The 144,179-nt window shown below is 38.5% G+C and overlaps 1 protein-coding gene across 1 annotated transcript; it reads right to left on the bottom strand.

The window, feature by feature from the left end:
- Window positions 1–53,365: 53,365 nt before the first annotated feature.
- LOC306880360 (kinesin-like protein KIF26A) lies at window positions 53,366–113,098 on the bottom strand (the record flags this gene model as incomplete). The annotated part of the gene is made up of 13 exons (XM_079433856.1): window positions 53,366–54,999; window positions 57,008–57,158; window positions 63,254–63,444; window positions 65,491–68,521; window positions 69,344–69,506; window positions 70,081–70,240; window positions 71,323–71,506; window positions 72,453–72,715; window positions 73,382–73,475; window positions 74,703–74,894; window positions 80,234–80,423; window positions 97,038–97,174; window positions 112,778–113,098. The coding sequence occupies 13 exons, from the start codon at window positions 113,096–113,098 to the stop codon at window positions 54,818–54,820; spliced, it is 5,259 nt and encodes a 1,752-aa protein (XP_079289982.1). The 3' UTR covers window positions 53,366–54,817.
- Window positions 113,099–144,179: the final 31,081 nt, after the last annotated feature.

The following is a 144,179-nucleotide window of genomic DNA, read 5'->3' as shown; positions in this document are numbered from 1 at the left end:
CATATATAGCAATTGTAAGTCGCTTTGGATAAAAGCGTCAGCTAAAATGAATAAATGTAAATGTAAATTTTAATAAAATGAAAACTAAAAGAATTTCAAATCACATATGCCAATGTTTTATTCACAACAGAACATAGATAACAAAGGTTTAAACTGAGAAATTGTACAATTGTATGCACAAAATGAGCTAATTTCAAATGTGATGCCTGCTACAGGTCTCAAAATAGTTGGGACGGGGTCATGTTTACCATGGTGTAACATCTCCTCTTCTTTTCAAAACAGTTTGAAGACGTCTGCCTCTGCCCATCTTTACTTCTGAGACACTCTGCCTCTCTAAGACATCCCTTTTATAGCTAATCATGTTACAGACCTGATGTCAGTTAACTTAATTAGTTGCTAGATGTTCTCTCAGCTGAATCTTTTCAAAATTTCTTGCTTTTTCAGCCCTTTGTTTCCCCCGTGCCAACTTTTTTGAGACCTGTAGCAGGCATCAAATTTGAAATGAGCTCATTTAGTGGATGAAAGTGTAAAATTTCCCCGTTTAAACATCTATGTTCTATTGTGAATAAAATATTGACTCATGTGATTTGAAAGTCTTTTAGTTTACATTTTATTCAAATTTAAAAACGTCCTAACATTTCTGGAATTCGGGTTGTATTTATATATATATATGAAGAGTTCATTTGCAAAAACAGATAACTCCGTTTTTTAACCATTTTCAAAAATCAAGTTTTTTCATTGTGCATTCCAATTAATTTCAATCCAACTGCAGTTGGGTTATTTTGATTAGGTACAAAATTACTAAAAAATACTAGCTAACTAACAGAGTAAAAACATGATAGCATAATCTGTTTTTCTAATTATCTGTTTTTGCAAATAAACTTCATATATATACATATATAAAAAAAATATAAATAAAATAAAAAATAAATAAAAACAAATCACAAAAATCTAACCTTTCATTGGATAATAAGAATTTAAAATGGGGGGGGGGGGGGGGGGGGGATATCATTATGAAATAAATGTTTTTCTCTAATACACATTGGCCACAATTAACGGCACCCTTTTATTCAATACTTTTTGAAACCTCCATTTGCCAGTTTAACAGCTCTAAATTTTCTCCTATAATGCCTGATGAGGTTAGAGAACACCTGGCAAGAGATTAGAGACCATTCCTTCATCCAGAATCTCTCCAGACCATTTAGATTCCCAGCTCTGGTGCTGTCAGCAGATAGACAGGGGACACAGAGGTAAGTGCAATACAAACAACAGGTTTATTGAAAAGCAGCAGTGGTGAATGAGATGAGCAGTATGTCCGGGTAAGCGGGCGGAGAATGGGAAAGTCTCTTGGGGCTTATCTGAGTGTAAATATCCTTGTTTCCTAATCCAGGGGATCCAGAGGGAACAGCGGAGAGTGGAGACGGTGGAGCACAGGAGCGATGAAGAACGGGGACAGGAAGACAGGAGCAACTGGTAGGTAGACAAAATGTAAGTGGGTCAGGTTAGTGAAAACAGAATGTTTGAGACCAGACAGTGAGTGAATGGGAGGAGTGCAGGGATGTAGTGCTGCTGATTAGTGCTGACAAGTGGCGGTGATCAGAAATCAGGGGATTGGGATCTGGTGAGTGTCGTTGTTGGAGAATGCGGTGACTGTGGTGACTCTCTGATAGGTGCTTCTTCTCTTCAGTTCACCCCACTCATTTTCTACAAGGGTTCAGGTCAGAGGACTGGAATGGCCATAGCAGAAGCTTAGTTTTGTGCTCAGTGACCCATTTTTGTGTTGTTTTTGAGGTTTGTGTTTGGATTATTGTCCAGTTGGAAGATCCAAACATGGCCCATTATAAGATTTCTAACAGAATCAGTCACTTCTTGATTTTTTTATCTGTTGGTATTTGATAGAATCCATGATGCCATGTGTCTAAACAAGATGTCCAGGACCTCCAGCAGAAATATAGGCCTACAACATCAAAAATACAACAGTGTATTTCATTGTACACATGGGGTATTTTTTTATCCCTGTGTTCACCAAACCCATCTTGGTTTGCTGCTAAAAAGTTCATTTTTTAGTTTCATCTGACCATAGAAGCCAGTCCCATTTGAAGTTCCAGTCGTGTCTGATAACTGAATATGCTGGAGTTTGTTTTTGGATGAGCTGGGAGAATTTTTCTTGAAACCCTCCCAAACAACATGTGGTGATGTAGGTGCTGTTTGACAATTTTTTTTTAAGGTTTTCTGACCCCGAGACTCAACTATTCTCTGCAGTTCTCCAGCTTGTGGTCCTTGGAGAGTCTTTAGCCACTCAAACTCTCCTTCTCACCGTGCATTAGGACGATATAGACACACGTCCTCTTCCAGGCAGTTTCGTAACATTTTAAGATGATTGGAAATTCTTAATTATTGCCCTTATGGTGGAAATGGGAATTTTCACTGCTCTAGCTCTTTTCTTAAAGCCACTTCACTAATTTGTGAAGCTCAATTATCTTTTGCTGCACATCAGAAATATATTCTTTGGTTTATCTCATTGTGATGGATGATTAAGGGAATTTGGGCTTTGTTTTCCCTCCTATTTATATTTCTGTGAAACAGGAAGCCATGGCTGGATAATTTCATGTTCATAATCACCCTGGAGTGCTCAAAATTGTGAATATGAATGGGAATATACATCAGAGATATTTTACTCATAAGCATTTCTAGGGGTGCCAATAATTGTGTCCAACCTGTATTTGAGAAAAAAAAAAACATTTATTTCATAATGATATTACCCCCCCATTTTAAATTGTTATTATCCAATGAAGGGTTAGATTTTTGTGAATTTTTTAAATAAAAGATCAAAAGGATTAACAATGCAGATTAATTTTCACAGCCATCTTTGATCATATTTAGTTTACCAAGGGTGCCGATATTTTTGGCCATGACTGTATATATATGTATACACACACACACACACATACATACATGCATATACAGTACATACACAATGCAGAAAAAAACAAAAAACATTTTCCAAACCAAATCATAGTCTCCACAAAAATATTCAGCAGCACAACCTTTTTCAACATCGATAATAATAAGAAATGATTCTTGAGCACCAAATCAGAATATTAGAATGCTTTATGAAGGATCATGTGAAACTGAAGACTGGAGTAATGAGGCCTGAATTCATTGCCATCAAGAGAATAAATTTAAATTTTAAATACATTAAAATAGAAAACACTTTTTAAATTGTAATATATTATTTCACAACATTATTGTTCACTGTATTTTGTAAATAAATATATGCAGCCTTAGCAAGCATAAAACACTTCTTCAAATAAAACCCTACAAGTTATTATGCACAAACATTATATTCTTTTTTTTTATATATATATAAAATAATAAAATATTAAATAAGAATGTAATACTATTTAACACTTTTTATCATATAGAAAGTTTTTTTTATAAATTTTCCCAGTGCAAAAAAGAAAAGAAAAAGCAAAACAAATGAGAAGAAGAAGAAAAAAGGATTGCACCTGACCTCATGCTTGCAATTAAGAAATGAAATGGCATTTTTCTTTGGTTGTTTAAAATGACGTGGCTAGCTGAGAAAGCCCTGATTCCTGATGCAATCACATGAAATCATTCTGACAGCACTGCTTGTGATCTTGATTCACAAAGGGGCATCCTCCACCCATGTGATGACAGATATTCTACTTCTCCACCAGCTCTTCCTCTAGAGCCTAAACGTTCCCTCTTCACACACACCTTTGCTGACAAGCTCAAACTTGCATATGACATGACGCTAATAGTACTAAGAACTGTGTGGGTGTATGTGTGGGCAGCTTGCTTGTTGAGCAGATTGGCCCGCCCATATGAAAATTATGTCCTTATCAGGGTGGAAGAATTCCCCAGAGAAACATGAGCTAGCCGAAACACAGACAGAGAAGGAAAGTTGAAGAGATTGGTACATGTTTTACATATACACAGTAGTTCAGTGCTAGGAGACACACAGCCATGCACATGTTCTCTGCAATATGCAAAGATGGCCCAATTATCTGAGTTCTTTTGGCCTTCTGCAACATTTTCTTTCTTTTTTCCATCTAAAGTAATGGACTGGAAATGACAGAGCACTTTATTTGCAGTCTGCTCTTACTTTTTAAGTCACTAAGGACAGAGCATTTCGCAGCTCAGATCTCTAATTTCTCAACCTAGGGGTGTGAAAGCAAATTTACTTTGTGCTTCTTTCTGTTGAGGTGAAAATCACATTTATTCCTGAACAAGTGTGGTCGGTCACCTCTGTCCTACTTATGTCGTCCAGCAGCCTTAATCCTCATAAAACAGAGTAAGCAAGTCATAGCGCGATAAATCAGCTGTGGTGATCACTGGCGGAAATGAAGAGATGAGACATGGTGATTTAGGGGCATCGCTGTGATTTTTTTCTCCCTGGATGGCAGCCTGGACACACTTGTGTCAAAACTCATGTAAAGGTAGGATGGCACATCCCTAAATGGGTCATTGAACTGGGACAGTGTAGAATATTTACAAGGGTGAAAGAAATATTGCATTCGAGATCAACCTAAAAGCAGATTCACATAAGTCAGCCTTATGCTTATGCGCAAACTTAAAATAAATAGTTCACCCAAAAATGAAAATTCGCAGAAAGGTCCATCAGCCACAGGCCATTCCAAAATGTAGATGAGTTTTATTATTATCAGAAAAAGTTTTGAAGAAGTTTAGCATTGTCAGTTGCTTACCAATGAATAATCTATAGTGAATGGGTGCCTGAGAGTCCAAACAGCTGATAAATGTATCAAAATGATTTACATCACAACTCCAGCTCCTCAATTAACAGTTTGTGAAGTGAAAAGCTGCATGCTTGTAAGAAACAAAACTAACATTAAGATGTTTTTAACTTCAAACCATTGCTTTAATATAAAATACAAGTATGTCTCTCCAACCAGGACATGTAATTATGTATTATGGGCTTGTATTTTAGCCAGAAGCAACGTTTAAAGTTAATATCTTTATCATGGATTTGTTTTGTTTCTTTATAAAATGTATCTTTTCACTTAACTTCAGTCATGCTGATTAATTATTATTGTGATGCTTTTATCAGATGTTTGAACTCTCGTTCTGACAACTCCCATTCACTACAGAAGATCAACTAATGAGCAAGTGACGCTAAATTTCTCCAAATCTGTTTCAATGAAGAAATAAACTGAAAAATTAATTTTCGACTTGGAGGGCCTGAGGGTGAGTAAGCTTTCAGAAAATTTTAATTTTTTGAAGAACTATTGTGGGCCAAAATCAATGCTGAGCTTTTATTGCTGATCCTACTGTACCTAGAAATTGCATGAATCATCAAACTTTCATAGTCAACAAGGTTTACAGTCATTGTGATAGCACAAGAAAGGGGTAATGTACAGCAACGATGTTGATTATTGCTGAATAAACAGCAACAGGGGGATCAGGAAAAAGATGAACAATGCAAAGATTATAGTAATATTAATCCTTAAAGGGATAGTTCACCCAAAATGAAAATTCTGTCATTAATTACTCACCTTCAAGTCTTTCCAGACCCGTAAGACCTTCGGGACACAAATTAAGATATTTTTGATGAAATCCGAGAGCTTTCTGACCCTGCATAGGCAGCAATGCAACTGAAATATTCCCAGGTCCAGAAAGGTAGTAAGGACATCGGTAAAACAGTCCATGTGACATCATGGTTCAATCACAATTTTACGATTTTACGAATAGTTCCAGGCAGGTTTTTGAGCCTGTAAGTCACGACTTACGACTCACGACTTTGTAGCATTTAGGCAAGTCACGCCAAACTGCCTGAGCGCAAGGAATTGTGGTAGCTAGATGTAAACAAACAAGCAAGACTGACCGTACGGGGCTTATGCTCATTTGTAATCATTTCTATCGCCAAAGGTGCTTACTCCTTGCTTATTTGAGGGAAATGGAGGAGGAAAACGGCGCATAAGGCAAGAGAAGCTGTTATACCTTTTATTTGACGTTATTTGTATATTTGGAAATGCATCTGTAGGGGTTGCCATTGTTGTTTAGCGGGCTATGTGGCGTCACGGTTTGACTGCCGTTCCAGTGCACTTTCATGGGTAGAAGGTTGGAAAACGTCTCAGGTTACGTATGTAATCATGATTCCCTGAAGGGAACGAGATGCTGCGTCGAAACGCTTATGGGAACGCCTTCATACTCTGAATATTATGTGCAATCAGTCCGAAGGAGGGCGAGGCGTCACGGGCGGGGTGACGTCACGACCAGGAAGTATAAAAGCACGTGCGGCGGAGCCGGCTTCAGCTTCAAGTCATGAAGCAAGCGCGGGCAGGGATGCTGGAAGTGTGGCTACGCGACGCAGTGTCTCGTTGCCTTCAGGGAGCCATGGTTACATATGTAACCTGAGACGTTCCCTTCCAGGAACTTCGAGCTGCGTCGAAACGCTTATGGGAGCGAGATTCCAACGCCGCCAGACTGACAAGTCCCTGCCTGGTGTCAGGACGAGAGGACGGATGAGCCTGGAGTGGCTCGGATGTCGAGGTTATAGAACCTGGAGAAAGTCAGGGGCGTGGACCACCCAGCAGCGTTGCAGATGTCCTGAACCGGGACACCTGCCCAGAGGGCCTTGGAGGCTGCCACAACTCGGGTCGAGTGCGCTCTGACTCCCAGCGGCGGGGGATGCTCAGTATGCCTCGTATGCCAGAAAGATGGCATCCACTATCCACCTGCAAAGAGTGGGCTTCGTAGCAGGAAGACCCCTCTTAGGGGGACCATAGCACACAAGCAGTTGGTCCGATTTCCTCCACAGGGATGTCCTGTGGATGTAAGTGCCCAGTGCTCGCACTGGACACATACAGTTGTGCTTCTCCTGGTCTGGGTCCCTGAAGGGAGGAGGACAGAAGGCCTGGAGTAAGACTGGCTGTGGTACGACCGATAGGACCTTAGGTACATACCCCACGCGGGGGTAGAGAAATACTTTCGCCATGCCGGGCATAAAGTCAATAGAGGCCGTAGACAGGGCCTGAAGGTCACTCACCCTCCTCAGAGAGGTGATAGCCAGCAAGAAAGCGGTCTTAATGGTGAGGAGTCTCCGAGTTATCTCCTCAATAGGCTCGAAAGGTGCCCTGCACAGAGCCTCCAGAACCACAGCCAGGTCCCACGTAGGGACGCGGGAGCGTACCGGCGGCCTCAGCCTCAGTGCACTGCGGAGGAAACGTGTAACTAGGGGGTGTCTACCCACTGTCTGGCCACTAATAGGGGCGTGGTATGTGCCTGGCCAAAAACTCTCCAAATCTGCTTCACCACCTCGGGGTGAAGCATCCATTCCCCGGGCCTCGGCCCCTGTCTCGACAGGACGTCTGCTCACACATTGAGATGCCCAGGAATGTGCACAGCTCTCAGTGATAGGAGCTTGCCCTGGGACCACACAAGGATCTGGTGTGCCAGCTTGTACAAGGGGCGTGACCGCAGACCTCCTTGGTGGTTGATGTAAGAGACCACTGCCGTGCTGTCGGGGCTCACCAGCACGTGGTGATCTCTTAGGTCTGGGAGGAAGTGCTTGAGTGCACGGAACACAGCTAGGATCTCTAGCCAGTTGATATGCCATGTCAGGTGGCGACCACTCCACAGACCGTGGGCAGGGTGGCCACTCATGACCGCACCCCAACCGGTGAGGGAGGCGTCCGTCGCAAGCGAGACGCGGCGACAAGGAGCCCCCAGCACCGGGCCCTGAGACAAGAACCAAGGGTTCCTCCACATGTCTAAGGCATGAATATAGCGGCGTGACACTTTGACAGCGCAGAGCGGATTCCCCCTCAGGGAAACCCCCTTGGTCTTGAGCCACCACTGTAGGGGTCTCATGTACAGCAGGCCGAACGGGATCACGTTGGACGCAGCTTCCATAAGCCCAAGCAGCCTCTGCCACTGCTTGACAGTGAGTGACTGGCCCTCTCGTACTCTCATGACTGCATTGAGGATCGACTCGATCCGAGCAGGGGACAACCGGGCCCGCATTGTGGTCGAATCCCACACCACGCCTAGATAAGTGGTTCTCTGAGCTGGAGAAAGCACACTTTTCCTGGCGTTTAGTCTTAACCCCAAGTCTTTCATGTGGGCGAGAACGACATCTCGATGCCGAATCGCCAACCGCTCTGAATGAGCGAGGATCAACCAATCGTCGATATAGTTCAGTATGCGGATGCCCTGAAACCGCAATGGGGGCAGTGCCGCATCCACACACTTGGTGAAAGTGCGGGGTGAGAGTGCTAGGACGAAGGGAAGAACCCGATACTAGTACGCTTTGCCCCCGAAAGCGAACCTCAGGAACTTCCTGTGAGAAGGAAGGATGGAGACATGGAAGTAGGCGTCTTTGAGATCTATCGTGACAAACCAGTCCTTGGACCTGATTTGAGACAAGACCTGCTTGACAGTAAGCATCTTGAACTTCAGTTTTCTGACTGAGCGGTTCAGTAGACGCAAATCCAGTATGGGCCTCAGCCCTCCATCCTTCTTTGGAACAATGAAGTATTGGCTGTAGAAGCCGGTCTGGGTGCTGTGAGGAGGAACCAACTCGATGGCTTCCTTCCTTAGCAAAGTAACGACTTCCTGTTCCAGAACCAGAGCTTGCTCGGGGCGGACCGCAGTCATAACAACCCCGTTGAACGGCGGGGGTGGCCCGCCGAACTGCATGCGATAGCCATTCGCTATGGTTTGCAGGACCCAACGAGACACATTCGGCAGTCGCTGCCAGGCTGCCAAATGATCTACTAAGGGAATCAGTCTCTCAAGACTGACCTCTGGTGTAATAGAGGCGGCCAGACCGTTGTCTCGAAGCGGCGCACCGGAAGGAGACGCGAGGTCTGGCTGCTGAGGCGAGTTTCTCGGCTCCGCTGCGCTCACGGGCGGAAAGACCTGAGATGAACACTCGCTGGGACCAGCTGCGCCCTGGAACAGCGGCAGGGTTAGCAGACAAGTCCCTGGAGGTCACTGAGGTGAGGCGGTCACCGTGTGCCGCGGTGTAAGCCGCTCCACCCCAGTAGGGGTCGCCCTACACGGTCCTGGGGCTTGCCCGTCAGGACCTTTTGCGCTTCCCTGCGCGAGGAGCTGGTATGCGGAGGACGCTGTGCCCGCCCAGCAGCCCCCTGCCGCATACCCTCTGCCCACTTAAAAAAGATGTTGTATGCAGAGGCTTAGTGCGCAGCGCAGGAGCCTTCAAAGACAATGCCGTCGAGGGAGACAGATAGCTCGCAAGCGTCTGCTCGACCGGCGGCATCGCCCTGTACCCGCGCTCATTCAATTCCCTAACGTTGCCATAATAATCAGCGGCGGGAATGAAAGGTCGGGACGAAAAAGGTTTCACCCACGATTTTCGACACCTCGGTGTGGAGATCGGGGAAAACGGAAGGCTCCTGTGTAGAGGTGGCAGCCGCGAGCGCAGAAAACGCTTATCCAAACAGCTAGTCTGCGGCTCAGATGCTCTCTTGGGGGACCAGCTGATGTCAAGCTTGGCCACTGCCCGAGTAACCACCTCTAAAAGCTCCTCATACTGGGGCGAACGAGGCGGCGAAACCTCGTGAACGCTTGTCACATCAACCTCCTTGGAGGAAGAGAGACGAAGCGTTGAGCCCTCGTCTCGGGGGGAAGAGACCGCTTCCAAACCGAGAGACAGGGTGCCAGATCTGCGAGCCCCACGAGTGCAGCCGCCGCTCTGCCTCGGCAGAAGCGGGACCAACACTGCGTGGAGAGCTCGTGAAGGCTCCCTCCTCGAAGAGAGCCCTCCGGGTGAGGAGTGTAAGCAGCGACAGCCGCTCGCAATGAGGGCAACTGGCTCCCTCGAGAGCCGATTTCGCATGCTCCGCACCCAGGCAGACCACACACAGATCGTGTGTGTACCCACTCATGATGTAGCGAGGGCAAGGACGCACACACAATCGCCTTTTCCTTTTTTCTCTTGTTACCCTCAGGTTCTGGCATTATTGCTATACTGCTTTATTTCTTTGGACAGACAACAATAAATAGGACTGACACACACACGCACGCACGCACGCACACACACACACACACACAGAGCGCTTTGCTGAATGACAGAAAGCTGAAGCCAGCTCCGCCCTACGTGCTTTTATACTTCCTGGTCGTGACGTCACCCCACCCATGACGCCTCGCCCTCCTTCGGACTGATTGTACATACTATTCAGAGCATGGTCACGCTGAAGGCGTTCCCATAAGCGTTTCGACGCAGCTCGAAGTTCCTGGAAGGGAAAGACGGGTTACGGGTTGCCTAGAACGCAGTTAATTCCGATAGCACGTGTATTATAATTTTTGGCTGAGCTCCCTTTAAGTCCTCCAAACTCATTTCTCTCACAATCGATAACCGAGACGAATGCTGGCGCTAGTTGCGTTAAGGTACACTGTATAGAATTATTTTTCTGGAGAAAGACTGTATTTGAAAAAAAAAGGAATTTGTCAACTATGCTATCATAGGCATACAGAAGCAATCAAAAACAAAGTCGGCATTAAACGTAAACTGTGATAGTCTTTTCTTTCTTTTTTATGAAAGCTGGTGAACTCATCTTCAAAGAAGAGATGTTGTTGCGAAGGGGAGTAGTTGTTAAAGTTTTGATTAAAGATAAAAACTAAATAATGATGTGTATGGATAAGTTCTTTATATAAACTATGCTTTATTCCATAAAAATAAGAACTGTCAATTTTGATTTCATGGTAGCCATTAAACTCCAAATGTGATTTTCCTTAAAAATGAATGGCCTTGTCCAGCAGATGGCGCTAAAGTTAATTACATTAGTGTACTGTGCTGTACTTCATAAAAAAAAGAAAACGTTAAGCACCACAGGTTTCCATCAACAGACTTTAATGTGATAGTACAAACTGAAATATCGCACTAATTTATAAAACTGTGCAATCAAAGATGCACCCAAAACTGAAAATCTGAGCCTCAACCACTTTGGCGTGTAACAAGCTATTGGCTGACAGTAAAATGGGCTGAAAAAAATATTTGAGGCCTGACTCACACTGTGAATAATCACCCACTGGTCACAGCAAAACATGGGAATGTTCATTTTAGCAGACAGTCCTGTATGTGTTTCAGATTTCAACTACAAACCCGTTTAACATGTAAATTAATGGTTAGAATTTTAATATTAACAATTTATTTGTAATCTTTGCACGTAATCCCTTGCTTGACAAAAACTGATATTTGGTCTATTTTAGCTTTTTAAACACTTTTAAATTGAAAAATGTAACCTACAAACTAGATATAAGATGAAGACAAAAATAAAATCTCACCATATAAAGCTATACTTAAAGTTATTTCATAGAGTGACTGCTATGAAAGAAATCAGTGGATAATTGTGAATTGGTAACACATCACTGAATCACATTATAGAACCACCTTTATTAGATACAGACACAATTCTTATATTAAACTAGTGAAACTTTATTTTTTTCATTTTCTTTAAAAAAAGTCCAGGCTCAGTGGGCACTGGGGAGCTGGACAAAGCCTGAAAGAATTGCCCAAAGCCTGTTTGAAGCCATTGCACTTTAAAACCTTAAAGGTCTTCTTGCCGATTTTAATGAGAGCTTCCGTTTGTGATGAGTGGGATGAAATCCCTGAATACATTTAGGACACTTATGCACCTCTCTGTCCATTTTTCTACCATTTTTTTGGTGGGGGAAGGGGTAATGCGCTCTTTCCTTTCTTCTTTAATGACATCTTTTACTTGATAATCCCTTGATGCAGAGGAGCTTTTGAAACCCAGTGGAGAAGAGGGTCATGTGGTGGTCCTTTAACCATTAGCACAGAATTAATTAATTGACAATCTGAGGGGATAAAAACGGCTTGCTGTTCAGGTCTTAGTGAGTGAAGCGAGATGAATATGATGAGGTCTGATTTCCATCAGCTCAGTTTCTTCTTTTTTTTTCTTTTGTTAGAGACACAGAACTCACTATTTGAGGCATTATCTCTGTTTAGTCAAGCAAAAGAGCATCAGATATGGAGGTTAGATATAAGTCAGGGCTATCCAGAGGGCAATAAAGTGGAGTAGAAGAAAAAGAGAGACAACAGTAAACACTGTCTGATGGGACAAAACATAAACAATTTAGACCAATTAATGTATGGTAATGTCAAATATAAGACACATAATACTAATTTTAGAGCCAATAAGCTACTATATAATGAATTCATAGCCATAAGCGGTAATAAACAGGGCAATGCATGGCCTTCATTTTAGTAAAGCCAGACCAGACTTATGACTCCAGACAAAATTATTGGAAAGCTTTTGGACAGTATAAACTGCCAAACCTATCAGGTATGTTTAGATCATTGTGGTAATAATGCCTATCAAGCTGCATTTCAACTGGTCAAAAAGCACTGTCGAGACCACCTGACCACCAGTTTGTAACTTGGGCTGTAACTTGTTTGTGAAATGATCAAAAATTCATGCATTGTGATACTTGGTCTGAAATTCATATGAACCAAATTTGGTAAAAAAAATTAAGATTTGTTAGAAAAGTAGTTAAAAAATCTAGTTTATTTCATGACAATTGGGTTATAATAATGGTATATGGTACCCAATAGATGGCTGCAGAAATGATGTATATTTAGGCAAAAACCCAGAAAGGAATTAGCATTTTAGCATGTCTGGTTCCAAAGTCATTGGGGTTTTTTGAACAGTTTTTGCATAAGTGCTTGAAATAAGGTCTGTTGTGGTTAACACAAGCTCAAGATATTTTCACATTTTATTCTATGACATAAAATGCATCATTAATATAAATATTGATTTTTAAAGGCTTTTTTCTTGTCTTGTAAATGACAGTTGCTAACAAGTGGATAAAAGGGGTAACAGAGGCTATTGGGGACATTAAACATCATCACGCAGAACAGTAAAACTCATCTACTAGTCCACGTTGTGTTTATAATCACACTCGTGCTCAAAGCTTCAGGGACAATGTGGATTTAGCTTTCAAAATGTATAACACGAAACCATGTAAGAATCATACATGGTCATGGTCAAAGTGCTTATTTTCTGCAGTCCAAAAGCCATTGGATAAAATCCTATTGGATTTTTGTCGAGGTAACCAGGATGATGCTCATTTCTATCACTGCAGTCCTCTACAAAAGCCATTTCTGTGTGTAGCTTTTCTTTAAATAAAGTGATGTATGTACTGTACACAGATATTTTTTTATAAACTGTAAAGTCTCCACAGAGACCTAGACAAAATACCCAGTGTTAGTGTCTAAGCAAAATCCCATTACTTATCAGGCTATTTCACTATACTTTCACCATAATCTGATAATAGCCTATTATAGGCTGAAGCTTCTTCAGTAATACTTGTGTGAATCTGTAAGATTATTTAAAAGACATTCAGAGGACTAACATTTAGTTAGTCTCCAAAACACCTGATGGTCCTCGCGCATATAAAAATCGTTTTGTTTTTCTTCTTCTCATTAATGTTTATCAAATTAGACCTTACTTGAATTAGAGGAGTGGTGTCTGTATCAGATAATATGGCTGTCTGAGTGAAGCTTTCCATTTCAGTAAAAGCGTGATAGCAGGTCTAGATGCAATACCTTTGTCTGTCTCAGAGGGGGAAAGAAATGCCTTTCTTTTAGTAGCTACCCCACTACTGAATAAACAGGTATTTTTGCCCATAACCGAGACAAAATTACACATAATATAACCAAATATCCTCCCACAGACACTGACCTACTAAATGGATGAATTGTCTAATACATGCATGAAGTTCTCACATCTTTTCCACTGCAATTTTTAAGGGTTCTCTTGCTAATGGACAGGCACTTTACTTTACCCCAGTGTCCTCATCTGCAGTGATTTCAAAGGTGATTGACTAAAATTGGATTTAACTCATAATGATTCCACCAAGTTCTCAATGCATTATGCAGGAATCAACAGTCAATGGTACAGCAATTTTGGTCCCCTAAATTGTATGAATATATCCATACACAAAAAGCGGATGAATGTTTTCTACACTAGTTTATTCCAATGCCGTTTCTATTCTGGGAGCAGGTTCATTTTAAGTTTATCTCTAAAAAAATTATGAACATCTCATGCAGCTCTCTGTATTTCTGAATTCTTGGATAACTCTGAAACGTGTCAAGTAGCAACAGAAGCAGCATTAAGTTCAAAGATTTAATCTATAACGTAGTGACAATGTGAGCTCCCTGCCCTAGTAATGGTTTTCCCTTTGAGCCTATGTACTGCAAAATTCAGGAACAGAGAAAATTGAAAATAAAGTCTATTCATAAGCATGAGCACAAAAAGAATATAGGCGACGTGAGTGTAGGCTGTCCTGAAGCACTGGCAAGTCTGTTCTCATTTAATTGGATATGAATTGTTAATATCGTTTTGGTGAAGGTGAGCTTGGGAGCAAAATGGTGAAAGGATTTCGTCAATATTGCATGGCAGGTCTCAAGAGGTTAAAGGAAAGGAAAGAAACACCAATGAATTGGGGAACAAGCGATGGAGCCCTTCACAACCTCTATATGAAAGGGAGGACACAGAACATAAAGAGACAATACACTTGGTTGTGGCTCAATATTTTTATCAATCAACACAAAGAAAATTATATCCAACTTTTTAACTGGTGAATGCTACTATTAACAAGTGTGAACAAGTCACAATGAAGCATACTTTCTATGTGCTAGATAGGTGAATATGATAAAACAAAAGTTTTGCTCTAGGCAGAGTTACAGTGCATGTAATCCACTAATTAGTGCAGTGCTTACAAGACTGACATTCATTATTTCATGATAACTAAGACAACAACAATGCCTTAACATCTATAATTCAAAACTAGAACATTAAATGTCTTTATTTTAATATCTTGACTGACAAAATAAAAATTTGCCTTAGACTGTTGCCAAAAGCATAATTATTGTAATGAAAATGACCTCAGGTGACTTCAGATGTTAATATTACTCAATATTCTTGCAGTGTTCATCTTGCTACTACATAGATTGCTTTGTACTTCAACTAGATGTAAGACAATATACACATTAAATGATAATATAATATAAAACTCAATTTAACATTTCATGTCCATGCATTTAATTATTTGACAAGTAAATTCGTAATAAGCTGGATAATGTACAGTTAGTCAGTCCACATCAAGTCGAGTCACCTTTATTTCTATGGCACTATAAAATTACAGATTGTTCCAAAGCAGTAATAATCAGGAAAATAACAGTATAAATGATGCAAAATTCTTCAAAAATGAGACAAATTCAAATTCTGCTGTAAAGCCACTCTAAATAGCGCAAAAGTGTCAATATTCAGCTCAAATCAGTTTAGCATTGAGTTTAATAACTGAAAAGTTAACCAATTATGAAACAAGTTTAATTCAGCTCTAAGCAGCTCAACTGAGGACAGTAGTGTCAATATTCAGCTAGAGTTAGTGGAATGTCAATTCAGTTCAGTTCAATAATAATGTTGATATTGGAAAATTCAGCTATAAATCAGTAGATTAAAGTCGGTGGATATGAACTTGAAAAATTGTGTATACTGACATCTTTCCACGGTTGAACCAAGATACCTTCTGATGTTCATTCATGTTTATTTTGTGCTATAACTAGTAAAGAGGAAGAGATGATCAGTTCATGTGCCGGTTCAACACATTAAATAGCCACAAAACAGTATTGTTTGAATTTCTTAAAAAATGACAAAATTTGAAAGTGAGACTTTGTTTCATACCAAAAAATAACCTGATCTGTCTTGTCTGTTGGCACATTAGTGTCAGCGCTGTCAAATCAATAATATTACAGAATATTAATCTGTCTTTTTGATCCCAACAAAGCAAGTCAAGGGTAACAACAGCAAGGAAGCCAAACTCCATCAGGTGACAGAACTGGAAAAAGAAACCTTGGAGGAACCACACTCTAAAAAATGCTGGGTAAAATATGGACGAACCCAGCGATTGGGTTGTTTAGACCCAGCGTCTGGGTTACTGCCCAGAAGGTTGGGTTAAACATTTAACTGTTGGTTGAAAACAACCCAGCATGTGTTCTGTCCAATATATGTTCTGTCCACATCAGATTTGTGGATTAATATTATTTAAAAATTTTGCATCCAGCACAAAATAAACCTCCATGTAGTGTTTGAATCAATGCTGTTTTGGTTATAAGCTAACTAAATATATTGAAATATTCTTTATAGGAATGAATGAGCTCCGATTTATTGTCAGACTTTCACACTCAGGTGTTTAATGGCATTGTTCACTATTAACAATAAAACTGTTTTAACAGGAACATTAATTAATTTCAACCTGAGGGGCATGATCATTATTTTTATATGAATTCACAAAGTAAGACAAAGTGGTTGTTTGTGAAGGGTCCCCTGAAGGGAATTATTAACTGTTCTGATCTGTTGCAGCAAATAGCACTGCTTGAGACTGCGGGTAAGAGCAGCCTATGAAAACCCTCGATCCTCAGATTTCTGCACCTAATGAAGAATTCATGAATGGAGCCGGGCAGAAGTCAAGTGTAAGAACACACAATACTCCTGCCATCTGAGGCTGAGCACTTAATATTCTCAGTCTATTATCACACATGGGGTCTGATCTACTTTCTATCGAGCTCACGTTCCTTATCTCTTATGGCTTTGACCCCACTGAATAATGCAGATGGTTCTTCTTGTTATAAAGCAGAGGGTGACACATATTTCGACCCAGACACTGTTGTATTATCTTAAAATCTTCAGACCCAGTGGTGTTTGTTTGCTCATGTGTATTTGTAATATCCCTGTTCTCTTTTTGATCTCTCCCCCGTTCTCACTTTATCCCTTGGACAAAGATTGACAGAAATTATCTCAAAACATCTCCATAATTCCTCCATTTGTGGGAGAACTACAGCTATTTGGTAGAAAATTGCTTTTAAAGGTGCCAGTACTCAGAGGGCAGCTCACAATTTTACTGGGATTCTGTAATGGCCCCTGCCACACACATTATGATGTAGACACATCCACAAAGGATTTCACAGTTTCATGTTCACTTACCCCTCTGTCTTCAAAATCAATACCTTGCCTTACTCCGACTACGAGACCTTGATATTCTGCTGTTATTTTAGGTTTAGTTCACCACTTACAGCTCCTGGGAAGTGTGTTGGAGTCTGATATTGGTTATTATTTCAGTGCTGAGAAAAATGCTGCTAATCTATACAACGTTTTAGGCTACGGGGAAAAAACAACAACATATGGGTTAGTGACATATAAGAGTTTCCATGGTGGAGAAAAGGAAAACAACTTTTTAAAAAATCTAATTTAAAAACACGTCCAAAGTTCTTAGAAATGTATTCTTTGTTTTCAGGCTGATTTCATAAGGATATCACTTTGATACAATATTATAAATAAATAAAAAACCTCAAATGTAAATACAAATGTAATTTAATGACTTCATATATATACACCATGTTATATACATACACAACCATTCAAAAGTTTGAGGTCAGTAAGACATTTTTCTCTTTTCGGTTTTGAAAGAAATTACTTAGACAGTAAAGACATTTATATTGTTATATTGTACTAAATATATCTATTTTAAATATCTATTAAACATATTTTAAAACGCTGAATATTGATAAAAGAATTTTGAAATATCACGGTTTTCCAAAAATAACTTTTCAACATTTATAATGATATAAGAAATTTTTCTTGAGCACTAAATCAGTATATTCAAAGGATTTCTAAAGGATCATGTGAACCTGAAGACTGGAGTTATGGCTGCTAAAAATTCAGTTTTGCCATCGCATTTGGAAATACATTAACATAGAAAACGGTTTACAAATACCAACAATTATTAATTCATAAACGTCATCAATTACAAATCCCACATGGCATTTAGAACCCAAGCTTACTTACAATAATACATTTCACAGAAGAACAGATGTATTCAACTTATTGTATTTATGCATTATCAGTATGCATTTTCAATAGATTGAGTCTAAATGTCATGTCATTGACCCATATACTTCTTGAACATATATGGAAATTTAAATGCACACACACTGCTTGCTTCAACCATTTTAACCACTCAGTAGTGATCAGAGATCTGACACTGATGCTTGTAATGGGTTACGCAGTTTGTGTCCACATTAACCCAGTGCTGACCCTGGCCTTTGCCTGTTATTAAGTTCATACACTCAGAAAATCATCCATCCTTGTTTAATGTACATATCACATTCCTAAAGTGTGCCTTTTTCATTTATTTCCATCTTTCTTGGATTCAGCTCATTTCACTGGGTATTTCAAAGCATGTGCAACATAAAAAAGGACACATAATCAATGTTCCTATGAAATCATGTGTTGGACATGGCATAATGAACATCAGTAGCTGTATGTAATAATGTACTGCACTTTGATTAAGTAAAACAAACATGGATGTAAAAAAGAAAATTCTGTGCACAGACAGTGCAAGGCATTTTACAATCCTCGCCCTCTTTCTGGAAAATGAAGCAAACTACACAAATTCTAGTCGTTTTCCATTTCATCCTGAAAAAACGCAGTGCTGATCTAATTGTTGTCTGACTAACAGGCCGAAAATCTCTCCTGAATGTGAAAGTCTCACCGCCTCAGGCAGCTTCACATAGCTCGCATAGCACGCAAGTTATTTAGCATCTATCTCTCTGTTACTCTGTCAAGGCTGATAAACATTGAAAAACGAGGCAAGGTTGGCTCTTTTATGCCCATCCTCAATTTCATGAGAAGTGTGTGTGGTCTCTGATGACTGCAGGTACTTGTGTCAGTTATATTTAGAGCTGCATATATAGACCGCAGACATCCAGAGGAGTCGATCTAAATACAGATGTAAGAAAAAATCCCATCAAGCATGTGTGTTTTGATGAGAGCTGACCTTTGCTGTGTTATGGTGGTGCTGTGCAGACATTCGGTTGGCTTATTGTCCTGTAGAGTCAAGTTGGTCACAACACTCTTGGACTAGTCTCTGCCTCAGGCGTCACGCCCATGGACCGTTGGTTAAACGTCTGGGCCCGTATTCCTAAATATTCTAAGAATCCTTTTAGAGAGCTCCTAAATTAGCTTAAAAATCTAGCTTAGTTTAAAAATTATTCAGGACCAATCTGAGAGCTACTTTTATCTTAGTGAGGAGGCGGGGCTGACCCCATTGCTAGCTATGACACAGTCTTTTGAAGACTGTGATTGGTTGGTTGTCCAAGAAGGAAATAAAAGAGCACTTTTAAGAGTAGGGATTATTATAAGCCTTCACTTGTAATTTTTCCTGTTTTACCGTACTCTCTCTCTCTCTCTCTCTCACACACACACACACATTATATATGTATACATTCTTTATTTTTTATTTACCATGCTGTCATACTTAATGCATTTTATAGAAAATAAACAGCGACATAATAAGTGCTGTACAGACCCAAATCATCACTGCTGCATAGTTGCATTTTTCCAGTTGCCAAATATGTTAATGTAGTGATTACATCCAATTCTGGCGCTATGGCATTTCAGCACGGTGTCGGAGATGTGTCTTTAATAAGATCGGTCACAAACATGATCCCTGCACGATCTAATGTGTAGCGTCTTATTAACTCACTGTCATGCATTGTGTGCAACACATTTTTTCTCCCTCTTCATGTTTCGTCCATTCTCTCCGCTGCTAAAGAAACTCTTAACCCCCTTAAAAGTCCTCGTCCGTACTCCTATCAGTTTTGGACCTTAAGACCTCTTTTAAGGGTTAAGATGCTTTCTGAATTACTTTTGTCTTTACTAGGACCTTTTCTTTAATTTTAAGAGGAAACACCCACATTTCTAAGAATTTTCTTAGAATTTTGTTACTAGCAGCAACTCTTAGCACTAAGATTTTTCATGAATATGGGCCCTGATTCATATGGCACATAAAAGTGGAAACTACGGTGGCCGAGAGAGCCCAACGCGCTGCAAATAGAAAAACACCTGCAAATTAAGATAACAACTTCGTAAATTTGAGAACACACGCGCTGCAAATGCTCAAAGCACAACCAAACAAAGAAACGTGCTGCAAATAGAAACACTTGCAAATTAAGAAAACAACTTCATCAATTTGATATATATACTGTATATATATATATATATATATATATATATATATATGTATATATATATATATATATATATATATGTGTATATATATATATATATATATATATATATATATATATATATATATATATATATATATATATATATATAAAAAATTACCATTGTGTAATAAATAAACCTAAAACTAATATATTAAAGCTAAAGTAGACTTAGGAAGGGTTTACCCAGCCAGGACACTTTGACAATTTATTCTTTCTTCTTATTTATTTATTTATTTATTTATTTTTAGTGGAGAAGACTTGATATGTAAGAGGTTTGCTTCCTAGCCTGTCTGTATTCATACACTGACATCAAATTTGTGTTAAATACACCCTTTATTCATCCATGCATACTCTCACATCTGAGACCAACTGCCTATTTTCTCCATCAGATGATGCTAATGTCTCTCAGTGAGCATTCTGTCAGTGATTTAGAGAAGCCGTTTGACATGTCTGAATATCCCAGATCAGTCATGACTAATGAGCTCACGTGATGAGCACAATTACCAGTGTCAGAGCTCAGAAGCACACTGAACTGACTGACACAACAGGCTTTAAGCCCATACTGAGATGAGCCCTGCCCTTTGGGGATGGGTCATTATAATACAGGCGAGACATGAAAAGTAAGGTAGAGGGGGGGTCACCCCGTATATAGCAGCTGAGGGAATAGCTGAACCTCTGAACCTATGATTAATTTTAATGAGGATATTAACAAGTAGGTAGCATCTCCTCCCAAAAACACGTCATGCCTGCTGGAAAACTCACCTTAAGCTGGTAGCTGTGTTTTAGAACATGATAGAACAGTGTTTTAGAACAGTTAGTACAGTAGCTAGTTTGCTAGTTTGTTGCTAGTCCAAGATGGTCAACCAATAATCAGCTTGACCATAGACCATCTAAAGACCACTTAAAGGTCCCATGAAATAAACATTTGAAGTTTTTTGGGTTTGTATCAATATGTTAGTCTTAAGGTTATCTGTATGCCAAGTGTGCTCCAAAACAGTGACAAAATTCACATTTAGAAAATATAAGCATTTAAAGCTTGCAGTTCATCACTTCTGCCAAAATGGCTCAACGATTTTTTTTTGACGTCACATCGTACTTAATTTTCTCATCAAACTTTCTGTCCAATCAAATGCTCTCTAGAACTTGAAGCACCTGCCCCCTGCACTATAAATAAACGCTAATTCCGCGGCTGAAATAGGTCACTTGTTCACAGAATTAATATTTTCTGTACGGTGAATGACACGTAGTGTACTATATAGGGGACAAGGAATGATTCAGACAGTGTAAATATGCTTTCCATTGACGAAAAAAAGAAGTCTGGTTTCGCACTGTGTCACGCTAACCACCGCACCGCACACACACTCGGCTCTGTTCCAGAGACATGATAGCACGGAGCGGATCACATGCGTTAGACGGCGCATTTCACAAAACATATCGGACCTATTTGAATTCTACACAGAATTCTATATTTTGCTATATTTGCTATATAGTGGCTGTCATACCCTGTCAAATGCGGCTTTACAGAGCTCAACAGCTCTGAAGGGCTTTAGCCCAAGATGTGATATAAACAAACGCTATTGGCTTTTAAAAAAGGCTTCTTGATATGTCCCGCCCTGTCTTCCTGTTTCTTGCGACCATATATGCTTTTGGGACACACACCCCTGGCCAATTATCGGCACCGATATTAAGCATTTTTATGGTCATCATTTTCAAAACGATTTGCCGATAAAATAATTTAAAATACTCGTGCCGTTGAAACAAATCAGCTATTTAGACCATATGATCAATTATTTAATAGTTTTCTTTTACTTTTTAATCCAATTTTAAATAATTTAGCACAAAACACCCAAATACTGCCTGCTCAACACTTCTTTTTCCCTATTAAGATAATTCCTAGGTAGCAATGAACTGTTTCATTTTTAAGAACTATAACTAGAGAAGATTGATTTTCAAAGAAACACTGATTGGCACACACAATTCACTTGCTTCAATCACAAGTAATGAACCTCTCTGCCTCTCTGACCTTCTTCTTCATCGCCATTTCATTCTATCCATGGGGTGGTTGCACTCGGTAATTAGAGAAAATGGGGCTATTATTATCATTACACCTTGATGAGTAAAGGACGAAGCATATGTATTCCCCCACACTCTTTCTATCCCTCCCGCTCTCATCTAAGAGCTGCAGGGATTAATACCATGCTGTCGTTCGGTATTTGGACTGCAGCGGCGTTTACCTGACTAGCATGATGATGCATCTGCTTGCTAACATGGGCTTTAGAAAGAGTTTAAGAGGCCAAGCCCAAAACAACAGCTTTTCACAATAGTGGCTTCTCATACATGGCTCTTATTTGACAAAGATAATCACGTTAACTCACTTCAGTGACAAAACAATCAGATTTTTAAGTGCTTACAGCACTGATGCTCATGAATGACTGGATGCTCAGTCTAAGAAACCCCAGGAGGGTTTCCCTTATTCCCTTCTATTCAATTCAATGTCAGCTTTCATCATGTGTTCACTTGTAGGCTGGTATAGCAAAAAATCCGGTTCTCATTATTCATTCCCTTAAAGCAAACACACCACCATCCTGACAATCAAGACGCACATAAACAGCTGCCCATGCATATATACATGCACAACTGTAGAACTAGGACTGGTTCCCCAGTCGCACAGAAGCCAAAAATTTGTTATTATACCCCTGGGCAATCAGCATTGCAAATGGTTGGGAGAGTGTCAACAATGGATAAAGGCCAACAGATCAATATCTCTGGCATTGATTCACGTGTTTGAGAATGCAAAACAGGTGGTAATCCTGGGTAAGCTTGGTGAACAGCATAATTAAAGGCAGTGGAAATGTTTGGTGAGGTTATTCAGATTTACTGAGGCTTTGTTCTGACAATGTTACTAATGTGCAAAGCTATCACTGGTATCTCTTTTGACCTGTAAAGGAGAAAGATACAGAGGTGCTCATTACTGACAGAGCTGCAGGGGGATGTGACTTTATCAATACCCCATCCTGGTTCATCTTTGTGGCTTTGTCATATTTGTTTGGGAATTTTTAACGGGTACAGAGAAGAGCGGGTCAGAGAGGGAAAGGCTATTGTAGTCACACAATTGAAAGCTGATTGTAATCCACAGTTGTTCTGACTTGATTTGAATCATATCCGTTACATTTTAAGGTTGAAAAGCTCCACAGTAAAGACATTACCAAGAAATGGCAAGTGAGAGGGCAAGATGAAAAAAGAAAGAAATTAAATGCAAAACCTGCAATGAATGAATGAATTATTATTTAATAAATGGATTATTAAACTAGTAAATGATTGATCATTATATTTAACAATAAATAACCATTTATTAGCTTTTTACGTTAATAATACACTACTATAAAATGACTGATTCAGGTATCATATTTGTTTTGCAATAAAAATAGGTTTTAAAAAATATAATCAATAATAAATTATTTTTAATCATTAATTATAATAATAATAATAATATAATAATAATAATAAATTACTATTACTATTGTTAATAATAATAAAAGTATAATTATTAAAGCTAAAGTAAATTGAAAACCAAAATGTTTTATAAAAAGGCTTATATGTATTATAATATATAATTATTTTATACTTTTGTAATTGTGATAATGAATAACATAGATATGAAAATTATATGGATCATATTTATAGAATAAGCAAAAAAAAAACCCAGTTAAACCAGCCCTAAGAAAGATGAAGCAAGGACGCACATTATATACTTGCACTTTGATGCACACACGCATGCATGCACACACACAAATAAAGTAAAAATAAATAAATAAACCAGAGGTAAAGTCTTGATTTATTCCCCAGCCCGAGACTGAAGGTGATTCAGGACACACACTGACTGCGTTTTCCTCTGTTCAGCCTGTAAATGTTCAGTCTCTCAGTTTCAAATCTAATAGAGTGAGCTCCACTAATAGTGTGGATTGATGTGTGACCTGATTTCGCTAAACTGAGGTCATAAATGCTGACTCAGTTGTACTTTGGTTTTACAAATTAGAAATGTAAAGAAGTGAAAATTACCCGTAAGTGACCTGTACAGTAATGAGGAAGAATTCTACATAGCCATGAACAATTACAATATTTTAAAGCAGGCTTCTGTGGAGAGATCTGTTATAATGAGATCTCAGATCATAAGCATTGACTTTTTTCACAAAAGCATGAGATGCTCTGCTTCCTGCTTACACTCACTCACAATAATAATGAATGGAATTTGTTGATTGGAGTCAGGACCTTGTAGCTTGTATAAAACGTAATGAATAGCAAATTCAGTTATCCAGTATGTTTGATTTTTGCAAGAATAGGCTAAGTTCATAATTCATTATGTTTTATATACAACTATCAACAAATAATAAGCCTAGTTTCTGTAATTCCATAACGCTTACTTTCTATTTGCATAACTCTGATGATTCATTGAAATCACCCAAGGCCAGTCACTTCACATTTGCTGGTGCTATTCGTCAATGATTGGGTGAAGGGAAGCAATTAGTGAGATTAATAAACCATATTTTGTTTCATACTATGTTGAGCCGACATTCTGTTTACCGTTCCCCATTGATCAGATCTACAAATGCAGAGCACGAGTCCTATGGCAGCCTGCAAGTGTGTGATCATGAAAAGAAAGCCAGTAGCACATAGATGAGAAATTGGGCTTATGAAGGATTTTCAGGGGCAGATGGAAAGTTAAGTTCTTTACACAAAAAATGGCTCACAGTCTGTGAGTCTGTTTGCTCTCAATTACTTTCACCCCAATGCCAAATACACTACAGTATGCATAATTTTCCAAATAAAAACAGTGCAATAAATCGTTAACTAAATCTTGAAATGAAAACTTAAACTAAATGGAAATTAGACTTAAAATAAGTTTTAAAAAAAAATAATAAGTGGAAATAAAAACTAAAATTTAACTAAAATTAAAATTAATTAAACCTTGATAGTAGTAGTAAAATAATGAAAACAGAAAAAAAACGAACAGTGGCAAAAAGTGGCAAAAGCAATAAAAGCAAAATTAAATAAAATATCAAATAAAATTTTAAATATGAATAGAAACCTTATAAATAATATTGAAATAAAGTTCCTTGTGAACAATATTTAGATCATGAACAACCAAGCAGTGAAACATAAAAGTTGGAAATATTGTCTTTCACCCCAGCAAAAGATTTTTTATTTTTTTAATAATTACATAAAAGTTCAAGTGGAAGTGCGTAATTTCTAGTGTCATCAAATGGAATATCAAAATAATCATTTTAAAGCAGGTAAACATTATAGAGTACAACAGTTTCAGCAGTGAATGATAATTCACTAAAATAAAAATACATAATAAATGCCAATACAAAAAAACATATACTAAAAAAGATACAGCTTTTTTATCACTAATAAAATAGTAAATAATAGTGGATACATGTGGCTCTCAAATGAGTATTTCAGAGACTTCATGTTGTTTTACTATATTTGGCTCTAATGATACTTTGTTCAAGACGGTGTAAAATCTTGATTGGTATAACTGCATAAAAATAATTACGGGCTGTCATTAATCTCCCGTTTTTGGACACATATTGGTTTCTGCGGGACACAACAAAGGGGAAGCAGTAATTGGCAATGAAACTGTTGAGATAGTGGCAAACAGCCTTGTGTTCTGTTTCTCTGGCTTTGTATGATGTGTGATTAAATCCCTCTTTGTCTCTTCATAGCCTCTCACTCTCACACATGGCCCCGTTCCATAGCAACACAAAATTGAATTAGATCTCCTGGACCCAATCTGAAAATGATTAAAGCTTTCTCTGGAAGGCCGGAAATAACGTTTTATTCTAACGCACCTGGCACAAGCGCATAATATCTCTCTTGAATCACAGAGTGAAGAACTAACATTTCCTTCCTCACAGGCCTTCGATGTTTATGCTTTGTTTGAACCTATTACAGGTCAGTTTATTGTTTACAGTCTTTTCTTGATATTTTTTAATGTTCTCAGAATAGATGCTTATATGACTTTAGGGGCTATCATTAGTGAAAGTTTTTCCATGTTTCCATGTGTCAGTTAATGTGAAATACAAGGCTCTCTGCAATACTTTACTCTGATTATTCCTATCATAATCCTGAGATGTCCAATATTATATGAATATTACATCAATATTTATTGTACACCATTTTATAATAATGACTAGCTGACCAAATTAATAACAAAAGTACATTAAATAATTTAATAATCTCACCTGTATATTAATAAGTCCATTAAAATGTACACAACAAACGTCCAAGCAAAGAAAGAAAGAAATTCAAATATTCAGGCTTTTAGAAGTTTTGAAGGATATGATACAAAATACTCCATCCTTACAGTCATGAAAAAGTACATATATCATTCACAGAAAGAGATTGAAAACTGCAGAGATGAAGAATGCTTCTTATTCACAGCACACCTCTAGAGCCTAATTTAGCAGTCATATCAGCTTTGAGGAAATACCCAATGTGACCATACACAAATATCAGGCAAAAAGGAGAAACTATACCAGACTCAATTATCTTTTGAAGCGATGCAGCCACTCCAGGGACTCCAGCCTAGTGTTTGAGCCTCTTAGCAAACTGTCTGTATCAATATAACTCCCCTGTTTGTTTCCACTACAGTCTTCCATGAATAAAAATCACAGATTTTCATGGACTTCATGCAGTACGTCTTTTATTGGTACTTTTCCCCTCTATGAATAACTGAAGCTATGTATGTCCCCTTCCTGTAGTGCTTCTCTTTTCAAGCCTCCCTCATGTTTTAAATTGTATGCAGGAGCGAGACAGCACCTCTCATCCTAGTGTGTGTCTCATCCAAGAAGGGCATCAGGCATCCGTATCATTACACCAAGTACGAGACAACTTTAACATTGTACATTCTCACAATGACTCTCTGGTATATAAACTGCAGAAGGATGTAAATCAAGGGTACAAAGTGTATCTGATTCTTGTCCTCAATGACATTACTAAAGTGTGAAAGGTTTTCCGAGGCAGTGGCTACACATTTATGAGGTCACCCAGGGTGCGAGCATGCATAGACACGGTACAATACAGCAATTTTCTATCTTCATAGTTTCACTTCCTCCATTTCCTTCACTCTCAGTTCAAATGAGCACATCCTCTATCAGATACCTTCTCTTTCTCTACTTTTCTCTGTGTGGTGACCAGTGGTCGTGCTGTATTAATAGTGTCTGACATGACTTCAGCCTCTTACCCACAATGCTCTATTTCTGTCACAATTGCTGCTTTCATGCATAACAGGATTCGCTCTTACTGATCTACTATAAGCTCAGTCTTCTATCAAGCCGCTTTATCTTCCATGCACACAATAAACAACCAAAGAAAAAAAAAAAAAAAAGAGTAATTCTGACCAGAAACTATCTGTTGTGGCCTCACATAATATAAAAAAATTAAAAGTGTTAATAACATTAGTGCTAATTTGCTCTTGAAATGGATATTTGCTGCATTAACAGCCTAAATCTCTTCTGGTATTGCTGATAGCATTTTAATCAGTTGCTATGTTTCAACTCGTTAAGCTCTGAAGATCAATGCTGACTCCTGTTTTGGATCATTTAAGTCTGCATTGTGCTATCAGTGGTGCAGATCAATGGTGCTGTGTTTGTTTTACATCCTTTGTTTTGAATTAACTTGGATTTTTATGCTTCTATGCAATCTGTCTGTAATACAACGTAATATTTTTAAGCTCGTTCAATTTTCTGGGTATTAAACAACAGTAAATAATTTGTTTCTGTAATTGCTACTCCATGTGTTTTAAAATTAAATAAACACATGGATAATACATATTCACTATACTCTTAAAAAGTGATTTTTAAGAAAAACTAATATTTTTATTCTGCAAGTGTGCTTTAAATTGATCAAAAGTGACAGTGTAGAAAAAAATTATATTTCAGATGAATGCATTGGAATAATCAAATAACCATGAAATCAAGGTTTCCACAAAATATTAAGCAGCACAAACATCTAAATTGTGATAATAAGACACTTGAGTATTTTAATGTTAAACTAGTACACCAACTGAGCCAGTGCTGTTTTAACAAACACACATCTTCGAAAAGAAAATCATTGTTCATGCCATATTCCAAATGAATCCATTACCGACTTTCAGACATCCATAATGTGATGTAATGATGATGCCGCAGATAATCCTAGTAATCTGGTAGATATTGATTTAGCAAGCGCTTGATAAAAACACAATCAAGTGGGCGGCAGAGTGTGTTCTACTTGGACAGTTGTGATATATGTGTTTCTACCCTAATGACAGATCCCCAGCAGAAACATTAGGCTGATACTTTTTCATAATTTTAATGCATTAATATTATTGATGTTAGTTGGTCTCCCATAGCATGTTTTCTTATAAGCTGTAGATCAGGGGTGTCACTCACTCTGTTGATTTAACTGTAATGGATTACGGACATTTTAAGGTGGGTTTTAAAGTCATGTCATGAATGTAACAATTATAAACACTGGGCATATAGACTTGACTTACTAAATATGTTAATAATATTTAGCAGTACAGCACCAGGAGCACTTGATTTATGAAAAGTCAACTCCATATCTGTTCTCTCAAAATTGCTTATATAACCTGTAAAGATATAAGTGCTGAGCAATTTTCAGGGAGAAAATGATAAGAGAAATCTCTTCTGTGAGGGCCCCATAGAAATGATCTGCACTGAATCATCTGCACTGGAAACAGATATTAAGAAGGTTATGGATGAAAAGCCTGTTCTGGTGAAGGATATTAAATATTTAGTGTTCTGAGACTGGAAAACAAAAACTACTCTATAAAACAAAATGCTGCTATGCTTTTCATTCTTAATTGTTATACAGAATGCTTCATCTTGGGTCTGGATTAATGGCTCTGAATAAATGAAAAATAATATAAATCAGTATGTGCATGTGTTTGTATGTGTGCTTGAGCATGAGCGTAAACACCGTATGGTGTAATTTTGCTGGACTATTCCCCTATGTCTATGGTTACATGTGGAAATAGGCCCCTGGTTCCCACTGAGGCAGGTGAGTAATGTTTTAACATCGGCAACGGACCAATCAACTTTATTGCAGTTGTAAGGTGCTTTGCATTTGTGGGCACTTACAGCTTGCAACATGAATAATGCAAACTGGTTATCATTTTAGTAAAACGTTGTGTGGGAGCACTTCAGATGATTCACGTACTAGGAGGATGTGCAGTCATGGCACAAGATCTGACTGCTTGATGAATACTTGAGAAATTAAACCGAAAAGGGACTGCAATTAGATTTAACACAAAATAAAGATGCATTCTCTCGCAAGTGTTGCATTTGTGTACAGCACAGTAGTAATTAAAGCAACCAAGACTCAAGGATAGAGTCTATATTAGTAACTGTTGGTGCTCCGCTTTGATATGTGTATCACTAAAATACTGAACAAAATTATAAACACAACACTTTTGTTTTTGCCCCCATTTTTCATGAGCTGAATTCAAAGATCTAAGACTTTTTCTATGTACACAAAAGGCCTATTTCTCTCAAATATTGTTCACAAATCTGTCTAAATCTGTGTTAGATAGTGTAACAGACGCAGGCAAGTGTGCTGGTGCGTGTAAACCTCACTCCCTTGATCTCAAAGAAGTGGCGCTCTAGCGACTGACACTAGAGGCCGTGGCCTTTAGCCTCCTCGTTAGAGCGCCCGCCTCCCGCGCCGGAGACCGCGGTTCGAATCCCGCTCGGAGCGAGGCAAAGTAGAACCGGTTACATGAGCACTTCTCCTTTGCCGAGATAATCCATCCACCTCACAAGTGTGGCATATCAAGATGCTGACTAGACAGCATGATTATTGCACAGGTGTGCCTTAGGCTGGCCACAATAAAAGGCCACTCTTGCATTGGCCACGGGCGGCTGACTTGCGTTGGCCACGGACGACAGCGGGCTGATTCTGGCCTGGACACTTGGGAGGTCCACAGGGTGATGGAAATTGGCCCCGAGCCAGAACAGATGATTGAGGGTGGCGTGATCCAGAACTTGCAGAACTCCCCTGCATATTCATAAAAGGGGAGATTCAGACGGGCATGGGCGATGATTTGCACAGCGACTTCCATAGAAGTGTCAGTGTCGGTCCGGTCTTCTGTCAGGGTGCGTCGGAGCCAGGGAAACGAGGAACTCTTCAAATAGCACAGGCTTTATTGATCCAAACACATAGGGAATGATGGAAACACGGAATGACATTCAAGACCAGACACCACAGACAGGGAAACACAAGGCTTAAGTACGGGAGACTAAACGAGGAAAAACTAGATAATTAATAACACACACCTGGAACTAATGAACTAATGAAACTAAACGGGGACAGGAACAGGAACTAACCAAATATGGGCAACAAGACACAGGAAGACAGGACTGACAGTAGGTGTCTGAAGCTCAGTTCCAGACTTGTAGCTGTGAAGCATTAGTTGTAGTTATAATATCTTGCTCAGTCTTAGCTGGTAATGTAAATGTTAGTAATCATCTAAGACTGTCTGTGTTGCATCTGAACTGTTGTTATTAACCATTAAGCTTAGGAGTATTTGCCATTGTGATTCAAGCTGAAATAAAATCCTTAAATACAACAGCCAAGCGTGATGGGAAAGCATATACTCTATCCAAAAGCACTGAATGAAAGAATGATCAAGACAAGAGTACATGTCAGTGCTTTCCAACATCGCTAAAAAATGTCATGGACTGGGTGTTTTGAAAAATTAAATAAATAAATCTCTGACTCTATCACAAGATGTGAAATCGGGATGGCAATCGACAATGTTACAGAGATGGAAAAATTAGAGATAAAGCTCATCTATCCATCTGTTTACAGTCTTGAAATGATTTAAGAAGAACTGGACCTCAAGCAATCCTTCTTAAATTTAACAAACAAAAACAATGTTACATTGGCTTTCTCTGTGTATTGACTAAGTAATCATTTATGTCATAGCGTGCATGTGAAAATCTTTTACGGAGACATCTCATTAAATAAAGAACAAAAACTGACAGCGGAGATCTTCAGAGAGAAAGCAAAGCAAGCCAGCACATCGATCAGTGTGAATGATTGGAGTGGTTGGAGCAGCAGGGAGGTGTCCATCCTGCTGATCTAAGCACCGTCCACACCAGGACCATCGATCTCCACCGGGCTGCAGACTTGGCCGTAACTCCTCCATCCTAACTACCTGCTGTTCTGCCCTTGCTCAACACATCCTCTAAGAGGTCATAAAGTCGAGTCCCAAATTCTAAATCAAAAAGTCACATGCATATTTCATCTGATTTATTCATTATGAATAATTTAAATGGAAATTTAATTAAAAAGGACCGCAAATATTCTGAGGCCTATGAACATAAACATTAGCTGAGGGATACAGGACGCAACAGTCTCCACAGGCATAATGTAATTTACACTATTACAGGACATGCTTGAACATGAACAGCTTTGGTTGTACCTGCTGATTAGCTGAGAGAAATGCTCCGTTTTGATCCAGGGACATGTCCTATTTGGGTAAATCACAAAAAAATGTCCAAGGGAAAAAGACGATAATTGTGAAGCACCAATTATTACAGTTTATGTCAATTATTTTCATGATATGATGACTGATAACCGATAAATGGGCAACTGTAAAATTCCACACTATATAGTCTATATAAATGAACAATAAAACACTAAACACTGAAATCGATCATTTTTATCGCTACAAGTGAATTTAGGCATCATAACATTACAGTATGATTAAGGAATATTCATTTAAGACTACATTTAAAAGTGCTAATGTTTTTAAGATTAACTTTGCAGTCATCTAACACTCACTTAATATTAATTCAAATATTATAGAGGGGAAATGAGCATGCATAATTAATTATCCAGTATCCAAATATCCAGTTTTTGTCTGATTGTGGATGGAAATGGAGCAAAAAGTCTTATCAGCTAAATTTATTTCAATAGTACAATAGTTTTGAGTTGTCCTCTCGTGACCTTGACCTTTCAGCTCCTGGGTTTGGCATTTCATGCTGATTTCTAACTCACTTGTGTCATGTGAGTGTATGAGTTAAAACACTGTTCACAGCCTGCCAGCCTGTTTATTCTAAATGGTACATGCTAGTTAAAAATACATCTACTATATGCCCCGCAGCAAGAGGAGAACTTTGTGAATGATGGGCTTTACTGCATGTGCAGATTCCATGTGGGCTGCTTCATATAAACAAACGTGAATGATGTTATTGGAATCAAATAGCACATTACTGGTCTAAGGTTGTATTGCCTCTGTTTCAAATTCTCAACAGTGCTATTCCCCATTCAGATTATTTATGATGCATTTTAGCCATTTATGGTTTGGATTTTGCGGCATCTGTAAATGTCAAAAGCCTTTCAGATATGTCACAATTCAGGCTTATTCTCGCTGTTATAACTTTTACTGTTCAAATTTTACAAGCTATAACTGTCAGCGGCTGGGTTTCAGTGCCAGAAAGTGATTTCAGTGCCTCTTTCTGGCTGGTAATCAGTGATGTGTCCAGATATTTTTGACTGGGGCGATCCATGTTGGACTCACTTATGGGGGGGGGGAAGCATAATTTGATTACTCTAATAATAATAACAATACAACTAAAAATTTATTACATTAATACAATGTAATTATAAAAAGAATAAAATCTACAAGATGTGAGGTTAACAGAACAGATTTATATAAAAGTCAATTTGAATCTCACAATAAAATATTTGTGATATTCTCATATCTGTGAAATATTAATGGATGTCTTCAGTAGTATAACTTTGCATGAGCTTTGTATTGAAAAAAATAATTCATGATAATTAGTGAATACAGTTTTTCTAATTACCTATTACTAAGGGAGATGATCTCACTCAGGAGAAGCTCCATTAAAGATTGAAAAATAAGTAATAAGCATTTCAGAGGTTCTTGCGTGTCTATATGAGAGATTTCTCTAATTGCCTGCTGAAAGACAAATGCATTGAGCTCAAATGATAAATGACACTGCCAGTCCCTTTCAGGGAGGAGGGATAGTGATTTTTCCTGCTGAATGAGTTATTTCTCCACGTCTATGGTAATGGATCTTTTAGGTGGGAAGAAAAACAAGAGCCTTAGTTCTGACATGTTGTGAAGAGGTTGTGTGGGTTTGAATTGGTTGAGACAGATTTGATGAACATTAGGATGCAGCTAAGCTGGAGCTTTCTCTCGAGTCGAGACATCACAGGGTCGCAGAGTGTATTTTCTAAGAAAAATGGCAGAAACAAAATATTACATAAAATATTAAAGATATAAAATACTTATATAAAATATAATTCTGTATATACTTATATAAAATACTACTATTTGCAGATTTCAGAGCACATTTCCTTGGCTTTTTGACCAGGTCTTGGGAGACTCCTTCCTAGGTTGTGCATGGAATAACCCTCATGTTTACAGATTGTCTGGAGCCAGAGGTTGTACTCCCTTGGGTAAAGTATGCACAACGTGTCACGTCTGTTCTAGCTCTCTGTGTCCCGGCAGACCCTACTTCAAGGACACTGCTCCATCAGCCCTGCTCACAGAGACACCGGCACAACACATTAACATAATTGGGTGTGAAAATTGCAACTGAAATGCTTGCATCTCCTCCCTCCCATTCTCCAACCCTGAACCTGTCATGAATAAGCTCTCAATGTAACTTGTGGAGTAAAGCACTCTTGAGGAGGAGCAGGACTGAAATGAAAATCTTCAGAAGCAAGCTGTTCATAAACAAGAGTATGTATCTTGTGTCTTCACTTTGTCAGTGTGTCTGCTGGTGTGTCATTTTGTGGCAAAAATCCACAACTGCGGGGAAACTGCAGTCCCAGCAGGAGGCTGTTGAGTTGAAAAAACCCATGGTGTTATGACAGACTGAAATTAATGTGGACTAGTGGATTACTTGTTAATGTGGATTACTGTGTTCTGGTTCTACATTTCCAAAAAATAAACAAAATAGCTCTAGACTATTAATACCATCATAATTAAGTATATATATTACAGAAAACTACTGTAAAATGCTACAGTAAAAACCTGTCAATAGGAAAAAAAAAAGGAAAGGAAGGGGAAGTGGTGTGTGGCAACCCATACTCGGAATTTGTGCTCTGCATTTAACCCATCCAAGTGTACACACAGTAGTGAACATACACCCGGAGCAGTGGGCAGCCAATGCTGCAGCGCCCAGGGAGCGGTTGGGGGTTTGGTGCCTTGCTCAAGGGTCTCACCTCAGTCGTGGTATTGAGAGTGTTGGTTATTCACTCCCCACACCTACAATCCCTGCCGGACCACAACCTTCAGGTTACAAGTCCAACTCTCTATCCATTAGGCCACGACTGCCCCAACTGTGTAATAGCTTAATTGTGTTACCATACCATACGATTAAAAACTATAGTATATACATATATTATTGCAAAAACAGTATTTTATGTAATTTTTTGTTGTTAGCTTATATTTTTGTTTATATTGCTCTCTTTTTATGGGAAAGCACTTTGGTTCACCTTGTGCTTTGGTTCACACTGTGGAAGCCCTGATCATGTGTGATAATGTCATTCCATTTTTTAATTCAAGTACTTTGAAATTTACTATCATTATGAATTATTGCTAATGTCCTGGATTCAATAATTAAAACCCATATATACAACAGCCAAAGTATATTTCATCCCTGCAGTTTACAGTCACTAATTTAACACAGGAAATTACATCTGAATTCTATTCCATTTGATTAATTTGTGCAACTAATGCAAATAATGTAAACATCAATATGCTATTTTCTGTTCTCTATACATCTAACAATGTTAATACACTAATCTGCTCAAAGTTTGTTGCCACTGGTGATTGTAAACTAGCCTTATTTGCAAACAGCCTAATTGGAGTTTAAATGAGTGTGATGTGTGTATTTTCTCAGTCTATTTCTGTAATTCAGATGAATGTAATTACAGAGTTGCAGAAGGTAGCTAAACCAAAGTGTCTGTCATTTCCTTATACTGCAGCAAGGGGGAAACTGCACACCCCATTACTCATGCAGTACTTCTTCAAGACAGGGACATCAGCTCACATCACTCAGACCAAGGACGTGACACTCACTAACACCTCTGGACGTTTCTAGCAGCAGATCCCGCCATGGGCTGTGGTTTGGAGTCTGAATATGATTACTCTCTCACAACTTTTGCCTCAAATCTCTCACAACTTACAACATCTTACTTGTTTATAAATTTTAACTGCTCATTTTCAATTTTACATTCGTTCTTGTCATGCAGATTTTATTAGACATGCTTATATGTTCATATCTGGCCTGTGTAATGCCCTTATCCCATTTCCCCTTCTCTCTCCATTCACTTTTCTTTCAATCTCAACTGTCCTCAGGACCAGTACTCATGGTAGTACTAACACAAAGAAACAGAAAATCACTTTCCTGAACTTTCCACCATCAAGGTACAATATTCAACTTTCCAACTTCAACTGTGTAGATCAGAATCAGAATCAGAATGAGCTTATTGCCAGGTATGTTTGCACATACGAGGAATTTGTTTTAGTGACAATAGCTCCACAGTGCGACAGAATGACAGCAACAGGACAGGACACAGATAATAAAAAATAATTTTTTTAAATAAAAAGAAAATAAATAATGTACAAATATACAAAAATGGTCAATGTGCCAAATAGCACAAACACAATATACAAAATAGACAATTCGGTACTGCACCAGGCAGCCAGCTCCTTAACCTCCTGTCCGTAAGCAGACTCGTCACCGTCCTGAATGAGGCTGATCAGTGTGGTGTCATCTGCAAACTTCAGGAGCTTGACAGAGGGGTCTTTAGATGTGCAGTCGTTGGTGTAGAAGGAGAAGAGCAGTGGGGAGAGAACGCAGCCCTGAGGAGCTCCAGTGCTGATGGTGCGGGTGCTGGATGTGTATTTTCCCAGCCTCACTAGCTGCTGCCTGTCTGTCTGTCAGGAAGCTGTTGATCCACTGACAGATGGAGGTGGGCACGGAAAGCTCAGTTAGTTTGGGCAGGGGGAGGTCTGGAATGATAGTGTTAAAGGCCGAGCTGAAGTCCACAAACAGGATCCTTACATAAGTCCCTGGTATGTCCAGGTGTTGCAGTGTGTAATGCAGTCCCATGTTGACTGCATCATCCACAGACCTGTATGCTCTGTAGGCAAACTACAGGGGGTACAGTAAGGGTCCAGTGATGTCCTTCAGATAAGCCAAAACCAGTTTTTCAAATGACTTCATGACCACAGATGTTAAAGCCACAGGTCTGTAGTCGTTAAGTCCTGTAATCTTGGGTTTCTTTGGGATGGGGATTATGGTGGGGCGTTTGAAGCATGAGGGGACTTCACACAGCTTCAGTGATCTGTTGAAGATCTGTGTGAAGATGGGGGCCAGCTGATCAGCACACGTCTGGGCCTGGTGCCTTCCTTCTCTTGTTCTTTTTGAAGACCTGGCGCACGTCATCTTCTCTTATCTGCAGTTCAGGTGTGGGAGAGAGGGGGGTTGCAGGAGGTGTGAATGGTGTTTTTTCAAACCTACAATATAACTCATTAAGATCGTCTACCTGTTGTTGATTCTCCACAGTGCTGGAGAATGGTGTCTTGTAATCGGTGATGTCTTTCAGACCTTTCCACACTGAAGCCGTGTCACTGGAAGAGAATTGGATCCTTAACTTATCGGAATAATTCCTCTTTGCCACTCTGATCTCCTTTTTCAGTGTATATTTGGCCTGTTTATACAAGACTGGCCTGACGGAGCTGTCTGAGTTTTGAGGTGAACCACGGTTTGTCGTTGTTATAAGTTAGATGAGTCCTGGTAGGAATGCACACATCCTCACAAAAGCTGATATATGATGTTACTGTCTCTGTGAGCTCATCCCGATCATCAGCAGCTTCAAAAACACTCCAATCAGTAAGGTCGAGACAGGCTTGTAAAGCCCGCTCTGTCTCATTAGTCCATCTCTAATGAAGCCCTTTCCATCTTCAAAGAAGCTCCTGAAGACAATGAATCTGCAATGTAATACATTTAAGAATGTACTAGTTGCTCATTTTCCTTTAATTACAATAACTGAGACTGGAGCTCTTTCAAGCTTTAAAAAAGGACATAAAAGCACCAAGTATCATTTAATGACTCACATGACTTTTTGTGCTGTACAAGAGCATATTCACCCATTCTTATGTTTTAGCATTTCGTAATTTCTAAGAATACAAGTATCTGTTAAACAAATATAAAAATTTAACACTGTTTCAGGATCAGGTGCTTCCTGAAGGTGTTCTGAGAGAATTTTCTACACACTCCGTGAATTCTGTGAAAACTTCAGGAGTCCTATCAAATAAATTCAGCATTCCCCTCAGCTCAAACGCAGCTGCACATGACAGGTTTATACAGCAACTGAATGTCAATATGCCCTAAATATACTTCCCAAACACACCCAGATCATAAACACAATGTAATATGTCTCCTGAGAGTGATATTGCCTGCCATTGAAGTGTTGCCATAAAACTAGTGATGCTACAAACTAAACACAACATTGTATAGCCTTAAGTGAATTTACAGCATGCACCCTACCGTGCTATACCAGGTGTTTACAGCAATCAATCCAGATTACTGACACTGTTAAACACAAACAGTGTGACTGCTGGTATTGCAAAGTCTGAGGACTGTAATGCCTAATTCATGTGGTTAAAACGACCTTTTGGCTCTCTACTGCAGGATTTTAAAGATTTTTCCTTTTATATAGTTATATATAATTCAAATGGTAGATCATGCAAACTGAGCCAATGTGTGAGTTTACAGTCCTTGTGTCATTGCCCTATACTGATTGATGAATATTCAAAAGCTAATTGCATACATACAGGTACATCTAAAAAAAAAAAAAGAATATTGAGAAAAAGTAATTTTTTTCTTGTAACTTGTTTCAAAAAGTGAAACTTTCATATATTTTAGATTCATTGCATGTAAAGTAAAACATCTTTTTTTTTGTTTTAATTTTGATGATAAGAGCTTACAGCTCATGAAAGTCAAAAATAAGTATCTCAAAATATTAGAATATTTACATTTGAGTTTCAATTAATGACCATCCCTACAGTATAAATTCCGGGTATCTCTTGTTCTTTGAAACCACAATAATGGGGAAGACTGCTGACTTGGCAATGATCCAGAAGACAAACATTGACGCCCTCCACAAAGAGGGTAAGTCACAGAGGGTCATTACTGAAAGGTGTGGCTGTTTACAGAGTGCTGTATCAAAGCATATTAAATGCAAAGTTGACTGGAAGGAAGAATTTGGGTAGGAAAAAGGTGTATAAGAAACAGGGATTACCGCAAGCTTTAAAATACTGTCAAGCAAAGCTGATTCAAACACTTGGGAGAGCTTCACAAGGAGTGAAATGAAGCTGGAGTCAGTGCATCAAGAGTCACCACGCTCAGACGTCTTCAGGAAAAGGGCTACCAAGCCACTTCTGAACCAGAGACAACATCAGAAGTGTCTTACCTGGGCTGTGGAGAAAAAGAACTGAACTGTTGCTCAGTGGTCCAAAGTCCTCTTTTCAGATGAAAGCAAATTTTGCATTTCATTTGGAAATCAAGGTCCCAGAGTCTGGAGGAAGAGTGGAGAGGCACAGAATCCATGTTGCTTTAAGTCCAGTGTGACGTTTCCACAGTCAGTGATGATTTGGGCTGCCATGTCATCTGCTGGTGTTGGTCCACTGTGTTTTCTGAAGTCCACAGTCAACGCAGCCATCTACCAGGACATTTTAGAGCACTTCACTTCCTTCTGCTGACAATCTTTATGGAGATGCTGATTTCATTTTCCAGCAGGACTTGGCACCTGCCCACACTGCCAAAGGTACCAAAAGCTTGTTCAATGACCATGGTGTTACTGTGCTTGATTAGCCAGCAAACTCGCCTGACCTGAACCCCATAGAGAATCTATGGGGTATTGTCAAGAGGAAGATGAGAGACGCCAGACCCAACAATGCAGATGACCTGAAGGCCGCTATCAAAGCAACCTGGGCTTCCATTACACCTGAGCAGTGCCACAGGCTGATTGATTCCACACCGCATTGTTGCAGTAATTCATGAAAAAGGAGGCCCAACCAAGCATTGAATGCATAGTAATGAACATACTTTTCAGAAGCCTGACATTTCTGTTTAAAAAAGTTTTTTTATCTTATGCAATATTCACTGAATTTTGGGTTTTCATTATCTGTAAGCCATAATCATCAAAATTTCAAGAAATAAAGGTTTGAAATATTTCACTATATGTGTAATGAATCTGTATAATATATGGGTTTCACTTTCTGAAATGAGTGACAAAAAATATTGACATTTTTCATGATATTCAATTTTTTTGAGATGTACCTGTAGGCCTTTAAACTATTTAAAAGAGCACAACTGCTAATTACTGCCTCCTAGCAAACGAAGATCATGTATTTTCCTCTGTCTCACAGCTTCCAGATACTAATTAAGCCAGTAATGTTTTCTACATATAAATTATTGTAACGAGAACAGTTAATTGGATTCTGAAATTGAGCAGACAAACTCTTTCGTGATGCATTACAGTGTATTACATCAAGCAATAAAACAAGATGGCGTTTCAATTTTATGTAACAGTGTGTGGTTTTAAAATCTAAAAGTTAACTTTATGACTGTTAACAGAATGAAATAATCCCTCTCAAATAATCATTCAGCAATCATTTACGTTTCAAATGACGTTTGCTGTGACTTCCTGACTATATCCTTGTATTAATAATTTATTCTGTCTTTCAAACAGTGTGATTGTTTACTGCCTTTGTGTGCTAAAAAGATAAATGACCTTCAAAGGCATAAATAAATGCCAGTTGAATATCAGAGACTAAACAATAATCTTGCATTTTAATATAAAAGAAAAACAATAAATGAAAGAGTTCCCCTGTTACGTCCATATGCAGGTTCTTAAACAGGATTTGTTAAAGAAAATTCCTAGAGGCAGACCTCTTTGACATCCATACATATGAGATGCTTTGTAGTTGTGTTTGATGCTAATGCCTTGATTTCTTTACATTTGAGAATTAGCTGGATTCAGTTTGTATTTTATTTTCATCCATTTCTTTTTGTAATTCTCCCTATTGTGTGTTTGTGAGAAATAAGTCTAAAGTTTCTAAAGTCTTATTTAAAGAAACATTCATATAGATTTTGAGGTCAAAAACAGTATAGTCAAACTACAATACAGTTTGTCACAAGGGAGAATATGTTTAGCCTAAATGCAAAATCATTTTACATTTATGAACTGGAAATAAGGTCTTTTAGGAATTACACTAATAAAACTTAAAGGGATAGTTCACCCAAAAATAAAAATTCTGTCATTAATTACTCACCCTCATGTCGTTCTGGCATGAATGAATGACACGGAGGAGACGAATTGTTGAATAAAGTCGTTATTTCTGTTTTCTTTTTCTTTAGTATTCTCGTAACTTCATAAAATTACATTGAACCCCTGATAATTTTACCGATCTCCTTGCTACTGTCACGGTGCACACAGCAGGGAGGAACAAGGAACGCGCAGACGAGGATGTAACTCAAAATAACAGTCTTTACTGAAGACATCTAGGCAGGGCAAGACAAGGCAAGGCTGACATAGACAGGAACACCGGGGAGTAACGAGTAGACCAGATGAAATCAAACTGAACAGACAGGACTATAAATACACAGAATAATCATAGACAATTAGACAAACACGGCTGGACAAGAATTAACTAATAATCACACTAGACGAGGACAGGAAACAAACCAAATACGGAAACATGAGGCGGGAACACATGACACACACGACAGAGGACTGACAGCTACGTGTCTGGACCTTGATCGTGGTAATTACATTGCTGTCTATGGGAGGGTCAGAGAGCTCTCAGAATGCATCAAAAATATCTTAATTTGTGTTCCGAAGATGAACGAAGGTCTTACGTGTTTAGAGCGACATGAGGGCGAGTAATTAATGACAGAATTTTCATTTTTGGGTGAACTATCCCTTTAATAGACAAAGTTCCAAGACCAGTTAACACAATTCACATCAAGTCAGACTATTGCAATAGTAATTCAACACCGGGGCTCGTCCTGTTAAAGGTGAAGTGTGTCACTGTGTTGAATTGCAATCTGTTTGTTTGTGCAGTGAAAATTTGGTGTGAAAATGCCTGCTAATCCGAGAATTGTAACAGGTTATTGTTATATAAAACTGTCATTATTTTTGCAATTCTGTTTGGTGCCACTAGCGGTACATAAATTATACTTCATCTTTAAAGACAAGGAAACGGTAAGAACAACTATATGAAACTAGAAACTGTGTTGATTTATTTTATCATGAGGCCATACAAAGTAAAGGCTGTATGCATATTTACTGGATGAAAAGTAAAAGTATATATTATACAAAAAATCAGTAAAGTAACTTAACAATAATAAGAAATAAAATTGTATAAGAATAATAAGCAATCAAATTGTAAAATTATTCTACAAAAAATCTGAAAAGATCCTCCTTTATTTAATGAACTTTAACAGCACTAATTATTACCTCAGAAACCATAACATGATAAACAATTTTAAACTGTTTCTGTAAACAGTTAGGATTCATCGTGATGTATTCAGTTTACTGTCAGCAGAGACAGAGGAAACACAGCCGGATGGTGCAACGCAATTAGCATACAGCTCCAGCCAGCAGCAATCAACAGAACCTAACCTCATTACTGTCTATGGACTACATGATCTGTTTCACTGAGAGGTGAATTAATTACACCAAATTAACCTTGCTGGGAATACGAGACATGTTCAGTATGAAAATACACAGAATATTTCATATCAATGTAAATGAATAAGATCCTTTGGACATATTATACTACAACTGAAAGTGAAAAATACTTTACCTGTCCTGTGTAATGTTGACGTTAAGAGAAAAACCACTTGAACAAAATAATTAAACATGCCGGTTCCTGGACAGATGCTGATTATCTCGTAACACCATTATACTGAATTAATCAGTGGTAAATCATATTTCCAATGACTGGCTTTGAAGAGACTTGCATGAGAATAGATATTGGCATTTCTGTTTAACCCAGGGGTCAGATTTTTTTCATACACACGCTGAAGTAGTTTATATGAAATAGGCCTTGATTAGATTCTGCTATCCAATTACTCCTCTTGTCATTATCATTACATCAGCCTGTTCTGAACTCAAGTCCACTCCACAATATAAAAAAAGCTTACCTTTATATGGTCTTTCAATTAGTACAAATAAGCTTTTATATGAACAAAAAAGCTTATCTTCAGTTAATTGGTGGTTTAGTTAAAGTGGACTGAGTCCATCTATGAAAACTTTACTTAATAATGGTTTAAGAATAAGTTATCTGTGTTTCTAATGAGGAATCATAGTTGAGACTAGTCCAGATCAGTGGAACGTAATGGGAGGTTTTAGAGGTTATAAGGACTATAAGCTTTATAATGTCCAGAACATTGTCAAAACACAACCACTATTCATATTCAGTGTCATTATAAATAGTGTCTTATCATGTGGAATGAAACTGCATAATGAAACATGCCCCAGAGTGACAATAGAAAGTGGCAGTAACTTACACCAGCCATCACATTCTATTAACCTCTTCCTATCCACAAACAGTCAGTGTGTCTGCTTAATTTAACTCACGTTCTTGAGCTCAATGACCAGTGTCATATTGACCACGTCACATGCATGCCTCCCCCTGAAACCTGAGTGTGTGATCACTCAACCCCGAATATAATGGAAACGCATGTGCCGAAAGCATGTATTTATACAGAATGTAATTGCGGAAAGCAAGTAAACTGAAGCAAACGGTGTTCTAGACTTCATTTATAGTTTGCAGTTGTCTGACAGTAAATTAATCTGGACTATGGACTATACTTCAGCTATACTATTATATGTTTTTTTAAGACTATTTTTAGGGTCCTATTTTGCCAAATGTGTATCTATGTCCAGTGCCACAGAATAAGTGGCTTGCAGATTTTTTTATATATTTATTTCCAATTTGAGGATTTTTGGGATAAAATAGAACATTCTGAGAAATTAAATGTCCCATCATAGTCTATAAAATAAAGGAAAAAATATTAAATATATACATATAAAATTCACATTTCTATAATGGGCATTTGGTTATTAATATTATCTAATGCTTCTTTTTAAATTAAAAACAGTAAGACAAGTATGATTTGTGCAAGTTATTGCACAAATATTAGTACGTTTCAATTATTAGTATCGTCATTATTATTATATATATAAAAAAAACTACACTTCCTGCATAAATTTCGTGGAGTGCGTCATGTTCTACCTCAGTTCAAATTCCAGTGAGAATGTAAGCATTCTCAATTCAATTCTGAATGGTTCACAATTCAGGCCAGAACTGCAAATTTACTACATACTGCATGCTTTTCTTAAATATATATATATATAAATATAAATATTTTTATATATAAATATAAATATGAAAACATCAGCTCAGTTCTTTCGGTACTTGTTGCCAGATATACATGTCATTCATAATTCACACTTGCTGTGCATGAAAAATGCCTCTGCTTTATATGAACTGACGGTGCATGAAGAAAAACGACTGAGATTGTGTGAGCTTGCATCACTGCACAGTGTTGTAGAGTCCAGTATTGGGGGTCCAGTACTGCTGCAGTTGACGTGACGTCATGACTCATGCTCTAAAAGCAAATGCTCTCACACCAACCCAGGAGCTAAAATACAGTCTATAACATTATGCTAGCATTTATATTTCATATCACCGGTAACGTATCATCTTGAAACAAAGTATTTTCTTTGCTTGCTCATAATTCACGTTTCTAAATGAAATCAGACCTTTTTTTTTCTCTGCAAATCAAGTTATTATGACTCTGGCTGCCCTGTATGTAGTATATGCCACCAATGTAATAGAGTCGCTTCAAAGTGTATTTGTACACTTAAGTGACACAGAAAAAATGTCATTGCATTAGAAACAAAATATCAAACCAAGCAATACCTGAAAAATGCTATAGCTTTTCTTAGAAGTCTTTCTTAAAACTACTACAATTACTTTTAAGCAAGACGGCCCCGAAAGTCATTTTGAGTGAATGTATGAAGTCAGTTCCCCTCAAGTTCATACTTCTCCAAGCACAGTAGTTCATCACTTTCACTATGAACATGTTCCACTAACATTTGTCAACAAAAAGGTGTCATTTTCCATGGTGTCAATTTTCAACAATATATTATGTTATTATATATATTATTTTTTTATAATTTAAAACCTCGTAAACCTAGTAAATTTCTCTTTGTTCTTTTTTCATTGTATACTTATTTTTTTGCAAATTGCTTTTTTTATTATTATTATTGCATTTATAAATCAAACCTTTAACCTTTATTGGCAGGTAGTTAACTGTTGACAGTTTCATGGAAATTACTCCCATAATCTGCACAAAGCATCATGGAAACGAAAGGTAGATATAATGCAATTCAGTTCTTACATTTTTAATTTCTGTTTCAATGTCCAAATACTTTTGGGAGGCACTTTATGGGGACACTATATGTCAGAATCTTATAATTTCATAAAGTTAAGGCCCAGGCTCTCATTGTTTTTAATACTGAGAGACTTCCACTGTTTCATAAATGATTTCTCCTTTGCTCTTCAAGCCATTTGCTCATGCTACAGTTGGGCAGCACATGCAAGCCTCGCTAAAGCTGTCTTGGCAATTGACAGGCCTGCCCTATGTGAGAACATGCTTTCCGGGAGACGTGGAGAGCAGCCAGGCGGGAGCTGAATCTTTCAGTGTGTATGAAAACTCTCCGCTTTTCTCTCTTCTCTCTTTTCATCGGCACCATCCTCCTCGCAGTGGATAATTGAGGTGCAGGGGGATGGAGACAGGGGAATCTATTTCAGCACAACATCAGGCGAAAAGGACGCTTGGATGGATGGCCAGCCGTGTCCTGAATGCAAAAGCCTTGTGGCTCGGTGGAACGTGGCGGGTAATGGTTGCCTTATCTTCTCAGTCACAGCTCCTTTGTGCCTGTTAGAGTGTCTTCTGAGGCAATACAGACTCAAAACAAACGAAACTGGGGCTGTTTGGGTCACACTAGTAAGACAAAATCAATGCCGGTGCAGCAGCATTTCCACATTGTTCAGGGTCCAGTTGCTGGGTCTGACAATATGAAGATTAGAATAAATGCTTCTCGGGCTGGATGTCAAGAAGATTGGTAACATAGAACTGGACTAAAGTTTCTTAGCACAAAACCGTTTGGCAAAGTAAGGTCAAATATCACTCACAGCTTCTTTGCAAGATACACCCAGTGACCGAGTCATTTACCGTGGATAATGATGACTTAAGAGGAGTCCCCAAATCAATACGGTGTCGAGACAGCCCGAGCGTGAAGGGGACTGAGTGACACTACACCTATCAGAAGTCACAGCTGCTTCTTAAAACTGTCATTTCTGATTATATATTTACTCGCCCTCATGCCATTTTTGGGTCCTGCTCCTTTAAAGTCAGCAACGATGTACAGGTTCTAATCAAAAATAGCTTCTTGTAATTCAGAGCAGCACTTGGAACAGCAAAACCTTATCGATTTTCCCACTGTACCAGAAGGCAGTACAACGACTGCTGTCAGTCTAGTAATTTCCCTCATATAATAGTTATTTTGTTTTTTGTATAAGCTGCTTGATGTAACAGCAACTCACACATATATTGCAATTTAATGACAAGTGAAATTCAATAGTATAATGTAGGCCTATTTTATTTTAACTTAACTAACTTTTGCAATATTGTGAAATGTTTAAAGCAGATGTTCTTAACCGGGGGCAGAGGCCGACCAGCGGCCTCAATAAACTTTAAATTAACCCAGACTTAAAATGTATAAAAAATGTATAAAGAAATCTGCTGTATGAGACCCCTCAAATTAAGATATAAGAAAATAAGACTTACTGTGACTGTCCCAAGATAAACATCCTATTATTTTTTTTATATAAAGCGTCATATTGATTATAGTTGCTGTATAATCCCATTTTAAATGTTAAATATCATGAAAACTTGTGGATAGAAAAACAAATTGAATTAAAATATTATTTATTTATAATTTACTGCTCGCATAATTCCACCTTAAATGGCTAAATGTTATTTAACTCAGAGCTTCAGACTATCCGCTACTACTACTACTTGTATTGAATAGGCCTCAACATGCTAGTCAAGTTGTTGGAGAAATAGCCTTTTGTGCTTCACATTTAGGCGCATTAACACACAGACTCGACAAGATTCTAGTACAAAAGATTTTTTCACACTCTTAACACGAAATCACAAACAACAGCCAATCACAACGAGCGGACGAGTCATTCCTACAATGTGCTTCAGAGTAAAACTGCCTGCCATCATGGCTTCGGTGTCGCTTTTCCAATATTTTATTTTTGTGTGTTTCCTTGTAGAACTTGAGCGATATATTAGGTACAACGGGGCTAAAGACACCCCGGGGTAAAAGGCTCTATTATATGATATTATTATATAGGCGCTATGATATTATTTTCCTCTAAACCACTAGATAGCAGAAAAAATTGGCGTAGAACTTTCCAAAACATCCGCTTATCAAGATGCACGTGTATATGTGGCTGATCCTTGAAGCGATCGCGGGCAGCTGTGCAAAGTTGATTCTGTGCTTACTTGATCTAATATTTTAGGTTTCTTAAAAAACAAATTAAGTTAAAATGTTGTAGATTTAAGTAGCAAATGAGAATCGTTAAAATTATTGAATATATTTTGAGACAAAGGACTTATATCTTAATGATTTTCAGTTTTGTTGAAGATCATTTCTTTGGGTATGCCTTTAATCCTGTTGTACCCTAATATCAATTGTTTCCCAACTTTAACAATCATTCTGCCATCGTCAATGTTGTGAACTACACCTGATGAGCAGTATTTGGTCTAATGCGCTTTCACCTGGTGTGGCGCCACATAAAGCCACAGTTGCAATAGACATTGGGCGCGTAAAAATTTTCCTATCCATCTTATTTCTCAATAAGACATTTTCTGTAAATGTGCAAGATTTCCGGTTCATTAGCCTGTAAGTTAATAACAAGAAGAATACAAAGTGAACGGTTAAACTGTTTGCACTACAAACCGGTTTGTTCATAATTTCGATAGGCCTAATTCATTAAAATGATATGGTAAGACACAACAGTTTGCAATATCAAGTAGCAATACGAGCCGTTTAGTACAGATAAAAATAGCTGAAAGTGGATGAGATGAAGCAGACAACACGACATCACAATCTGTGGTGCTTAAAAAAAAAAAAAAAAAAAAATTTACATAAAACAAATAATAAAAATAACTAAGAGGTCACTTTGGTTCAATGATGCACTCCAATTAGTAAAAGAGGTCATGTCATTGACAAGGAGGTCAGCAAGAGAGAGGGAGAAGAAAAAAAAAACATTAGGAAGGAAAAGGCACATGCCACTTCTCACATTGTCCTCACTCCTTTTCCTGTCACAGTTTAGCTTTCATTTCAATCTGCCATGTCTTATAAATATAATATACTTTCAAAGTCTTTGAACAGAAACAAAGCCGCCTTTCTGGAAACAGAAACACTTTATGAACGTCTCCACAGACCCCCTGCAGAGAAAGTACATTTGAAGTTTGGGAATGAAGAGACATTGGACGGCTTCTTAAAACTGTAAAACCCATCTCTTTTCTACTCATGCCCGGGTTTAGGAGGCTGTGGTACTCGAGACCCCTGCATGGTGAAAGGCCCTGCATACTCCTTAGATCTATGGCTCTGTTTGATATCTGAGGTAGAAGTCTGTCTACACAGTTGACCCCAGGCACAGAAATTGGGCCTTGATTTTACAAAGCTGTTATACTGCTGCTGCATTTTTACATTTTTGTCTTTTCTTAGAATTCTTTTTTTTTTTCCAAGACGCACTCGGGTGTGTCCTCATTAAAAAATTTTAAAAATCCATCTATATCCTGTAAAGCAGGTCAAGATACTTTACAAAACAAAAAACGTGACATCTAAACAAAATAAGCAAAAGTAATTATATAAAAATACAGTAAAAGACTTAAATCCAGTATGAGTATCAGTCCATATGAGGCAGTGAGACACAAAACAAAAAAATCTGTGACTTGAAAAGAATAAAGAACAACAGAATAAAAGAGGATATAATATAAAAGGGGAAAGATGAAAAGCAAACAAAATGAACTTGAATTTTCCTGCAGAAAATGCAGGAATTTTAGCATTCAGATTTGACCTTGTTCTCTTTCAGATGGAGGCACATTTTCCACCTTGAGGATCCCGAGAGCCATTTGAGGGATTTTCTTCCTCTGTGTCTGTCCAAGCATGTTTATTTCTCGAGGACCCCAGTGGGCTTCAATGTGAGAGCAGCTTTTTCCATTCCAATACGAAAGACATTATCATGGTAAATGGGCTGGAACAAGAAATGGCTCCAAAGTGGGAATCATCCACAGATTTAAAACCGCAAACTCAAAAGCCTATCCTCATTTTATAGCGAAGGATGAAGTAAACCAATGCATGCACACATATATTATTTAATACTTTTTCGCTTTCACAGAAAGATGAGATTTCAGTATGTCAGTTCTGGTGGTTTTATATTTACTGGTGGTCCAGTTTTAAATTCATATAAAAACAAACCTCACAGACCAGTTATTTCCAATAATAATAAAAATCTAATGAGCTAAAATTTGTCAGTCTGTAACCACTAGACCTTGGTATTAAGAAAAGGACAATCTTTAAGGATAAAAGCAACAAATGCAGTTACAATTCAATTAATGCCACACATTAAGAAATCATGAAGGCAATCAGTGGACCTCCATGTAAGTAAAAAACTTGATTGGACACAAGTTAATTCAAACCCAAATCAAATAATAATTACAGGCAAGTTTAATTAAAGCATTATTCCCACCCAATCACACAAAAGCACCAATGAATATGTCTCACAGCTTTACAGTCACAAAAAGGTGCCTTATTGTGTTTCAAATGTGCTTTTTAATTACCCAGGCTTTTTAATCAAACTGGTGCAATGTACAATGCTTATCAAAGTACTGTGTTTTACGACTACCGGTACGTGATTTACACACACTCCTGACACATTAATGACATGAGCTAGGCTCAAACACCATCCATATTAATGGAAATACAGCATTGGGAAGGGAAAGGGTGAAGAGATTAAACAGAAGCTCCACTGAAATGGCACAAATATACAACAAGACAGACCCCCAAAGTACACACAAAGATCAGAGGTCAACTGGCAAGGGAATTGGATGTAGATTAGCAAAACTGACATGAGATAAGAATAAGTGCTCTCAGGCTGGGTCTGCCAGTGGTGTACTGTGGTTCATTATGCACAGGTACGCTCATCAGAGCTGGTGCACGTGCAAATGAAAGCATTCACATTACATCTTGATTCTAACAAAGATCTTAGTGAGGCTGAAAAGCAGCTCCGGTGCCCAAATAGAACATATTTGCTGCTTCTTATTTACTTAAATACCATTCAATTACTTAAATAATAATCAAAGAAATCTTAGGAGTGGTTCAATTTATATTTATTTACTAAAGGAAAACTAAATGAAGAAATTCAGTAAATTTATTCTTAAAGCAGGGACTACCAAACATACAGCAGGGGGTATTTAAGCAGATCTCAGAGGAGAGTAGAAAATATTTCGATTTCTTAAGCATATTAAACAGAAAAAAAAAGATTAAAATAAGTCAGTATTTTTTTCTGAACTTTCTATTCATCAAAGAATACTGTGTCACAGTTTCCACAGGTATGTGGAACCTATCACAGGTTTGTGGAACATCAATAATAAGAAATGTTTGAGCAGCAAATCAGCATATTACAATGATTTCTGAAGGATCATGTGACACTGAAGACTGGACAAATAGCTGCTGAAAATGTATTTTTGTCAGAGTAATAAATTACTTTTTAAAATATATTAAAACAGAAAAGCGTAATTTATTATTTCATATTTATTTACAATTGTAATACGATTTCACAATATTACTGTTCTACTGTATTTTGCATAGAAATGCTGCCTTTGTGAGTGTAAGAGACTTCTTACAAAACATATTTAAACGGTAACATATATATTGGACTGACAACATTAATAAACATCACTCTAAAAGCTCACTCCAAAAGTTGATTGCCAGTAGGACTACTGAAGGGTAAGGGTATGCAAGATGATAAAGCCTAGGAAAAATTGTCTTAAAACATTGCTGGCATACTTGCCTGTTGCTTGTTTTTACATTAAGGCAGCACAAGCTTGTTGCTATTTGCAGAAAAATATGCTGATCTTGACCTGAATGAACTGTGCCATTAAAGCAGCTGACAGCTAATTGACACAAACAGTTTGGCAGAGGTCATATGACAAAGTTTAATTAAGATTAAGGGAATCTGCTCAAATACTCAGTTTGAGGATGGGAAAACAAAATAGATCGCTTCAGGCTATCTTCAGAGCAGAGGCTAATTTACTCTGAAATGAGTCAATAAACCCCATTTCATCTGAGCTAGAAAGGCACAACAAACAGTAAAAATGATATATAGTCTCCTCTCCCGGGATGGGAAAATATCTTTCAAACTGTAAAGGCATAAACAGCTTTCTATGATTTAAATGTGTGTTCTCAACCTTTCTGACTGTGGGATTTTTTGAGTGGTTGTTTGTACAATATTGTCCTGTTGCAAAATATAGCTGGCAGCCCAAAATGTCTGTTCTTTCACAAAGTGATGTACATGTACAAAGAAGGAAAATATCCTAGCCCAGTCTACACAGCAACTAAGAATGAATTTTAAAACTATTACCGCAGGCTAGGCAAGGCTATATTCGCAAATGGGAGCCACAGCAACCGTTGCCATGTATTTGATGCTGCCTCTGATGGGATTAATGCAATAGGCGTGACAGGCGGCACATTGGCTCCTCACAACAAGGAGCAATTAACCCCACTACTATTCTCCCTTACATTTCAATGTGCCAGTAAAAGAAAGATACATCACCCTGTCACTACTGTGTGCCAATCACAATGTATTCACCAATGCATACTCACAGTTTGGACCTGTCACTCCAGGAAATAAGCCTTGTTCATAGCAAATGACTTCCCATTGGTTCACTGCTTCAGCAAGGTGTCACAGCAACCTCAATCATCATAGAAGGCAATGTGTTGAGAACAAGCATTCTTGCATACCAAAAATAAATGCATGTACCCTTTTCATGAGCAGGAAATATAAGCAACATTAAAATGCAAAACTAAACACAAACCAACCATCAAACCAAACTCGAAAGCCAAAAAAACTAAAAAACAAACAAAAACAACAACAACAAAAAACCACACAAAAAAATCAAACCAAAGCAGCATAGAATAAAAAGCAAAGCAAAAACAAAACAAAACACAAAAAAATCAAACCAAAACAACAGAGAATAAAAATGCAAAACTACTAAACAACACAAAATAAAACAAAAAACAACGATTGTTTGCTTGAAAAAAAAGAAAAAGCCACAAACACAAAAGCCAAAATACAAAAAGCAAAGCAAAATAAAACAAAACACAAAAAATCTAATAAAAACAACAAAATAAAAAGCAAAGCAAACTGAAAACTAAACTAAACTAAAAACCAAAACAACAGCACAACACAATGATTGTTTGCTTAAAAAATCCATTAGAGCAGAAGTTGTCAGAAAAAAACAAGTTTGTTGTTAGGATATTAGTTATTCAATGCAATATAAACACTTATTTCACATACTGTATGTGCACACTGATATTTGGCTAATGCTTCAGCCTGCAGAAACATGGTTGGTGTGTTTTTTATCACCACTGTTATGCTCTTATTATAAGATTATTCATGCTTTCAATCATGAATTTCAAAGTATTTTTTCCATTTCTGGTAGCTTTCAATATAAATCCAAGTATAGCATTGTGTCAGAGGATGGAATTGAAATACCACGGACTCCACCTCAATTTTGTCCGTTTCTGTTGCACATATTCACAGGGTGACGGAGAACTCAATCATATTCAGAGCCTGCGGGTTGAACTGTCTGCTTTTGAACCTGCCCTCCCCCATCCATGTATGTAATGAACAGAGGAAGACAGATACAGAATGAGACGCATCAGAGGTTTTCACTGTAGGAGACCAACAATCGGGGGATGTGTAGAACTTTAGGAATGACTGATGATCAAATTCTGCAGGCTTTTCTGCGGGAAAAGATTCTGTGAGCTTCTAGTCAGCAAATTTAACAGGGTCACTTGGTGACTCTCAATGACACATTATGACATAAATGACTAGATGTCTTCAGAGAGACTGATTAAAACATCTCGATCCATTTCATGAGACCATCTGCTGAGGAGAACAGGAGAGAGCAGGTGGAATAACCCACCAATGGAATCACTCAAAGTGATTTTACCCTATTGGCCTTTACAACTCTCAGGTCTCTTCTGCGTCTTTAGACTCACAATGCCCTAGAGCCTAAATGAATCACAAAGCCAGTAAACCATTATTTATGGAGCTGAAAACCTAATGAAGATCAATCTGTGATATGATTAAATTCTCAAATTTGTTTTGGCTCCAGCCATCTGTGTAGGAGCATCTTTTCATCAGCCCTATTGTGACCAGTAAAAATTTAACAAGTCCAGAGTGGACGATTGCTTTAATGTCAAGTTGTCATTCCTTTACACAGTCTTTTCTCATGCACATTTGAAATCTTGTTCATATGATTGCTAATTTGTAATTACACTGACATATTACATTATACACAACTATTTACAAATTTAGGCTCTGTAAGATTTTTAAAAGTTTTTGAAAGAAGTCTCTTAAAACTAAAAATACAGTAAAATAAGTTACAAAACTTTTCTCTTTTATATATTTAAAATAGTTAAAAAAAAAGTTTATTCCTGTAACGCCAAAGGTGAATTTTCAGCAGCAATTACTCCAGTCTTCAGTGTCACATGATACTTCAGAAATGATTCTAATAAGCTTGATTTGGTGGACAAGCAACATTTCTTATTATAGATAAGAATATAAAAAACAGATAACGTTACTTTTTAAAGTGTTATCATTTGTTAGAAAGAATTATGGAATTCATTCGGTTGTGCTGTCTGCTTTGCAGATATTTATTTATGTACAAAATATTTTTGTCATTTGTACTCTGACCTTTAAAACAGAAGAAATCTTAATATTCTTTTATGTACAAAAATGAAATAGTCACACAAAGAATTATAAAGAGGAAACATTCTTTTTATTCATAATTTTATGTTAATGCAAACTTAGGAGTCTATACATGGTTTTTAAAAAGGATAAAAAACTGTACAATACAAAGCAGGAACACTGATAACATGTCATAGACATTGAAAAATTCTAAATGCTTGGCAAATCTGCTAAACTTAAATTATTAGTAGAAATCACAGACTAACATACAAAACAAAGTGGAAAAAATTGAATACATTTTACGAAGAACAAATCAAAAATATCATGCAGCAACTTGGAGAAAAAAGCCTGAGTCTTTTTTTCTCTGTTTAAATAAAGAATCATTCAACAACAAAAACAAAGAAAGAATTTTAAGATGTACAAAAATAGCCACATTTTCTACTTCAAACCCTTGCAAATCCCAATAATCTCTTCTATTTGTTTCTTTATGAGAAACCGCAGTCACACTTCTCTCCAGTGACACTTTAAGGATTAACATGACAAACAAAAATCATCAAACATTAGAGGCTGAAGATAAATCACGGGACACAGTGAGGAGAAGGTCCTGTGCTGTGATATTGTCAACAGATGATAGCAGTTTGTTTATCTGAACATATTCATTTTCAGTGTAGAAAGGCATAATCTTTTGAAGTTCAGGTAGATAGAGTGAATATGTTTACCACGTTAGAAGAAACCAGCTTAACGCTGGATGTTGCATGATCAGAGAAGAACACACATGTATACGTTACAGTGTGACGCATACAGCACACACTGAAATTCATAAGTACAATACAAACTCACTTCGGTTTGATGTCCTGAGAAGTGTTTGAGACAAGCTCTATTTTCTGATTTGCCACCAGTTGCACCAATCAGTTAAAGTAGTAGATCTGTATCAGAGAGCCAATCATTTTGCAGAGCGACTGTCCCTAAATGAGACAGATGACAGTGCCACTGCTTCAGCATCTTTATTCAATCGAGTGGCATCACATTTGTCAGGGGCAAGCACGGTTTTGCATTATGTTGAAGAAAAAATTTGAAGAGTTCTAATTGTGGTCATTTAGATATTAGAAAAGGCAATAGTATGGGGATTTTTTTCTTAACGTTTTATTGTATTTAATACTTAAAACTATATTTTACACACTTTAGCTCTTATAAATACACTATACACTGCATTGCAATGCAAAATACTTTGTTTTTCAAAGAAAGAGAAAGTTGGTCTCAATACTAGCACCAATCATAAAACAAAGATAGTTCTTGGGATTTGTTTTTTTTTTAGTTTAAGGCACTTCCTGGTAAAGTTTAACGAAGATCTCATGATCTCTTGCTCTTACTCTATTCAGTTTCTTTGTTTCTCAGCATTTCTGGGAGTTTCTAACCATGCTTATTCAATATCTTGTTGAAGGACAGTCTCAATCCCCCCCTCCAAAAACGTTCTTGCCATAACTTACATCTAGCTTGCAAACAACATCCTGCTTCGTTCTCTCCTAGACCTCCATCTCCTGTTGTCCACTCTGTCCTGGGATCGTGGGCACAGCGATATCAAAGCAGGTTTCCATCATCACACGAGACTTGCATAGGTTGACACAAAACTCCAGGTCTCCTGTGGCCTGAGCTAGAGCCTCCAGGTAGTTCTGCGACTCCTGGTCCAGATCAGGGTCCACATCAACTAATGGAAAAAAATGAAAAATGTCAAGAAAAGTATTGCTTTAGAACTTAGGGATGTCAATTTACCATTTATTTTTACATTTAAATTAATTTCTTTTTTAAAATGTTTTAAATAAATGACGGGCCATGGTACGCCAATTTAACATTCTAATTTTTTACAAAATTCTTTAAATAAATGTTCAACAATATGGACATAAAATTAATAATACTGTATACTGACTAAATTTACTTTTTGTAATGTTTATTCAGTGAGTTACTTGTCCACCACAATAACCTAATGTTTAAATGATCTTTATTTGGTGACATTTCTCAGTAAATAATTATTTGTGTGGTAAATTTGTTTTAATCTGAATAATTCATTTGAATACAGTCCTAATTAAAATGTGTGTAAATATAAAAGTCAAGCAATTTCTAAAATAAATACACACATAGAAGCCACATTATTGTACTACATAATAAAGATGTTAACATAGGTGCTGTGTAATGCATCCCTACTGACACACCTAGATTGATAGTTTTATCATTCAAGACATAAACAAAAATCTCTGCATGTGATGGTTGATTGGTGTGGGAGATGGGCTTGTAGAAACACCATCCTCATTTTACTAGGCTCTGAAGAGGGGCTGATTTATACAGCATGACAGCCCTAATCACAGCTTTACCCAAGACAGCAGTCACACATGAATGGTAAACATCACCTGGCCAGTGGGTAGGTAGTGATTGCAGAAGAGAAAAATAATACCTTATTAATTCAAGAACACACACGCATATTCACTCCCTCTCTCTATGCGCCTGCCATTTTCTCTACATTATTCCTTTACATCCTGAGATTTTTCTCCCACGTACTGTTTATAAAAATGTTTCTTCTAGCAAAGTGGAGACAGATACTTTGCAATATCAAGGTTGTTTTATTGGTGCTTTGTAATAGTTGTAATTCAAATACAGAATAAAACAGACATTCAGAATCAGCAGAGCTTTCTTTGCTGCTGGCAATATTCTTTTCCATTCTCAGTAGAGTAAACAGTACTAATAACATGATTCAGATCATTTTCTTCCAATTAATTTCTTGCCCTGTTTGATACTGAAGGTATTTACAAATGTATTTGAGAAAATCCTGAAATATAATAATAAAACGAGTCTAAGATACTGGTAGTGGTTATAAAGTCGGTGTCCAGAGTTAGTTCTTACAGTTTAAGCGTTGAAGGCAGCAACGGTGACATATAATCACAATTACACAAGCTCAACAAATCGTTTCCCTGTTTACATTTATGAAGAATATTCTAGAAAGCCAATGTCATCCATTATTGTAATATATTACAAGCATTTTCTTGTAAATCCTCAGGCACTAAGTTCAAACACTTAAATTAAAGTCATAAAGGGAGCCATTAGTCTACATCACATTACAGGGAAACTTAAAATTAAAAATTAATCATTCCTGGCCTTGATGCATGGTAGAGTGTCAAAGCAAAAATGCCAAAAGAAAGTCCTTTTGGCTAAAAGCTTGTGAAATGTGTAAGTTCAGTCAAACAAAAGTGTGAATAATATTTTTGTCTAATACTCAGAGATATTCAGTGTCACATATTAGAGGTTTTCAAATTGAGGTCAAAGGGACCACAAGGGGACCAGCAGAAAATTAGCATCAGTGAGGGAAGTTAACTTGTCGACTTAAGATTTTAAATATGCTTGACAAATTTTTAGCTTTTTAAAGTCAGAAATCATGAGATTAATCACATTTAGTTTGTTCTATTGACAGTCCTAGTTTTTAAACAATAAATAGATGGAAAAAATACACTGTATGAGCTTAATACAAAGTAATATTCCTCAGATAATTTTTTAATAATTGCTTTGGATTTACTGCAGTCAGATGGGTCATACAATAAAATATATGTTTGCCATAATACTTTAAAAAGGGTGTCTTTCATAATGGGAAGGTCATCATTTGATATTCATTAAAATTAAAAAAGTTTGAAAACCCCTGGCATTAGACAATAATACACTTGGGAACTTACATTCTCCCATCCATTTGCTGGAGTCCAGCATGAGACGAGTCTTGGCATCCTCTAGCTCCTTTTTCAGCTTCTCGTGCTTGGCTCTTAACTCCCTGATCTGCTGCTGCCTCTTCTCCAGCATCCTAAGGCGTGCGTTAAAGTACTGCAAACCCTGCAAGTGTGGAAAAGCAGTGTGAGTTGCTTACAGTCAACCACAAACCTCTTGCACCTATTCCAAGCACCTTATAGACTATGTGTGGCCGTCCTCAAGGCCGATGTAAAGTGCAGTGGCTTAAGCTGAATTGATTCAATGTTCGCTAACCTGTACAGAGGATTTAGGTCCTCAGCCCTTTGGTCAGATTAATTAGGGCCAAGCTGGAAATAAAATTAGCATCCAGGTTAAATGCTCGCTGGTCTTCTAGACGCACATTTGCTTAAGGGATTAAAAAGAAAGATCATGTTCAAGAGGAACCTGTTACTGAAAGGTTGAATTACAGTATAGATTATCCTCCACCTATCATGTGTATTGTGTCACTACCAGGTGACCATTAGAAAGTAAATTAAAATGCAAAATAACAATTTCTTTTCTGCAAATATCTCAGGTTTGTCAACTACAGATGAATAAAAACTCATTCGAGCTTTTATGCTATGCCCACTGCAAACAGAATTTAATTTCTCAAAACATCAACTTAGCAGTTATACAACTTCCTACTCAAATACATACAGATTCACATAAAACAAGAGGGTAAACAGCCTAATTCTTCATGAGCAAACTGCCAGACTCTAATATGCGAGCTGAGATCATTTTTTCTTAATTGAAAATAAATCAGAGCGTCATTCGACTGAGTTAATGTCTTTTCCTCTCGTCTTCTCCACCCAATTGCCTGTGTGATCAGGGTTAGAAACTCACAGAGAAATGGTTAATGACCCATTGACGTGCTGTGTGGAGTGGGCTATAAAGACCGATTGTGGAGCCACACCTCATTCATCACAGGCACCCCTGACCCCTCCCCAATGCTCTCGCTCCTTCTATCTCTCTCTCACCATCACTTCCTCTCTCTGGAAAGACCTTACCCTGCAAACATGCCCCTGCGGGGCCCATTCTGGCTTTTTGCGGGCACACTGGACTAGGCCCACACCAAACCTAAACAGGCCCAGTGCAGGCTTGCCCAGACGAGGCCTACAGCTTTGGGCTCACTGCAGGCTCTCTGTGAGCAGCCCACACTATGGGACTGGCCACATTAATCCAACGATGGCCCAGTGTGGGCCAGCCCGTTCGGGCCCAGAGCAACTTTTGTACCTTTGGGCCCATTCAGGTTTGATATAGGCAGCCCTGTAATGCAACTAGGAGAATACTAACATTGACTGGCCATTCTTTAGCCACTCAATTGAACTGGAATGGCTCAATTCAAAAGAGACCTTTCCAGAACCTATTGTTTCATATAGGCGAGGGATCCTCAAATCTGGCTCACGAGATTCACTTTCCTGCAGAATTTAGTTCTAACCTTAATCAAACACACCTGAGCATGCTAATCAATGTCATCATTAGAAAATCACAGTTGGGTGAGTTTGATCAAGTTGTAGCTTAACTCTGCTGGAAAGTGGGTTTCACAAGTCATATTTGAGGTGTAACAGACATGAGCCTGTTAACAAGAATTTTGTGGGCAGTTTTCTTCCTTACCACTAGGGGTGCTAGGGTGTTTTAGGTTTCCTTAAGTAAGTGAAGTGAAGTGACATACTGCCAAGTATGGTGACCCATACTCGGAATTCGTGCTCTGCATTTAACCCATCCAACGTGCACACACACAGCAGTGAACACACACATACCGTGAACATACACCCGGAGCAGTGGGCAGCCATTTATGCTGCGGCGCCCGGGGAGCAGTTGGGGGTTCGGTGCCTTGCTCAAGGGCACCTCAGTCGTGGTATTGAAGGTGGAGAGAGCGCTGGGCATTCACTCCCCCCACCTACAATCCCTGCCGGCCCGAGACTCGAACCCGCAACCTTTGGATTACGTGTCTGACTCTCTAACCATTAGGCCACGACTTCCCCTATATGAGTTAAGCTATATGAGTAGAGGGAGTTAGCAATAACAAGCAGCAGTAGCCACCCACACGAAAAAATACTATAGTAAACTGTAGTATTTATTATAGTAAACTGCAGTATATTATAGTATTCACTACACTTTGTTAACTTATACTACAGCATACTGTAGTATAAGTTACAATAGTAAGTTCAGTAAACTATAGCATTTACTATAGTAAATTGTAGTGTATTACAGTGTTTAAGTGAAAGTGACGTGACATACGGCCAAGTATGTCGGAATTTTATTTACTCGGAATTGGTGCTCTGCATTTATTCCCTCCAAAGTGAGCACACACGCACGCACACACGCACGGAGCAGTGGGCAGCCATTTATGCTGCGGCGCCCGGGGAGCAGTTGGGGGTTCGGTGCCTTAGGGCACCCCAGTCGTGGTATTGAGGGTGGTACATTCACTCCCCCCACCTACAATCCCTGCCGGCCTGAGACTCGAACCCGCAACCTTTGGATTACGAGTCCAAATCTCTAACCATTAGGCCACGACTTCCATTTTACTACAGTTTGTTAATTTATACTACAGCATACTCTAGTATTAACTATACTGAGTTCATAACTGTAGTAAAATTAAGTTTTTACTATAGTAAACTGTAGTAATACTGAAGTATACTGTAGTATTTCTACATTTTATTAATTTATACTATATCATAATGTAGTATTAACTACAGAGATAATCAATGAGTTACTATAGGATAATATGAAAATACAGTGTGTTCTGGTGCTAAGTAAATGGTGCTCTCTAGCACTCTACTTTTCGAAAACCGGTACATATCATTTGTATCGTCGTCTGACATTTTGTAAGCGCAAACAATAATGTAACTTTTATTTATTTATTTAGCTTTTTAACAATTATTTTAACTACAACAATAGGTTGTTTCTGATGACGTGATTCTGATGACGTGCAAAATGCAGCTGGAGGGAAGGAAGTAATTTTTTCTCCATAAGAATCAGTAGCAGAAACTCAAGATGCATGTGTTTTGCGTTGTTTATGAATGCTCAAATCGGTCAAACGGAGAAAACACAAGGAGATTTTATAGTGTACGAAAATGTGTGTTCATAAGGAAGAAAAACGCAGGAAAAAGTGGCTTGTAAACCTGCGTCTGCCGTTGGGAGGAGCAGATCAGATAATGCTCGTGTGTGCAAATTGTTAATATAAGTTATAATAATATAATAATAAAGACATATATAAATAGATACAAGGTGACCCAGTCCAAATTCACTCAATGCTAAACGCCACACGTAGACACAATGTAAATAAGATTATTTGTAGTTCAGAGAGCTTTATTAGGAACCGTGAGATTGCGATAAACTGCATTAGTGATTACACGGAAGCGCTATTTGCTCGTTTTCTAGGCTATAATCAAATCAGAATTTAAATAAAAGTTGTTTTACGTGCTGCTAACAGGACCCACGGCCAAAAATCGCTCCTGTTTATAACATAAGGATCACGTAACATTGTTTTTTTCTGTTTATACCTTTCTATTGTTATAGCACCTAAACCAGTACAGTACGGACTTCTACGGAGATCTCATCCGTTCTCTTTTTTTTTAGTCACTCCTGACACTTTGCTAACGTTAGCTATCTTGTCAGCAGATAAATGCAGTGAGTAACACGTTATAGAAATGTATACTGTAAACTTGAATGTTGAGTAGTGAAACAGTTAACTGCAGTAGTTTACAGAAGCTAACGGTTAAATTTTTTTATCACTTATGCTTGTCTAATGTTAATTCCAAGATGTACTGGTGTATTAAACAATAATAGTATTATTTATAAATACTGTGCATTAAATTAAATAATTGTTTTTCTACTTTTGTCTTTAGGAAAGCCATCATCTGTGATGTAAGACACCTAAGACAGTGAGTGCTACAGGGAGACAGAAAGGACAGCTGGTTGTCCTGCAATGCCAAACCACATGTGATCAAATGAACACCCAGATGTGTTTGAGAACTTGATGAAATGCAATGTAGTACTCAAAGCTGCTCATGGTCAGCCTGTCCATTTATTTATACGTAAATTATTTTCAAGAAAATGCTCTGTGACCCTGTCGTACCAACTAGGCGTCTTTTCCAGTGACTTGACCAGTGTCCTCTCAATGGCCAGCAGAGCTAGGCTACTTAAACGGCCTTGGCCCATTGTGTTACGGGTGTAGGACTTGAGCCGCTTTAAACCGGAGAAGCTTCTTTCTACACCTGCAGATGTAGCTCCAATTGTTGCCATTAATGAGAACAGTTTGTAAAGCTGAGGCATTGCACTGTCCAACTCCATGTCTTTAACCCTCTGGGGTCTGAGGGTGTTTTGAGGTCCTGGAGAAGTTTTGACATGCCCTGACATTTGTGCTTTTTTCAGTTGCTTATAAATATACAAATGGCTAAAGTGTAATAACACTGTAAACAGCAAAAACAGGGCTACAATAATATGTTAGCAGCACTTATGTAATTGATTTTGTTTTTGAGAAAGCAACGTTTATGCGTGGTTAGTGAAAAACTAACATTTTGAAGTCACTGAAATAAGGCCATAAAAAAAAAACATACAGAACATTTGTTCACAAGACTTCTGAGAACTGGATCTTGTAGCCTAGAATTTTTGCTTCAAATTAATGTGAAAATCATCTTGTTTATTTGCTCACAGAAAACAATATATTGATTTAAATTTTCTAAGACACTTTTTGAGCATAATGAGCTTCATAATGAGCCATTTAGTCAAGTATGTGACTGAGAGGGAAGAGTTACAAGAAGGAATATGAGGACAAAATAAATTTAAATAATTTTTTTGTTTGTAGTTTATTAAGTATATATTTAGCATCATTACTCCAGTCACATGATCCTTCAGAAATCATTCTGATTTGCTGCTAAAAAAAACAAAACAAAAAAACATTTATTATTATTATTATGTAGTATGGTTAAAAACACTATAGTATTTACTATAGAATTTTTTTTACTACATTTTCTATGGTAAATTTACTATAAACATCTATAGCACCCCCCACCCCCCCGCCACACTTTACTATAGTACCTTTACTATAGTATGGTTCAAAAACACTATAGTATTTACTATAGAAATGTTACCACATTTTCCATAGTAAATTTACTATAGTATTTTTTCACATGGGCAGCATGGCTCACCTGCTAAGCATATTGTGCTGTGTCCTGGTTCAGAAATGTGTCATTTCAAGCCCAGTCTAAAGTAAGGAGTTGATGTTTTTACTTGTATGCATGGCCTTTACATTGCTTTGTTTGCTTTCTTTTGTTGTTGTTTTTTTTTTTGTACTTTTGTGCATTTACATTTTTGGCTGTATGTAGCTGTATTAACCTGAATTGAATGTTTTCTATTTTGTATTTAATAAATTTATTTGAAATCCCTTTGATTAGACATTAGTTATGTGGTGACTGCATCCATTTCAGATTTATAAGAACTGTTTTCCCCAAAGACTTAAGCTATAGTAGCTGGAAAGTATTGATAGTGAAACAGATGTATTGTTGTAGATCAGGGGTGCCCAGTCTGAACTCTGCAGGACCCCTGTTGTAGATTAATAGTGCGGGCCCTGTGTGGGCCTAGTGAGGGCTTCCTGGGGGCTAAGTGATGGCTGCCCGTGCAGGGCCAGCGCTAAGGGGCCAATGTTTTGCCAATGAGAAAATTCTCAGGGGCCCTGCACTGGCAGCCCGCTGGGGACCCTTAGGTTTGTAGGGTAGCTAAGCTCACTTCTTTCTTTCTGCACGTCACAGGATGTGAGAGAAACATCAGAATCTCATGCTACAGTATGATGCTGTTAGGTTTAGCATAAATTAAAAACTGATGTTACTCCATGCTGGGTCTGTGCCACATGCTGAACACTAAAGTAAAAAGGATTGAAAATTGTGGGATTGTATTACGAAGAATAAAAATAAACAAAATAAAGTCACATATAGTGGAAATACCTTTACTCCACTTCTACTAGCCTGTTAGCCTCATGCTAACACTTTTTTTTTTAAACCAAATACCAATTTTTAAAAAATTTTTTTACCTTTTTTATTTATTTTAACCATAGATTTAGCCTTTCTTGGCAAATAAACTACTTAAACACTACTTGAACTTTTGATATACACTTCGTAAATGAACCAGAATGAGACTGAATTCAGCGATTAGCATAAAAACAGCATATAATGCACTTGTCAGACATACTGTCTTCTTACCTCTGTCAACCCTTCTTTGCGTCTCTGAAGGCGTTCCACGTCATCAATTTCGTACACTTTGATCTCAAAGGGCTCCTTCATAGCACACCCCAGTGGAGGTAGATCGACCCACTGGCCTGCTGCACCAACCTTCCTGCCCAGAGAAGAGGTGTCTGGCAGAGGAGCAGGAATCAGACGGCGTCGCTGCAGGCCTGGAAGGGTCACACAGGGTAATGCTCTTCATGTGGGCCGGAGATGAACAGCAGAGTTTGTTGGCATGCTTTTAAATGTGTATGAGGCTTGCAAGAGGTTACAGGATTTAAAGCAAAAAAAATATTTTGGGGTAAATGCAGATTACACAATAGAGTGAGTGCAAATTAAACACCAGATATGCCTAATAACCTTGGGTTCATAAATTTAAATGGACTAAATAGACTGACTGGCTAGACGGGATGCTGTACGTAAGGAATAATTGACGACGGGCCGTTGAATTATTAGAAAAATAATGCACACCCGAGGTGGTGATGCGGCCACGATGCTAAGCGGAGTGGTTGTTGCGTTATTTTTCTATGAGTGCCCAAAAAAGTAATCTTTGTGTATTGGTGTCAGATCTGACAAACAAAGCACTCAATATCACCAACCCTGAAAACCCTGGAAGAATCAAAGAAATTATGAATGAAGAGAAGGAGACATACATACAGCATTGGAAAGAACAACCAAAGACTAAAGTCGTCTCCAATGTTATCTGAAACTCAACAGAGAGTACAGTCTGGCTGACTATCTGGTCTCAGTCAGGAATATAACTCACAGACATTTACTGACGAAGTACAGACTGAGTGACCACCAGCTGTCCATAGAAAGAGGACAACATAAAAAGACGTGGTTACCTAAAGAAGAGCGAATCTGTAACGAATGTAGATCTGGATCAGTTGAGACGGAGGAATACTTTCTCCTCCACTGTGACAAATACACGTCCTTAAGAGACGCACTGTACAGTCAAATACAGCAGATTATTCCTGAGTTCCAGTCACTCCATAAAAATGACAAATTAAGAATATTACTCGGTGAAGGACCTGCTTCCTCTTTGGTAGCACAACATATTTATAAATGCCACAAACTAAGAAGTAAAGAGTGAACACATCTGTTTAGTAGTACCATTAATGTTTATATAAATATATATATGGATGTATTTTACATTTATTTTGTTTTGTTTTGTTTATTTATGGATATATATTATATATATTTTAGTTTTTATTCTGCTATGTACAATGCTTTGGCAATATGTATCTAAGTATGGCATGCCAATAAAGCAATGTGAATTGAATTGAATTGAGAGAAATAAATGTTACCACTCTGTGTGTCTCTCAATAGTGTTCGGCGGCAATGTCTCTCGTTATAGTGAAACTTTAAGTTCATTTTCTTCATGAACAACGCCGTTGTTGTTCCCTCGCTTGTGAGAAGTCATGTAGTTTTTAAGTTGTTCAACTATGTTATAACATTAACTATGATAAAATCGTCAGAGTAGTGCTAACAACATTAGCACTCATGTTAACGTGTGTGCAAACTGTATGTGCGTCTGTGAGGGAGAGAGAGCGGGAGAGCAAGAGTATGTGTTTTCCATACATAATAAAACGTAATTTTGTGGCAAAAACATGGACATGATCTGTCATTTTATCCTTTTGTTTACTATATTTTTATTTGTTTGGCCAGTGTTCTTGTGGGTTTTCGTTCTTTTGCTGTAAGGACCTTTGAAATAACTCAAATAATTTGGCGAATTGATATGGTCATGTAATGCGGTCAAGACCTGCCTGGAACTACGTTCGCCGTGCGTATCCCTGAAAATAATTGCACACCTTAGAACGTTCGTCAGCCAATCGGATTCAAGCATTCAACAGTCGCGTAGTATAATAATATTTATTGTCCCGGTGGAATCTTAGGTAAAAGCAATGGCACACTGTGCAACATCAATGGTCTTTTATGTCAGACTGTATGAAACCCCGTTCGTCTCCAATGACTGCTCGTAGGGGCAGTTATACTAGAAGACCTAGGCTAAGACACTCGTGTAAAACCATTTTTAGGGTGGAAATATTAAGCAATATTAGTGGTCCTCATTATCATAGTCTAGATACATTACAACACATATTACAACAACCTTCACTGTAGTACCTATTTTCATTTTAACCTTTGAAGGCCATCTAATAAATCTTGAATTGATCATCAGTAAATAGTGCCCTGAGTGGTTTTCCAGTAAAACTCACCATTAGATCTCTTTTTGGGAGATTTTGAGGCCTTTGTTCGACTTGACGTAGACACTCCACTCTCACTCATGGAATCATGGGCAGAAGATGCACTGCCTGTGGTTTCACTGTCCCTGATCATGCTCTCATAGCCACTGCTGCCTCCACTGTGATAAAAAAGCGCAGTGCGTCCCATGGCAGGAGGCAGTTCACCACTAAGTACACTGCTGTTGTCACTACCGTGGCCACTACTATAGCGCTGAGGATGGCGAGGGGCTGTGATTTTGCTGTAAGGAGAAGGCAAAGGAGCAGCCAGTGGTCTCTCACTGGAAGTTCTAGCATCATTGTTGCCATCTGCTTGGTCAGAGCCCCTGAGGTGTTTCTTGGAGCTACCAACTGCTAATTCACTGACCCGACTGTTGGCTGCACGAATTGCCTGCTTTGTGCCCATAATAGTGCCCTTTCCTTGTTTAGCATTGGAGCTTGTGACAGAGCGAGTTGGGGGCTTTCCAGTTGGAGGTAGACTAGTGTTCCGAGCAGCTGAGACGGCAAGGAACTTGGTGGAGGAGCTAAGAGACTTTGAACCAGTACTCAACAAAGTCTTCCCTTTGTTGCCATTCCCAACAATGGATCTAGGAGTTATACTGGCTTTTATCTGTCCAAGCTTACAAATTCCACTAGTAGATGGAGGGGAAGTAGCTGTTGGTGTAGATATTGAACAGGGTGTCCCAGGTTTTGGCACCATTTTAGCAGATTTGCCAGTGCTACTGATACTGACATTACTGTTTTCCCTTGATGTTATTGGTTTGGAACCCACTGAGGTTATACTGTCACACTTTTCAAGCGACATAAGACTACCAAAATGCCTTCCATTGTCTCCTTTTGCACTATGTGATCTGAGACTAGAAGCTGTCTTCAGGCTGGATGACTTAAAGCTAAAGGATTCCCCTCTAACTCGAACATCAAAGTCCTCCTCAGAAACCGATGCTTTAGAGGAAGATAATCTTGTTCCATCATTACCTACAGACTTTAAGGCACTTGGAGACAGCAAAATGCGTGTTCTCTGGTCAAGGCTTGACTTTCGGACAGGGGGAGCAGGGGGTGACATGCTTCCGGACTTAGGGAGCATACTACCCTTTTGTACATTAGCTCTCTTTCCTAAGGATGAGAATTTCAGGCTACCAGTTGTTTGCGAGGCATCATTGCCCCATTTCATCTCAGAGGAGCTATGGGGCACTGAGACCATGCCGAGAGTGGTGGCTCCTCTCCTGAGCTGAGGCATCTTGCTCAGATCCCCTTTCTTAACATTCGACTTCTCACAACCATCCACAACCCTTTGAGATGTGGACGACACATGCATTTTAGGAGGGCGAGGTACACTGTTGCTATTCCCGGTTGTCTTTCTAGATGGAATCCCACTTGTGCCATTTTTAGGTGGTTTGCTAACAGAGCTAAACTCAGAATTCCTGGCCGAGTGTAGCCCACTACTAGTGTGGGTCCATTGTTCATCTATTCTGCTACCTTGGCATTGTAGCTCATGGCTGTAGCTACTGCTAGAAGATGCAGATTGGTTGCTCTTTCTAGGGAGTGTAGAAATGTATGAGATCTGGGCAGACTGTGAGGTCATGAGTCTATTAGATCTTATCGACTTTGGACCACCAAGGGATGCTTTGGTATTGTCATGAGATAGAGGGCACTTAGATATGGACAATTTGTCAATGGTTGCAGAATCATAGTCTTGTTCTGAAAAGCAAATTCCACTGTCACCCAGTGGACTATTTGTTCTTTGTTTGGAGAAAGACTCATTGTGTAAACCACCTGGTAAATCCAACATGGAGCTGCTGATTGGTCCCTTGCGCACTCCCTTTGATGTCTCATCACTACTTGGGGTACACATATTTGTCTTGCAAGACCAGGAGCTGACTGAAGAGTGTGCAGTTGCATGCCCAGCTGTAAATTCCTCCTGTGACTTGGAAGTAGCACCTTGGTTCAGCTGGGACCTGTTCATCTGGCATGTGTACGCATCAAACTCATCGTTGATGCTGCTGATAATGCTAACAGGCCGTGAGTGAGATGTCAGGGCCTGCAAAGAGCAGTCTGTGTGAAAGTTAATGATGCTGGATGGTCTCCCATTGTCTGGAACCAGACCAGCAGGTAGCTCCTCGACCACTGTAAACACCAGCTCATCCTCTCCATTAAGCTCCACAGGCTGCTGCAGTGTAACTGTCATCCGTAAAACATCCCTATCAAGGCACCTGTTTCTCAGAGTAGCACGTAGGTGGCTCACTTCCATAGGACTTCTACTGAGGTGATGGGGTCTGTCAGTAATTGGGGAGTCATTGTGTTCTCCCTGCCTAAGGGCTTGCTGGCTCATACCTACTGGAGGTGTCCGTGTGGCCAAGCCATACTCGGTATTCAAAACTGAGGTCTTTGAGATGTTCTGCAAGGAGGAAGAGGCATTGGGTTTTTGAATAGGTCCTCTACTAAAGACTTTCTCTCTCACAACAGGCTCTGAATCTTGTCTTAAAGTCATGTTAATTTCAGATGCGGCCCCATGTTGCATGTGCGCAGGCTTTTGAAGAGAAGACTTGGTAGTCCTGGCTGAGCCTGAAGCCCCTTCTGACACTTTTTCCACTCCAATTTTGAAGGCTGTCTGTTGGCCTTTTCCTTCACTGGTGAAAACAGATGTGCTCTCACTGCCATCAATACACTCAAGCCGTTCTTGTAACTCTGCAAAAGTGTTGCATTTGAGGTGGTCCCCATCAGATTTAGGTCCCTCTTTTACACGCTTCTTGTTCAGGGAGGGAATGATAGGAACAAATGCGGGTGGGCCTTCATTGTCGCTGAGTTCACGATCAGAGATAGGGGTCCCACCAGGCCCCACATAGATCACTGTGTCACATGAGTGTTCACTGCTGGAGGAGTAATCTGGGTCACTGGATAACACTGCAGGGTGGTCTGGGTCAAGAGCCACAGTCCGAGGGTAGAAGGGTCTCCGTCTGATGTGTCCCTCTTCACAGGAGCTCTCCCCTCCAGAGGAACTTGATGCATACTGAACAAAATAACATACCACACTGACTTAAATATATCTTTGCAGACAGCTCTTTCACAGCACGCAATACATTCAGAGAGACACCCCTTCATGAAACATCATGTCAATATCAACAAAGGTGAAAAGTGCATACCAAAGGAGAAGCTAAAATAGTTGTCAATACTATGCATACGTTAGACAAAGTATTTTTTAGGTCAATAAAATATTAATGTATTCTGTCAAAACAGCTTATGGTGAAAATTGCCTCTGTGATGGGTAAGGTTACATGCTGTTCTCCCTCTGGAACATATGCATTGATTACAATTGTTGATTACATGACATAGATCACTGAGAAATTTTGCAGTAAAATTATCACTGTAACGTTTGTTTCTCTGACAAAGCATGAATCATTATTAATTGTAAATGATTCTGATAAATAAAAGCCAAAATGTAATTTAGGAAAATGACAGTCCTGACCTATTGTAGAATGTATAAAGACTAGAAGAAAATGTAGACAAAATACTGATAAAAATAAATACTTTTAGCAAATATCATGCTGTCCTTGTACCAAAGTCAAAAGAAATTATTTACAAAAAATATATAAAAAAATAATCTGTAAAATATTATTGTTAATTAAAATAATTAACATATAGTTACTAAGCATTTTCACAATAAATATTGGTCCAAAACTTTAAAATTTTTACTTTAGGTTTAGTGCAGTACTTACTGCCTTATATGGTTATCTTGGTACCATGAATGAGTGCCTCAGTTATTTTTTAAAGAACCATAAATACATAAGCATACACAATTCAAATGATCAATACATCAGTTTGAATCACAAACCTTGGATTTCTTCTTTCTCATGCGGTGAATACGGGAGGCAAGCTGCACAGTGGTGAGAGATTCGGCATAATTGGCTGGCGAGTCAGAGATGTGGGCGATCATGGTGGTTCTACAGTTGATGTTGCCCAGCGATTCCCTCAGCAGCATGGTAAGCTTGCTGTCTCTGAATTATACATCAAAAATATTCTCGTTAGCCAAAAAGGAAGCTAGGCTTTACAACGTTCTGCCTTTTCCCCTCTAACATCATTGAGAGGTTGTCTTAAAATAGAGGATTATGAATCATACTTGAATAAAAAGAATCCAAAGAAAATGATGCTCACTTTCTGGTGACCTGATTTGGAATGTTTTTATTTTACTCTGTTGTGGAGGATGCTATTTTCTGAAGCCACATTTAAAAGAAAAAGATAAATTTTCTCTGCTCACCTCACTGTATTTACTATCCCACCTTCCGGTGAGTATTTCTTAATTTTCTTTCAGCATAAATCTGCTACTCCCTGACCCACATTCATATCAATAGGCCTACATCCCACCTCAAGTCCAATTCACCCTGGCTGCCTTCTCTCCCTGCAAAGCTGGCTAATTGGCTTCATTGATCTGAGGAGGGTGAGAATGAATCCCTTGCAGATGCAGATCAGGAGGACTCAATGTGTGCTCAGAGATACATTACCACCATTAACAGAGATCTACCATCTACCACTATTGGTTTATATTGATTAATTGAACCACACAACACATACCTGTATGGCACATGCTTGGCTCCATTGGCCAAGGCTAGGATGACATTTCCAAGGGCACCCAAAGACAGACACTGGCCTCTCCCTCCATCTCGCGTTTGACTCAAATCAGACTCACAACTGCCCAAGTCCAGAAGATGTAGACGGCTACGACTCCCAGACACTGCAAAGTTATACACAGCCTGTTAAAACAGAAATTGACTTCCAATGTTGAAGACTCTTTGGGCTTAAAATCCCATGTAAACACAATCTACAAATGGCTTAGTTGCTCTGTACATTAAGCTGAGATAGAAGAATGTATTTTATCATCAAAAAGGCCACAGGTACCACACATCACAGTGTTGCTGGAGACCTTATGAGACAGTAGTTAGATATAGGATCTCTGCTAGGTAAGTGGTGATTCAATATCCTTGGCAGTCCGTCAAACAGCAAGCAATATAAGTAAGTACAGCTAGTTAGATTACAGTAGCATGTAAGTCACTAGAGTAAAATTCATTCAGTATCATTACAGAAGATGCATTTATTTCACACTGAGATGGAGGCCATTAACCTCACGTCGGCAGGATTTACAAAGCCAGCGCTCGGAACTGAAACCTTCTGTAGAGCGGGAATGCAAACGAGCTTCCCATTTCATGCTGGGCTCTATAAACATCTCTGCAGAAGAGACTCCAGCCTCATTACATATTAAAATCTATTCTGGCTAGTGTCAATGGCCAGAACCCAGCCTGCATTGCAGCGACGGGAGTGCAATACTAATGATCATTCTAATGTTGACATGCTGACTTGACAGGATGGCTACGCCCAGTAATGAAAATGTGCTAACCATTCTTGTTAGCATTCTCGTAGGGCCGTTATCAGCGGAATTAAATTGAGGTAACTGATCCTCTCTGTGAACATGGAGAGCATGATAATGGAAAAGTCAGGTATCGGCCGCCCTCAGTAACAGTCTTCTCAAAATACTAATGATGCATGAAGATATATGATATGAATTCTCAGACAGTGATAAGGTGGTATAACTTAATTTTTGAGGTTGAGGTAGATAGCCTTAGAAGTTGTTTTATTTTAAGCCCTGGAAGTTAAGGTATGGCTGTTCAAAATATTATTTTAGCATTTCTTCTCAACATTGAAAGTAAACTATTATGTTCTTAAAAGACAAGCAATCATATATTAAAAATCTTGTGTCATAAATATCACTTTTCAATAAGGCTTTCCTAAATAAATATGAAAATGAGCAGTTAGCCATACTTCCTGCTTTGGTGCTCTTCTCCATACGGTACTGGGAAATGTGTAGGGTGAAGAGCATGTGAGAATTCCGACGGTCCTCTTCCTTACAGTCAGATCTGCTGGTGCTACGTGCTGCCAGAGCTGCATCCAGGAAGAATGCCGCCCTCTCTGCAGAGTACGCCCGCAACTCGCTCTGGTTCTGCAGCTGGACACATTTTAAAGTGAGAGTGAGACACAGAGATAAAGAAATAGAAGGGAGACAGAAGCAATTTGATGTTGATTAATTAGAAAATTTTCATTTTGACAGTACTCAAAGAATGGTAACTTGAGATTACTGTATTCTACCATTCAAATGTTTGGGGCCAGTATGATTCTTTTTATGAAATAAATTAATACTTTATTTGGCAAGGATCCATTGAATTGATCAAAAGTGACAGTAAAGACATTTAGGGCCAGATTTGCTAAACAGGGCAAATTAGCGTTAGAGCGCAATTCCATAAAAGCGCCAATGGGAGGGGAAACTTCTGCGGGTGATTTACTGACAATGCGCACATTAAAGAACACAGATGCAGCCAGATAATTTCCATAATGACCAGCACAATCTACCAAGAGCAGCACAAATTACCGCCTGCTTTAAGACAAGCTTTTTTGGGCGTTAAATAATGGCGCAAATCCCAGTAATTTGATCAATCGTGTCGCGTGGTTTACTTAAATACTCTCCTCACATAAATTTGCACCTGAAAGGGAAACTCCAACAAATGCATGTTAATAAGATTAATAAATTACATTTATTTTAAAATATGTTAAAATAAAAAACTTTTATATTGCAATAATTTATAAACAGTTAAATTGTAATAATATTTTGCAATATTACTATTTTTTACTGTATTTTTGATTACATAAATGCAGCCATAATGAGCATAAGAGACTTTTGAACATTATTGTGTATATAAAAAAGACATAATGTGGCACCTAATTATGTTACATTTAACATTTTCAAAAGTTTTGATCTAAAAACCTAATTTATCTATTTAATCTATTCCCTGGGAATCAAACCAGTAACCTTGGTATTGCTAGCACCATGCTCTATTATTTGAGTTACAGGAACACTATGTAGACCTATACATACATAAAAACAAACTCTAATGTACCTGTGATCCACAGACCGGATCCTCTCGCAGGGAAATTCCTGCACCCTGATTGTCCTGGGAAGTCCCTGTGGAAAAGCCAGCCAACAGGTCTCGCAGCACCTCCTCCCTGCCACAGATTTCCACAGCAGACACGCGGATGGAGAATCGTGTGCCAGCTTTCTCTTTCCTTTCCTCGATGAGCTTGAAGAGCCAAGAGATAGCACAGGGTGCCACACCCAAGCTCTGGGTAGAGCTGTCCCTGCCGATCATGGTGTAGCTTTTGCCTGTGAAGTTCATAAAAACTGGTTATTGCTAATGAGGGATATAACCAAACATTCAAACGATGTTGGACGACTGGAGATAAAATGTATATTATTTACTTAATGTGAGGAAAACAATACTATATTATGTTTTAATTGTCCTTACATGATTAAAGTGAAAAATGACAGAAAATAAGTTTGCAGCGTTTGCCAACATAGACATGATAAAAATTACACTGTCAACTGATTAACTTAGCTTGACTTAACTAAATAATGATATAAGAGCAGGTCTATAATAGGATTTGTGTTAATATTAGCACTATGTAAAACGCCCCTAAGCTAATAAAATTAACCCACAAGGATGTTAGTCATGAGAGAATATACCACGCCAAAGCAGAGCAAATGAGCAGCCAAGCTAGCTATGGGGGATTGAAGCAGCACGGTGGGAGGCACACAATCTCTCACAGTGAGGGGCTGATCAACAAGAGTAGGAGAGAAACTGAGCGCTTTTCAAACACAAAGTGTAAAACGAGGGCACTTTGTGTTCAACAAACCGCTATTACTGCTCAACACATATGCCCTCCCTGCATCTTTCCTGCCTCCTTGTTAGGAAATTTCCAATGCAGCCAAAAGAGTGTCTTTTGTGACGATTTTCCTTTCGCCTCATGTGACTGAAGGCTGTTTACTAACCGAGGTTGGCTTGACCAAAACAGAAGATGCAGCCATCTGCCCCGTTGACCACAGACTGGATAACCTCTGCCACTGTCCCCGAGCACACCTCCGCCTGAGGACACAAACCCAGATTTAAACACCAACTCAAAATGTTTTATTAGTTGTACATACAGTATTTATATTCAGACAGACAGACAGATTGACAGACAAACCTAAGAATGACAGACAAAACGATAGAACAGTAGAACGATAGATTCACGTAATGACAGACTAGCAGAAGGATAGACAGGACATCAGACAAACAGATGGACAGACAGATTCATAGTTAAAACAGTAGACAGACAGAAAGAACGACGGACAGACTGGATGACAGACAAAACATCAGACAGACAGACAGACAGACAGAACCAAATACAAATGTGAGACAGAAAGAATGACAGAACGATAGATACAATGATAGACAGACAGACAGAGATAGAACAACAGACAATGTGAAAAACAGATCGGACAGAAACAGACAGAGCAACAAACAAACAGACAGCTAAAATAACAAACAGACAGAAAGACAGACAAAGAGACAGACAGTCAGAGATAGAATGGCAGACAGACAGACAGACAGTCTGAATGATAGATCGATAGATAGATAGATAGACAGACAGACAGACAGACAGACAGACAGACAGACAGACAGACAGAGCGACAGACAGATAGATAGACAGACAGACAGAGAGTCTGAAAGATAGATAGATGGATAGATCCTTGCTCATGCTTGCAAACTTCCAAAAGAGATGCAGAATACAGTAAGCACACAGATGAAGATTTCAAACCCTGGAATTATGTGTGTGTGTTTTGCAGCTTGAGGAAAACTTTGACAGTGTTGTTGTAAGAAACACCTCTGATGCGTGCTCGCTCAAAGCCTCTTTTGTTTCCGAACAATGTGGTGTAGTCATTGATCATCAGACCTGATGTTTCTAGGACAGGAAACCCAAAGACTCCAAACTCCCAAAGAGTTCAGGAGGAAGCGGAGAAAAGAGCTATGTTATCTTTTCCTCTGAGATCCCTTCAGGCGCTGTGGGCTCGGAACGATAACCCCAACTCACCAACCCAAACCTTTTATCTACCCCGCGGACCAAATGAAACTGAATATCTCCCTTATGTATTGCTTTGATCTCAGCATGGATGTCCTGTCTGTTTGACATCAATTCTGTGAAGATTTTGTTCAAAATAAAATTCTAAGTACAGACAGGAAATAGAGGATATCTCCTTGGTATAACTTGTAAAATGCTTGCTTTTATTACGCTGATTGCCAAAAATTGAAGAATTTATACCATTACTGTACCTGTGAAGCATCTTGAGTAAAGATGGCATCAAAGGTAAACATCTTTGGGGCGGTGGCAGAGGTGGAGCGTGCACAGGTGGGTGGCTCACAAAAGGTCAGCTGTTTCTTATGGGCGTCTACCTTGAGAAAGGACATGGATTCTGAGGTGTCTCGCGATCCTTTGGCAGGGCATATCCTCACCATTACTTTCACCTGCAAAGCACACAGTTATATTCATATCATAATTATTTTCCTACATCATTTTATTTGCGACAAGTTCTTTTTGATTTTGCAGCTGAGTTCAAAGCATACGGCTGTAATCGCACCCTCTCACCCAATAATTCACACAATTATTGAGTGATTTGAGAATAATGTCTTTCAGTTTCCTGGCCAAGAATTCCCCTCATACTGGCAAATTTGAAAGCATGCAATCATCAGAAGCCCTTCTGCTCCCACACAGGGGACATCCTGCTGTAAAGTGTGGCTGGATTCAGAAAACAGACCTACCATGCTCTGACTAGACACTTTTTAGACACTTAATATTAAAAAATGTATAAAATGTATCACGTTTTCCACTAAACTTTTAGTAGTAGTAGTAGTAGTAGCACAACTATTATCAATATTGATGATAATAAGAAAGGTTTCTTGAACGCCAAATCAGCTTATTAGAATGATTTCTGAAAGATGTAAGATGTTTTGTTGAAGGACTGGAGATTTGCTAAAAATTCAGATTTGCCATCACAGGAATAAATTGCATTTTAAAATATATTAAAACTGCGTACTTAACACAAAGTATGGATGCAACATCTACTCCCTTTCTTACAGTCATAAACATGAATGATAGCAAAGTGAAACATGACTGAGGCAGAACAGTTAATTATTACACCTACTCAATGAAGCAATAGTGTCCTCAACTGTCTGTGTTTAACACCTTATTTTATAGCTCTGCCACTAGGGACACTTTCAGCAACAAACAACCCCCTGAAGTTTACAGTCCTCCACAGAGATAAAGAATTCAATTGGCAGAGAATAAGGATCTCTGTTGACCGATCAGGCTCACTGTGTTCTTTATCATAATAACATGTTCAGCATTAATGACTGTTACAGACTAAGCTTTCCCTTCCAATGAATAGACAGAAGACCAGCAGCTTTTAAAGTTTTTTTTTTACATATAAAAGGCCATTGTGCAATAAAAAAAATTATGTAACTTTCAGAACTCAAACTTTCTCGTTAGTCTAAAAACAGCTTATATTAAAGCTGGGCCTGGGCGATATGGCAAAAAAAAAAAAATCTCTGTTTTTTCAAAACGTTTGACCGATTCTCAATTTTTACAGTTTTTAACTAGTCAACAAGAAAAATTATTACAACATGACTCAAGTAACTTTTTCTTTATCAACCCTCTATAGTTAAAGAAAGCACACATGAAGTTGTCAACATGATGTAAATGTTAAACAAACCACTTGTTAAATAGCCTATCTTTGCAGAAAAGATGCATGAACAACAACTACATATTGTACAAACTTGTCTTATACGTATTATATTTTCAGAAATAATACAAGGAAAATGCTTTGAAAAAATGCTGAGAAGTCAAGGTAATTCAAATTCAAAATGACTAAAAGTATAATGCCAGTAAACTATTATTAACTATAAATGTTCTGTAAAACAATGAACAGCAGCTTCCAGCCTGTCACCATGTTGCATGAAATATAAGACATGCAATAGTAGTTCTTTACAGGTTTTCATTCAATCTATCCATTGTTTTTTCTATGTATTCATGGGAAAAAAGCTGCGCTCAAGTTAAAAGAAATTCACTCCTATCTTGTATTTTTTCCAATTCCACTGCCCACGTCAGTTAATCATATGCGCCGATATGCGGTTGGATTGTTCTTTTCTCTTTACTGTTTTCATTGGCATGTTGCCGAAGTGTCTAATTCTAATGTCTGGTAAAATTTCTTTTCAAAATTGTGATTCTTCAATTTATAAAAAATAAAATCGTGGCAAATCATTAAATTCAAATTAATCGATAAAATCGGAAAAATCACCCAGCCCTAACGGAAGCCAATCTGACAGGTTGTGGAATGTGCCACTTTATGACGTACTAATATGGTTAAATGCCGCCTCCGCAGAAGATCAACACCTGCTTCTACATCACTGCCTGCTTAGCCCCACCCACCGATTCACGCATGTCATAGGTAAATGACAAGAGCGGTAAGCGCAGGTCTACGCAGAAACCAAATGTTAAACTTTATTTGATGAACTTGGTGCCAGACTTCGTCTGTAAGAACTTGGTCATATGTTTACTTAATTTTACTGCGGATTCATTTACAAACAAGTCACAATTTGACGCAGGATTTCGGAAAGACTGAAACTAAAAGACACTGCTGTGCCGACTATATTGGATCTGATGTCACACGACAAGTGTGATTAACTATTTTCATTACGTGAGCACTATTGCTTTGTTATTATTACAGATCGTTTGGTATGTACTGAGTATTTATGCGTTTTAATCTATGAAAGATAGGCTGTCAAACATTAAAAAAATATATATAAAAAAACTGTTAGCCAATCATAGCAGTGGGCGTTTACTTCCAATTCTACAATCCGTCACGACTATTCAAACAGAGCGTCCTGATGAGGGGGTCAAAACAGGACAGAAAATAGCCTATTACTTATAATTATACATAATATTATATTACTTATATTATGTTTTTTGATGTAAAAATGTTGATAACATTAACACGACAAAGTGGACCTAAATAAAAAAACAAAACCAAATATAAAAACACTTTTTACAACATAGAGGTTGACATGATAGTCCAGAAACTTTAATTTAGCAAGCTTGGGGATAATGATCCAATAATGAAATTAAATATATATATATATATATATTTTAAACCCAACACAATTTCAACTAAATCTGACAGCAAGTGATCACCCTGTATTGAAAAACAATGGCTTATGGTAGAAATTCCTTTGGTGTTTTAATAACTATGAGTTTTAAGCTTTTTTTTTTTTCTTAAACTTGCAATAAAAAAAGCAAATCAAGCAATTCCCTTGAATGCAAAAGCACCAGTGATGTGTCATTCAGTCTTTTCCACACAAATGTACTTCCATTACCCTCACTGTATTAGCGCTGCTTTCCCACAATCACCCGTTCCTCTCTACCTGCTGCCTTCTTAGCACTTTGACATTTCCTTCCACAAATAAAAAAAAATGAGTGTGTTCATACCTGTCTCAAAATCAGCAGGCAACATACTTCAACTAAGTGGGGCTTACTAGCAATCACTTCACTGTCTGTTTCTTGATAAAACTCATTAAAAACTTGCAGCTGCCTGCCTTTGGTGTGACTTTAGAAAACTTTTAATGCCTATTGTGCACATTTCCTAATGCTGTGTTTGCACAGTGCATCAACACAATCAGGTGCACAATTAAGGGAAGAAAAATGCTTTATTCACATAGCCTTCCAACTGCAATGAATATGAGGATGATGTAATAAGCTGACTACTCTAGAGGTGTCGGGATGCATTTTGAGGAGTAACTCAGGTGACCTCACCGTTCTTAATGAGCGAATCATCTCCCTGCAGACATGACACCATATAAACCTGCACCACCTGCTGGTGTTTATGAGTCAGCAGTCTATTATAGTATCTTATGCTAAGAACACACATTATCTTCTTACTTTCCCACAGATAAGTCATCCTAAAGCAGACTCTAATGGGTCCCATCTCTTTGAATTTATTTAGAGTGCATCACCTGTGCTGGAGGAGGGTCATACGTGGGTCAGTGCAATCTTCCATGGCTTTTAGACCTCCAGGGGGTGTAAAAAAAGAAAGGAATGAGTTTGTTACCCAAAATAGCGGCAACATGCTGAGATGCTCATGATGCTCTAGAGAGTCGCATGAGAGAGTATATATGGAACTGTCAAATTACATGACAAGATTTAGCAGTATATGTACAGATGTTCCAGAGAAGACAGTGAAAGGCATGACCTCAGCTCATTATGGTTAGTAGGTTAATATTAAGCAGATGCTCTTTATACAAAGTGACTCAAAGTACACTAATTGCAGAAACAGTCCCCCTGGAGTGACCTGGGATTAAGTGCTTTGCCTAATGGATACCAACATGCTTTAGCACGACAGTGATCATCCAGTCACTGAGAATTATGGCATTTTTATAGGCAAAACACATTATGTTCAGAGTACTGCCTTTAAGAACACATTAGGACAATCTAGGAATGTACAATACTGTAAATCGGCACCATGAATATTATTGGCCATTATTAGACTGTTTTATATATTCAGATAACCTTTGCACTATGGTAATTAAGTTCATCTTTAAAATCACTAATTTAAAAGAAATTTCAGCAAATCTCATTTTTCATTCTGTACATTATAAATGTGGGTACAATAAAGTTTGCGATGCATAAAATTCACTTGCAGCATTTAGAATATTTGATTTTAGTTTTTTAATATTTGATCTTTTATGAATTCAAACAAACCTGTATAGAATTTTAATATCTGTCAGTTCATTTGAAAACAATTATCAGCTAACCAGTGTTGGATAAGATTTTAATATCATGCATTCCTAAGGGAGATGTTTTATTAGTTTAGTTAAATTTAATCTACTTTACTGTAATTTTCACAAAAAGATTACTTTTTAATACTGAACTCCAGCATTGATACTAAACAAATAGCATGGAGAAACAGGGCTGTCTGTTTGCTTATTTTATCCCTGTTATCTTAAAACTGACTTATCTTACATTGCTACAAGTTCAGACAATAGTTATTTCTTTGCCTTACAATCCCAAATAGCAAACAACAACATCTGATCTGTCCATTGTTTCTTATATACTTAGAGGAAATCCTCTGACACAATGTTCCAGATCACCAAAAGTAATGCTCATACAGCAAATCTGGTGTTCAAATAATCCACGGACAAGACACAAATATGGATGGCTCTTGAGTCGTTGGGATATCATTAGCATTTGTGCACTCAGACTGTCCAGCACTAATAAACAGCTCTATTCTGAGAGAGAAATATGTCTTTCATTCAAAAGCCCCCTGATGTCATTCTCTGACCCTTCTGTTTTCATACATTGCTTTTCCCACTCCCACGGCCTGTCAGTCACTTACAACAAGGAATGCTGTCTGGCATTCCGAAGGAGCTTCTTGGAATTCCAACAGCCTGGGAATCAGGACAACTGGGCCAACCCATGCTGTCACACACAGTCTGCTTTGATGGTAACCCGAGAACTAGCCAAATCGATAAACCCACGGGGCATTCTTAAGCAGAGGGCAACCAGGGGTTTATGCATGATGTCATTTTATTAATGAAGAAGAACAAAATCTCTACAATTTTTAAATGCTGTATAAGCGGTCAACATGGTTTCAAGATTACCTATTTATTATTCATTGTCAGATAACAATAATTTTGGCACAACCTTGATCATCTAGGCTTTGATCATATTTTACAAACCATTTCCATCCAAAAATCAAAAAAAAAAAATGGTATAGGAGACAAAATAACTTTTAGCAATGATGACTTTACTGTACCTTGCCCATCCCAGGGCTGTCCTTAACCTTTGACCCTGCCCTGAGGAGGCATGGGGGTACAGGCGGGGGCGAGAGCTGCAGGGCAGCGCTGAAGCCATCAGTGTAGAAGAACGGCTCTTCTGGGTCAGGTGGGGAGGGTGGAAGCGGCTGAGGCTTCTTCCGTTTGGAGAGGTTCAGCTTCTGGGCAGCCCTGTGAAAGAGCAACAAACAAAAAGTTAAATCAAGGAGTCATGTCCAGGAGGTTCTTCCTGCATTGGACCTGCATTGCAATACTTCTCCATATCTGTCCTCCAAAGATTTGAGATGAACACAGTTTGAATGGATGAGTAACAGTTTCCATGTCCATGACAATCCAGCAGCAAAGAACATGATTATAGACACAAGAAAACTACATGAGGTGACTCAAAGAATTAAAGGCTGCATTTATTTGATCAAAAATACAGTAAAAACAGAAATGTTGTGAAATATTATTACAGTTTAATGTAACTGTTATGTATTATAATATATTTCAAAATGTAATTTATTCCTGTGATGGCAAAGCCATTTCTCCAGTCTTCAGTGTCACATGAGCCTTCCCAAATTCAAACAGTTGAAAACAGTTTTGCTGCTTGTTATTTTAAACATTGATGCAATTTTTCAGGATTTTTTTGATGAGAAAAACACAATTTATTTTAAACCGAAATCTTTTGTAATTATATAAAAGTCTTTTACTGTCACTTTTGATTCAGTTAAAGCAAACAAAAACAAATCTTTCTGACCCCAAACTTGTGAACAGTAGTAATATTATTAAATATAAAATAAAATAAATGTCAAATTATGTCAAATTAAATGAGAAAGTGGGGTACATAAGGCCTCATAGACAGAGAGAAAATTGATAGAAAGAAAAGTAAAAAAAAAAAAAAAGTATTTATTTTAGCCACAAAACAAGTACAGGCATAATATTGCTGGCAATGGGTAGTTAAATCTGAAAAACCTTCTTTTTATTGTGTAATCAAAAACTACCGAAAATGGTTCATCAAGACACAATGTCTTCATTATTCTAGAAATGCCAAATGTTTCATTTTAAGGTTTTGGTTAGGCTGAGGTAATTATAATTAGCTACACAGTCAAAAGTATGTGGAGACTCCAATTAAGTCAAATCTTCACCCAACGGCAGTGCCTGACCTCACTTATGCTCCTGTGAAAACCTGCATTCATGTTCCAACATCTAGTCGAGAGCATTCCCAGAGGAGCAGAACCTTAAGGAAGGACAAGATTCCTATTAATGAAAATGTGCATATTGCTGTGGTGTTTGGTTGTCCACATGCTTTTGGCCATGTATGTCTTTTAATAGAAAAAAGATGCAGGCTGCCTAAAGCTGTGTGTGTTTTCCAGCAGACGTTTGTGTCCTTATGCCTGTTAGAATGAGGTTGAAGGGCTCGAGGAGAAAAGCTTGAGCTCATTAAATGCCTCACTCTTCCTCACATCCTTTCTCTCTCTCCCTACAACTCCTTCAGCACAGCCTCTTCAGGGGTGAAAAATCACAGAGAACACTGAGTAATTACAGTCTCCATGAAGGACACAAGAGGAGGCCCCCACAGGAAATGTGCATGCGCCATGAATTAAAAGGTGCGATGGGATGTGTGTGCAAACACACACAGATTATTGAAAGAAATAAGCACTTAGCATTATCTCTACGAGCATGTTTAAATGGGGGACAAAGCACAATTAAGTTAGCATTTTTGGATAAAGTGCAAAAACTTTACTGACATTAAATATATCTAAGTTAATATATTTTTTGCATTATTTACTAAAATATTATATATAGACACACATTTAAATAAAAATGTATAAATAAATCAATGTTAACAGCAGGACATTTTGTATACTCAGCAAAGCACATTTTTATTCTCATTTGGCACTTGTCAAGTGTTTAATTTTTTGGGTGTGAATGAGGGAGAGAGACTGAGAGTGAAGATGAGGAGCTTGTAATAGGGGGCATAAGAGGTTGCAAAAATTACTTGAGTGAGAGGAGGAGGGTTTTATTCATGTTAAACCCACCTATTGAGACAAAGCCTCTTCTTTGCCTCCTCCTCCACACACCTCACCTATTCACACACACACATACAGCGCCTCCTCTAACATAAAGAGGAGACCCACGCCCACACGTAGGGCAGAGAGCCGCATTGACCGCGTCTGGCTGCACGACAAATGCTTTACAAGCTCTTTATGAAGCACGACACAGTAACACACACACAAAAGATTGAGATATCAGACTGGAGCGAACAGAGGTGAGTGACCAGAGTGGGTGTAGCAGCTCCGATACGCTAGGCTGGGCTTTATCCAGATGCACCCACCTGTTAAATCTCCCTTCCCTGCCCTGCAGTGAACAGTCTCCCTCTGGATTTGCTGTTACTGCTACTAGCTTTACTGCAAGTGAGGTTTTAGGGTTGCAACTGAGAGCAAACCAATGCAACGATGGTTACTAAAGCACTTTTACAACCTTAATTAGCTTTTGAACAATGGAGCAGAATGTTTCACCTTTCATCCAATGAGTTCACCCAATAATGAAAAATTCTATGAATTTTTTCACCCCCATGTCATTCCAAACCTGTATGAATTTCTTTCTTTTAAACAAAAACTTATTTTCTTTTTTTTTTTTTTTTTTTAAATATCTCAAGTGTTGTTTTGGCAAAACAGTGAAAATCAACTGATGGACAAAAAAACTTAAACATTCTTAAAAATATCTTTTGTGCTTTACAGAAGAAAGAAAGTCAGAGGTTTAAAAATAGTTGAGAATGAGTAAATATTGACTGCATTAACATTTTATCTAAATAAATCTTATGACTCAAACCCAACATACTTAGTTTGCTAGAACCAGTTGCAAACCCTACCGAAAAAACGCTTATAACGGTCAATGAACAACTCAAACGAGTCCACTATACTTACAGTTCTCTCCAATCCATTATCTCAGTTCAGAGGTCATATCATCACAGCGGTGAGAAAAGCAGCTTTTTAACTTGTTCATTCCAGACCACGGTAAGAGCACTCCACGGCTCCCGGCACATGTGAGAGCGAGGCGGGGCGGGTGCGAAAGGCAGGCTAGAGACAGGGGGCTAGAGGTGTCTGCTGGAAGACGGGGCGATGTGATTACCGTCACTGTCATCAGGGGTCCATTTCATGCAAATTCCCAGATGATGAAGTGGATACAGGTGCGACAAGATGAGTGGGGCGATAAGCAGATGTCAGAAACGCTCATGACGACCCTCAAAAGTTTTCTGCAAAAGGAACAGGTACGTGGCACTCCTGCAGAGAAACATTTTCCGCCATACTCTAGTTCCACGGAGCGAGTCGCCAGCGATCGACTTCCCAAAGTTTAGCACTTCCGTTCAACTGTCGGAAAAGTTTGTAACCCAAAACTGTGATCAACTTTTCCACTTCCCTCCAAGGTAGCGTAGCCCTCACCTCTGCATTGAGGCTGGGCGGGGGCACGTCATCCCTCTTTGCTGCACTCCTTTCCTCCACTCTTTTGCGCTCCTCTCGGCTACTCTCCCAATGACAGAACACCCAAGGAAGGCAGTCGAAAAGGCAAATCCCCTGGGATGAGGGGAAAAAAGAGTCGATTCCTGCTTCTGCTGTTGCTGGGAAACCCTGGCAGAAGTCCAACGGTCCTCTCCGTCTAGTCTCTGCGTCTCTCTCAATCTGGTGAGTCGCTCTCACCTTCTCCCTCTCGCTTTGCTGCACTCGCTCTCTCCCTCTCCTCTCCTCTCCTCAGCCCAGCCCCCTTTCCATTCCCCTCCCAGACAGTGTCAGTACACAGCTGCTGTGCAAAGCACCACTGATAGGCAACATGCTCCACACACACTTGTCTGCACACACACATTCTCTCTTTCAATCACATGAACACACTTCGCTGACGTGCAAAGCATGCACTTTCACACACACTGGCATGAATACTTCATGAGTGCAGAGGAGCCCCCTTTCCTCATTCTGCTGGACTTCAAAGAGACTGAGTTAGTGTGTGTGAAACAGAAGCAAGAAAACAGTGTAATAAGTGTCTTCCTGTTCTAACACACGTGTCAATCCGTTTCCTATTATTAACATAACAAAAAGAGACCAAAGAGCCTAGATGAATCTTATAACAGATGATACTGTAACAATGGAGTGATCATTTGAAAGGATAGGTCACCCAAAAATGTCATTTCAAATCTGTAATCTTTGGCAATACAATGAAAATCTGTTTTGGCCATGCAATGAAAGTCAATGGGGTCCAAAAAGATTTGTGTTCCATACAGGTCATACAGGTTTGGAATGACATGAAGGTGAGCAAATTGTCGTTTTGGGGTGAACTGTTCCTTTTAGGAAGGTGATTAGCAGAATACAAATAAGGGCTGGTTAGATGGATGGATGGCAGCACTGATGGATAAATCAATGAAGCAAGATAAAACAAACAAAGACTGCATGCGGGCTGAAGGAACAGGTGAGCTGCACGATGTTAATGAGGATATTAGCCCACAAGCAAAGTTACAGACCTCCACTGCTTTCACTAATAGTCAGAAAACAATGCTGTTAACTATTAACCATGCAGACCCTGCCTTTAGGTGCTTGGGGAAAAGGAGTGTGCCAATTAACATGTAATATTTATGTGTATGTGTGTGTGTTTGGGATGATGAATTGGTGAATGAGGTGGAATGAACGAAGAGGGATGTTCTGTTCCAGCAAAACGTATGACATATAGCCTTGCAGGACTTAGTCTAATAGCTTTGTTCAATAGTAGATTCACCTGCTCTGAGTCGCCATTCCCTCAACAATATGTCATTTGGCCATTGATCAAGCTGACAATGCAATAAGTTCAGAGAGTTCTGTGGTTTGTGGGTTGGTGAGTGTTTGTTTTGGTGTTTCTCTAAACTCTAATTTCTCCAAAACGTATTGAACTTTCCAGTTTTATTAGTTTTGTCAGCGGCAGCCCATTTTACTTCTATAATTGATTTATTTGTATGTGAAAGATATTGGATATTCAGGAGAAAAAAATGGTTTGATTGAGAAAAGTGGATGTTACATACCAAAATCAAGAATGAAATCTAATTTGCTAAAAAAGTGTTTTAATAGTTACTGTGATAGAGGAGTTATTACATTTTAAACATGTACTAAGCACCAAAGAATTGTCCATATAAGACCAGATACACTACTGTTTAAAATTTTGGGGTTGGTAAGATTTTTTAATTTCTTTGAAAGCATTTATTCAAAAATATAATAAAACCAGTAATAATGTGAAACACTTTTGATCAATTTAATGTGTCCTTGCTGAATAAAAGTATTAATTTCTTAAAAGCAAAAAACCTTACTTACCCTAAAATATTGAACAGTGTACATGCATTAAGATTGTAAAAAAAAAAAAAAAAAGTCTGATTTCATGCTGACAACTGGCTTCTTGCCCAATGTATGTCAAGCAAGAGTCAACTTTACCACCTGGTCATTAGCTAAGACAGCCTTTAGGTTACTTAAGGACAATTTGTTACCAATCTCTCTAATCCACTTGCAGCCTATGTCTTGAAGCTCATTGTGACTAGATGTCCAACATGTCCTTATTTTCCCCCACTTCATTCCTCCCCTTATTCTCTGGATCAGTCAACTATTCAGGAAAATCTGGCAAACCATAGCAGCAGATAAATCTAAAATTCTGACCATTAAAAAAAATGAGATGTCCTCACTTGTGTCAGCTGCAAATATAGAAATCAAGAAGTCTTTGACCCAAAATATTGTTGACCCTCAATATGGCACTTTTTCAAAAACAGAATTTAATTTGGACTGTAGCAGCTTAAAATCGTAGGAAGGGATAAAAAAGCTATTTCTCTAAAAGAAAATCTTCTTACAGAGTTTCTTTCATTTCAAACTACATTACTCATATAACCTTCAAAACTTCAAGTCATTTTAAGTCAAGGCTTTGTCGAGCCAACATCAAAATTTCCCTTGACAAACTTTCTTAACTGTGGTTTCAGTTATAGCCTAGCAGAGAAGTTCTATTATATGTATGACAATCTTAAAAATATTCTTCATAGCATCTTTCTAGTGTATGAGGAATCTTTTAAACAGCAAACAAATTAAACTGAAGGGCACTGCATTATAATACACTTCAAAACAGCCCAGTCTGGGGAAATCAAGCATTTTCCAATGAATTACATTTCAAATATCTATAACAAAATCCCACACTGAATCAATATGAAGCCAGTGAACACTGAAAGGTCAGGACAGCTGGCTCTACAAACTGAAAAGCTGCTCTTAAATTGAAGGTTTCTGCTGAAGAACTTCAGCAAAGGTGACTCAATAAACAGAGAACAATTTAAATATACCTTAGACTTTTAATCTGTTTGATTATTTCTTGAACAATTATTCTATTCAAAGTGGTCTGTGACATTCTGGCTGATAATTATTTTTTATGTTATGGCCAATAACAAATAAATGACCATTATTAAAATTGTCCCCCCATTAAATTATTTTATTTTAATGGGGGGACAAATTTTTTTTACTTGCTGTTAAATGTTGTTTTAAATGTTACAGGTGAATTTAGTCACAATAATGTACATAATGAAAAAATGGATATTCATTTTGAGATTGCAAAAAAAATAAAAAAAATAAAGTGTTATTAAATTATTAATATTTTTATATAGTATAATATTTATATATATAATTTATAATATTTTAACTTAGTTCATTGTTAACAAATGAACCATTATTAAAGTTTACCAAATATGTATTATCTGCCAGTACAGATAAACTAGGAAAAAAAAATCCATTAACAGATAATTAATACAGTATGGATGCTGTGCATTCCTAATCATGTTTCAAAACTGTATTACTTATTTGGGAGATGCATGAACAGCACGCACATGGTATCTCTCAAGGCTAATCCGCTATGCTGTTTCTTTCCTATAAATCTCAGCAAATATATTCAACCTCTTAAATTATGAAAACACAGTCATCCTCCTCAGTCATGACATGTTGGGTCTCTTTTATTCCAACTATATTCCCTTGGTTAGAATCAGCATGAAGCCACTGATTCATATATGAGCCACCACTGAAAGGCTTCAACGCCTATGGCTAGACAAAGATCGGCTTAAAGGGCACCGTGGCTCAATAATTGCTGTGAAATCTAAATGGTTTACCCAAAACACCACGACATCACTCAACACCTTCTACTGCTTCCCGACACCTGTGTTACCTGCTGAGCTGCCATGTTCTCACTCATTCAGCTCTTTGTCTTAATGTTGTATGGCAGCTGCTTTGAGCTCCTGTCATTATTGACTTGGGATTCGTGAATTATGCGCCGCGACCTTGCCCTGAGGGGCACGGGAGCTTTTGTCATGTAGTGCCAGGGGGCTTTGCCGCCACAAATGATGAGGCAGCTCTTTAACAGCATGCTAGCACATCTGAGTTTGCTAGCGACTATTAGCACACACTCAGCCTGGCAGAACACATTCAGTTTCTGTTGCTGAATAGAACAAAGAGAAAGTAGAAGCCACTAGGAACCCGATTCCAATCAAATAATCCCATTCAATATTTTTGGCCAACAACAGGTTGAGCAGTTGTTGGAGGCATCAGGAGCTACTGGGGCTCAGCTGCTTCAAGGACACGGCAGCTCTACTGATCGAAATCCCGAATCTCCCCCGTTTCCCCCTTAGATATAATATGGAGAAGGGGGGAGTTCAGACAGTGGGGTGGAGGCACAACCCCCTTCATTTTCAAAGGAATAGTGCCCGACTGGAAAACATCAAATAGTCCAGCTCAGAGACTCAAGGATCGGCATGTCAATATCTGCCTGCCATGTGTCCTTTATTGTTTTTCCTCCCCTCTTTTTCTACCCTTTTGAATGACAATGAAGCTTCATCTACTATATGCATGAAAAAAAAAAACTCTCGAAAAGAGGTTAAATGCAAAAGTAGGTGGTTAAAAATGAAAAGTGAAAAAATGTGAAATGAAAAAATCTCCAGTGATCTTATTAGTATTCGTCTATGATGGCACAGAGTGTGAAATGAGAGAGGCAGGATTAAGGGGATATCTAAAAAGCAAAGAGGGCATAAAAAGTGGAAGGACAGCAAAAGAATTACAAAGAGCAAGATAAAAAGTATTTCAAATAATAAAAATAATTTAAATAAGGCCAGACTTGTGTTCATTCTAAAGGCAGAGTCCATGCAAAATTGACCATATACTCTCCTTAATGTCAATCTAAACCTGACTTCATTAAAGACATTTCGAAAAAAGTATTTTTAAGTCCTTTAATGAAAGTAAAGTTTTTTGGACCCTACTGGCTATCATTGTATAGACAAAAACAGTCAAATAATTCTTCAAATACCGTTTTTATTTTTTAGATTCTACTGAAGAAAGAAGGTCATACTGGTTTGAAACAACTTGGGGTGTACAGTTTGACAGACCTTTTTTCTTTTCTTTTCTTTTTTTTGCTGTAACAATTTATGATATAGTCTTCAAGTTAAACTCACATGTACAGTTTTCGGCAACTAAAACAGAAGTACTTCTTATTTTAATTATTAACATACCATTAACATAAGTTAATATTAATTAAAATCACTTTCCTTCATACACACAGACTGTGAAACAGTTTTCTGTCCACATAAATTAAATCACCATGTGATTTCAAAATGTAAAGTAAAAACAGCCTTTATAAGCAGTCTTAATCTCATTTGAGCTACATGAATGAAGCTCAGTGTTTGTGAAAGTACAAGAAGGTCATTGTTAGCAAAAATTCATAACATTATCTTCATAATTCTTGAAAAATTTCCCCTGCAGTCTACTGTTGCACTTTAAGAGCTGACCTGGAAAAAAACAAACAAACAGCGTTGCTGCATTTGTTACCAGTATATTCTTTCTTTCCTTTTTCTCTCACTCTCGCAAACTTTTTGTTGAGATGTTTCCACTGTTGGTTCACCTGAAGTCTCTCTCTCTCTGTCAGCTGTTTCCTGAGTGTCAGAGTTCCACACACACTCACAGACTGATGTTTAGTGACCACTTAGACAGCATCACCTACATGCCAATACAATACAAATACACTCACACACATCTGTGCAAGTACAGCGCTGACACGCAGCGTTGGTGCTCAAAGCACCTGAGAATATTCTCTCTGTAAATAGCATTTTAAACAGACTTCGTGTCATGAGCTACTTACTGCATGGAAATGAGGAATGAGGAAGGAGTGCGAGAGCAGGACAAAACAAGGCTGGCAGGGAGTGATTGTGGAGAGAATTGAACGAATGAGAAACAAAAATAGAGTGATGCAGAAAAAGAGAGAAAATGTGAGCTAGTTCTCATCAGACTTTTACAATTATTTATTCAACTCCATCTTTCTGCGAACAAACTGGGTCATGGGCTGAAACTTTGGCCCAGAATTGTCAACACAGACTGCCAGACAGGAGACATGGCTATATGACAAAACAACAAAACACACTCGACCTGAGAAACAAAAGCCGACACACGACCCGCACACTGATGCACTATACAATACAATACATCCTCATCAGAAACATGATGAGAAATGAGAATGAAGTGCCTAGATGAATTCATAAAAGTAACTGCATAATAACTATTGATCCCAAATTTAAAAGAAAACACTCCTGGAAAAGTGTTTTTGTTGTAATAGTGGTGGACAATACTGAAAAATGATGCTAAATGCAAATAATAAAATGCAACTAACCATATAATCAAGCAAAGTAGTTAATAAATGGGCTTATAAATCTTTAAAAGAAAGGAGAAAACTCTTCTCATAACGTTTGCTATATCCAAGGCCACTCAGTTGCATTTTTATATTATTATTTTTATAAATTTTTACATATTTGGGTGTAAATTCATCTGTCACCTGGAAGAAACGTAGCCAAATTAACCAAAGCAATGAAAGTTAAATAAAAGATAAAAAAAAAACCTTGTATTGTTGACTCATAGTTTACTGTAATATCAATAAATATTCATATTTATCATAAATAAATACAATGTTTACTACTGCACACAATCCATATAAAACAGAAATCCTCTTACATGATAAATGTTGCTCTTGTGATACACAACTAGGGTTCAAAACCCAACCTAATATACAATTATTGTTACTCTTTTTGCCTGTTAAATTAAGCAGAATGGCAGCTGACTAAAATATGTAATTTGATATATTTCATTTTGTTAGGATCTTAGTTGATAAAAAAAAGATTCTGACCCACTTTATATTAAGTGTCTTCACTATGTACCTACATTTAAGGTAATCATGTAATGCATTTAGTGATTTACATTTACATTTAGTCATTTAGCAGACGCTTTTATCCAAAGCGACTTACAAAAAGGACAATAGAAGCGATCAAAACCAACAAAAGAGCAACAACATGCAAGTGCTATGACAAGTCTCAGTTAGCGTAGCACACTAATACAATGCACTTATTGTGTACATACATGTTTTTCCATTGCAAGTACCTACTTCTAATTATATCTGTAATTAATTTCTCTAGTTACATCTGTAACTACACTGTAAACCGTACCCCTGCACCTTAGCCCACCCTTATACCTAACCAGACCATCAATCCTGGCCCTAACCTTAACCATATCCCACCTCAATAGCAGCAAAAGTAATCTGCAATACAACAGGTACACAGTAAGTACACTATACCAAAAAATTCATTATTTTAACCCAAGTACATAACAGTTAAAGACACCTAATATAAAGACTCTTTTGAAACTGAAAAACGGTGCAATTTCATTGGACTAACCAAATGTACCTGTGTAAAACATAATCTTTGCAGCAGCATTTTAGACAAAAACATTACCTATAATAACTGTGATTAAAAGTATCAAATCACTACCAAAAAAAAGGCAGTTTGGCAGTTCACTGAAACTTCACTTAGCTAAAAAAAGAGGATGTTTCACAGTTACAGAACATCATATTTTATATATAAAATCATATATTGTATATATATTCTTTCAAGCATATGTATCTGTACTGCAGTAGCACTGAAATCCTGTTTTATCGACAACATATAAGTTATTTGGAAAAATTAATAATAGCAACCATTTTCAATTTCACTGTAAGTAAAGCCTAATGCAAATTGATAACAAAACAGAGAGAATACAAAATGAGGAGACTAGCAGTAAACAATGTCAGTTTATATTACGGAAGCTTTGTATTTATACTGCTATGCTGCAGTAAATCTTGTTGCATTGAATTTTGTATCGAAGCTTCAATGCACCATCACAACAAATCCACATATAAGCTTTTGCCTTTAGGAAGTTCTGCAGGTTATAACTTTTCCTAACCGAGATAAGCCGTACACATTTCTACAAAGTGCATATACTATCACACAAAGAGAGAGAGAGGTTATAGTAAACCTAAAAGCTTTTGTTAAAAGCAGGTAACAGAAGTTGTTAAAAGCAGAAATGCGTGTTCAGCCACATCAGTTACATGATGCATTCCCGACCCGTGCATTCATTACGAGCACTTTCATTCAGTGCAAGCAGGTGTCGGCTCTGTTGTTCCCTGACAATTATGCATTTCAGCACAGCAGTCAGCATGACAATAATGTGGTGCATGACTCCAGCAGATAATACACATTCAGCGTGCCGATGAAAGCCCATGGAAAAGCACATGTGAGAAGCCCTCGTCCACAGGGCAACATCAAAGCCGGGGAGAGACGGTCCCCATCTACGGGAATAGAGAAGCCACTCTGCTTTTATCTGTAAATCTTTAAAGGCGAGATTACAGCTGGCCTTCAGTCGTAAAAACCCACTTGTTCCTGGTACTTTCTTTTTGCACACCTCTGCACAATTCAGCATCATGCATGATGTGCAGTATATCACAGACAATACATGACACATATATGTTTGCTATAAAACATAACACTGATCTCCTTTATCTACTCGTGATCCTAAAGGTCACAAGGCTGCTGATTGCAGGAGATAAGTGTAAATATCCCTCCATCACCAGAGCTGAGTTCTCACCTCTTTACTTAAGGTTTTGCTGTGCTATATCAGAAAATAAAGAACAACTTTATACCTGAAACCTCCCAGGCAAATCTGTGTGTGTCTGTATCTGCTCTTACACTCCCTCTGGCGTGTTTACTAGACTGCTATTTTTGAACAGATGAGAGGAAGGGAATCTATCACAACAACCATCCTTGATCTGTATCTGTAAGGGAAACAACTGGGGTTAAAGGTCACAGAAACCACAGTATGCCTCCAGAGTCTCATGCTGAACTGAGAACCTTCATTCACACAGACACAAGGCTTGGATGGCCCAATAGGAGCACAAGAGGAATATGGGAAGCTCTAACTGGGTCATTCTAAAAAAATGTTGGCTTTCCAAATAAATAGTTAACTTATGACTTAATAACTTCTTCAAAACGGTGGGAGAATTTGAGCCTTTTGTTACTATGAACTGTGATTGTAAGTACTCTTTGTATTTTTAAAGAACAGGTCTGATAATAACTGTGACATGGAAACAATTCACAAACATTTTTTAAATAATGTGTAATACTAATTTTGTTTATTACTAATGTATATTACTAACTGCTTACTTTGTTTTCTAATAAATAAATGGGACATTGTTTTCAGGCCAGGTTAAGCATACAGTAAAGCTAAAACAAAATGATTAAGATAGAAAAACAGATAAAATGATAGAACGTTGAAGATAGATAGATAGATAGATAGATAGATAGATAGATAGATAGATAGATAGATAGATAGATAGATAGATAGATAGATGGATAGATGGATAGATGGATAGATGGATAGATGGATAGATGGATAGAGTGAAAGGGGACAATGGTTTTTCAGGCACTGGGCAATCTTAGTTGTACAAACATGTAAAACAATAAAAAAGTCAAAACTTAAATTTATGACCGAAAACTGAAGGTAAATGTTTGCCACCATATTTTGGGAATGACCCATTTAAGGAGTCTAGTCACGCAAACTTAGTTGATCTGATATATATACTGTATATTATTATTATTTTATTTCTTTTACTTTTAACTTAATCTCCTTAACATCCTAACATCTTATCGCATTCACAGTTTTATTGTGTTTACAGTTCATTTACATATCATCTATGGTCCCATTCTGTTGTAAGTACAAACAATTGGAAGGCTAATACTTCGGAATGGAAATATATAAATATTCTGATTAATTTTTTATAAAACATGCATTCAATCAAGAAAAAAAAAAACAATAGGGGGTAACCTAAATTATATGTTTCTGATCACCTCGCCACCTCCTCTCTCATAATTATTTCCCCTTTTCTGCCTCTCTTTCTTTCACAGCTGTGCAACCATGGCAACTTGCTTTTCAAGACCCTGTGCAAGGTGTGAGGTCCAGGTGGAAGTCAAGGCCAGGGAGAGGACATGAGCCCAACACCTGACATTTGAGCTGCTCTGACTCGTATAATTGAGGAAATCATGAAAACATTTTGCCATGAATATGGATATTTTGCCACAGGCAGTCTAAGCAATATTAAAAATGTCTATTTGTCAGTCGTGCCTCATTTACATAATAACACATTCTTTCATTCGCAGGATTTTGGACTGACTGGGTTTACACAGAAATCACTGCCAAAAGCTTCCCTTATGACCCACCATATTTATCAACCACTGTGTGCACTGGGCATCAAAAAGACAGATGTGCTTTAGCTGACAGTGCATACTAATTCACTAGATTCGGGTCAACTCAAATGGAAAAAGATTAGCGGTAATACCTAATGATGCACACAGAAGCACAGGTCATACAGTGATCAGTGTCTGAAATCAATGGCATGACTAACCCACTGCCTCTTTATTACTTTTTTTAAGGGAACGTAATGACCAAGGCAAACCCCCTGGGGTGATGTCTGTCAGTCATTTACAGAAGGTGGTACTGAAGGTGGTGAGCTAGAGATGAGGAGCGCTGCTGTCAATAGGCTAATTGTATGCAGTGTCACACAGCAATTAGTGTCTCACACTTCTGAGCATCTCATTGTATTCCCAGACATTCGGTCACAGACACAAACTCCTGCCTGTGTTTATTAGGTGAGCCACTGTTGTTGATTGTTGCTTTGTCTTTTTTGTTGACCAAAATAATGATGGCAAATAGAGAGACAGAATTCTGTATATCTGTATCTTTTTTCACCCTCCCCGTGCACCTGAGAACCTGCCTCAGTTTTTTATCAGTACATTAGTGAGAACCAAAAGTATGAGACCATATTAAAAATATGGGATTCAAAATTAAATTTAAACCTGCTAATGAAGTTTTAGGATTTTGACAATTAAAAAAACATAATGAAAAAGAATAGGCGATATTCTGGTAGATACGATTAACTGGTAGAAATTTGTCAACCGGACTATCGTCTCTATCACGGTTACATGATGTTGCTGTGTGATCACGAAAACTTATCGTTTGCACGTTTCAAGCATTGCGGTTTAAAAACAATTGATTTAAGCCGTTGAAACACAATCAGCAGCCAAAGAGAACTCATTTCGCTATATGTGCACATTGTCTGAGACACTGTTTCTGAGTGCTGTCAGAGAGGCACGCACACACGAAGACGGTGCTCATAGTTATTTTTGCCACTTTATAGACCATGAAAAGTTAAATACACACACTTGTATTTGTCAAAATGCCCATCTTTGTAAGTATCCTCGTAAACACAGTAAGGTCTTAAGTGAAAGCAAACAGCTGAGAAAGAAAACACGTGTGATCCGGGCAGCTCTTAAAGTGCCAGCAGTCTAATATTCCTACTGTCTGTCATTCATGTTAATCAAACAACAAAAGAGAGAAAAACTCACTGTTATTGACTAAATCACTTTTGTAACTTTTATAAGAAGAAATATGTATTTAATTTACACAGTGAAGAATCTACCGGTTTAGTTGGCGTGTTTCTGCATGTTGTTGTGTGAAGAACATGTCCACAAAAGGAGTTCATTCAGAGCCGCGCAGACACGTTCATGTATCCAGGGGCATTTTGTGCAGATAGCCTATAAGTTGTAATATTAAAGTTATGTTGTTTAAATAACGAAGCGTATTCTATAGGAGATAAATGTGTTAAATCCCATTGATTAAAAACCTGCTATAAAATGCTTCATTCTACTGGTCATCTTCAGCGCGCGCAGCTCAAAACAGAAATTCAGAACATTAATAACTAATGTCATTAGCCTACAGCCTAAATAACGTTATAACGAGAGCACTATTGTAAAAAATGTTGTGAATTCTTAGGGTTTCGCTGATGTTTAATGTTAAGCATCTTTTAATCAAAACATAAAACATTATTTACCCCGATTTTATCTGCGAGGCATCCGTTACACATTTTCCCTGTGTGTTAAAGGGGTCATCGGATGCCCATTTTACGCAAGTTGATATGATTCTTTGGGGTCTTAATGAAAAGTCTATAACATACTTTGGTTAGAATTTCTCAATGGTAGTGTAAAAAACACCTTTTTTACCCTGTCAAAATCAGCTCTGTTTTCAGCTAGCTGTTCTTTAGTCCATGTTGCTTTAAATGCTATTGAGCTCTGTTGACCCCACCCCTCTCTTCCGTGGAGTGACGAGTAGACTGTAAACTTCAGCCGCGAAACTGGCTTACTAGCACATTATTAGGAAAGGCGATTTGCAGAGATTCATAAAAAACCCTTATACTTACTTCTTCTGTAGATTAAGCTGGATCACGAATGATTCGCGCGAACATAGACATATTTAGGCAGATTGGGATCGGCGCATTCCCTTTAAAACGAAAGTAACGTTAATCCTCTGCGTCTTCAGCGGCTCAGATGTCAGGAGTAAACGATGACTGCTATATTCATTATTGCATCCAACAACTAAACACTTCAATCGCTTAATCGGAGACATTCTTGTCTTCCTCTGCACCGGAGTCGACACAATGGTGGACAGCTCTCAGCTCAGTCAGGGCGGGTCTAAGGTAAGAAGGCCTTGTTAATCAAATATCGTGGAACTACATCATTCTGACAGGAATCTCAGAACAGCCTGATTTGAAAAAGAGGATTTTAAAATAGCGATTTAAAAAAAACACACAGGGTGGATTTTTATCATTATAGGATGGATGTGTACACACACTTCCATCACACATTTATGTTCAAACAACTTGTAAAGTGAATTTTGCATTCGATGATCCCTTTAACGTCAGTATTTATGACTGTTGAATGTCTGACTACTTGACTCTTGGTCATTTTGCCGCCGCCCCCATACATATGATTTGACTATCAGTCGACTATCAGCAAGCAAAAAAGAAAAGCAAAAATAACTATATTTTAAGCAAAAATAACTATATGAGTACATTTATCTCATTGCTATATATGTTTTTATATTTAAATGTTTTTTAATAAATGTTTTGTTAAGTGCATAGATAGAATGTATTTTAGTTACACTAAATAATACATACATACATGTACTAGACACATGGTATACTAAAACCTCAATCCTCAAGAACAATTTTGGCAAACAATTGGTCTGTTACATAGCGATTAACCATTATCCCTGCGGACACATGGCCAATCCAGCTCTGAGACCTCTGCCATTTGGATTTTGCACTCTCTCGGACTGCTAAGCCTGAGCATTGATCAATGACATTTCAACACATTAGGCTGAACTGCCTTCAACATCGCTGCAGTCTCCACGGGCACTGAGAAAGCATTGCCGTGACGTGACTGCCAGAGGCAATGGAGGATTCTGGGTCCTTGGGAGTGAGGGCCTGAGGAAGTGCTACGAGACCACAACATTGAAACTGGGATCCACAGAGCACGATTAGCTGAACTGATGGCTGTGCACTGTGCAAATCACATCCCCAACAGGCTTTTAGGCTTACCTGAGGAAGAATGAGGCTGCTGTGCTGGTTTGGTGACTCGGTTTATGTCCTGATGGAGAAACCAAAGGTACAGCACTGGCCTGACTGGACCTGGAAGCTACAGTTGCCAAACTGTCCTTCTCTACAGTTGGACTCTGCTGGGAAATAAATCACAAAAGAAAAAATAGTGTAGTAAATGTTGCCTTAAAGGGTTAATTCACCCAAAAATAAAAATTCTGTCATCATTTACCATCATGTCATTCCAAACCTGTATGACATTTTTTTGTAATTAAACGTAATTGAAGGCCTGCCCAATCTAACTATTAGTACAATTAATGAATAAAAAATTAGCCATAAATAAAATTATCCACATGATGACCTTTCATCTGGGATGATCCCTCACGTTCAGACACCTTTAGTAATTTAGGGCACCACACCAGGATGCCTTCAATAACGTCTTTGGCTGCCGTAAGTGGAGTTCTCAGCGGAGCGGTGTGCTTGTAAACTTATATTATTGAATTATTATTATTTTCCGAGAACGGCGTGAAGAGATCACGCACAGCTGTTGTTTATATTGCTGTGTGTAGCCTGTGGAAACAAGGTTAGCAGCAGCAAGGGGCTACAATATTTTTGTTCAATGTTTTCCTAATGAAAGTTTTATGATTGGTTTATAAAGGCAATTACGAACACCTTTTTCCCATTTTTATCACAGAATAATTCAGGAAATATATTTTATAGTTTCTATACTAAATTATATGTCAATCAGTACTGCATTTTTCATATGGTTTATTTATTAATTACCTAGAGATAATTTGAAAAACACACATAAACTATATATTTTCGCAATCGTGTGTTTATTGTCATCAGTAAAACGTTTCTGCTTTTTATTCAGCTCCGCTTCAGCGATAGCCATGTGCGTTTGTCCATTTCCTACACGTCATAAGTTTGTGTGCGAGAGCGCCCTCTGGCTTCGAGTATGAATAAAACATGCACTGCCCGAGAGTGTTCAGCTCTCCTGATATTCACATCTCTTCATTTTGGATACGAATAAAACGTCAGGTCATGTCTCTTTTCATTTAAATCTAGATTTAAATCTAGAAACCTCTATGGGAAAACACCTGCTTGAGCTTGAATGAAGTGCGGGGGACAAATTTACATTTTATTAAAATTAATATTAAAAATGCAGCTAATGTAGTTCTACACACAGCAATATAAACAAAGGTGCTTGTTCTCTTTCGTTCTTGCTGTTTAATTGGGAAAAGTTTAAAGTGCGTCGAGGTGTCTTGTCTTTTTTATGTTATCTGACTAAAAACTATTCATACTTTGAACTATTATTATTACAGTATTTATTTAAAAAACGTAGAGTGCCTTAAAAATAATTATCACAACACTGGTAAAACAGGCTTATACTGATTTTCTCGTCCTCCGAATTATACTTATCAATCCTGTTTATATAATCATTATCATTAAAAAAAAAAAGAATAAATTCAGAACAGGATTAGAATAGAATTCTATTTTAATAGGACAGGGATATTTTTTTCTACAACAACAACAGTAGTGTTTACAACAGCAAAACCACATACCCTGTAAACTCAATAACAACAACAACAACAATAATAATAATATCATTCCAGAGTAATTAAGAGGTGCAAAAAAATGTCTTTAACATTTAAACTTAAAATGGTCTTTTCTGTTCTGTGTTTCTTTTTCAAACCTGCGTCATGCTCCTCAAGAACGCTTTGACAATTTTTCTGACTATTTTAACTTAAAGTTAACTCCATTCACATTCAGAGAACTTATGGAATATAGTATAAGTTCTTAGATATATATACTGTATATCCTTATATACTAAGATATATATCCATATTATATCTATCCTAAATAGTTTTGTAACAGAGCAAACCCCAGGATTAATCCCTGACTGTAGAAGAGTGATGAAATGGTAACGAGTCTAATGACAAAGAAATATTTACCTATAATCCTTTCACCACCCTGTTGATTAAATGTGTCTTTGCTCTAGTTTCTACCGGATAAACACTGCGGTCATGACACGATTGTGTCTGGAGGAGAGTAGGTTGCTGAAGAGTGTGTTTTACAGCTTTTTTACTACGCTCAGTCTTTGGCTAACAGGATTACAAACACATTTCATAATACCACAAGCACAGCCTGCTGTAAAGTAATGAAATCCTGTGGGATACTGGTGTCAAAAAGACAACGGCTACTTGTGCAGAAGTCATGTGAATTCACTACTAAACTAAACTAAACATGAAGCCATTTCTCAGTAGTAATGATAATTATGGCAAAACCATTTTCTCTTTATAACTGCTACAACACCAATCATCCACACTTTATGGGTAACTTTTTCATATAAATACAGTGATGTAAGGCTATTGGCTGATGGAAACCTAGCAAAGATCACATACTGACTAAAAAAATACTAGAAATCTGTACTCTTGAGGGAGGCACTCCAGGAACTGTCCTTGAGTAGTTTAATAAGAAGCTCCAGATCAACCTGCTATTTGTTATGTAAAAGCAGCTAGTGAGCTTTCACACAGTGAGAAATTAGTCTTCCTAAAGGTACAGGGACCAAATAGAAGCGTCATGCCCATTCAAAACCCTTCCGACTCCTAAGCCCAGTCTTTTGTAACACAACTTCAATAAATACTGCATAAGTTGCACCTTTTGCAATTCATCTGCTTCAAATTAAAGCAAAATAAAAGAGTCACTATCTACCCACACTCAAGTTGCTTGAAACATGTCATGTCTTTGTTAAATTTATCATTTTCAAAAAAGCCACAACTATGGGTGCAAGAAATTGACAGTAAAAAAAAAATTAAATTAAAATATGACTTGTATTTTTTACTATGCATGACTCTATATTTCATCAAGTGATATAAAGTTAATACCAAACTACGTGAACTACCAAAATCTGCTTTTTACCTTTACTGTGCAGATAACAATATAAAACAGGTGTTAAAATAGAAAGAAACACGATGAGAGGTCTGTCCATAAAATATATAATGCAATGAAAATTAACTAAGTAACAGATAACTGAAAATGTAAGACTTAACATTCTAATTATACAATATCATTTAAATTAAAAATAAATCATATCATCACTCAGGGACGTCTGGGAATGTCCTTTATGTTTTTAACTTAAAATTAAAATTATGTGATAATTAATAGCTTTTACTTGCAGAAACCATAAATTTGACATTATTTTACAGTAAAAGTATAAGGCGATGTTAAACCATTTCGTTTTTCACCATAATATGTATAAGATAATTTACAGTTAACAATTAACAGATTTTTACTGTAGCATTTTTTTTATTACAAACATTATTATAGTGTACAACAAAAAAAAAAAAAAAAACCTTACCAAGAATTCCACTTCCCAGGCTTGCTGAATTTAAAACTGCAGTACTAGTCTAGCAAATCATACACTTTCACAATAAACCAATAAGTTTGTAAATAACCTCTTTGTTCATGTGTTATTTCATCTAGGGCACCAAGTAAGCCAGGACGCTCACTGTTGTCCCCTCAAATTAAAAAAATAGGCACATGATGGCCCTGGAATTAACAATGATCTCTGTATCTTAAAATAACTTCATCTTTGCTTCCTCGGTATGTAAATGTGTTCATAATGTAAGTTTTAATTATAATTTTCCACCTAAATGAAAAGGGAGCAAGTAGTACATGACAGCACACGCATACACATGTACTCATGAATGCACAAGGATAGAGGGGAAATGAGAAGGCATGAGTAGGTACAACAGAATCGGGGGAAAGTGGAATAGCTGTGATCTACTGACAGCTTGATGTAGAGATAACGAGCACAGAAAAATCTCTCGCACACACGTACAGGGTCTTCTGCTCCAGAGAGACTCATCTGAAACACCCACCATGGCTGTGTGCTAATCTGCCTTCCTTCACTCCAGACGTAATTGCAGCCTCATGTCAGGGACCACAATTAGAGCCCAGAAGGATGCCGAAAGAGGGACGATTTGAGAACAGAATGGACAGGCTGTGTTCATTTGAACTAATTATACTGTACTGGAAAAAAATATGCATTTGTAGAAATCCAAACATTAAAACATGACACAACAAGCTTACATGAATTAATTTTCCTGATTATACTACTTTTCAAAAGTTTCTGGGTCAGTATGATTTTTGTTCAGAAATTATGACTATTCATCAAGGATACAATAAATTGGTCAAAACTGAAATTAAAGCCATGTTACAAACAATTTCTTTAGAAAATTAATGGTGTTATTTTGAACTTTTCCAAGAATCCTGAAAAATGTAGCTTATCGCGGTTTCCATAAAATATTACGCAGCACAATGTTTCTTAAGCAGCAAATCAGCATTAAAATAATTTCTTAAAGATACTAAAGAATGGAGTAATGGCTGCTAAAAATTCAGCTTTGTCATCAAATCTTTCTGACCCCAAATTTGACATCTAACAGACCTGAACAGTGTAGTGTATTTTAAGAAAATGTCTTGAGTGAACTTAAAATGTTAAGTTTCCATACATTAAATCTGCCATTACTGAAACAGTTACTTATTTAAAGTAACTACAAGAACATTTCCTGAATTCTGCCAATTTCATAACAGCTTTATGCAAACTGTTTCATTTGATTTGAAATAATCCAGTTTCATTCTGCATTTTAAATGTTTGTCATGTATTCTATGAGAAATTTACACACAGAGACGTCAACATGTGAATGCGGTAAGTGAATCAACTCATTTTAGCAAATGAACAAACTCATCTTAACATCACAATGTAAGTTGCTAAATGTGACCAAAAAAACAACATGTAAACTGGCAAATAAGCAAAAAATACAATACATATTAACTACTGAGGCATTAATAAATAATATGTATTGTTTGATTGTACGCCAGTGTATTCTGGGAAGAAGGCAAATAGGACTGAACATCGCAACTGTTTAAAATGCAGGCCTACTTGAAGTCCAAAAATGAATCAATTAAGCAAATTCACTTACTTTTCATGTTGGTTTGACTTAGTATATTGTAATGGAAGAGCTGTGTTTAGATGTAGCCTACATACCTTTCGATTGCTTGTTCCTAAAATGTTGAAACTTCAAACAAGTAAATAAAAAACAAAAAATAGAATAATCAATCAAAGTGATTCTTTGGTTATTTCAGCATTATTCCTGCACCTTAAGAATAACTTTTACAGTGTAAGTTTGGATGCATCAGCCAGTGGAAAAAAGGGGGCTCATCCATCAAACAAATTTGCTATCTGTATAACAGCCATGACAATCCATTTGAGTTTGTCAAATTAAGGTAAATTGCATAATGACCTTTCCCTGAAGTCAACATTTCAATACAGGGCTTTTCATTTCGTAGTGCAACATTGTGCTCTCTCTCTCTCTCTCTCTCTCTCTCACACACACACACACACACACACACACACACGCATGCACGCACACAGGCCCACAAGAGTGTGTTAGATAGGCACAGCTGTGTTCCAATAAAATACAGCAGCAGATGGAGCTCAGTGACAGCGAAGAGGTCACATTGGACTTTAACTTTGACATTTATAGAGCATTCACTAGCACAAGTGGTGACAGGAGAGAGCAGCCCCTCTGAAACGCTATTAATTATCAGCTTATTTTAAATGTTGTCAGACAACAGCAATCTGCTGGCCACAAAACAATTTATAAACCCTTAAACCCTGTTACCAACTCAAATATAACCTCACTGTATTACTATTAAAAAATCACTGTAAGTAATGAGTGATTCTCCAGTGCATGACAGCAGAGGAAAGGAAATTAAATTGTTAAATTCGGTGTTGCAGAATAGGCCCTTAACGTCCTTCACAGAAAGAGACCACTGCCAAGTTAAAGGAGGGCAGCATGTGCAGTCTAGCAGACAACCATCCCAGATGGACGTCAGGTGCCATTTTTTCACCCCAGGTGAGACTGCGGTCCCATCTGTTGACAATTTGCACTTTTGGTTACCTCCACACATTCAAATAAAGCTTGTGTGGCCCTCCTCAAGGCCTTGAAAGAGCCCGGCTGCCAGAGGAGGCCCATTAGTGGGCTGCGGGTGGCACTTAGGCCTGAGGACAAGCTGATGAGGCCTGTCCTACACTACAGAAACACACAGGCTGGATGCCTCTAGCTGCCTCCAAGCTGATATTATACTAAGTGGGATGTATGGATGAAAGATATGACTTTCCTTGCCTGCTTTCTTGACGCAGCTTTGCAGTCTGCTAAAGTTGTATTATGGGCTATGGTCTGCACAATGCTGAAGTATACAAAACAAAACATGAAAAAAAAAAACCTTTATGAATAAAAAAAGTACAAAACACTTACGGCTCTATTGAAATTCATGGCGCAATGTCTTTGTCTTCAAGGGTGGAAACGTTCTCCAGGGTACCAACAGCCTTGTGTTTCTGTGTGGTTTGGATGTGCTGTGACTTTCAAGGTCTAATTGCTTTTCATACCCTGTGAGATGAGGGGGAAGACAGCATCCATTGTGCTTCTTTGACACAGGGCCAGTCAGCTTTCCTTTACTACAATATTCTGTATTATGTAGAGGTGTTACAGGAGGACTACCAAATGCAAACTTGTTGACATCGGAAAAAAAAGTCGTGATGGCAGTGAGCCCATCTTTCATCAAGAATTACATGTTATACTTACTAACAATATTTTACACGCTGAATTTAGTTTTTTCCTATTTTTGAAACAATATGTTATATCCAGGATTTGTCATCCTGATGGTCCAGTGACCAGTCATTGTAATCATGACTGGATATAACAATGTGAAGGACTTTAGAGGGTTGTTACTAAGCTTGATGAACTTGCATGTATCCATAACTTATATAGATTTATGATGCATAACTCTCAAGGGAACACTAACTGCTAACTGACATCAAACTATGTCACACTATAAAATAAAATAAAATAATATAACTAAAAATAAAAAATAAAAACTTAAAATAAAATAACTACAGACACCACATTATTTCACACTATATATATATATATATATATATATATATATATATATATATATATATATATATATATATATATATATAAAATTCAGACATTTATATGCTTATTTTACAGCCACACAGAATTATGGGAATTCCCCCACATGCTGCTTAGTATGCCTTGCTATAGTACATCATCTATGTAAATATTAACATATGATGACAGGTAGCATACAGTTTTCCAAGATTGAATATGCAGTACTAATTATCTACTGAGAAATTGACTGGTCAAATTCTATGCTTACTATGCAGGCAAGGTCACTCTCTCCAATCAACACTTTATGGCTTGAATGCTGCATTTCCATGGAAACCTTGACATTCCAAGTTACTACTGACAAGAGAAAGATGTGAACTCACAAGCACATCTGCATCCTTTAAACATAACTCTCAAACATGTCTCCATCCTTCATACAGTGCATAAAACTAGGGGTAACTCACATTCACAGTGTGGAAGTTTTTTAATCTTATTCATCTCTAAGCATCAGCCATGACAAATGGCTCATCTGTGACAATGGGGTCACTGCAAGCCATCCAAATGCCTATCAAATTGCATTCCATATCAAGATGACTTAATGCTCAATCTCCTGACGGGAAGGTCAAGTAGAACCGAGAAGGCCAATACAAGACAAGCAGCAGCTAATCTAATCTACCTGATAATAATGTCTGGCTAATGCTAAGTCACTCAGCACACATACATATCAAAGGTGAAATATTCAAATTGTTACTGTTTCTTTTATGGGCTTTAATGAGGACTTACAATCTGTGGTTGTGGAATTTTGTCCTGCCTGATGTGCCACACACGTTTTCACAGCATGCTAAATCAATAAAGATGTCCATGATAACCTTGAAGCAACTCCTAAAAAGGCATCTCATATTTGAAAAACATCTATAATACAAGGCTACGTTCACATTGTGAGCCTTAGCGCTCAATTCCAATTTTTTTCTCAGATTTTTTTTTGTATAGCTGTTCACATTGTTGTTTTAAATGTGGCCAACATCAGATTTACAGTGTGAACAGATCATGGTTCTGAACTGACCCGCAAAAGAATGATATGAACAGGGTTTTCAGATTTTCACAACAAAAACTGCCAATTGTTTCTCAAAACTTGCCCAATCATGTTCAGGTTGTAAATATCGCATTAGTGGGGTCGCGTTAACCCACAAAGTTGAAAAACAACCCGCAGCAACAGTGGAAAAAGTAGCCCAATTCCGCGTTGAAACCACTGATTTATATTAATTAGGGATGGGAAGATTCCCCGATTCGCTCGGTGCATCTGCAAAAAAAGTTACCGATGCAATGCATCAGTTTAAAAAGTGTGCATCGAATACAAGTTGGCATTTGTATCGCGATGCATCGTTTCTAACATATTTGCATCAATAAAAACTGATTTATTTATATAATAATTACTAGTGGATGCGCTACACTTTTATTGTTTAGAAGGTGACCAATAATCTGTGACCAATATTTTAAATGTAGATTGATTTCTCCTCTCGAAACTGTTTCTCAAGCGCATTCTCTCATCACCGCTGCGCGTGAATATGACATATCACAACAACTCTATGGAGACCTGAGGAAAAGCGGCGATTAAGTCCAAAACCTGACCAAAATTAATCGGGGCTAAAGCGGTTATAAACGACAATGTAAGTTCACACAATCTAACTAATTTGTGAATGCTTTTTCTTAAGCAGCCCTTAATGTCGATCATGGATCAAATCGATCCACCATGGCAAACAGCGAATATATTTGTGCTGTTTAATGCATTTGAGATGTTTTGTTTTCCTCTGTGCATAACTGACATGTCACAAGTATATTTTTCATCTGCAAATGTTAGAAAGTCATGCAAATATATCCATTTTGCTGTCAGGAGTGGGCTTAAGCGAGTGGACGAGCGCTGCTGGCCGCATGCGCGCTAAACAGACGGAGCGCAATAATTCTGAATCAAATATGCATTTTATGATAGCAGTGACTGCAAAGGGACTATTGTAATGGTTAAATAAAATGTAAGCTAATACAGTCCTAATTACTAAGCTCAGATGAGTTAATGAGTTCCTATTGGTCAGTGTTAGAGGAGCTCAGCTTAGCCTAACAGTTAGCCTGTCCTGAACCAGGTTAGCTTTCCAGCATAAGTAGCCACAGTGACTGAGGTTGATCTTTGTTAAATGTGCTTTATGGAACCAAATCATTTGACAGTGAGTCAGACTAACTGAAATAAACCTGACCTATTTGGTAAACTTGTTTTATGAAACAGGTCTTGAGGCGTTAGAAATCAGAAGACACAAGTTAATTTATGATTTGCTGCCTGTCTGAACCAAAGAAATAAAAGCGATCATATTTTTTCCATTGCATCATATTGCATCGAATCACATTGTGTTGAATCGAATCGAAATCGAATCTCACTGCATCGTAATAGGGGTGAATCGTATCGTATCGCATCGCTAGCTTCTTCATGTGTATCTTCACTGTATAGTATCATTGGCTATGCATCGAGATGCGTATCGCATCGGCCTCAGTTATGGAGATGCACATTCCTAATATATATGACTAGATCGCTCATTACGTTCTAAACTGCCGACAGGCAGTGAAGCCACCGGAAGTGTTCGAGCCGCCATCTTACTATTCCCTACCGGCAGGGAGCACCATTGTGTTACAGCTAAAACACTGACCTAAAATCACCCGATTTGAAGCAAATCAGTCACACGGGATTAGTTTTTATGTTAGGTGTATGTAAATTCATTTTTACTTCAGATGTTATTGGCAATGTTTATGGTCTTTTTGGGCAGGATAAGCGATATATTTAAATCGTTTAGGTGGGTGTGTCTGCTGTGCACTGCCGACACAGGTAACGTAACGTTAACTGATCCAACACAAAATATCGCCAATTTCTTTATATACATAATTATTCAGGAATTAGTAAACATGAACGTATTAGTATCAGAAATTGATTTGCATATACAATGAATAATACAATAGCCTGTTGTACTGAAATGAAAAGCTTAACTTACCATGCATTATCTTGGAAATAAAGCTTCATGTCAGTTATTTCTCTGAATAAATTATGATGTGTATATTTTTAATGTCCTGATTGAGCAGCATCTATGTCAAGACTCTCCAAGATCGCGCAAATGTGTACCATTTCCATGTAAAATGTTATGTATATGCTAAATTAATAATTAATTTAACCACCATTTACATCATTACCTGCTTCAAATCGAATGCTGTTAACAAAATCATTGTTGAAACATTTGCAGTAACTGTTAGGTGATGTTTTCTCATTAAATTCGTACGATTTCCCTTTAGTTCAATGGAATGTATTGGAATAGTGGGGAATACCACTATGGCGGTGCGGCGGCTTCACTTTCATGACGTCATGAGCAATCCAGTTCTCTATTATAGATCAGTGGTTGAAATTGTGGATTTGGCAACACTTGCGCAGTGCGCCGTCATATGGCAGTAAACACGGAGGATATAAAGTAAGCGATTATGCAATTAATTGTGGTGTGATCTGCTGCAGAAGCCAGTGAAATTATACGCAGGCAATATGAAAAAATATGTGACAAAATGATGTGACAAAAGACAGCAGAGTTTTGAAACTTTTATGATACGAGCCCTCATGTTTTGCTTATGGAGTTGTCACTGTAATACATATGAGTTCTGACACATCACTGTACTTCCACTGACTACCTTTCACTACTATCTTGATAACTTTGGGTATGTAAAATCTTTTAAGTGTCTCTCGTCAGAGCAGAATTATGACAAATGTCGAAGTAGAGTGACGTAAAAGCTGCATGAAATCCGACATGACTGTTCACATTGCGGTCGCATTGCAAAACATCTGACATGGATCAGATTTAGTATCACATATGGAAGTGGCACAAATCGGAATTGAAAAGGTCACGTGTGAGCAAAAAAAAATCAGATTTGGGCCACATTTGCCTGCAGTGTGAATGTAATCAAACAGAATGTTTTAAAGGTAAACATAATACCTTAAGCCAGAACACTGCCATCTAAATGAGACAGACATTATCAAAAAGCTAATATCTTATTCTTTCTGAGAAGAGTTCTTGAGTCATGTCATAACAGCCTAATCCTCGGCCCTGAACTGGACATGAGCTCCATAATGGCATAAATATAGTCACATAAATGTAATGACAAGATGGCGGCGCGAACACATCGCGAGGCTCAGCGTCTTACCAGATTTTGGAAAATAGTGTTAATTTACCTGGTTATTTCACTCGTGTTCGCGCGATCCAGTTATGCGAACTACAGCTATAGTAAACAATCACTTTTGGACATCAACAAACAGTGTTCCAACATAGTTTTAGATCATCCTTTCGACTTCAGCGAACTCCCGCCGGAGCTACTGAGATCACCGCGGACAAGCGGATCACTCGTACCGACCGGAAGTGCTCGGCGTCGGCGTCGAGACCGTAAACAAAGACGGGGAAAGCGTGGAGGGCTGCGTGCTAAGCTAAGGCTAAACCCACATCGACCAGCTCTGCCCAGCATCTTCCTTGCCAATGTACGGTCTCTGATGAACAAGATGGACGAACTAAAGATCTGGACCCTCACACAGAAATGGCTTATGGACTGTAATGTTATGTTCTTCACTGAAACATGGCTCTGCAACGATGTCCCAAACAGCGTGGTGCATATGGATGGACGTGCTCTCTTCAGGGCTGACAGAGTAGCAGCAACCTCTGGTAAAAACAAGGGTGGTGGAGTATGCATTTATGTAAATAAATCATGGTGCAAAGACTCTGTCATTGTTGATACCTACTGCTCTGCTGAGCTGGAGTTCCTGATTATCAAGTGCAGGCCATTCTATCTACCACGTGAGTTTACTTGCATTGTTGCTGCTGCAGTTTATGTACCTCCGGACGCTAATGCTAACGTGGCTATGAAAGAACTCTGTGCTGCTATTAGCAAACTACAAACCCTGCACCCGGATGGAGCCTTTATTGTTGCTGGGGACTTCAATCACTGCACTCTTAGATCTGTTCTCCCTAAATTTAATCAAAATGTCTCCTGCACTACAAGAGGACATAAAACATTGGACCACGTTTATACTAATGTGAGTGATGCCTACAAAGTCACACCCCTCCCCCACCTGGGTCAGTCTGATCACCTCTCTTTGTTCCTGCTCCCCAAGTATACCCCGGTCATCAAACGTGTGAAACCTACAACAAGGACTGTTAAAATCTGGCTGGAAGGTGCTGACTCCACTCTTCAACATCAATTCCAGCTCACAGAATGGAGTGAGTTTGCTGCCCAGGCCACCACAAACTCTCAGATTAACATTGACACTTACACCAACTCTGTCATGGAGCACATCAACAGCTGTGTGAGCAGAGTGACTACACACAAAAAAATAAAAATCTTCCCCAATCAGAAGCCCTGGATGAACAGAGAGGTTCGCCTCCTGCTCAAAGCAAGAGATGCAGCCTTCAGGTCTGGAGACCAGGAGGCTTACAGCTCAGCCAGAGCCAACCTGAGGAAGGGTATCTGCCAGGCCAAACTCACACACAAACAGAAGATTGAAGAACACTTCAATTCTTCAGACCCCCGGCGTATGTGGCAAGGCATACAATCTATCACGGATTACAAACCACCTAACTCTGTGCCCCCCTCCAGCTCTGCCTCCCTCCCAAACGAGCTCAACCACTTTTATGCTCGTTTTGATCAAAATAATAAGGAGATCTCACTCAAAGCTGAGCATCAACCCAGTGAACTGCCTCTCACTCTCTCCACATCAGACGTTTACTCCACTTTGCGTAAGGTGAATGCACGGAAGGCAGCTGGCCCTGACGGAATACCTGGTCGTGTGCTTAAAGCCTGTGCGGAGCAGCTAGCTGAGGTCTTCACGGACATTTTCAATCTGTCCCTGGCCCAAACAACTGTCCCCACTATCTTCAAAACCTCCACCATCGTACCAGTACCGAAACATTCCACTGCCTCGGTCCCTAACGACTTCCGTCCTGTTGCACTCACCCCCATCATTGCCAAGTGTTTTGAGAAACTGGTTGCATCCCACCTAAAATCCTGTCTCCCTGCTACACTGGACCCATTCCAATTTGCCTATCGCCACAATAGGTCAACAGAGGACGCCATCTCAACAGCGCTTCACTCTGCCCTCACCCACCTGGACAGTCAAAACACACATGTGAGAATGCTGTTCATGGACTTCAGTTCTGCATTTAATACAGTAATCCCCTCCAAGCTGATCTCCAAGCTCAGCCAGCTTGGAATCAGCACACCCATCTGTAATTGGATTCTAGATTTTCTGACTAACAGACCTCAGTCCGTCAAATTAGATAACCTCTCCTCCTCCATCATCACCCTGAACACCGGCGTGCCACAGGGCTGCGTACTGAGCCCTCTCCTGTACTCCCTCTTCACCCATGACTGTGTTCCTGTTTATGGCTCCAACACCATAATCAAATTTGCAGATGACACCACGGTGGTAGGTCTGATCAAGGATGACGATGAATCAGCCTACAGGGATGAGGTGCAGCACCTGGCTGTATGGTGTGCCACCAATAATCTACAGCTAAACACCCAGAAGACAAAGGAGATCATTGTGGACTTCAGGCGGACTAGGAGTCATGCACACACACCCATCTACATCAACGGAGCTGAAGTGGAGCGTGTGTCGAGTTTCAAGTTCCTTGGCATCCACATCTCTGATGACCTCACCTGGTCCCATAACACCTCTACTCTGGTCAAAAAGGCACAGCAGCGCCTTTACTTCTTAAGGAGCCTTAAGAAAGTTCACCTGAATCCCAGGATCCTTGTGGAATTCTACCGCTGTACCATTGAGAGCATACTCACGAACTGCATCTCAGTATGGTACAGCAATTGCTCCGCATCTGACCGCAAAGCACTCCAGCGGGTGGTGAAAACTGCTCAACGGATCACCGGCACCCAGTTAACTTCCATTGAGAACATTTATTATAAGCGCTGTCTGGGCAGGGCAAGAAACATCATCAAGGATGCCTCTCACCCTAACCATGGACTTTTCACCCTCCTTCCATCCGGCAGGCGTTACAGGTGCCTACGCTCTCGCACCAGTAGGCTCAGGAAGAGCTTCTTCCCCGAGGCTGTGACACTTCTGAACGCCACACCACCAATCTAACCTGCACCTGCTTATTACTGCACTGGTCACAGTACTTTAAACACATGCATTTGCACTACTCATATTTTGCACAGACTGCACATCGTTCAAGTCATTACACTATAAACTGTTTAAAGTTGTTACTGTACAAGCACAGTAAACTATTTCTATAAAATATTGCACTACTGCTATTTTGCATAGAATACATTGTTCTATCAATACTTTGCACACTCATCCAGCTGTATTTATTTATTACCACTGTTCTCACGTTCCTGCTGTTCATAATGTGTATATATAATCTGTAATCTATATAATCTACATTGCTCTGTTCATAATGTACATACAATCCCTACATTGCATTCCTATTTTATATTCTGTATATACTCTGCTCAATACTGTATATAGCAATTCCACTGTATATTCTGTAAATCATATCTTCACTTACTCTGCACTTATATGTATATAAAACACTATATTCTTGCACTTCTGGTTAGATGCTAACTGCATTTCATTAGCTCTGTACTTGTACTCTGCATAAATGACAATAAAGTTGAATCTAATCTAATCTAATCTAATAAACCCCGCGATGAGGGACTCCTTTATGAAAGCTAACAAATAATTCTGCTCAAGGTAAAACCATAAACCAAATCACTAGGCCATAATCACAAAGATTTGTATATTTGCAATGCAACCATGATGTGCTTTGTGGCCCAAAAGGCCCTCAGCAGAAACAGCCCAGACAGTGGCCTTGGTGGCTAATTGGACCCAAGGACCATCAGAGATATCTCTGTAAACTTTTTCACAGTAGTTACAGTTTGTACAACTAACTTCACTCAGATTTGGATAGATAGCCACTTGAACACTTTAAGAAATTTGGAAATGTATTAATAAAAAATAAATCAACAAAACCACAGTAATTTAAAAAAAATAAATTAATACTTTAATTCACCAAGGATTCATTAAATTGATCAAGAATTTCAGTAAAGGCATTTATAACGCTACAAAAGATTTCTACAGTATTGCATTTAAAGGTTGTTTTTTTTTTTAATTCTAATAATCAAAGAAGCCTTAAAAAATATGGGTGTCCACAAAAATACTAAGCAGCAAAACTGTTTTCAACATTGACAATAAAACAAAATGTTTCCTCAATATCAAAAAAGCAAATTAGAATGATTTCTGCATGATCATGTGACACTAACCTGTAATAATGGCTGCTGAAAATTCTGCATTGCCATCTCAGGAATAAACTAAATTTAAAAAAATATGAAAATAGTTATTTTAAATTGTAATAATATTTGGTAATATTACTGTATGTTCGACAAATACATTCAGCTTTTAATATGAATCCCTTCCAAAAGCTTGCACTTCAGCAACTTAAACCGGACTAGTGGGTCTATTAAATATTAATTACATTGATGCAACATAATTAATATTCATGAACCTACCTCACTTGTGTCCCTCCCACTTTTCAGATCTTTTCTACACTCTTGATCATAAAGAGGTTGAAATACTTACTAAGAAAGATGCTTTCTTACCAGCACTTTCACAGTAAATAGTTTTTAACTTCAAAAGTAGAATATTCAGATTGCATAACATATAGCTTTAGAATAGCAACTCTTTCTTACCAAAGAGCGAAGACGTTCTGAGGTGCTTGTCACACGCCACACTCCCTCCAGGTAGTGTTGAGCATGTAGAGGAAGTGGAGTGACCTTGGCCAAACAGGTTCGTTTGCCACCCACTCTCGCAGCTCCATCTTGATTCCACCCCATTTCCTGCGTTTTCTCCCTGAACTGTGGACCACATGGATGCCCAGTGAGTTTTTGACTGCTAGAAACTGGAGAATGCTGTGTGGGCCATTCCCAGGAAGCAGAGGGTGAGATGGAACTGTGAGATGTCACACGTGGTGGCAGCAGGCCAGAAAGGGGTCCGGGCTGCAGGTCAGGCATGTCGTCGAACGCCAGCCCTAGGGCAGAGTGGAGTGCCAGGCGCCTCAGTTGGTGAAGGGGGGTTCCACACACTTCACAGCTGCTCTGGGCACCGCAGCCCCTCGGAGGCCATTCCACAGTCTGGAGCTTGTCAAGGAGGAAGGCTGCAAAGCTCGGGTCCTGCAAGGAAAGTCAGCAACATGACAAGTTTTTACAGCACAGCTGCTGAAAACGTCTTGGTTTTGCATTTTGTTCACGCATTCTGGTTAAATTAACAGACTGATTATATTTTCAGAGCTTGTGCATAAATATTCTCCATTCACAAAGCAAAATTATAATTTTAAATCGTAATTTATAGTTGATTAGCTTGTCAATCATATGTAACACAGTATGATACAAGTAATAACCAGAGGCGGCAACACAGGCCACATGTTGGCATATATTATAATTACCAGCATTTAAAATCCTCTGAAATATGTAAATGACATTTTCATGAGAAAAAACATATTTCACATACAATACTGATAACATATCTTTATAACTAAGATAACTAAAACTGAAATGAGTTATTATAAATATAAATATGTGTTTAAATGTATATATATATATATATATATATATATATATATATATATATATATATATATAGACACACAAACACTGAATGCGCTCTTACATAAAACATTTCAGTAAGTTGTACTATAGGCTCTCTTATTGCCTACCTTTTGATCATGTTCATTTCATACTATAGTAGTAAATCGAAATATATAATGGGTTCACTTGCTGCTTTAACTGAGGTGCTAAAGAGATCGCGCCTGAGCATTAAGTGCGATACTCTCCGCTCGCGCGATCCGGACGCATACACGGACCGTGTGGACGCGGGGTACTGGTGTTTATATTACCGAAAGTGTGCGCTTGTGGTCCGCATTAAAGAGCACCCAAACCGCATCATTTGAATTTCGTAGCATTTTAAAGCTGATACTTTGTTTATTAAAAAGTAAGACAGCACAAAGCTTTTTGCGATTACTGGATGGCAAGTGCGCTTCAAATAACAGGAAGTCCATGCATTAACAGAACACAGCATATAGACTAAGATCTCGATAAGAAGATCGACCGGACACGTGTAAATGCATCTGGTTGTTGAAACCACATATGGTAATTTTACTCCTCCCATAATATTAAAATAATAGACGTGTGAGAGCGTTTTATAGGCTATATGGCATGTTATAGTCAGATATGACAGCGAAATGCAACAAGCATCACCGCGGATGAGTAGCGGAGTATTTCTTCAGCAAGCGACGCGCAAACTGAATGAACCTGAAAGTAAGTCGCAGACGCTCAACACACAATCTTCTTCATTAAAAGTAGCGAGACTAGCCTATCTTTCCAGTGCTGATGCCGCGCGCTCTCTTGATATTGAAATTAGCTGATAATTAATAAAATTATCCATTGCTTTCATTGACGTGAACTCCGTTATATTTGCATATGAAGCGGGAATTGAAGAACGGATTTATATCCGTTGTGCGAAGACACATTTATGTAGCCAAGTGTAAATGGGGAAACGTTTTAACAAATCATATAGATATCCGATCAGAGAAAATGCATGAAGTGACCAGGTGTAAACAGGCCCTTTCAGGTCTCTCTCACTGCGTTCAGCAGACTGTGTGCGGCAGAGACGAGGACTGTTTGAAACTCTTTTCCAGTAAAACTTTGATGCGCATCGTCTTATGTAAGTTTAATTCGTGAACATAACAAAAGATGTGAGCGCAAAACAATCGGGAAAAAAGTCCTTTCATGCAAATTATATATAGTCGCCAGTGGCGACCTCGGCAAAAACTTCACTCGCAAATTAATATTTTTGGTCGCAAATGCGACCATTTTAGTCGCAGTTTGGAGCCCTGAAAGCTCTCACTTCATGCATTGCAACATAGTGTGTAGCTTGATTTAAGGATTGTAATAAACTTATGCTGCCAACACCCCAAGTGTATATTTTGCAGGAGTGAAATGAAGGTCAGGGGCCAAAACCCCGACCTCAGCACAACAGTATACCATGATTAAGTGCTTTTGTCTGGGACTGGAGGACTTCTACAGCAGGTTCACTCTCTAAGAGGGGAAAGCGTACAACATTGGCATGCCAGATGCCTGCAATCTGCTTCAACTTCAGTCTGCATGCAGACAGCCCCTCCAACCTGTTAGAGCTGCCTGTGGGCATAAGACTTTACACTTATTAATTTAAGCAGACTTGGCTAACATCTTTACAAGGAAGTGCTATAGGGGATATAGCCTAGAAAACCAATAATATTATGATCAACACTGAGAATCCAGAAAATTTTACTGATAGAGCTATTGAAACTGAATATGAATTAGTTGAAACTGAACAGAACAGATGTTAAAATAAAGTCATAAGTATAGAAAAATAAATTGCAGAAAGACAGTAGTCACTTAAATGCTTGTTACAAGATAAAAATAAAAATTTAATTAAAAATTTAATTAAATGAAAAATAATCAAATTAAATTAAATAATTTAATTAAAATTCTTACACCAAATATATGGTTTACACCAACTTTCATACACAAAATCACACAGTATCAGTCTACACACAAAAACATTTTTAAATAATAAAATAAAACTATTCTTCCACCAAGTAATATAGTTCATTCATACCAACTCTGTGTATTCATACAAAATGTGCGATTACAGGTGTGTGTTTATTTTCATTTTACAGCTGCTTTGAAAGCTACTCATCCAATCAGAATTCAGAGTCAGCTGACATACTTAATTTGATTTGGGATATTTGCATTTTCTGTTAATGGTTTTACTCTGCATCTTTATTAGAAACATGAAGAGTCTAGTCATTAATTGCTTTTGAAGCAGTTCAGTAAACATGTGTCCTCGGCAGCCTTTATGCATGTACATTTAAACACTGCGAGTCGTAAAAATGCAAAATGACAGCTGCAGAATGCAAAATAACCAGATGACACGAACGCAAGCACAAACGTGGCGTATGTTAGTCCATCCACCCACTCAACAGACACAAGCTGCACTTGTTAAGTGCTAGTCACACCACAGCGCTATTGGAGAGGTCCTTCCTTTGTATAGAGATTTAAAGCCAGGCTGCTGTCTGTCTGCTTTATTGTGTCTGTGGCTTCTGGTGTCTTCCTAGGCAAACACATAGAGGTTATTCATGAGTCAATGGCTTCCTATGAGCCCGTGCCCTCTGAGTCCCACCTCACATGTGCTCGCAGTAGCCATTGCATTCTGATAGATGGGACAAAGGGGTGAGGATGAGTGCACACTTTTGGATGAAAACAACATTACAGACTTGCACCCCTCCACCAATAGTGACCCTAAAAGGCACAATGGGGAGTGAAATGTATGTCAATTATAGGATCTTTAACTACACCTGCGATAAATCAGAAATGTATTAGCAGTGATGGACTACCTATCTCTGTCCACAAAAGTGAATAAATAAAGCATTAGCTTAAACAAAGAGGAGTGTGACATACTGACACAGATAAATAAAAGATAGGATCACGGAGGTTGTTGACTATGATGCAGTACTAGATATAAGGCTAAGAGAGAATTGAGGCCTTCCTTCGAACACTTCTTCCATGCTCCACAGAGGGGAAAATTGCTGGCGAACTAAAATTTTCTGTTCTGTTAGGTAACAGACAGATGATGAGGGTACTGAAGGAAAAAGAGGAGAGTAACAGGAAATGGAAGGAAGACAGGCACGGAATAAGTAAGGACTGTCACAAAGGTTGGGTGAAATCCAGTGTGCATGACAGAGCACAGTAAAAGGGCACATAAGAGTGACTAGAATGCAGGAAGTTTGAGAAGATTCATATTACAAAAAGTTCTGAACACATAATATGGGCCGTTCACATGCAGAGCACCCTTGCATTTCAAAATTGTGAGGCACAATAGAATGGAATAGATCACTTGTGAAGTGTTTTAAAATGTGTGCAAAAATAAAATACAAAATGTTCAATAAGAGGCATTCTTTTAGCTGCATTTTACAGCAGATTTGAAAGTTGATTAAACAATCCCAATCCCATACATCAGTTAAAGACTTCTATCAAAAGCATGTTTAAATTATATTTGAAAGAATAAATTGACATATATTCGTAAATGTAATCCATTCAACAGCTCCGTCAAACCTCTTTTTTGACCAACTGCCAAGGCCCACGCACAAAATTGTAGGTCATCATACAGTAAGCAGTGAATCTATCTGCTCCCTTCAAAAACCAACCAAAATCTTAGCAGACAAGAGGACACACATACATTGGATTTGGACATGTCTTGTGGTCATCCAACCTTTCAGCCTTCACCTTTTTAGGCTTTCACATTCTTAAAACAAAGAGCAGATTTCTCACTTATCTATTCTACAACATGCTCATTTATATAAAAACAACCTCCAGTGCAACACATCAAGTTTTCATTTTAATGTGTTATATAAATTATACATGCTGAAACACATTTGCCAAAATATTGTTACATTAAAGGCACCTGCACACTTCAAACAGCTGGAAATAAAAGTTGGATTTAAATTATATTATAGGACAAAACAGAACCCTGGGAAATTCAACAGCCTCGCCACAACAGAGATTTGTAAAATGTAAACTGTTTATTAACTGAATGATCTCAAGATCTTTTTACTTTTACCCACAATTCAATCCTAATGTAAGTTCCTCTTCAGGAACTCGAGCTACGTCAGGAGACGCTTTGGGGAACGCCTACAGCGTAACCGGCTCTGAATACCAATGAAATCTGTCCAATGGATGGGAGGGACGTCACGGGCGAGGTGGTATAAAAACACGTGCGGTGAAACCGGCGTCAGCTTTTCTGTCATTCAGCTAGCGCTCTGTGTTTCTGTCAGTCTTATTTACTGTTGTCTGTCTTTAGCTATGTCTAAGAAGAGCCAGTTTAAGGCTTGGAATATGGGAGAAGCGCAATACGAGCTGTGTGTTCCTCCCTGCAAACGTTTTTTGTGTGCGGGGGATACACACAGCTTGTGTGTGTTTGGCGTTCCCCGCGGCGCTGCCCCGCTTCCGCTGAAGCGGAGCGAGGGCAGCACTCGTGGGGTTCGCATCGGGATCTGATGGAGGGATCGGAGACGAGCGAGTCTCTATCTCCATCCTCACCTGTCAGATCCCATGACCGCTCCTCGAGTTCGGAAGCCCGCCTTGCGGTTACTTCCCCTCGGGCAGCGGCATCGGCATTTCTCGTGTCTTCCTCCGAGGAGGTTGACATGGGAAGCGTCGAGCATGTTGCACCCACTCTGTCACCCCAATATGAGGAGCTAGTGGAGTGGCTTGTCGAACTGCAGAGAGGGTTATACGAGCGTTTTCTGCAGTTTCAGACTCACCTCCACATCGGAGCCTGCCTTTTTTTCCCCAACCTCCACACTGAGGTGTCGAGGTCATAGGGAAAACAATTCGGCCCGCCTCTTCGTCCCCTCATTCGATTACTACAGTAATGTGATGGGGACGAGTGAGCGCGGTTACAGAGCGATGCCGCATGTGGAACAGACGCTTGCGAGCTATCTGTCCCCTGACACTGCGTCGTCTCTGAAGGCAAGGGGTACGCGGCAGCAGGTCGGGCCGGCTTATGTCTGCACACCATGGTGGTGTTGCGGGCATGCCAGGCTGACCTGCTCAAGGAGTTGTATGAGGGCGAGGGATTTAGTGCGGAGGACATCCGTTAACTTCGCTGATTTGTCTCTCCGCACCGCCAAGGAGACCGTCAAGGCGATCTGTGGCAGCCCTAGTGGCGGTGGAGAGGCATCTTTGGTTGACCCTGTTGAATTTAAAAAAAAAACGCGACAGGGTCTTTCTTCTGGACGCCCCACTTTGCCTTCTGGCCTTTTTTGGTTCGGGAGGCAGGTGGCGGCGTTCCAGCGGTTTCTCCCTTGCCGCTCTCTAGCTCAAGGGGCTGCTGGGCGAGAGCAGCCCCTGCCGCGTGCTGGCTCCTCGTATAGGCAAGCTCGCCCCCGCTGGAGCGGGTCGGGACGGTAAGAAGGGTGCGCTGTCAAGGACCTCCCAGCCAAGCAGGTGAAGAGGTCTTCGGCCAAGAAGCCCGGATGTGATTGGGATCAGGGCTTATGAGGGTAGCCCCCGCTGGGGTAGAGCGACGATCGCAGCAGCACACAGCCAACCCTGCCACCTATGGTGCTTCAGGGCGCAGCGGTCTCCAGCGAGCACATATCTCAGTCTCTTCCGCCCGGTATCGTAGCGTAGCTGAGATGCTCGCCACCCCTTCGGGGGTCTCTGGAGCTGCTAGTCCGGCCGTTCCCTGCCGGTGTGCCATTCCAGGGCACCGAACTAGCCGCTCCGGTTACACCAGAGGCCAGTCTCAAGAGACTGGTTCCCTTAGTAGACTATTTCGCAGTGTGGAAACTACTGCCAAATAGGGCTGGGTATTGTGACCAATTCTGCGATTCTATTCGATTCTTATTTTTATGGTTTCGATTCGATTCGATATCGATTAGCTATCAATATTTCATTTAAAATGTTAGTTTTGCAGACATGGCATCCATATTTTGATATAAATGCTGGTAACTGAAACTCTCCTACTTAAGTTTATTACTGAAATACACATCTACATTAATAATAGGGTGCACACAGTTGTTTTTTTTAGTGGAGCAATTCGAAAGATAAGTGAAGTGACATTCAGCCAAGTATGGTGACCCATACTCGGAATTCGTGCTCTGCATTTAACCCATCCAACGTGCACACACACAGCAGTGAACACACACACCGTGGCCAAGCCTCGCCCTGGGTGAACCGCCTTCTTGATCATGGTGTCTCCCCTGCCAGGTAAGTATATCTATAGATAGTGACACCTTCAGGACGAGAGGTGAATATTCATATCCTCTTACGTGAAGCGTAAGAGGATATTGCGTTAAACTGAAGATCGATTAAAATCGGAGAATCTATATTTTTTACCCAGCCCTACTGCCAAATGTGTCTCGATGGGTCCTGCGAACTGTAGAGAGAGGCTACAGAATCCAGTTCAATTCTCGTCCGCCTCAATTCAACGGGGTGAATTCCATGTTAGTGGGCCCCGAGCAGGCTCTGGTAATGGAACAAGAGGTAGATACTCTCTTAAGGAAGGAAGCCATCGAGGTGGGTCCTCCTTACGAAGAGAGTCCGGGTTCTACAGCCGGTACTTCATAGTTCCAAGGAGGATGGAGGATTGCGTCCCATTTTAGATCTGCATCAATTGAACCGCTCAGTCAGCAACACTGAAGTTCAAGATGCTCAGGTAAGTATCTCAGATCAAGTCTGAGGACTGGTTTGACACGTAGATCTAAAAGACGCATACTTCCATATCTCCATCCTTCCCACTCACAGGAAGTTCCTGAGGTTTGCTTTTGGGGGCAAAGCTTACCAATATCGGGTACTTCCCTTCGGCCTAGCACTCTCACCCCGCACTTTTACGAGTGTGTGGGCGCCGCGTTAGCTCCACTGCGGCTACGGGGCGCCCGCATACTCAATTACATCGACTATTGGTTGATTTTCGCTCAATCAGAGCGGAGGGCGGCTCAACATTGAGGTGTTGTTCTCGCTCACTTAAAAGTGTTGGGGTTAAGACTGAACCCCAAGAAAAGTGTGCTTTCTCCATTACAGAGGACCACTTATCTGGGGATGGTGGGGATTCGACCACGGTGCAGACACGTATGTCTCCTGCTCGGATCGAGTCAATCCTCACGAAAGTCAGGAGGGTGAAAGAAGGCCAGTCACTCACTGTCAAGCAGTTTCAGATACTGCTGGGTCTGGTGGCAGCTGCGTCCAACGTGATACCTATTGGCCTGCTGTACATGAGACCCCTACAGTGGTGGCTCAAGACCAAGGGGTTCTCCCCGAGGGGAAACCCGCTTCGCATAATCAAGGTCACGCGGCGATGCCTACGTGCCTTAGACATGTGGAGACAACCTTGGCTCTTGTCCCAGGGCCCGGTGTTGGGAGCTCCGTGTCGCCGCGTACGCTAGCGACGGACGCATCCTTCACCGGTTGGGGAGCGGTCATGAGTGGCCACCCTGCCCATGGTCTGTGGAGGGGTCATCATCTCGCTTGGCAAGTGCTCAGGCTCGAGATGCTGGCCGTGTTTCAGGCTCTGATATACTTTCTCCCAGACCTAAGAGGTTGCCATGTGTTAGTTCGCACCGACAACACATCGGTGGTCTGTACAGACCCCCTGTACAGGCTGGCGCACCAGATCCTTGTGTGGGCTATGAGACCGAGCTCTCCTGGTTGGTCGAGCTGGCATTGCTCCCCTCAACTTTGAGGGTCACCTTTGAGCATGCCGCTCCCTTCTGAGTGTCTGAGTTAGCATCTCAATGTGGGAGCAGACATCCTCTCGAGGCAGGGGCTGTTATCCAGAGAATGGATGCTTCACACCGAGGTGGTGAAGCAGATCTGGAGAGTGTTTGGCCAGGCTCAGGTGGACCTCTTCGCTACTCAGACAGCGCAATGTCCCCTCTGGTACACTCTACGTCATCCAGCTCCGAGGGGCTGGATGCCATGGTACAGACGTGGCCGAGGCTTCGTCTGTACGCCTTTTCCCCGATTGCTCTGCTCCCCGGAGTTCTGCAGAGAGTGCGCCGGGACGGACTCCGGCTGCTATTAGTAGCCCTGTTCTGGCCGGGCCGAGTATGGTTCTCGGACCTGATTTCCCTCCTCGACGGCTCTCCATGGGAGATTCCAGTCAGGAGGGATCTCCTCTCACAGGCAGGAGGCACCTTGTGCATCCCCGCCCGGAGTTGTGGAAGCTGTGGGTGTGGCCCCTGAGGAGGCACGGCTCATAGCTTCCGGTCCCTCAACCGAGGTTGTTGAGACCATTCTCCAATCCAGAGCTCCCTCTACGAGGAGACTGTACGCCCTGAAGTGGAGACTCTTCACTTCATGGTGCGGAAATCGCCAGCTCGACCCAGTTAACTGCTCGGTTGGTACAGTGCTGGAGTTCCTGCAGGCTCGACTCTCCGCAGGGTTAGCCCACTCCACCTTGAAGGTTTTTGTGGCGGCAATTTCGGCCTACCACACCCTTCTTGGTGGACAGTCAGTGGGCAGACACCCGCTAGTTACACGTTTCCTCCATGGTGCACTGAGGCTAAGGCCTCCAGTACGGTCCCGGGCCCCCCCTTGGGACTTGGCTGTGGTATTGATGCTCTCTGTAGGCCTCCATTCGAGCCTATTGAGGAGATCTCAGATCGCCCTGAAGACTGTGTTTCTTCTGGCTCTGAAGAGAGTTGGGGATTTGCGGCCTGTCAGTGGCCCCTTCTCACTTGGACTTTGCGAAGTTTCTTCGGTCATGCCACAGCCTGTCATACTGCAGGCCTTTATTCCTCCTCCCTTTCGGGAGCCTGACCAGCAAAAGCTAAATCGTATGTGTCCAGTGTGAGCACTGGACGCATACGTCCACAGAGCTGCCATGTGGAGAAGGGCGGACCAGTTTCTTGTTTGCTACAGTCCCCCTAAGAGAGGTCTTCCTGCTTCCAAGCAGACCCTCAGTCGGTGGATTGTGGATGCCATTCAGATGGCCTATGAGTCTTCTGACCTCCCCTCGCCGATGGGAGTCAGAGCTCATTCCACGAGGATTGTGGCGGTCTCCAGGCCTTTCTCGCAGGTGTCCCTATCAGGACATCTGCAACGCTGTGGGATGGTCTACGCCCCTGACCTTTGTCAGGTTTTATGGCCTAGACATGCGAGCCACTCCAGGTTTTTCCGTTCTCTCGCCCTAGCTGTGCTCCGTATGGATACACACAGGGCAGGGACTTGGAAGTCTGGTGCCGTGGGTATCTCGTTCCCCAAAGCGTCTCCTGACACAGCTCGAGTTCCTGAAGAGGAACGTCTTAGGTTACGTATGTAACCCCAGTTCCTCGAAGGAACCAATTTCATTTGTATTCAGTGCCGGTTACGCTGTAGGCGTTTCCCAAAGCGTCTCCTGACGCAGCGTCTCGTTCATTCGAGGAACTGGGGTTACATACATAACCTAAGACGTTTTTTTATTTTTATTTTAGTACATCAAAAAAAAATAATAATTACCTGCTTTTCTCAGGAATATGAAAATTATCAAACTTGACTGGTCCTATCACTTGATCACTTCACGTTCTCGTAACCCTCTAGACAAGGCTTCTGGTATGAAGTCAGATCACAACTGACTCAACTCAGAAACAATTCTACATACTCGCAGAGCAGTGTCATAAATCACTTCACACAAACAATTGCGATTCATCCTCATAAGCATAGCAACAGACTGAGTGCTTTGTGTGCTGGAGGTCAGGGGAAGACTGGATGTCCTATCAGAAGTCTAGGAATGAGCAGCTTATTTAAAAAATGCCAACAAGTTCTGATGATGTAAACTTTAAAATGATAAGATGCTTAAGACATTAAAGACAAGAAAGAAGATATTTAAAATGTCATGCAAATTGTCTTCAAACAAATGCATTTTACTCACCCTCAGGCCATCCAAGATGTAGATGAGTTTGTTTCTTTATTGGAACAGCTGATAATAACATCACAATAATCCACAAGTAATCCACTCGACTCCAGTCTATCAATTAACATCTTGTGAATTGGAAAGCTGTGCGCTTGTAAGAAACAAATTCATTAAGACGTTTTTAACTTTAAACTGTTGCTTCCAGCTAAAATACTTGTAAGTACTTCAACCATGATATTGCTTTCTCCAGTGAAAAAGTCATCTTGTCTAAATCAGAAGAGAAATATGAACGATCAAGCACTGTTTACAACTAAAAAATATTTAAAACTGTTTGGCTTTTGGTGTGAGAGGACAAAAAGGATTGACTTTTTCACTGGAGGAAGCTTTATTATGGATTATATACCTGCATTTTTCCCAGAAGTGGCGTTTAACATTAAAATGACTTAATAATTTATTTGTTTCTTACAAACATGCAGCTTTTCATTTCACAGGACATTAATCGATCGGCTGGGGGGCATGTCAATTATTGTGATGTTTTTATCCGCTGTTTAAACTCTCATAGAGGATCCATTGGTGAGCAAGTTATATAATACTAAATTTCTCCAAAAGGGTAAGTAAATTTTCAGCAAATTTTTATTTTTGGGTGAACTATTCCTTTAATGTTTCTAAAAAAAAGTATCTTACGCTCACTAAGACTGCATTTATTTGATCAAAAATATAATAAAAACAGTAATATTGTGAATTATAATTACAAATTTAAAAGAACTGTTTTCTTTTTGAATATATTTTAAAATGTGATTTATTCCTGTGATGTCAAAACAGAATTTTCAGAAGCCATTACTCCAGTCTTCAGTGTCATATTGTCAGTGTATTATTGTACTTTTATTATGCCAAGTGATAGTAAAAATGTGTGAACTTGATGAGACAATATCAAGTGGTAGAGACCAACTTGACAGCTATGACACAATTCTGTTTCTCCATCTCTTTTTCGTAATGGAAAATAAAGTATGATACCAAACAGAGTTTAAAAAGTACATCGCCTTTGGTAAATGGTCTCATTTACCATCTGCAAGTCAATGTCTCATCCACACAAGGGCTGCCCCCAACACTGCCTTCAAGAAAACCCTCATTTATTCACCTCTTTGCATATTCATGCAACCAGCAGTCTCCTCATCAAAACATCTGTTTACATCCCATCCCTATGAAACCTGTTCCATCCCTCAATGGAAGTGTACTTCATTTTAAAAAACCTCATTAAAAACAAATTATGCATGTCACAAAATACTTAAGAAACTCTAATTAGTAATGCAAATTAATCCTGTTCACATAAAACGATGAACTGGCTCAATATAAGGTACTTTAACGTCAGGTGTCTGAACTGGAATAAAAATGTGCCATGTCCATAGCATTGAAATCACATACATTTGTATATTGCATGTATACTCTGACACTTTATTTGCTTCCATTTGAGAACACTTGATGATTATCTAATCAAAATGTCAAAATATGGCAGTGGCAGCGCCACGTTGCATCACGGTTACTACAACTTACAAGTTTCACACATTGGACGTGTTGCGTATTTAAAGCCTTTATTTCTTGAAATTTTGATGATTATGGCTTACAGATAATAAAAACCCAAAGATCAATAAAAAAAGGATATTTTAAACAGAAATGTCAGGCTTCTGAAAAGTATGTTAATTTCTATGTACTCTATGCAAGGTTGGGCCTCCTTTTGCATGAATTACTGCATCAATGCGGCGTGGCATCAGGGCCGGCTCACTCAAGATGAGTGTGAAAATAGATTTTATTTATGAAATATAATGGTTTATTTAAAAAACATAATTGCCAAATGAATAGGCTTTCTTGCATTAATATGATGCTACTATAGCAACAATTTAGGACAGTCTGTTTCACAAAGTCGCATTTTAATTGTTACATCTGACACACAAACTTCCCGCAAGCGGTTCAACTAAATGCAGGCATTATGCAGCACTACTGACTAAGCTAAATGTATGATGAAATAATTTTTTAATGTTTAATAGAGGGCTATATTATCGTAGTTAGTTGATTATTTTGCTGTATTGTTTGTTGCTGTTCAATTTGTTAAACTTAAAATGATGCATCTGTTAAATGGGCCGCAATGAATGTTATGTCAGGGAATCGGTCGCAATGTGTTTCATTGTAATTAAGTATTTCTGGTGGTTGTGGTGGTATCATTTCTCTGTAGACTGTATTTGTGGTAAAACTGCTGCCCTAAGACATGTTATTTCCTGGATGTCAGATTTTCTAATTAGATGCCATTTTGTTTTATTATAGGCTACTCTGCCATCTGTATTTGCTAAGTAGGCTACCTTTTAGTAGGGTCATTCACTCAGAATGCATTTTTCATTCCACTGCGTACTTTTTCATTGTATTTCAAAGTAAATGCGCTACGGGTGTCTTTGAATGTGAATGCTGCGCTCTCGTCTTTTAAAGCCGATTCTCTGCGCATAAGACATCATTCATATTCAAATTTTTTGAGATGTACCTGTATGTCTATGGCTGCATCTGAAATCGCATACTTCCCAACTACATAGTAGGCAAAAAACAGTATGTGACAAAAGAAGTATGTTCAAATTCACTGTAATCATAGAAGAGTATGCAAAAAGTCCCCAGATGACCGACTACTTCCAGCGTGATTCTGATTCGATGGGCACTTTACTATCCTATGTATATCACAAAAGATCTGTTGCTACTTCCATTCAATGGCAACTTGAAACTAATGCGGCTTCACAAACCAACAGTCATTCCTGAATGTAGTTGTTTTAAAACAATTGCTTTACTTCTGCTCTTCAAATCTGCAACTGTCTTACAGTAACTTTCATAAATTTCAGGAGCCTTCCTAATGCAGATTCTCATCAATGGCCCTTTTATTATTTCTTCAGAGTACAGTTTTTCTCTTTGACAGTGAAAGCATTTATAAAAAAGTGCTTCTTTCCCAGTCAGTCATCAGTCGCTGATTGGTCATACGGCACCAATGATAAGATAACAAAGATAATGGCGTTAACTGAACAGGTATAATTGACTATGAGATATAGGGAGAAATTGTAACGATGGCACTTACTAGAGCAATTATGCCCCATTAGGATAACATCTCACCCAATAAGCTCCCATTATCATAAGCAAGCGCAAAGATGATGACAGCATTTGATTACACGTTGGTGGGCCTATATTACACGTTCAAGTGACCGTCCATAGAAATGCACTTTTTTATGACTCCCAAAACATTTACATGAACCTTGTTGTCTAATTTACATTTAGAAGACTAATTTCATAGAGATTCGTAAACAAACAGGTTATGCCAGACAGACAAATTACAGCACGCTACTTGAGTAATTTGGTTGCATTTACAGTCTCCCTAGTGGGTAGAATTTATGCCAAAGATTTTTCTTAATTAGTATTATATTGTCACTCACAAATGCTTTCCTGACAATATTAAGAAAATTACTGCAGTGTTTATAAATTACTTGTGTGGCAAGGAAAGTTCCTTAAGAAGGGGTAGGGAATAATATGCCCGCAACTGTTTTTGAGAAAAGTCATAAAAAAGTTCACTGTACATTGTTGGAGTGTGTGTGACAAAATACCAGAGTGGGGATTTAATTCTGTAAAGAATCGAGGCATGAATAATAATTGTAAAAAAAAACTAAAAAAAACAGCCACCCTCCCACCACAGTGACTTAGCAAAGACTTGTTTATCCTGGTTTTCTCTTGCATTCCAAGTCATCCGTATCAAAGCCGAGTTCCTGTGACTTTAATGAGACAGTGACGTAACTGAAATGACATACACATACATCACTGATGCATTCAAAGCAATGCTGCCTCTGTGTAGGTTATTGCATAATGCACTGGTAGATATATACTAAAATAAGAATGCAAGAAAGATTAGGTAAGAGCTGCCAAATCAAATCTACAAGTTGTGTTTTTAAAAAAACAGAAGCCATGATTGTTTCAAACAAACCGAAATCGAGATAGAAAGATTTGTTTTACCCTGGTTCAGCTCTGTGGTCAAATAAAGCGACTTTAGAGGGCTTAATTAACATTACACACAATCCTTCCAGCAGTGATTATGGAGCAAGTATGTCATCTCGTACTGAAAAATGTAGCACTCTCATAAGAATCATTAGTGTCCCACTGATGCATATCAGCCAAGCCAGTTAGCCAGATGATTAATACAATAATTCAGCGGAATGACTCATAATAAATTAATGGAATAAATGAATTTTTCAGATGGTGCTGAAATAATGTCATACTTCGAACATAAATATTATCCTATATGCCCGTTTCTAACTGTTTGTATCTGCTGGTCACAAAAGCAGTCTAACTATACAGTTTGAAACCTAAAAGGGATGAATGTGGGGAAAAGTTTTTATCTGTGGCAGTTTAAAGTGCGCTTTTGGTCAAAAAGACATCTTTTGGTGCAGGTTAAAAAGGAAATGTTAACCTGGCTACCTTCTAAGTGCAACACTTCTAACCCACACAGAGCTCTGCAAATAATATTTGACTGTCTGTAATGTAGAATTTATTATTTTCATTTGTCACATTCTCTAGAATGATAATATATCTGCATAGTCACAAAGATAATTGGGAAATGACTTTACATTAGTCAGAATATTGTAAGTCACTATTTGATGGATATTTTTTCATCTGCATGTTACTAAATCAACACCCCTTTACAGAAAATCTTCTATGTTTAGTTCTTCTGCTTAGTTCTATAGAAAATGCTTTTGCCACTGAGGATCGGTGAAACGCATGGTCAAATTTCCCCATGATTAAAATCTTTTCATTAATTTTGAAGAGGCATTATAAACTGCTTTTGTTTCCATCAATTATGTGCCAAGCATACTGTACATATTCTGAGTGATCAAAAAGTGATTTTAGCTCCCACAATCCTTAATTATGATACTGTCTTGCACTTTAGAAATATTTCTGAAATATTTATCAGTCTTGATTGGAAATACAGTACTTACAGATAGGAATAGTCAAAATTAGCTAAAGCAACACCATTTATCTCTTTTTCTGTTTTTACATAAATGTTGCAAACAGGCCCTCACAGTGTTGGGAAAAAAAAAATCTATTTTTCTTCAGAAATGTTATCACAGCAGACACATAGGTGGTCTGATACATAGAGAGCAAGCATCAAAATTCATATCTGCTCTGGCCCATGCCAAAAAATGAGGAGGACGGGTAACCTAAGAGTTTTCCACAACAACAGGAGATACAATTCAATGTTCCATGTCAACAGGGCAGTCAAAGTTCCTATTTTAGGTACCTCACCACAGGTTTCATCTTTTATGAACTTGTTTTTGAGCCAAGAAGGTCAAAGCAGAACATGCCAGGCCTCCAGTCAACAGAGCTCAAATGAACAGTTCCACTCCTCCCTGTGTCCGCCTTGTAGTTTCCTGTTTTTACAGGGAATATACAGTGATGGCACCACCTTTTAAAGAAAACAGTTATGCCTTACTATTTTTTCCTTTTTAAAGCTCTGCTGTTGTGTCCTCTCACACGTTACCTCTGTTTTTCAGCAGGCCACCAGCTGAGTTTCCTCACATTATCTGTGTGCATTCTGCTGGGCCAACATTCAAATATGCCTGTCTTCAAGAACATTGACTTTTTATCACCAAGTGTAGGTATTAGAAACTATTTTACGCATCTCTCTCTGCAGCAGACCACATAAAACATTGCACATATACAAGAAAGCTGTTTAGAAATGTCAATGAGATAATAAATCTCAAGCATTCAGTTATTTTATATGCTGAATGTAAATGCCACACTAGGCCCAATCAAATAAAACCGACAGGCAGCAAGCTGCATTTATACATTAAAAGATGTTCTTGCAGGTGCAGTAAAAGATAAGTGGCGAAATACTTGACCACAGGAAAGTGGGATTGACCTCTATACGCACCCTCTCGAAGAATGGCCATTGGAAATATTCAAAGGAAGTCCTGAGACTCAACATTAGAGACACAATTAGACCAGTGTGTGGTTCTCAACCGAGGGCCAAGGGCCACTAGGGGGCCTCAGTAAAGGAGGCCAAAGTATGAATTTTTTAATTCAAGATATTTAAATTACTAAAATAGTACAAAAAAAACAGTACAGCACAAAATCAAGATGTAAACTGAAATTAACCTATGTGTATTTTCCCCCTTAAATAACTTTTATTCAAGAAAATGCCATTTTTTAAACTACGTGAATCACAAAGTGAATCATAATTCATTACATTTTTAAACACTCCTAGTTTTTGTTAATAAAGGGGCAGGGGCCTTCAGATATTGTGTTGGACAATGGGGGGTCTTTGAGTCAAAAAGACTGACAACCACAGAACTATAGGAAACCCTTTGTTGATAACAACAGGAGCTCAACGTTATGTGGGCCAACCAAATATACCCCAAATGTTGTTTTATGAGCTCATTATCTTAGAGGTCATCTTAGAGGTCATTGTAAAGTTTAAACATGTTTAATTTATTATTTGCGATGCATTATGTATTAACAACACAATCCCCAGAGCAGTGGCTGGATGAAAGAAATTGCTCATTAGTTTTCTTTCTTTGCTAATGTTGCTTGTTTTGATATTCTGTATCTAATGCATTACAATTAAATGTATACATTTTATTTGACTAACTGTTGATTTCCACTGAACACACCTCTTGGGTCCCATTTTCAATACTGTTTTTAAATACTAAAAAAGGGGGTGTGCACATTATTTACAAGATATCAATCTGGAAATCAATACACCAGATTCTCAGTGCAAGACTTTTTTCTCAAAAGAAAAAAAGTATGAAGTCTATAAAACTTTTTAATTATTCCAGACAGCTTCCTTTTGATAACATTCAGACTTTGTACTCTAAGCTTAAACTCAGTCTCAGGTGTGAGAATACAGCTATCTCCTCAACACAGCTGCTGTGCGTCTCCCAAAACACCAAAATCTCACATTCTAATCTTTGAGCCATCACTAATGACAACTAATCTGAAAATGTGACCGCCAGGCAGGTTGTGGCTGAAAAGAGATAAGGAGGTTGAAAGTAAGACAGAGACAACCTGGTTGCATGAAGTGACAACAAGGACAAACGACCGATGGAAGGAACTTAATCAAAGACGAGTTAACGCACCCATAGCAGTAATCACAAGTTCAAAGAAGCTGAAATAACACCAGGAAGCTTGTAATGACTTGTCCTGTATTTGCTTCACTGGACCACTTGTATCCCTCCTCTGCTACAGCACTGGCATACAGAACTCATGAGGAGAGAGCCGTAACCCTGCAGCTTTATTGCTCCGGTGGCTTCTGAAAATGAGTGTGGTGAGAGTTGTAAAGCCGGTGTGAACTTAAATATTCCAGCTTTGACAAGGCGTATGGGGCCTCTTTGGGCAAACTGGTGCATAAAACTGTGGCGGTGCAGTACCGAAGCATTCTCTTGAGCATCCTTTAACAGATAAAGTGTCTAAGCTACTACCTGCTTTGTGCTAAGATTTTAGGATATTTGTCAATGAAGAGAAGCCTTTTTTTGTGTGTGATTTGAGCTTTCAATGTGACTTATATGATGCACTTATCTCAGTGCCAGACGATGAGAGTTGATTGAGGTGCAGGTTCAGGGACGGAACTGAATTACGGCTACCAAACCACTGCATTGATCTGTTTCACAGCTCACTTAGCCTGTTATTCAATCTGTTCCAGTGTGCTTCTATCAGCTTACCGATCCCATATACTCGAGCTGATCTGGCCCACCACACTGTCAGACCCCCATTGCCTCAGGTTAATGACAAACTCTGAAGGATGCAATGACAAACCTCTATAACTCTTCCTTCAACTGTCTTTCTTAAAGACGTGTCGCCAAGTATGGTGTCCCATACTTGGAATTTGTGCTCTGCATTTAACCCATCCAAGTGCACACACAAAGCAGTGAGAAGTGAACAAACAAACACAAACACACACACTGTGAACACACACAGTGTATTTTTATATACAATTTTTCTAGTGATGCCAAGATTGCAAATACTTTAAATTGTGCAAAAAAATTAAAACAAAGAATACAAACTTCAAAGCTGGACGGGTCGCAGGGCTGGAATAGAGAGGTATATGGTACATTTAAATTTGTAATTTATTATTTGTAATGTATTTTCATTAACAACACAATCCCTAGAGTGGTGGTTCTCAACCTTTTTGACTCCAGGGCCTCCCGGTGTCCACAAAAAGTATTTGAAGGCCTCATTACTTTTACAGGTTTTTTTGTTTGTTTGTTTTTTTTTTTTTTTACAGTTGATACTGGATTGGAATTTTTGCACATTTTAAAGTATTTGCAATCTTGGCATCACCATAAAACATGTATATAAAAAGTTTATTATAAAAATAACTCCCATGGAGTTATTGCTAAGATTTTATAAATTTACATAACTTTTCCAGATAAAGAAATCATTTTTAAAACTAGGTTTTTATATTCCAGATTTTCAAGTTTTCTGGATCATGAAAGGGAAAAAGAAAAAAAGGTTATTAAGGGCGTGGTTTTAAATAAGAAATATATTTATAAAATATATATTAGAAAAATATAGTTTTGGGGCTCATTTTAATGCTTGTTTTGTCATATTTAAAATATTTGAAGCAATCTTGAGGCCTACTTAGAAGTTCACTAAAGCCCGAGACCCCGAGATTTTTGGCTGTCCCAGATGAAAGACTGGCATTGCGAAACAATCGTGGTGATTTCTGATTCGCCACGATTGTTTCACGATACCAATCTTTTGTCTGGGACAGCCGAAAATCGCGCAGTGTGTCTCGGACTTAAGGCCCACTGGTTGAGAATCACTGTCCTGGTGCCTGACATCATATCCTGTTGGCGATTTTCTTCGCGTGCTCCAAAGTAATTTTGCATTTTCAAAGCTTACTGTGACAGGATATTCACTATTTTTACATTTTTATTTCATGACCAGGCCCAATATGCGCCCACAACATTTCCATAGAAATTCGAACAACCATTATAAAAAAATCTCTAAGCATTCCTTGCAATTTGTGTTTTGTTTTATTCAGTATTTTGACTAATTTGATTATACTTTCAGCAACCAATAAGAATGTATTACTGGTATTGCAGTATGTTTAGCACATTTTGTCATAAATCCATTCTGCCAAATTTCACAATTTCCAAATATCAGTTCAAATCTGAAAGAGGACTGCACATTCAATCTGGGCCTGCTCATGATCACTTTGCCTCTTCATGCCAGATGTGCTGGGTATGTGATCTTTTTTTCCCATGTGGGGAACTAGAATAACAACTGTTGGTGGAATACTATGGAGTTTTCCATGCTGGTGTTTCTCCCACACAGGTGCTGATTTGTAGGGTCTCCGTACGTAGTGCAATACCCTGATTAGCTCCTGGCTCGGTTCCACAGCCCGGGTGCTTCATAACCCACTTCTCACACATGTTCCCACTCACACATTCATCAGTCATCATGTGTTAGCGGTGAATGAGCACTCTGGAGTGATTAATGCAAATGCAGCATTGATCTGAGCTCTGCGCTCAGCTGCAGAAGTGCAGCCGCTCTTTACCTGCAGAACAACTCACCCGGCCTCTGAGACTCCAGAGAGAATCAAAGGTCACTCTCATTAGTTTGGACTCACTCGAGACAAAACTCCACTGTGGCTGGATAAGCATACAAAAGTGCCATGGTGGCCAGATATGCTAACATTTCATTAATGTGATTAATGGACAAGCAAAGTTAAAATGTTAAGACTGAAAAGTTAAGGCTGTATTATAATATTTGTAAAAATTATATTATACTTTTGTTAACACAATTAATGTGATTAATTTTGTTCTGTATGATCTGAAGAGATAAAATTATCATAGAAGCCAGTAGCATATTATTGTTAGTCTATTTTTTTATATATTGTTTAATTTGCATTCCACAGAAATATTAAGCAGCACAATTATTTTCAACATTGGTAAAAATGAGAAAAGTTTCTTGAGCAGCAAATCAGCATATTAGAATGGTTTCACTTGATTCTGAAGACTAGAGTAATTACACTTTACTTAATAAAAATATTATAATTAGAAAAAAGTTACAACCCAAATTCTGGAAATGTTGGGACATTTTTTAAATTTGAATGAAATGAAAACTAAAAGAATTTCAAATCACATGAGCCAATATTTTATTCACAATAGAACATAGAGAACATAACAAATGTTAAAACTGAGAAATTTTACACTTTTATCCACTAAATGAGCTCATTTCTTTACTTTATAGACTAATCTCTACTAATTGCAAAGAAAATACAGAAAATAAACGTTTGGCATGATGTCAAGATATAAGTGAGAATATAACAGAAGATGAATGGCAGAGTGTCTGTCTAAAGACCCAAACCCAGACAATTAATACAAGGTTCAAACTTCTGCAATATAAATGGATTATGAGAATATACATAACTCCGGAATTACTACACAAATTTAATCCCAATATTCCAGATCAATGTTTATTACAAGCAAAACTTTTAGTAGCTCGTCATTGGAAAAATACAGAAAGCCCTCATTTTAAACAATGGTTACAAGAATTATCTCATTGCTTGGCTTTGGAAAAACTCACATATATTGTTAAGGGAAACCCTGAAAAGTTTTTCAAAGTATGGAATCCCTTTATAGGATTCTTGAAGGAAGATGATCCAAATCTATTTTCCTTTTTTTTGTTTTTTTGTTTTTGTTTTTTTTTTTGTTTTTTTTTTTGTTTTTTTATTATTATTATTATTATTGTTTTTCTTACTACATGTTAAAGTTTCTAAAATCAATAAAGACAGTGTTGAAGAAAAAAAAAATTGGCACGGGGGCAACAAAGGGCTGAAAAAGCAAGAAATTTTGAAAAGATTCAGCTGCGAGAACATCTAGCAACTAATTAAGTTAATAGACATCAGGTCTGTAACATGATTAGCTATAAAAGGGATGTCTTAAAAAGGCAGAGTTTCTCAGAAGTAAAGATGGGCAGAGGCTTTCCAATCTGTGAAAGAGTGTGTAAAAAGATTGTGGAATACTTTAAAAACAACGTTCCTCAATGTCAAATTGCAAAGGCTTTGCAAATCTCATCATCTACAGTGCATTACATCATCAAAAGATTCAGAGAAACTGGAGAAATCTCTGTGCGTAAGGGACAAGGCCGAAGACCTTTGTTGGATGCCCGTGGTCTTCGGGCCCTCAGACGACACTGCATCACTCATCGGCATGATTCTGGCATTACTAAATGGGCCCAGGAATACTTCCAGAAAGTCGGTAAACACAATCCACCGTGCCATCTGCAATTGCCAACTAAAGCTCTATCATGCAAAAAGGAAGCCATATGTGAACATGGTCCAGAAGCGCTGTCATGTCCTGTGGGCCAAGGCTCATTTAAAATGGACAATGAGCCTTGGTTTCAAAGTGGAAAAGTGTTCTATGGTCAGACGAGTCCAAATTCGCCGTGTCCTCCGGGCTAAAGAGGAGGTAGACCTTCCTGCGTGTTATCAGCTTTCAGTTCAAAAGCCAGCATCTCTGATGGTATCGGGGTGCATAAGTGCATACTGTATGGGCAGCTTGCATGTTTTGGAAGGCACTATGAATGCTGAAAGGTATATAAAGGTTTTCTAAAGGTATATAAAGGTATATAAAGCAACATATGTTCCCCTCCAGACGACGTCTATTTCAGGGAAGGCCTTGTTTATTTCAGCAGGACAATGCAAAACCATATACTGTAGCTATTACAACAGCATGGCTTCATAGTAGAAGAGTCCAGGTGCTGAACTGGCCTGCCTGCAGTCCAGATCTTTCCCCTATAGAGAACATTTGGCACATCATTAAACGAAAAATACGTCAAAGACTACCACAAACTCTTCAGCAGCTGGAAACCTATATCAGGCAAGAATGGGACTGTTAGGAGTTTGGACTTTAGTTCTATATTTTTCTGTTTTTTCTATCTGTTCCTGGGTTTCCTCATTTGGTTTTGTTCCTGTTCTGTTTAGTATTCATTTGATCATTAGCCTTGATTAAGTTAACTCCCGTCACCTGTTCATCCCTCATCAGCTGCACTATTTAAGTCATCCTTTCTGTTCAGTTTGTGTCCGTGATTATATATGTTACACCCTTCGTTGATCTTCGCAAGTAAAAGACTTATTATTTATTCCTGCCTGCCTTGTTGTGTTTTCCCTCTTTGGATTACAACCGTAACAGGGACCAAATTCCAACACCAAAACTCCAGAAACTCATAACCTCGATGCCCACAGCATGGTAAACATGCCCCCATCCCAACTATTTTGAGACCTGTAGCAGGCATCAAAATTGAAATGAGCTCATTTTGTGCATAAAATTGTAACATTTCTCAGTTTAAATTTTTTTTTATGCTATCTATGTTCTATTATGAATAAAATATTGGCTCATGTGATTTGAAATTATATTAGTTTTCATTTTATTCAAATTTAAAAAAACGTCCCAACATTTCCAGAATTCGGGTTGGATTTTAAATTGTAATAATATGTGACAATATTATAATTTTTCTGTAATTTTGATCAAATAACTGTAGCCTTGTTGAGCATAGTAGACATAAAACATTAAACTTAAAAAATAAACTTAAAATGTTTTTTTTTTCAAAACTGAACATAATTTTCATTTTATAACTTCATTTACTTTTATAGATTTTTGCAGTTGTTTAGATTAATACATAATCAACTATTTTAATTAAGTAAAACCTCTAAATATACGGAGCCCCGCACATGACATGCAAGAAAAAAAATAATAAATCGTGCACATGATTTCCTAAAATGTGCACACGTTTACTATTTAATTCCCCTGATTTGCTAAATTGTGCGCACGATTTACTAATTCATTCCCTCGATTTGCTAATTCGTTCCTTCGATGTGGATGTGAATGCGGACACACATTCAGACAGATAAGGATGGATGAATGACTTAGCATTAGGAAATGCAAGAAAGCCTTGTGATTCTCCTTCCATCCTTCAAACAGGTTGCTATGACAACCAGGTCCATTCAGTGTGATGGATTGATCTATGATGGACAAGTTGTGACCCCTCAGGGCATGACATAATCAGCACAGGATGGAAGGGGGAGAGTGACAGAGAAGAGCACAGTGATGATATGTCATCTGGCCAAAAACGCACTGAAGATTACTTATTTACTATACAGTAAATCATACTCTTTACATGTCCAGAGTTTGGAAGGATAAATAACAGGAAGGAAATAGACCTAAATAATGAACTGCTTCAGTGATGGAGATAAACGAGGCTTTGACTGCATAGCAATTACATCAAGTGCACAGATGATTTTTGAAGCTGTCGCACACTGTGAGCAAAAGGATACACAGGAGGAAAGATCCTCAGGATCCACCTCAGGCTTAGCCTTTTGCCCTCCACAATGTATCGCAGTTGGAAAACTAAAATGTGTGCTTGCAGTGCAAAAAGGTCACCTGCTACAAGACGACTGGAAGAATAATCTCATAGAGGAAGTACCCCACTTGCTTTTCCCTATAAACTGCGGTCATGCCTGGCAGACTGACTGCTGAGACAGCAGGGACATGTACAGGTTTAAATTTTCATCACATGGACCAGCACATCATTCCATCCCAGTTTATTTCTTTGAGATTGCTTCACCCCCTCCAGTGAGACCACAGCCGGCCTCTTCTGAGACTTTCCCATGAATTTACGGTCAAGTGATTCTCTATAGGATGGTCCTTGCTGATTGTAGTAATCATCCTTTTTACCTAGAATGCACTGTTTGGTAAGTAGTCCTCGCAATAAAAAGCCTTTAGTAAATATTTTCAGAGCTGGATGTTTCCCCCGTTGAACACAGGGGGGCAGTCAGATGCTTACTATGTAAGATAGGAACATGTTCAGGGGGTGATTTTCTCAGTAAACGTTAAAGCAAAACATGCTGGGAACCTTTAGGTTCTTTACTCTGGCATTTTAGAGGATGTTCAAAGGGCCAGCGCTCAGAAATGTCCCAACATGCCTCGGGACTGGTTAAAGAAAACTACTGAAGTGGATGATGACTGTAAATTGAGAAAACAAAAGCACAACATTACATGTAAAACAGCACTATCATTTAGGATAGCAGGATTATAAGTATACCTTTACAGAATGCTGGACAAAAAGGTTAAAGGTTGAGAACAAGTCATTAGCTGTGCACAAATCATGTGTTTTTCCAGCTTTTCAGAGTTACATGTCTGTAGTGATAAAAACTCCCGCATATACTCAAAAGTGAAGTATTGTGCCAAAATGAAAACCACACAGCTGACTAAATAATGCTATGGTTAGTCTTACCAATAAATATTTAATATTACATGCCTTTGCAGGGATCATAATGTGGCTTTAAGCCATGTAACTTCAAATACTACAAACTGTGATGGCCTGGAGTAATTCAGACCCTTGATTTGCTTTTTGCTAGGTTGTATGAGAACCCAAATATCATCTAAAGCTTAATCTACACCAGAACCGTAGGAAAAGTATACAAAATATATCCAAAATTGCTAATATCGTTTTTTAAAATATATTTACATGTTATCATTTAATTGTATTTACTTATATTTCCTTGTATTTTTTTAAATATATTTTGGCTGTGGCCTTTAAAGATAATGTTCCTTCTGCAGATCTGCTACATAAGGACTTGTTTTTAATTCACGGGGTGTCCCACTGTTATGTGATCATAATGATCTGAAATTGAGATAAATCTCTCCATTCTACAATCCAATTTGTTTTCCATTGACGAGTCAGAATGGATTTAGAACATTACACTTTTTAATTTAAACTCTTTCCATGAAGCAAACTTATGGAGTATGGTATTGACAGAATCATTGTGTGCTAAAAGTGGCCTGAGATTCTTTCATCTTGCTTTTGTTGAACGCTCAGCCTTTGCAGGGATATTTTACATCTTAATCTGACTGTCTGGACCCAAACCTGATTGTCTGAGCTGACAAATAATTTAACTCCGTCTGAGATGGCTGAGAAGAAAATGTCCTTGCACATTTTACAGCTTTACCACATCTTATCTCCAGGCTTGTAATTAGAGTCTAGGAAAGCAACTATTTATTCTTTCCATGCGTTAAAGGCTAGCTTTGCTAGTCTTCCTATACTTTTTATGAAGGATTGTAGTTTGTCTATCAATGTTTTTGGAGCGAATCCTTCATAAAACTGAATCAAACCATGTCTGTTATATTTGACTAGTTGAAATGCAAAATGTACCTTTCACAGTTATATTCACTTGTCTGAAATTCATCTTTCATTTTCAAGCTGCACCTTTCTAATGTGCAAAATGATTGACCAAAGCAATCAAATTCTCAAAGGGATAATTTACCCAAAAATCTAAATTCTGTCATCATTGACTCACTCTCAAGTTGTTCCAAACCTGTATTAAACTATGTATTACTATGTATTATGTACTGTGTAATTCAACGGCTACTGTCAGCTCTTTGGTTACCAACATTCTTCAAAATATCTTCTTTTGTGCTCAACAAAAGAAAGAAAGCCATACAGGTTTGGAACAACTTGTGTGTTAGTAAATGATGACAAAATTGTAATATTTGTGTGAACTGTCCCTTTAATAAATACCTCTAAAATGGCCTCAGACTGGATGAACTACAGTATTGGGATAGAATTGTTATGTCCCAGTGCATAAGGGAGGGACTGGAAACCACATTTTTGTTAGCCAACTAGCAGAGCTGGACTTTCCCAAAACAACTGATTGAAATGTACAACTATCCCCAAAATAAACCTTGAAATCTGTTGTAATTAAAAGGTGTGAGACTGAACCAGACACTAGCTTTTAGCACTGCTGCACTGTCTTTATTATTAATTAATTATGTTTTTTTATTAAATGAATCCTACCCATTATAAAGAAGCAGCAAATATTATTTCCAGAGAGAATATGATTACAAAAATTCTAAAGAGAAAGGTTCATTGTTTAGGAGTGATTTACCGCCCTCCTCACCCTTCTAAGGATTTTATACAACAATTCACTGAACTTATCGGCAATATTGCCACTAATTATGATCGCTTTCTACTGGTGGGCGATTTTAATATCCATGTCTGCTGTACGCCCAACACTCTGTCGCACAATTTTCTTAATCTAATTGATGCTTTTAAACTATCCCAGTGGATCAAAGACTCTACTCACATCCAGGGCCATACATTGGATCTTGTTCTCTCCTATGGATTTGATGTGATTAATATTGTGCTCTCAGACTTTCTGCTTTCAGACCATAAGCCTATACTATTCTCATTGACTGCACCTGTAACTCTGTCTCGGAACTACTCTCCACAGTTTAGCTCAAACTTCAATTTGTGCTTTGCTGAATTTTGCTCAGGGTTGCTCTTGGATCAACCATTATTTGACTTGGATGCTGATCAACATCTTAGCCTTTTAAATTCTGCCTGGCTCAAGGTAGCAAATGCGACTGCCCCCCTTAAGCCTCACAAGCACAAGCCAAAATCTGAACCGTGGCACAACTCTGATACCCGTCTTCTAAGACAAAACTGTAGAAAGGCAGAAAGCAAATGGATGAAGGACAGGCTACATATCTCTCTCCAAATGTTTAAAGACTCTCTTACATCTTACCAAACTGCTGTTAAGTCTGCTAAAGCTGCATACTTTTCCAATCTAATTTAAACTAATCACTCTAAACCTAAGGTTTTGTTTTCAATTATTCAATCTGTTGCAAATCCTTCTGTTAACTCCTTACCTGATGCCTCTGATGCTCTCTGTGAAAGCTTCTTGAGATATTTCAGTGAGAAAATTACTAACTTGAGACCTAGTGTCTGCCCCACTTTAACTGTTCTAAAAAATGTTAGGCCTATCACTGTTTTACCATTCATTTCTAAGGTTTTGTAGAAAATTGTGCTGGATCAACTTCAACATTTAAGTACAACATTTCAAGTAATTGTATTTATGAGATTTTTCAATCTGGTTTTAAGTCTGTCCACAGCACTGAGTCTGCCCTTTTGAGAGTGCTAAATTATATTTATATCACCACTGACTCTGGAGACTCTGTGGTTCTCATTCTTTTAGATTTATTGGCCGCTTTTGATACCGTAGACCACTCCACACTATTATCCAGACTAGAGTCCTGGGTGGGTTTAAAAGCTAACGTTCTAAATTGGTTTCAGTCATACCTATTGGACAGAAAGTTTATAGTGAAGCTTGGTAATTTTACCTCTTCCCCTGCACCTCTATCCTGTGGCCTTGCGCAAGGTTCTATCTTATCTCCTTCTCTATTTTCTCTCTACATGCTACCTCTGGGCTCTATTCTCTGTAAACATGGTATGTCGTTTCATTTCTATGTAGACCATACTCAAATCTATCTACCAATCAAAAGAGACAATTCTGCAATGTTTAGAGGTTAAATCATGGCTCGCCCAAAATTACCTCTTCCTAAATGAAAACAAGACCGAAGTAATTGTTTTTGGTTCTAATGAGAATTCTCAGTATATACGACCCGATTTGGACTGTTTATCTGTTTTTAGATCATCACAGGTGCGAAACCTGTGTTCTTGTCGACCAGCATTTAAAATTCGATAAACATATCTCTTCCGTTATCGGTTCCAGTTTCTATCAACTATCGTCTACTGTCTAAAATCAAAGACTTTCTCACTCCAAAAACTCTAGAAATGGCTGTTCATGCGTTTGTCACATCTTGGCTAGATTACTGCAATTGTTTATATTGCGGAATATCTAAATCGCAAATTGCACGTCTTCAGCTAGTCCAAAACGCTCCGGCCAGACTTCTTCTGAAGCCTCGCAAACATGAACACAGCACTCCTATTCTCAGATCTCTTCATTGGCTGCCGGTTCATCAGAGAATAGACTTCAAAATTCTACTCTTTGTGTATAAATCTTTACATAACTTAGCTCCTGTCTACCCGAAGCCTAAGATCTTGCGACCAGGCTTTGTTGGTAGTTCCACATGTTAGACTTAAGCATAGAGCGGAGCGTGCTTTTGCGGTGGCAGGGCGATGACTTTGGAATACCCCGCCTTTAGAGATTACCTTCCCTGTCCCTGCTAAAAACCTACTTGTTTTCATTGGTGTATTGATTGCTGTTTTACTGTAATTTCAAAATGGGTTGTTCTTTTTATCTGGCTTGTTTTCTGTGTATGTTTTTATAATTTTCTCTCCTGTAAAACACTTTGGTCAGCCGAGTGACTGTTGTAAATGTGCTATACAAATAAAATGAACTTGAACTTGAACTTGATTGTTGGCATCTATGGTTCCATGAAAAAACCTTTAACATCCATGGAATCTTTCCATTACACAAAAGATTCTTTACAGTGGAAAATGGTTCTTTAGATTATTTAAAAAAAAACATGGTTGTTCACTAAAAGTTCTTTGGTTCTTCTACAACAGCATCACTGCAAAAAAATACAAATAAATAACCTTTAGGACCCTTATTTATGTATCTACCTTTTTCTTCAACACAGAAGTAAGCCTATGGGTGAGACTTCCGGTTCATTAGCCGCTAGAAAAGGTGGATAAGTATCTGAAAATGTGCTGGCCTGCTAAAAACTATTCATTCCTGTGGCTGGGTCAGATTGAAAGACAAAACTTCAAAACAAGAGGTTACAGTCAGGTCCAACTCTTTATAATCCCAGTCAACGTGAAGGAATGCACAGCCTCTGGTCATTTGAGGAAATGCATTACCAAGCCAACAGGATCAAACTTTCATTGAGTGGTAAAAGTTAGGTGGCTTTAACTTCCTTTTCAGATGGTATCACTTTTACACTTCCCTTTACATGCATTGTTGCTAAGAACAATAACTACCAAGTTCTGCTGTATACAAGCATGGAAACAAGACAATATTAACACTCATAAATAATTATGTCACTGCATAATAAATACAAGCAATAACAAAGGAAACAAGAGGGCCAGCTCTAAATAACTGTAAGTCAGAGGCTAAACTGTCAACTTAAGATGAAAAGATTAGCTTTATACATTTATAAGTATATAAGCTTTTGTAAGTATAAAGGGACTGGAGATTTTCATTAAACGTTATGCTTCTGCCGTAAACATTCTATGAACTTAGATGCAGTTTAGATTGAGCTAATTCTTCAGTGAAAGACTAAGGTGGGCCGCAACCTTCTCTTTATGCACTGCCAGGACAGTTAATATAATCAGAACTCTCATCACCAATGATAAACATGACTGCTTGCATTCATCTCAGCAGATCTTCTCTTGAATATACAATATAGCCACTCAAAGTGTGTCATCGCTCACAATTAATGGGACCATAAAATCCTGCTGAGTTGGACGGTTCTACTGGTCAGTGAAATGTGTTTTACCTGCAATACATCTCACTATCATCTAAAATAATCATTGTGGACAGGGTAGACGCTGGTGGCTGTGTCAAAAAAGAAGTAGCACAGCTCATATTTTTGAGCATTGTCGAAGGGTATTTTAGATGCATGGTGGGCTAAAGAGGCAGACAAGTCAAAATACTGCCATTTCAACTTCATAGAGTAGGCATTATCCTTAACGACAGCGATATGTCCAAAAGTGTTCATGTCAAATGGTGTTTTGAACTTGCACCGCATCAAATTCATATGCGGATTGTAAATTTTAGATGTTTGTGTATTAATATGTGGATTTCTTGAGATCGGTAAGAAATCTTTAATGTTCATCAAGGCTACAGTTATTTGCTCAAAAATAGAGTAAAACGAATAATACTGTGAAATATTATTACAATTTAGTAACTGTTTCTATCTTAATATATCGGGGAAAAAAGGTCATTTATTCCTGTGATAGCAAAGCTGTTTTTTTTAGCAGCCATTACTCCAGCTTTCAGTGTCACCCTTCAGAAGTCATGCTGATCTGCTGCTCAATAAACATTTATTATTAACATCACACTTTAATATTTTTTGTGGAAACCGTGATACAATTTTTTTAAATTCTTATTTGAAAAGATAGTTCAAACATCTTTTCTAATATAAATGTTTTAATGTCACGTTTCATCAATTTAATGAATACTTGCTGAATAAAACTATTCATTTCTTTCAAAGAAAAAAAAAAACTTTCTGACCATAAAGCTTATATATATCTCACAATTTCTTTCATAATTTACTTCCTGCCATGTTGTTTCGCACCTGTTTGATTTTCTTTATTCTGTGAAACATGAAACATGTGACAGTCTCTGTCACCCAACACTTTCAATCTTAACATTTCAATATTTTTTTTTCTCCATAGAATAGAGACTGAGACTGCCAATATGCCGAACATTATCTTTTGTGTTCCATGAAGAAAAAAGTTGAGACAGGTGTGGAACAACATGAGTGTGAGAAAAAAAGATTGAATTTTCATTTTTGAGGGAACTACGCCTTTTAAGGTTTTTGAACTCTCCTAAATTCTTTACTATCATGTAATGGGTATTGTTAGAAATGAACTTTTACTGCTTTTAATTAGAGTTTAGTCTTCAAAGATGAAGATGATTATTTCTAAACCACAGTCACTGTCTTCATGGTGTAACAGGCCCTGAGATTAATTGATTTAATGGTTTAGTTGAATGCACAAACCTTCAGAGTTCCTGGCTTGGCCAGCTCGCGCGCCTGCCTGTTCAGTTGCTTCGCAATGATTTGACATCGCTGACACAGGCTTTCCCTCCCGTACGTGTTCTCAGAATAACTTAACTCCGTT

The sequence above is a fragment of the Barbus barbus genome, assembly GCF_936440315.1.
Source record: "Barbus barbus genome assembly, chromosome: 14".
Lineage (NCBI taxonomy): Eukaryota > Metazoa > Chordata > Actinopteri > Cypriniformes > Cyprinidae > Barbus > Barbus barbus.
Note: the sequence above shows the minus strand (reverse complement) of the source record. Positions and strands in the feature narration are given on the sequence as shown.